Source organism: Pseudorasbora parva, chromosome 21, assembly GCF_024679245.1.
Source record: "Pseudorasbora parva isolate DD20220531a chromosome 21, ASM2467924v1, whole genome shotgun sequence".
Classification (NCBI taxonomy): domain Eukaryota; kingdom Metazoa; phylum Chordata; class Actinopteri; order Cypriniformes; family Gobionidae; genus Pseudorasbora; species Pseudorasbora parva.
In genome coordinates this window covers 18388227-18532405 of record NC_090192.1, presented here as the reverse complement: position 1 = coordinate 18532405, position 144179 = coordinate 18388227, and the positions used below count along the sequence as shown (strand labels likewise).

At 39.5% G+C, this 144179-nt stretch overlaps 6 protein-coding genes and 1 pseudogene across 9 annotated transcripts; 3 read left to right on the top strand and 4 right to left on the bottom strand.

Moving 5' to 3' along the window:
* Positions 1–6451: 6451 nt before the first annotated feature.
* LOC137055701 (cholesterol 25-hydroxylase-like protein) lies at positions 6452–7013 on the bottom strand (annotated as a pseudogene).
* Positions 7014–37810: 30797 nt separating this feature from the next.
* ifit9 (interferon-induced protein with tetratricopeptide repeats 9) lies at positions 37811–40125 on the top strand. The gene is given in 2 exon segments (XM_067429401.1): positions 37811–37941; positions 38444–40125. Coding segments are annotated over 2 exon segments (1395 nt in total). The 5' UTR covers positions 37811–37936; the 3' UTR covers positions 39834–40125.
* A 1756-nt stretch (positions 40126–41881) lies between these two features.
* Positions 41882–44173, top strand: ifit10 (interferon-induced protein with tetratricopeptide repeats 10). The gene is made up of 2 exons (XM_067429400.1): positions 41882–41896; positions 42536–44173. Exon 2 carries the CDS (start codon positions 42537–42539, stop codon positions 43968–43970), a length of 1434 nt encoding a protein of 477 aa, XP_067285501.1. The 5' UTR covers positions 41882–41896; position 42536; the 3' UTR covers positions 43971–44173.
* A 2401-nt stretch (positions 44174–46574) lies between these two features.
* dlgap5 (discs, large (Drosophila) homolog-associated protein 5) lies at positions 46575–64208 on the bottom strand. 2 transcript variants are annotated; one of them, XM_067429392.1, is made up of 20 exons: positions 64065–64208; positions 62931–63151; positions 62668–62849; positions 62528–62584; positions 61248–61281; positions 59978–60058; positions 57657–57734; positions 57462–57539; positions 56226–56254; positions 55965–56140; positions 55648–55884; positions 53408–53496; positions 52235–52395; positions 52048–52146; positions 51711–51957; positions 48642–49341; positions 48493–48541; positions 47393–47561; positions 47256–47293; positions 46575–46917 (listed from the first exon to the last, which is right to left on the bottom strand). In XM_067429392.1, exons 2-20 carry the CDS (start codon positions 63148–63150, stop codon positions 46813–46815), a joined length of 2829 nt encoding a protein of 942 aa, XP_067285493.1. In that variant the 5' UTR covers position 63151; positions 64065–64208; the 3' UTR covers positions 46575–46812. The 2 variants fall into 2 exon arrangements, with proteins under 2 accessions (XP_067285493.1, XP_067285494.1); XM_067429393.1 differs by lacking the exon at positions 47256–47293.
* Positions 64209–68436: 4228 nt separating this feature from the next.
* LOC137055583 (interferon-induced protein with tetratricopeptide repeats 5-like) lies at positions 68437–89995 on the top strand. Its single transcript, XM_067429417.1, has 2 exons — positions 68437–68553; positions 87161–89995. Exons 1-2 carry the CDS (start codon positions 68540–68542, stop codon positions 88584–88586), a joined length of 1440 nt encoding a protein of 479 aa, XP_067285518.1. The 5' UTR covers positions 68437–68539; the 3' UTR covers positions 88587–89995.
* A 2390-nt stretch (positions 89996–92385) lies between these two features.
* On the bottom strand, positions 92386–106152 carry slc16a12b (solute carrier family 16 member 12b). The gene is made up of 7 exons (XM_067429652.1): positions 105848–106152; positions 104051–104299; positions 97221–97324; positions 95602–95745; positions 94910–95504; positions 93738–93997; positions 92386–93360 (listed from the first exon to the last, which is right to left on the bottom strand). Exons 2-7 carry the CDS (start codon positions 104158–104160, stop codon positions 93128–93130), a joined length of 1446 nt encoding a protein of 481 aa, XP_067285753.1. The 5' UTR covers positions 104161–104299; positions 105848–106152; the 3' UTR covers positions 92386–93127.
* Positions 106153–115875: 9723 nt separating this feature from the next.
* Positions 115876–127466, bottom strand: pank1b (pantothenate kinase 1b). Of its 3 annotated transcripts, none has more exons than XM_067429265.1 (7): positions 126938–127466; positions 124771–125123; positions 124306–124559; positions 122517–122693; positions 122306–122429; positions 121771–121896; positions 115876–118859 (listed from the first exon to the last, which is right to left on the bottom strand). In XM_067429265.1, exons 1-7 carry the CDS (start codon positions 127197–127199, stop codon positions 118800–118802), a joined length of 1356 nt encoding a protein of 451 aa, XP_067285366.1. In that variant the 5' UTR covers positions 127200–127466; the 3' UTR covers positions 115876–118799. The 3 variants fall into 3 exon arrangements, with proteins under 3 accessions (XP_067285366.1, XP_067285367.1, XP_067285368.1); XM_067429266.1 differs by lacking the exon at positions 126938–127466 and adding an exon at positions 126045–126203; XM_067429267.1 differs by lacking the exon at positions 126938–127466 and adding an exon at positions 126049–126184.
* Between the last annotated feature and the right edge of the window lie 16713 nt (positions 127467–144179).

The following is a 144179-nucleotide window of genomic DNA, read 5'->3' as shown; positions in this document are numbered from 1 at the left end:
TCGCCTCTGGAGAGGCATCAAGCTGAGGGACTGCGAACTGGCAGTGTCCGCCTCAGGCCGGAACTCAGAGACGGGCTATCCTGGAGAACAGCGCTCAGCGTAGTGCTTTCCCACCCTTGCTAGCGAGGGGAGTCAGCTGCTCGATCCTAGGATCTACCGAGCACATACATTACAGGGGTGCTCAGGAGGCCTGAGAAGGCCTACAGGCTGATCTCACAGGGAGGCCCCGAGGGGCCTACGACCAACTGACCAGGCCCAGGCGGCCGTAAGCTCACAGACAACCCTCCTAAGAGGGGAGCTCTTAAGCCTGCCTGGTAGGTACCATGCTGTAGGCAACCTATGCAAGTCCCTGTCCTGTAAGGACCACATAGCAGCAGTGTAAACTCGTCGTGCTAGAGTATGCGCCCGCCATCAGGTGCTGCCGGCTAGGACCGAAGCCTGATGGCAGGAACCACTAGCTGTCAGCTTGAGCCAGTTATGTGTCTCCGTCCAAGGAACTCATTCCCCCTGGGAGGCCCCGCAGGGCCTACTACTTGCCAGGCTACTCGTAGCCGGCACTGAGACCAGGGAACGACCTCAGGGAGGCCTGGTGAGGCCTGCTACCTGATAGCAGATCATGCTAGCCGCCCTGGCTAGCAACCATGCTCACTGTCATAGGAACCGGGAACCGGGAACCGGGGCTCACCCTCCGGGAGGCCTAGCGAGGCCTAATCCCTGTCACCCAGTGGCCGAGGCCCTGGACCACCCCCTCAGGGGAAGCCAGATGAGGCCTGCTGCAACCCAGCAGGCCATCCGGGAGGCCTGGTGAGGCCTGCTACCTGCCATCTGGTGACTGGAGCCCAGGAACTGTTATCCAGCGCTAGTTCCCTGGAGTACCCCCTCAAGGGAAGCCAGATGAGGCCTGCTGCATCCCAGCAGGCCCTCAGGGAGGCCCCGCGAGGCCTACTACCTATCATCCAGTGACTGAAGCCCAGGAACGACCCCTTGGGGGAAGCCAGACGAGGCTTACTGCTACCACAGCAGGCCCTCAGGGAGGCCTGGTGAGGCCTACTACCTGCCGTCTAACACCTGAAGCACGGGAATACCCCCTCAAGGGAAGCCCGGCAAGGCCTGCTGCACCCCAGCAGGCCCTCAGGGAGGCCTAGGGAGGCCTACTAACTGGGCTTGTAGCCATGCCAGCGACGAATGCTCGCTGGCAGGTCGGATGAATGCTGGCCGCTCCAAGTCGGGCTGACAGTGGCTGTCTGCTTGGCTGACGAAGACCTAGACATCCAGTTACCACCTGGGGAATCACCCCAGGGAGGCCATGATGGTCCTGCTTGTCGACGAGGTACTGCTGAGCCGACATCGTCGGGGATATTCCTCCCAGGCGCACATTGGCCCGATGTCGCGACTCACCCGCAAGGAGGCCTGCTGAGGCCTCCTGCTCAGAGTCCACTGCCAGGACTGCCCAAGCTGGCTGCTCACAGCCAGCTGGTAGCCCATGCCCCTCCCGGGGCTGGCTTCATCCCGGAGGCTCACGGGGTCCTCCATGCGATGACGCAGTCCCATCCGGCAGTGCCTACAGACATAGCCTAAACACATTGCCAAAAGCAGTGTACTCAGCAGAAAGTACCTAGACCCTCAAAGCGAGGGGAGTACAACTTACGTCACCTGCGTCAGGGCGGCCGCTCTTCCTTCATGCAGCGGCCTACCGTTCACGCTAGGGTGTCAGCCATGGCAATGCTTCGGCTTCCAGGGGAGCATCCGACCGAACCATTACGAAGCACGCAGGTTGCGAGTGCAGCTCAACCCGAACCCTAAAAGGTGGAGCAGAAGACACAGAGCAGAGGGCAAAAAAATATTCACAAATATGCTACCCACCGGCCCAACATCCTCCAGGATGGGGCCAGGGGCCGCCAGAAGGTGGCAGCCACAACAAGCTCTGGAAAGCGGGGTTTTCGCAAAAATAGCCCACCTGCGTACAAGCGTGGGACGCCAAACCCCGCCCCACGACCACTGGCTAAGTCGCTGTTCATTCTGCTTCACACCAACCTGCATTACTAAAAACCCCAAAATGCAGAGAAGGGGGCGGGCCTTGGCCGGACGACTCTAATGTAAGAGGAGGCTGACTAGGGATGCGAAAGAAAATGCCCTGCAATATTCAAACCGAGGGCCTCGGGCGATAATTACTTTCCTTCTTTGGAAAGAAATGCCCCCCATCCCGCAAAAGCCTAGGCCAACCGATGCAGTGGCCCGGAGAGGGCCAGCCTACATAAGAGTATTATACGCGGCTCGGGGAAGCAAAAAACCCTCAATAATACTCCGTCTAAGCCCTGCGAGGCTAGACATAAATCTGTAGTTCGTGCGTAAGCCTAAATTCACCCTCCCGTCTATGAAATTCCACGAGGGGCAACGTTGACCGCTTTACCCTGGGGTGGCTAAGAGCTTCCTGTTTGACTAGGAGAGCACACTCGCCTAAAACAACAGCACATTCCTACAAGAATGAGCGGTTGCCTCAATACTGCTTCATCACACAGAGAGAAGGCAAAAAAACTGTTCGCACAGCTGTACATACAATGGCGGCTATTCTCTCCTAGCAAAGCTAGCTCTAGACATACCACATAACGGCATCTAAAAAATCGTTCTAGCCACCGGACAGGGGAACTACAGGGCCCTATGGTGTCCTCCATCGATACCGTGATCCCCAAACCCTTGGCGGGGAGCATGAAGTCTCACACAACATAAATAACAAATGTTTCCCTCGCAAGGGGGACTTACCAGCTCGCCTCCTGCGCGACGATATCCACACATAAGTTTTACTCACAGTATGCATGTTTGGGAGCGCAACCGCCTGAGGGTGCGCTTCTCACAGCCCAGCCAGGCGGGGTCTAGAGTATCATCGTCATGGCCCCCCTCAGGGCCGGATGTAAGAAGCGCCTGGGGAGAAAATGAAGAAGAGCAGTAAATGAGATGTAATTCTTAACTCACCCACCTAAGGGAGGGATATTTCATTCACGCCAACAGCGTTGTGATACTATTCCTCTTATGTGGGAGTCCGCCTCTTTGCGCCCCGCCCTTAACCGCGGGGAGCATGAGAGGCGATGTTGGCACTCAGGCCCCGTCACTGGTCCGTATACCGTGACGCCTCCCGCCTGCCTGGGACCCGGATCTCAGCGGTGTGCGGGTCCTCGGACACCACCACCCGCGCTTCTGTGACACTGGCCCTCAGGCCCTGCTATCGCTGATATGGCGCACAGCTGCGCCGCGGGTCAGGGTATTTTCCCTGATTGAGATCCCTCAGCAGGTCTTCCCAGTATACTTGCAACACCGACACGGCGTAAAAGTAGCACCAGGCTGACCCGCTGCCGTGTATGCCCCGCCATATAAACTTCTTGAAACATAGTTGAAAGAAGCTCAGATGGCAGGGTTGGAGCTAGAACACCCATCCTCCAAACATCAGCATTTAACACCCGCTGATGTCCGTGAATACACTGAATATGGGTTCTTCCATACCCTCACGATCTCAGTCAGGAGATCAGGAAGGAATGGAAAAGCTCAACTGAGCCGACGGTTTTATGGCCGGGGAGAAATCGATCGTTCCGTTTAAACGAGCGATCTCTCCTTTAATGCGCCCACAGCCTGCATGCAGCGCGCTCATAACAGCCATCGGCTCAGCATACACAGTCAGGATGGCTGAGAAATTAATTTCCCTTCTCACCAGCCATCCCTACGAGCATTCGTGATTAGTCTCGTCAGTCGCTAGATCGCCGGAGGGAAACATCCCCTCGCGGCGATCGGCGACCCCATCCGAGGGAATGTGACGTGCATCCGCGCTCAGCCTCAGCGTGAGCGGGGATCACATCACTAATCTCAGATGCAAAAACGCTCTTCCCTCAGGAAGAGCGCTAGACGAGAACGGAGCGATCTCGGATTGAAAACTTCGCTCACATTACACACAATCGAACAAATGACTCCACAAGAGCTTGACTGTGCATGCTCTTAATCCCAGGCAGAAATAAATGAATCTGGATTACCTTTGCCCATACGGAAATGTAATATATGTCTATATATGAAATATCAATATATGCGACATATGTGATATATAAAGTAAAAACATATATGAAACATATTAGAAATTGGAACAATTCCATATATTGACATATATATGTATCCCATATATTATGTTGATGTATGTATAATACATATATTGACATATAGGTCTCATATATGAAATATCCTAATATGCTCATATAGAGTAAAAACATAAATGCACATATATGCACAGCATCAGAAATTCCATATATTGACATATATCTTTAGTCCACATATTATATATGTTTAAATTATATATGTGATAAATCATTATCACTGTCAGATGCCGTAGAGTCTTAAAATCTATACTATGTATAAAACAAATTACATTTAAAATATAAAATATGTATAATGTTACTTATTGTCAGGTGAGGCAAGAGATGAAGGACTCAAGGGTGCAGAGATTAATGGGCTTTTTATTAGACTTCAAAAATAAACAATCAAAACACAATCAAACACCTTCATGCTTGTAACTGGCTCACCTTAGTTTTTTATACAATAAGAAATCCTGAAAAAAAAGGGGAATTCACTTTTGCCAATAGTTTGTGTTCAAACTAACTGTAAGATTCTCAATGAGGGAGTTAAAATCAATTGTATCTATTTAACCACTGAATGAGATAACAGTAACAATTAGCACATGGACAGAAATCCAAGACAGCATTGTGAATATCAAAGCTCAAAACTATAAGTAAACACATAAACAGTAAATCAATTCCAAACCCAACATACTAGTGATACACAAACAAAAAACAGTACCAAACAATTCAAAATGCCATAGAGGGAAAAGGATATACAGTCTGCAATGCAAGTCTCTTATATGAGTGTTGTAGAAGCCCCAGTCCCAGCAGGCAATGAAGATATACAATCCTAAATCCTAGATTAGGCACTGGCACAATTCAACACAGGTCAGAAGTAGGTATCAGTGCACTCAAGCCCCATAACAGAGTCCTCTGCAAGCTTCTCTGCAAACTTCCAAACACTATGAATTAACATTTTTATGGGTACATCAAAATGTGCATTTGAACGAGATTGTAAAGCATTAGAATGTACAATTCACTTAACTCTCAAACACAATGTGATTCCAGGCATTTTCTCCCATGCTCCACTGCCATGCCTCTCCTCTGTGCTACTCACCTTAAAACCACTTCCTCCATTTGTTGCCCTCTAGAGGACAGGATGAAAAATGTCACCCATGTACCAGGGTAACCGTTACATGCTACACAGAACAAAACATGAAAGTACACGCCATGGCTAATGATGAGCACAAGCCGCATGCTAAACAAACAACCCTAAACACATGGACAAAAGAGTGTATACTGCCCAAGCAAAACTAGATGCTCACACGAGACCAAGCGAATGCTCAAACGGTACACTCACAACGGGGAGAAAAACACACATGGAGCTTTTAATGTCCGAAGCCTGAACCAATACCAAATTATGAAATGCCAGGATTAAAACACCACTATATAAATCCATATAAAATCCCATACAAGCATACTGAATGTTTGCATATATTATGTTTAAATAAACTTACATATATAAATTCGACATATATTGTTTACATATATGGCATTAACATACAGTACCATATAAAAAATCATCATATAAATAATTTTAATATATGTATATATAATAATTATTCTATGGGTATTTCATACATGGTATAAACCTATATCTTCATATATCGTGAGAATTTATATATGCGCTAATAATGTATTGCCTTATATGAAACATATATAACATCACTACTCGGATATAGGGACATATATGTACATATATTAAATTTCTGCATTCAGACAAAAACAGTCCCTGAAGACGAAGATGCTGGTGTCATGTTTGCAAGGCGCCCTTATATACTTCCTGGTCGCACCTTGATGACATCATAGGCTGTCGCCGGTCAATAGGATTGCTGTGGTTTGATAGTAGCTCAGACACCGGTCACGCTGGAGGCGTTCCCCATAGCGTCAGCTGACGCAGCTCGAGTTCCCTTTCGAAAGGGAACACACACACAAATAGCAAAAAAACAAAGAAGACCATAAACATTTTAAGTTAAATAAATAACATTAAATGAAAAATCATCTATAAAAATAATATATATTTAAAAATATTAAAAATAATATATATAATATAAAATAATAAAAATCATCTATAAAAATAATATATAGTCATTATGCAGCATATTCATCTCTTTTCTTGCAGTCACACTTAAATACATGTGTTCAATAAATATACATTACATTAATTTAACACACAAACTATAAAGCAACTTTTATAAGTTTTAGAGTCATAGGTATTCATTCACTGAATGATAATGCACTTTTTTAAAAAAAAAAAGACTAATTAAATCAGTTCATGTAGCTTGTTCGAGTTATTCAGTTCATTCAGAGTGCAGTGTCTCAAAGAGCTTGTCCCAGTGAGTGAAGTATGGAGCGTAGTTGGACTTGAACTTCTGATGGTGGGCATCATGGTGTGGAGCTCCTCCGTATAGTCCAAAGGGCACCAGTCTGTGTGTCGCCCATGGCAGGTCATAGCCACAGTGGTCCTCAACTGACAACCACATGTTCAGCATATGGAAAAGTATCTCTGTCATAGGATGAACCCCCAGTAACATGAGATTCTCTGCAGCAAAGAAATCCGGAGTACTCAGTGGCCAGGGCAAGAGTGGATGTGTATTTGTGATGCACCTTATGGAAGGTGCGGTAGAGCCAGGGCACTTTGTGATGCAGAAGACGCCATACAAAGTACTGAAAGTCAAAGAGAAGCAGGCAGGCGGCAAGGTCCCAGACGACTCGCAGGACCCCAGGTGCTGTCGCTGTGTAGCTGACAGGTCTCCAGTACCAGTTCAGGACACTCAGCGGGAAGATGTACACAGCATGGTTGTAGAGGGAGAGCGCCAGGCAGCTCCAAATCATTGTCCAAGACACATTGGTTTTCTGCTGAATCTTCAATCAATCAATATTTATTTATACAGCCCTTTACAACACACAAAGTGAAGTGTGTTTCACAAAGTGCTTTCCAATAAATATAATAAGACAACTAATAAAACAAAACATTTTAAAAAGAAACCAACAGGAATAAAATACAAAGAATGCCAGAGCAACTGCTAAACATTGAAAGCCAGTCTAAATAAATGAGTTTTAAGCTTAGCCTTAAAGAGGCCCAGGTCAGTGATTATACGTAAATCCGAAGGGAGCTTGTTGCAGAGTCTGCGTCCAGCTACAGAAAATGCCTGATCAACCCAGTGTTTGTACCGTGTCCTTGGGACTTCCAGCAAAAATTGGTTAGCTGATCTAAGAGTCCTATTTGTCTGATGCAAAGCTAGCATCTCAGTTATATACTGTGGTGCAAGGCCATTGAGAGCTTTAAAAACAAACTATAGAATTTTAAAATCAACTCTAATGCAAACTGGAAGCCAGTGAAGCGATGAGTGAATTGGAGTTATATGCTCACGTTTGCATGTATTGGTTAAAAGACGGGCCGCCGCATTCTGCACCAACTGAAGGCGCCTGAGAGATGACTGTAAGACACCAGCATAAAGCGCATTACAATAGTCTAATCTTGAACTAATAAAAGCATAAATAGCTTTCTCAAGGTCAGAACGATTTAAAAATGATTTGACCTTAGCTAATAGACGTACCTGAAAAAAACTAGCCTTAACCACACTATCAATCTGTTTATCAAATTTCAGGCTACTATCAAAAGTGACACCAAGATTTCTAGTTGTCGGTTTAAGCTTTGAAGTCAGCATGCTAAGATCAGAGGTTGCAGAGTCCCCAAATAGAATATATTAGTTCTTCTCTGCATTCAAATGAAGAAAGTTTTGCGCAAACCATAATTTAATATCGTCAATGCAATCAATTAGTGACCCAACTGCATCAGTGTTTTTTGGACTTAACGGCAGATGAACTTGCAAATCGTCAGCATAGCGGTGATAAGACATGTTATGCCTGGCTATAATGGACCCAAGAGGCAACATATAAAGTGAAAATAAAACCGGCCAAAATCTTGTATCTCAGTTCTACCCTAGGAGACAGGGCATCCAGAATGACAAAAGGCAGACAGAAGCTTAGGTAGACTGTGATAGAGAAGAGCACTGGGAAAAATGGAGACCTTTGTGGCTCCCTGGCTTAATAACGGTTTGTATCTTTGACTGAGGATTCCCCAACTTTATTGCAGTCATCATTCGACATCAAACTTTGCCGTCGTACGTCGGGAAATCAACCCTGTAAGAGCTTTGTACAAAACAAAACATCGAATTATTAAACCATGAAACAAAAATACACGTAAAAAAAACTCAACTCAAAACCTACTACATTACAAACAAACAACCTTGACACAAAGAAACGAAATCAAAACATACGGATAACAGATAAAGAAGTCAAAGACCATAGCTTGTTCTCCACTTAAACCAGAAGCTAAAACTCCTTGCACTGTAACCGTATAATATGCTACGACCTCATGCGTCTAGGCCTCCATAATGGACTGTGTGAACAACACTCAATATATCCGCATCCTTGACTCTCAACAGGATGTCAAAATAAAAGGCCTTCGATATCTGACAAATGACACCAAAGAAAAACTGGAAAACAAATACCAAACAAAATATACAAATAAATCATTTAAAGGAATATAAAAAATTTATGAAAATAAAGCAAACAATACAAAACTAATTATTAACACTCCCACCAAATTACGAGTGCAAACATCACACCAAATATACAAGCACGAATAATTTCCCTTTGTCCTCTTTTTGCTTTCTTTTATACTTTCTATTATTTTTTTATTTTTTTTACTTTTATGACCACAAAAGATTTTGCACTGGTCTTTCAATTATGGATGGTTTACCAACATGCTTGCCCTTAGTGTTAAGCTTTGAGTCCTCTAGAAGAATCTTGGCTCACAAGCCCGTCACTGCTAACAAAAACATCCTTTATCCTGCCAAGCCTCCATTCGTTTCTAGGCGCTTCCTCTTCCTATATCATAACAATATCATTAACTTGACAATAACAATATCATTAACTTGAAGATTTCTCCTAATCATGTTCCACTTCTGCCAGGCGGCTATATTCACAAGATACTTTTTCCGCCAGCGACTCCAAAATTGTTCCGCTAGGTACTGCACATGTCTCCACCTCTTCCGTGCAAACACATCCTCCTGGATGAAGTTTCCTGGCGGAGGCAAAGCAGCAGACGTTTTTAACATGAGCAGATGATTCGGAGTAATCGGTGCTAGACTCTGAGGATCAGTCAGGCAATCCACGATAAGTGGTCTACTATTTACAATGGCCATTGCTTCATACAAGAAAGCTCGCAAAGAGGAATCATTCAGCCTCCCTGGATGAAGTTCAAGGGTCGCATTCAGCACAGATCTTACAGTTCAAACTTGTCGTTCTCACACATAACCAAAATGACTTGCATATGGTACATTCATAAGGAAGTCACACTGCTTCTCCAATAAGAAGGTTATCACTCTCTCTACATCCATCTTCTTAAGTGCATCCTTCAACTCATTTTTGCGGCAACAAAGTTACTTCCTTGATCGGATATTATCTGTTGCACAGTACCTCTCACGGCAATAAAACAACGCACAGCATTGATGAACGAATCTGTGGTCATGTCAGTAAGCATCTCGATGTGTATGGCACGGGAACTAAAACAAGTAAAGAGAAGGCCGTAAGTTTTATGAATGCTTCTGCCCTGCTAAATAAGAAATGGTCCAAAACAGTCCATACCAGTATATGTAAACGGAGAGGATGGAACCACTCTCTCTGAGGGGAAATCCGCCATTCTCTGCTCTTCAACAGGTCACCTGTGCTTTCGACAAATAACACAACTCCTAATGCAAGATGTTACAATTCTGTTGATTTCTGGGATCCAAAAGCCATTAGATCGAACCTCATTTATAGTAAATCCTTTCCCTTGGTGTGCAACTTTGTTATGAAAGTGAGCAACAATCATTTCCGTGATATAATGATTCTTAGGAATTATTATTGGATGCTTCACAGAGTCTGGAAAGGTTGAACGGCAAAGTCTACCTCCCACCCTCAAGCATACCGTCTTTTTCCATAAAAGGGTCAAGAGGATACAAGGCGCTGCAAGACGAGATACTTCTCCCACCCATTATTTCCTTCAGCTCATCTTTGTAGGAACTGGACTGCAGACATTTGATTATGCTAAGTTCAGCCTTTTGTCGCTCTTATACAGTACTGAGATGATTAGACTTGACTTTATTGGCTCTCCTCAAAAGTCGAGCTACGGCTCTGGTTGCCTTTGACCAAGAAGAAAACTTTGAAAGACCATCAACCAGGCTCCAACTCCTTGTGCACTCAGTATTTAAAACACAACATGACTTTACCTCTGGATCTCCAAAAAGAAGTCCAGGAACGTGCTCTTCTGACACAGCCATTTCTTTGTCCCACAAGAATTTTGGGCCCGAAAACAAGTAAAAGTTACTTTGAGGTAAGTAACTCCTTCACCGTCAAACCCCTGGATGCATGATCAGCAGGGTTTTCCTCCGTTGGAATATAATTCCACTGCTGAGGAGTTGTACTGAGATGTTCCCTATATCGAGGGAACTCAACACTGCATCGTCGAGTGACGACACTCTGGGAACGCCCCCAGCGTGACGGCTCTGAAGTATGAATGAAATCAGCCACCAATCCGATTGGTGCAACGTCATGACGTAACCGATGTGGGCCAGTTCTGCTTCATGCGTTTTGTTCATGGCTGACATGCGGCGTTGCTATGGCTTGATTGCGGCCTAAATCTGGCAAACGGGAGCGGACCGCCCAAGTGCCATCATTCCACGCGGGTAGTGGGCCAGATGAAAGTGTAAAGTGTGGGCCGGATCTGGGCCAGAACAATTTTGCTATCTGGGCGGCGACGGCGTACGCGGAAGCTATAAGAAGGCGCCGCCCCAAACAACAGACAGTCTTTGCTCTTCAGCGAGGCGCTCTGTGTGAATATTGTTTGTCTATTTACTGTTGTCTGTCTGAGAATCAGTCCCTTTTCGCAAGCATGGCAAGCGAGCAATTTAGGAGGTGTGTTCATCCGTGCCCGCGCTTCATTACGGGCTCGGACACACACCAGCTGTGTGTGCAGTGTCTCGGAGCGCAGCACGCTCAGGCGGCGCTTGAGGGTGCCGCCTGCAGCGAGTGTGAGAAGCTGCCGCTCCGGGTGCTGCGCTCACGGCTGGCCGTTTTCACTGAGAGCGGGCCAGGCTCGCGAGCCCCGTGGTTCTGGTCCCGCGTCTGTCGAGGCAGCGCGGCGGCGTAGATCCTGGGGCTCACAACTGGATCTCGCGACGGGAGGCGGGCATGCTGAGGCATCTTCCCAGTCCTCGTCCGATGATTCAGACGCTCTTCCGCCTCGTGAGGAAGCCCGCGCTGCGGCTTCTTCCCACGAGGTCGATAACCCAGTGCTGATGCCGTCTGATTCCGAGGGGTCAGATCAGTTCAGCCTGGAGGCGGGCGGAGTGCAGGTGAATTCACCTCTTCACTCTCCCGCTCAAGAAGAGCTCGTGGACGTGCTGACACGTGCTGTGGCCAAACTCAGCATCGACTGGCCAGAAGAGGTGGAAGTCCAGCCTGTGAGCAGGTTGGATGGACGCTTCTTCAAAAAGCGTGTTCAGCCGCCACGCAGGGGCTTGCCGTTTTTCCCAGATTTGCAAAACGAGTTGTGCAAATCCTGGGGAAAACCGTACTCGTCGCGCCTATCGACACCCCCAGTTCTCGACTTCGGGTGTGTTGTGGGCGCGGCTGAGGCTGGCTATGGGATGCTGCCTCGCGTCGAGGAGGCGTTAGCGAGCTATCTGTCTCCCGAGGCAGCAGCGTCCCTGAAAGCCCCTGTCCTGCCCACCAAGTCATGCAGGGACACGTCGTCCCTACATGGTGTGCAGGCAACTACCAGCTCTTCCGGCCGCTCGATATGCCCTGCCCACCATGGCGGTACTGCAGGCCTACCAAGCTGAGCTCCTAAAAGAGCTTGATGAGGGAGAAGGTCCGTCTCCGGACGATATTACAGAGCTGCGGAAAGCTACCGGCTTGTCTCTCCGCGTCACCAAAGAGACGGCCCGTGCCATCGGCCGCTCTATGGCTGGCATGGTGTGCGTGGAGAGGCACCTCTGGTTAAACCTTTTGGGGATGACGGAGAAGGAGAAATCCTTCCTTCTGGATTCCCCGATAGCTCCTGTGGGTCTCTTCGGCGACGCAGTCAACAGCGTTGTCGAGAGATTCCAGGAGGTGAGGAAGCAGTCGGCGGCTTTCCGGCAGTACCTCCCTCGCCGCCAGGGGCCTCCTGTAGCCAGCAGGGAGGTATCTGGTGGCCAGTCCCGGCCCTCCACCAGCGCCCATAGGCAGGTGCAGAAAGAGAGCGTCGCTTCCCGCGCCCCTCCCGAGGGAGCCTGGCAAAGGAGGCGACGTTCTCGCCAGAAGTCTTCTAAGCCGAAGGGCGACTTGAGGGAAGTCCTTCAGGCGAAGAAGGCTTCTGGCAAGCGGTCCTAGCTGCGGCAGGACCGCTCAGAGCTGGCCCTCCCGGGGGCGGACGACTCTGGGGAAATCGATGCTGTGTTCCCGCCGTTAACAACGCTTCGGGCCTCATCGATTTCCCGCGTACGTGCGCCGTCCCAGCCACCTCGAATTCGACCTGCGGCGGGGCAGCAAATGCGTGCGCACACCGAAAATCCTCCCCTACTAAGCTCTGCCGGGTGGCCGCTTCAGGGGGTCGGGCAGGGGGTTCAGTGGGTACCAGAGACCAGCCTCGAGAGGCTGGTTCCCCTAGTAGAATAAATCGGCGCATGGACGTGCCTCCCGAATATTTCTGCTTGGGTCCTGAGTACAGTGGGAAGGGGGTACAGATTACAGTTCAGAGTTCCACCACCGAAGTTCAGCGGGGTGGTCTGGACTGTGGTCCCCCCAGCCCAGAGGCAGGTTATGGAACAAGAAGTACAGTCTCTGCTGGTCAAGGAGGCGATAGAAAAAGTCCCTCCGCCAGACAGGGAGTCGGGCTTTTACAGCCATTATTTCATTGTTCCCAAATAGGGTGGAGGCTTACGTCCAATATTAGATCTGAGGTACTTGAATCGGTCTCTGAGGAGATTCAGGTTCAAGATGCTCACAATTCAAATGATCGTGAGTCTGATCCAGTTCGAGGACTGGTTCGTCACGATAGATCTAAAGGACGCATATTTTCACGTCTCCATCCTTCCTGCCCACAGGAAGTTCCTGAGGTTCGCTTTCGGGGGCGAAACGTACCAATATCGGGTACTTCCTTTCGGTCTAGCTCTTTCCCCTCGCACCTTCACGAAGTGCATGGATGCGGCTCTGGCCCCGATGAGGCTGCAGGGCATCCGTGTGCTGAATTACATCGACGACTGGCTCATTATGGCACAGTCGCGCGAGATGGCGATTCGGCATCGAGATGTCGTTTTAGCCTATCTCAGGTGCTTGGGGCTGAGACTAAACACGGCCAAGAGCGTGTTAACACCCGCCCAGAGGACCACGTTCCTCGGGGTGGTATGGGACTCAACCTCGATGCGAGCGAGCATGTCTCCCGCACGGGTGGGTTCTATACTGGCGGAGGTCTCAGGAATGAAGCTAGGCCACAGCGGCACTGTGAAGCAGTTTCAGAGACTGCTGGGACTCATGGCAGCAGCGTCCAACGTGATTCCGTTAGGCCTGCTATACATGAGGCCCCTCCAGTGGTGGCTAGGGACCAAGGGGTTTTCCTCGAGGGGAAAACCTTTCCGTATGATCAGGGTAACGCGCAGATGCCTTCGTTCCCTTGTCATATGGAAGAATCCGAGGTTCCTGTCCCAAGGGCCTGTGTTAGGAGCGTTATGTTGCAGGAAGATCCTTTCAACAGACGCCTCCCTCACGGGCTGGGGCACGGTCATGGAAGGCCGGTTCATGAGGGGTTCGTGGGGACCCCAACATTCCTCCTGGCACATAAATTGCTTGGAAATGTTGGCGGTTTACAAAGCTTTGAGGAGCTTTCTCCCAGACCTTCACGGCCACCATGTCCTGATACGATCCGACAATACGTCGGTGGTATCGTATCTGAATCACCAGGGGGGTCTGAGGTCGCGCCCACTATGCAGGTTGGCGCTTCAGATCCTCCTGTGGTCCCAGGGGAAACTGTCGTCTCTCAATCAATCAATCAATCAACTTTATTTATATAGCGCTTTTACAATCACGATTGTGTCAAAGCAGCTTCACAGTGTCAAACAGGGTAATATTGCGACAAAATTAGATTTGGCTGTACAGCCGTACTGGAGAAAACAGTGATGTTATCAGCTTATTTTAATTTATCATATAGCGACAATGTTGGCAGATCAGTATTATAGTTTATAGAATTAAATAAGACCTAATTCATATATTTTATTTGTATAATAAGTTGAATAACTTTAATCATATTTTTAGTGTCCCCAACTGAGCAAGCCAAGCCAAAGGCGACAGTGGCAAGGAACCAAAACTCCATCGGGGCATGATGGAGAAAAATAAACCTTGGGAGAAACCAGACTCAGTCGGGGTGCCAGTTCTCCTCTGGCCTATTAACACACCGTGTAAGATTATTATTCTGGCAACCTTACAGGTCGGAAATCATATTAGATCAGATTATTCAAAATTTTCAGGGTATCACGGAAGAGACAGATTTATTTAGGATGGGGCGTCAATTACACAAGAGTATGAATACATGAAAGATCGGAATTATTGCGCCGAAGACGGGTTTTGAGCATGTCGTGCCAGTGAGGCAAATTCGGAGAAGACACCATTTGACACGGCTCAGCAGACACTCCAGGATGCGTTGGTCATGTCCAGGCAGGTCCACCATCCGATCCGGACAGGGCCCAGATCCGGGATAAACCTCGGGATAAACAGAGAGACTAACATTAGCGTAGATGTCACTCTTTTTATGATGTAACGAGTACATCAGGTGTTATGTTATCGCTCTCAGAGTGATGTACGTCCCAGGGGACCAGAACCAGGGAGCAGATGTCCTGTCGAGGCAGGGGCTGAGGCCCAGGGAGTGGCGGCTCCACCCAGAGGTGGTGGAGGCCATGTGCGAGAGGATCGGCCCAGTGGAAGTGGATCTGTTTGCATCCTTAGAAACGACCCACTGCCCGCTGTGGTTCAGCCTCAGGCCTCCGGCCCCGTTGGGGCTGGATGCCATGACACAGACGTGGCCGAGGCAGCGTCTGTACGCATTTCCCCCGATCATTCTGCTCCCGGGAGTTCTAGAGCGAGTCCGCCGGGAGGGCATCAGCCTCCTATTAGTGGCACCCCGGTGGCCGTCCCGAGCTTGGTTCTCCGACATTGTGGCACTTCTAGACTTAACCCCATGGCAGGTCCCTCTGAGGAGGGATCTGCTGTCTCAGGCAGGGGGGATGATTTTCCACCCCAGGCCAGAGTTGTGGAACCTCTGGGTCTGGCCCTAGAGGGGGCACAGTACCTAGAGGAGGGTCTGCCACAAGAGGTCGTTGAGACCATTCTCAGCTCTAGGGCTCCCTCTACGAGGAAACTGTATAGCCTAAAGTGGAATGTCTTTACTAGCTGGTGTAGAGAAAGGGGGTGAACCCAGTTGACTGCGCAGTCGCTTCAGTGCTGGAGTTCCTGCAAGACCGTTTCTCCGCCGGTTTGACCCCATCCACTCTGAAGGTGTATGTGGCTGCCATACTCGCCTTATGGGGCTTTCCACTCGCCTTTGGAAGGGGGCCCTTTGGGTAGACACCACTTGGTTGTACGTTTTCTCCGTGGGGCTAGGAGATTGAGGCCTGCGGCTCATCACAGAGTCCCGGCTTGGGACCTGGCAGTGGTTCTTGAAGGGCTGGCCGAGGCCACCTTCGAACCATTGGAGTCGGCTGAGGCGAGAAATTTGACCCTGAAGGTAGCCTTTCTCCTCGCCATCACTTCTCTGAGGAGAGTGGGGGACCTCCAGGCATTGGCGGTCACGCCGACATGCTTGGAGTTTGCCCCGGGCGGGGTGAAAGCTATTTTGCATCCCAGACCGGGCTACGTGCCCAAGGTCCCATCGTCAGGGATGGGGTCAGTATTTCTTCAGGCTTTTCATCCTCCGCCTCACGCGACGGCAGAGGAAGCTAGGCTGCACCTGCTCTGCCCGGTTAGGGCATTGAGGATCTATCTGGACAGGTCAGCTCAATGGAGGAAATCGGACCAGCTTCTGGTGTGCTTTGGCCCCCCTAAGAAAAGGTTGCCTGCGGCGAGACAGACTATTAGTAACTGGATCATGCAGGCTATAGCCACGGCTTATCGGGTGCGCAGTATGCCTTCACCCATGGCCGTGAGGGCTCACTCTACGAGGGGCTTGGCCTCCTCGGTGGCCCTCCTTTCGGGAGCCTCACTTATTAATATTTGTGAGGCGGCGGGTTGGGCTAATCCACACACCTTTATAAGATTTTATAAGCTGGACCTCCCGGCTACGCCGGGTGCTAGAGTGCTTGCGTCCTGAGTGTGCCTGGTTTCCAGCTTCACACCAGGATGGGCGTGTCTCGGTGTGGCATAGTGGGTATTGACGTTCCCAGAGTGTCGTCACTCGACGACGCAGTGTTGAGTTCCCTCGATATAGGGAACGTCTCGGGTTACTATTGTAACCCTTGTTCCCTGAGAGGGAACGAGACACTGCGTCTCGTCGCCACACCTACACGTAGAGCGCTCGCTTCATTGCAAAGGCTGTCTGTTGTTTGGGGCGGCGCCTTCTTATAGCTTCCGCGTACGCCGTCGCCGGTTACGTCATGACGTTGCACCAATCGGATTGGTGGCTGATTTCATTCATACTTCAGAGCCGTCATGCTGGGGGCGTTCCCAGAGTGTCGTCACTCGACGACGCAGTGTCTCGTTCCCTCTCAGGGAACAAGGGTTACAATAGTAACCCGAGACGTATTCTTTGTACTCTATTTGCAACAAACATGTGAAATCTGCATGCCTCATTACTTATGTATCCTAATACTACTTTGGAATCAGTCCAGAATGTCTCCTCATTCACAACATAATCCATTTCTTTCTTAAGTAAGCTACTCACTTTGACAGAAACAACGGCAGCAGCTAGCTCCAATCTGGAGATCATTGTAACCTTAAGAGGTGCAACTCCTGATTTAACCATGACTAGTGCACAATGAATATCTCCATCCTTATTTTTAAGTCTCAAATATGACCATTGACCATAACAGTAGACACTAGTGTCAGAAAAGTGATGCAATTCAACTTGAATAGCTCTTCCAAAACTAGATGCATATGTTCATGGTACATCTATTTTCTGCAGATCATTTAAATCTTGTCTCCATCGCTCCCACCTTAGATTGAGTGCGTCTGGTAGAGGATCATATCATCCACTGCCACGCTTACACACTTCCTGCAGTGTTCTCTTTCCTCTCAACAGAACAGGCACGATGATTTCTAAGGGATCATAGATAGAAGCAACAGTAGACAATATGCCTTGCCGAGTAGCAGGCTGGTTTTTCAACTGAACCTTAAACTTGAAACAATCCGATTCTCTTTCCCATTGTACGCCAAGAGTTCTTTCTAGGGGTAGCTCATCAAACGCAAGATCAAAGTTCCCCACATCAAAGATCCTTTCTGAAGTGGGAATGCCGTCCAGTACTACTTTGCTGTTTGATACAAATTTATGGAGCCGTAGGCCACCCATAGCACAGAGTTTTCTTGCCTCATCTGCAACCTTAATGGCTTCTGCATTCTCTACACTGATTAGTCCATAATCTACATAGAATTTTTTGATCACAAATTGTGAACCAAATAAAATAAATTGCTGTTTTCAGTTGCAAGATGTTTCAAACCATAATTCGCACACCCTGAGGATGAGGTTACGCCAAAGAGATGAACTTTAATGCGAAACTCACTGGTTAAGATTTCCTTCCTTCCACCAAATTAATCGCAAGAAGTCTCGATCAAACTCGTCTACATGAAACTGATGATACATCTTCTCTATGTCACACATAAGAGCAATAGGATGTTGACGAAATCGAATTAAGATGCCAATTAGATTGTTTATTAAAACAGGACCTTGTAGCAAATTGTCATTCAAGGAATAGCCTTCATACCTTGCAGAACAATCAAAGCCTACACACAGCTTGTCGACCTTCTTTCGATGGAAGACACCATGATGAGGTAAGTACCATGTTTCTCCTTTCTTGCCACTGTTGTGCACTTCCTCAGCATCTCCCCTCTGAAAGATCTCATTCATGAATTCACTATATAACTCATCCTTTAGCATCTTACTTTTGAGATGATTGAATCTAATTATAGCGCATTGTTTGTTGCTTGGGAAATTGGGTCTCACCTTAAATGGAAGCGGCATTTGAATGGGGTCACCCGTGAAGACAGGAAGTTCTGGTACTGGCAACTTGCTCATAGCCATGCCTTCATGAAATGCTTGAACAAGATGTGTCAGTGGCTGATGCTTAAACTGTCGCCCTTCCGGTTTCGTTAACTCTTTGAGATGTTTCTTGCTTTGCCATCCCTTCTTGAGGAAGATCAGACTCTAGACCGTTCATGCCACTACAATCTTTGGGTGAATCGGACCCCTTTTCTCTCTCAACCTCTTGACTATAGATTTCTAACTTAGCTTGAGCTGCTTTTAGATCCTTCCGCGCTTGAATTTGCTCCAGTTCCTTCAATTCACCATCGAGAACTCTTTTATGCTGTTCTTCTAGGTCTTCAAGGTTTATCCTTTTGCTTTGTTTCTTCTAGCAAAACATTATACGCAGCTTGCTTGGCTGCTACTTCCGCTGCAGCATCTACTCGCTTGACTTCTAAGCTTGACATGACAGAGGGATGACCAGAGTAATTACTAGTTTTCTGGCTGACTTGTGAAACCATTGAACCAAAAATTGAGTGGGCATATTGATGGTTTAATAAGGTACGAAGACGGCTCTTCTCCCTTACATCATCAATATCTCCATCTACCCCTGATATTCTCTCATAAACAATTTTAACAATGTCAGCTGTTACCACTTCACATGCATCCATTTTTCTCCTCATTTCAATAGCAGGTGAGACATGCTCTCCAAAATCACAATAAGCATTTGAAACTGTTTTTGGCTGCCTCCAAAGTATCGACCCAAATGGCTAATTGAGTTTGTAGGGCATCTCAATCAATCAATCAATCAACTTTATTTATATAGCGCTTTTACAATCACGATTGTGTCAAAGCAGCTTCACAGTGTCAAACAGGGTAATATTGCGACAAAATTAGATTTGGCTGTACAGCCGTACTGGAGAAAACAGTGATGTTATCAGCTTATTTTAATTTATCATATAGCGACAATGTTGGCAGATCAGTATTATAGTTTATAGAATTAAATAAGACCTAATTCATATATTTTATTTGTATAATAAGTTGAATAACTTTAATCATATTTTTAGTGTCCCCAACTGAGCAAGCCAAGCCAAAGGCGACAGTGGCAAGGAACCAAAACTCCATCGGGGCATGATGGAGAAAAATAAACCTTGGGAGAAACCAGACTCAGTCGGGGTGCCAGTTCTCCTCTGGCCTATTAACACACCGTGTAAGATTATTATTCTGGCAACCTTACAGGTCGGAAATCATATTTGATCGGATTATTCAAAATTTTCAGGGTATCACGGAAGAGACAGATTTATTTAGGATGGGGCGTCAATTACACAAGAGTATGAATACATGAAAGATCGGAATTATTGCGCCGAAGACGGGTTTTGAGCATGTCGTGCCAGTGAGGCACGACCGGAGGAGACACCGATGGACACGGCTCAGCAGACACTCCAGGATGCGTTGGTCATGTCCAGGCAGGTCCACCATCCGATCCGGACAGGGCCCAGATCCGGGATAAACCTCGGGATAAACAGAGAGACTAACATTAGCGTAGATGTCACTCTTTTTATGATGTAACGAGTACATCAGGTGTTATGGGAAGTGTTCCCGGTTCCGGCTGACCTAGTTAATGCAGCCTAACAATCAGTCAATTGAATTGAATAATGAAAGTTAAAAATGTTCTATGTGTATGCCATAGTAAAGAGATGTGTTTTTAGTCTAGATTTAAACTGACAGAGTGTGTCTGCTTCCCGAACAATGCTAGGAAGACTATTCCACAATTTAGGAGCTAAATAGGAAAATGATCGACCGCCTGCAGTTGATTTAGATATTCTAGGTATTATCAACTGGCCAGAGTTTTGAGACCGCAATCGACGTGATGGGGTATAATGCGTTAAGAGCTCGCTTAAGTACCGGGGAGCTAAACTATTTAGTGCTTTGTAAGTAATAAGCAAGATTTTAAAATGTATGCGATGTTTAATAGGGAGCCAGTGCAGTGTTGACAGAACTGGACTAATATGATCATACTTCCTGGTTCTAGTAAGAACTCTAGCTGCTGCATTTTGGACTAGCTGGAGTTTGTTTATTAAGCGAGCAGGGCAACCACCCAGTAGAGCATTACAATAATCTAGCCTTGAGCTCATGAACGCATGTACTAACTGTTCAGCATTTTGCATTGAAAGCATGTGCCGTAATTTAGATATATTTTTAAGATGATAGAATGCGGTTTTACAGATGCTAGAAACGTGGCTTTCAAATGAAAGATTGGTATCAAAGAGCACACCCAGGTTCCTCACTGACGACGAGGGCTTGACAGAGCACTCATCAAGTGTTAGACAGTATTCTCGGTTACTACTTGTGGAGCTTTTCTGTCCAATAATTAAAAATTCAGTTTTATCTGAATTAAGTTGCAGAAAATTACTATTCATCCAATTTTTTATATCAGCTATGCATTCTGTTAATCTTGTGAATTGGTAGGTTTCATCCGGGCGTGAGGAAATATAGAGCTGAGTATCGTCAGCATAACAATGAAAACTAACGCCATGTTTCCTAATGATATCTCCCAGTGGTAGCATATACAGGGTGAAAAGCAACGGTCCTAACACTGAGCCTTGCGGTACCCCATACTGAACTTGTGATCGGTGTGACATCTCTTCATTTACTGCTACAAACTGATAACGGTCAGATAAGTACGATTTAAACCATGCCAAAGCAGTTCCACTAACGCCAACATAATTTTCGAGTCTATTCAGAAGAATATTGTGATCGATAGTATCGAATGCAGCGCTAAGATCGAGTAACACTAATAGAGAGATACAACCACGATCAGATGATAAGAGTAAATCATTTGTAACTCTAATTAGAGCAGTCTCAGTGCTATGATACGGTCTAAATCCTGACTGGAAATCCTCACATATACCATTTCTTTCTAAAAAAGAACATAATTGTGAAGACACAGCCTTTTCTAGTATTTTTGATAGAAACGGTAGATTCGAGATTGGCCTGTAATTGACTAATTCTTTAGGATCAAGTTGTGTTTTTTTAATAAGTGGTTTAATTATAGCCAACTTAAAAGTTTTCGGTACATATCCTAATGTCAAAGATGAATTAATGATATTAAGCAGAGGATCTATGACCTCTGGAAGTATCTCTTTTAATAGCCTAGTCGGTATAGGGTCAAGCATACATGTTGTTGATTTTGATGATTTTACAAGTTTAGCCAGTTCTTCTCCTCCTATAGCAGTGAATGAGTGTAATTTTTCCTCAGTGACCCTACAATGCTCTGTCTGAAGTGATACTGTAATAGACGGCTGCATGGTTATAATTTTATTCCTAATATTATCAATCTTACTAGTAAAGAAGTTCATAAAGTCATTACTGCTGTGTTGTTTACAAACATCAGAAGCTGAAGCTTTATTTTTTGATAATTTAGCCACTGTATCGAATAAATACTTAGGGTTGTGTTTGTTTTCTTCTAAAAGAGATGAGAAATAAGCAGATCTAGCAGTTTTTATGGCCTTTCTGTATGCAATCATGCTCTCTTTCCACAAATTGCGAAAAACCTCTAGTTTTGTTTTCTTCCAGCTGCGCTCCATTTTTCTGGCTGCTGTTTTAAGGGCCCGAGTGTGCTCGTTGTACCACGGCGTTGGATTATTTGCTTTAATCTTCTTTAAGCGCCGGGGAGCAACTATGTCTAAAGTGCTAGTAAGGATAGAGTCCATAGTTTCGGTTGCAGCATCAAGTTCCTCTTGGCTATCTGTAATGCTGAGGAGATGGAACTGATGAGGAAGATTATGTACAAAGCAATCTTTAGTCGCAGCGGTTATCGTCCTGCCATATTTGAAGCGAGGGGATGGCTTTACAGCCTTAGGTAAATTAAGTATACATGATATTAGGTAATGATCTGAGATGTCATCGCTCTGCTGCAGAATTTTAACAGTATCAACATTTATTCCATGTGACATTATTAGATCTAAAGTATGATTAAGGCGATGAGTGGGTCCTGATACGTGTTGTCTAACTCCAATAGAGTTTAGAATGTCTCTAAATGCCAATCCCAATGCGTCTTTTTCATTGTCTACGTGGATATTAAAATCCCCAACAATTAGTACTTTATCTACAGCTAATACTAACTCCGATACAAAACCAGCAAATTCTTTGATAAAGTCTGTATTGTGCCCTGGTGGCCTGTATACAGTAGCCAACACAAATGTCAGACGGGATTTATCATTTACACTACACAACGTTACATAAAGCACCAAAACTTCAAAGGAATTATATTTGAAACTAGACTTCTGAGTAATACTGAAAATATTATTATAAATTACAGCCACACCTCCCCCTTTACCTTTCAGACGTGGCTCATGTTTGTAACAATAATCTCGGGGGGTGCACTCATTTAAAGTAATGTAATCATCAGGTTTTAGCCAGGTTTCTGTCAAACACAGCACATCTAAGTTATGATCTATAATCATATCATTGACAACAAGCGTTTTTGGCGAAAGGGATCGAATATTCAGCAACCCAAGCTTTATCAATTGTTCATCCGTATTATATCTGTTGTTTATTTGTTGGCCATCAATTAAATTTTTACTGTTGAATGGTTTTGATGGTTTTTTGTATTTACTAATTCGGGGAACAGACACAGTCTCTATGTGATAATATCTAGGTGAAAGAGTCTCTATGTGCTGGGATTTAGCTGACTTTGGTGACGTGAGACAGCTAGCAGACGGTTGGTTTAGCCAGTTTGTCTGCTTCCTGATTTAAGATGCTCACATACACTACGAGCTTCTAATTTCCATTGATTATATAGAGACTCAAGCTTTTTCTCTTTCTTTTGTAGCTCTTCTTGCTGATGTGCTGTAATTTCTTCAGTAGTAACGTGTCTCACTTTGAGTTTCTACATGAGCATCAATTTGCCTATCTCTTTTGTACCTGCATCTGACTTTGACATTTTCTCTTGCGTTTACGTTTCACTAAAATCACATTTTCAACATTTTAACATTCAAGTTGATTTAATAACGTGTTCAGCAAATTCACCTTTATCACATGCGCTGAAACATTAACCATTGAATGTGAAACTGCACTTTTCAACACACTTTAGTCCATAAGTAGGCAAATTAATCACAGCAATATTCATAGCCCTTTAAATCAGGGACAAATGAGAAAAGAGTCTCTTCATAATCAATTTCTTTGTCTTTAGTAGTCACTGCAAGCCATCGAAAAACTTGGAACAGTTAATTTGCCTTGGCCAGTTCATTAGATCGGTCCGGTTGCCCATAAAACTATCCGCAGAAGCGTTGCTTGAAACTTGATCCGTTAAGCATGCAAACACACAGTCCCGGGCGAGCGCGTCGACATCAATCAATCAATCAATCAATCAACTTTATTTATATAGCGCTTTTACAATCACGATTGTGTCAAAGCAGCTTCACAGTGTCAAACAGGATAATATTGCGACAAAATTAGATTTGGCTGTACAGTCGTACTGGAGAAAACAGTGATGTTATCAGCTTATTTTAATTTATCATATAGCAACAATGTTGGCAGATCAGTATTTAAGTTTATAGAATTAAATAAGACCTAATTTATACATTTTATTTGTATAATAAGTTGAATAACTTTAATCATATTTTTAGTGTCCCCAACTGAGCAAGCCAAGCCAAAGGCGACAGTGGCAAGGAACCAAAACTCCATCAGGCCGTGATGGAGAAAAATAAACCTTGGGAGAAACCAGACTCAGTCGGGGTGCCAGTTCTCCTCTGGCCTATTAACACACCGTGTAAGATTATTATTCTGGCAACCTTACAGGTCAGAAATCATATTAGATTGGAATATTCAAAATTTCAGGGTATCACGGAAGATACAGATTTATTTGGAAATAAATGATGGGATGGGGCGTTGATTACACAAGAGTATGAATATATGAAAGATCGGAATTATTGCGGCTGAAGACGGGTTTTGAGCATGTCGTGCCAGTGAGGCAAATTCAGAGGAGACACCAATTGACACGGCTCAGCAGACACTCCAGGATGAGCTGGTCATGTCCAGGCAGGTCCACCATCCGATCCGGACAGGGCCCAGATCCGGGATAAACCTCGGGAAAACCAGAGAGACAACATTAGCGTCGATGCCACTCTTTTTATGATGTAACGAGTACATCAGGTGTTATGGGAAGTGTTCCCGGTTCCGGCTGACCTAGTTAATGCAGCCTAACAATCAGTCAATTGAATTGAATAATGAAAGTTAAAAATGTTCTATGTGTATGCCATAGTAAAGAGATGTGTTTTTAGTCTAGATTTAAACTGACAGAGTGTGTCTGCTTCCCGAACAATGCTAGGAAGACTATTCCACAGTTTAGGAGCTAAATAGGAAAATGATCGACCGCCTGCAGTTGATTTAGATATTCTAGGTATTATCAACTGGCCAGAGTTTTGAGACCGCAATAGACGTGATGGAGTATAATGCGTTAAGAGCTCGCTTAAGTACCGGGGAGCTAAACTATTTAGTGCTTTGTAAGTAATAAGCAAGATTTTAAAATGTATGCGATGTTTAATAGGGAGCCAGTGCAATGTTGACAGAACTGGACTAATATGATCATACTTCCTGGTACTAGTAAGAACTCTAGCTGCTGCATTTTGGACTAGCTGGAGTTTGTTTATTAAGCGAGCAGGGCAACCACCCAGTAGAGCATTACAATAATCTAGCCTTGAGCTCATGAACGCATGTACTAACTGTTCAGCATTTTGCATTGAAAGCATGTGCCGTAATTTAGATATATTTTTAAGATGATAGAATGCGGTTTTACAGATGCTAGAAACGTGGCTTTCAAATGAAAGATTGGTATCAAAGAGCACTCCCAGGTTCCTCACTGACGACGAGGGCTTGACAGAGCAGTCATCAAGTGTTAGACAGTATTCTCGGTTACTACTTGTGGAGCTTTTCTGTCCAATAATTAAAAATTCAGTTTTATCTGAATTAAGTTGCAGGAAATTACTATTCATCCAATTTTTTATATCAGCTATGCATTCCGTTAATCTTGTGAATTGGTAGGTTTCGTCAGGGCGTGAGGAAATATAGAGCTGAGTATCGTCAGCATAACAATGAAAACTAACGCCATGTTTCCTTATGATATCTCCCAATGGTAGCATATACAGGGTGAAAAGCAACGGTCCTAACACTGAGCCTTGCGGTACCCCATACTGAACTCTTCATTTACTGCTACAAACTGATAACGGTCAGATAAGTACGATTTAAACCATGCCAAAGCAGTTCCACTAACGCCAACATAATTTTCGAGTCTATTCAGAAGAATATTGTGATCGATAGTATCGAATGCAGCGCTAAGATCGAGTAACACTAATAGAGAGATACAACCATGATCAGATGATAAGAGTAAATCATTTGTAACTCTAATTAGAGCAGTCTCAGTACTATGATACGGTCGACATCCTGACTGGAAATCCTCACATATACCATTTCTTTCTAAATAGGAACATAATTGTGACGACACAGCCTTTTCTAGTATTTTTGATAGAAACGGTAGATTCGAGATTGGCCTGTAATTGACTAATTCTTTAGGATCAAGTTGCTATTTTTTAAATAAGTGGTTTAATTATAGCCAACTTAAAAGTTTTCGGTACATATCCTAATGTCAAAGATGAATTAATGATATTAAGCAGAGGATCTATGACCTCTGGAAGCATCTCTTTTAATAGCCTAGTCGGTATAGGGTCAAGCATACATGTTGTATTACATCAAAACTCCTTCATTAGCCGTTCCTTGGCACCACAGCAGATCGATGATGGCAAGCTCTTACTGTAGCTCCCTGGCTTAATAACGGATTGTATCTTTGACTGAGGATTCATATATATAAATATTTATATTATATTTTTATGAAATAGCATTATAATAATTTGTTGATATCTGAGCATTAAACTTTTAATGCTAGTCTTTCTTATTGGCTGGGTACAACATCACGTTATCTGTCAGTGTTGCCTTGGTAACAACCGCCAGTGCTCAGTGTTTCAGCTATTAATTAACGTTAATAAGCTGGCTAGCTCTATGTCAAAACTTTATCAAAATGGATTGATTTTTAAAAAGGAAAAAACCTGACGAGCCAGCTATCGAAACCTCCGATGAAAAAAATCAGAAAACAAACTCCTGGCCGAGTAAGACCTGTAGGTATGAGGCAGCATACATATAGTATGGATTTACCTGCGTCATCCAGAAAAATGGACACAAGTGCCCCAAATGCATTCTTTGCTCCGAGATCCTCTCCAACAAATGCTTAAAGTAGCACTAGGTAACTTTTCAACCTTCATAATATATTTTCAAGACTCTTGTGATGATACATCGACTTTCAATAGGTTGAATGACACGTCTGCCATAGCCTGATGGGGTCTGTATGTTTTTTAATCATACTTTTAAACTTTGGGTTTCGGGTAGTAACCTGAGAACAAAAAGAACTACAAAATTCGACTGCTTTACGGCATATACGTCACTTCCACCAACACACACACTTCCTTAAATTCGGACGTGCGAGCCCAACTTTGTTCGTCGGATAATATAGTCATGTCCGAAGCAGCACAGACAAATAAGAAAGAAAAGGTTTTGTTGGAGGAAAGAAATAAGAGGAAACGAAAAAGTGATTTTTTTGTGACCAGCGTTTGCTCATTGGCGTGAGCTGAAGGAGGCGTGCCCAACCGATGCTGTCCTGCTTGTTACGGTGATTATCTACCACTCAAACATTGAATTGAAGTATCATATAGATTCTGTAAAACGGTAACCAATAGACTACTATAATGACGCTGGCTTGTAAACGTGAGCATCGTGATTATTTGGCGTTTGAAAAAAATAAAACCCATGAAATTATATTCATATGACATGCTGAAACATATGCCACTGACTGTAACGTTACCTGGGATGAAGACATTTCACACGCGACGCCAGAAGAACTCGAACTCCTCTTGCAGTGTTCAGGGGAACTGTTAGCGCTGCACCGACCCGCGGGCCGCTTTTATGAAGTTATTTGGCCCGCCCCGCACCACTGTATATATTTTTACAACCCGCCCCGCACCCGTGATTAGCACCATTAAATAGACATACGGGGTCCGCGGGTTATGAGACGACCCGCGCATTACTAGTTCAGGGCTATCAGGGTTGTCATGTCAACAAATGCACGCGCGATGGCATCCCCTGCTGTAGGATGACAGAGCTTACGACAGTAGTTGAGGACATTATTTATAACTCCCCCAACTGTAGGGGGACCCCGATAGCAAAAGTTGCCAAGTGCTGCTTTAAAACCATCAAAACTTCAACGTCACCTGAACCAGAAGCATCCAGCAGAGGCCGAAAAACTAATAGACTTTTTTAAAAGAAAGGAAGAACATTTGAACAGGCAGTCAGCAATATTCGTGCGGCAAGCTATCGTTCCTGAGAGAGCATTGAGGGCATAATTTTTGGCCTCCTTACACATTGCGCAAGCTAAGAAGCTGCACGCAATTGGGGAAGATTTGATACTAACAGCTACCAAAGACATTGTTAAAGAGTTACTGCGTGAGGATGCTGCCAAGAAAATTGACGCTGTACCACTCTCTGATAAAACTGTGAGCAGACGTATTGGAGACATGGCTGAGGATGTGTCTGCTGAACTGCTGGACCAGGTGAGAGCTAGCAAATGATTTGCACTGCAGCTTGATGAAAGTACGGATGTGGCTAACGCTGCCGAGTTACTTGTGTACATACGATTCATTTCCCAAGAAATGTTTGTTGAGGAATTACTGTTTTGTAAAGAACTTGAAAGCAGAACCACCGGGAAAGAGATTTTTCAAGTGCTGGACAAATATATTGATTCAAATGGACTTGACTGGTCTCGTTGCGTGGGTGTGTGTACTGACGGGGCCGCGGCTATGACTGGGAAGAACAGTGGGGTGACGGCTCTCATCAAACAGAAGGCCCCGAATGCGGCGTTCACGCACTGTATGTTCCATCGAGAAGCTCTGGTGGCTAAACGGTTGGATGATGAGCTTAATCTGGTACTACAGGACATAATACACGTAGTAAACTTCATTAAAGCACGCCCCTTAAAACACAGACTGTTTACTCTTCTGTGTAAAGAAACAGGAGCCCATTTTGATGGATTGCTGCTTCACTCAAACGTACGCTGGCTTTCACGGGGGGCAGTTTTGGACCGCGTGTATGAGTTGCGGAGGGAGATTGCAGAGTTTCTCTTGTCTGAAAAACATCAGCTGGCGACCGTTTGAAAAATGCAGCCTGGATTCTCAAAATTGCATATATGGCTGACATTTTTTGTCATCTGAATGCGCTTAACCAAAGCATGCAAGGGCGTGACACATACATGAGAAAGCGTAATCTTCAGAGAAAAAGCACGCACTGTGGTCAAACAAGCTCAAGGAGGGAATTACAGAAATGTTCCCACTATTACACCAAGAGCTGCTGTCATCTGGGGGTGAGTTGGACACTATTTCTCCACTGATACAATCCCACCTGGAGCACCTCCAGGGATATTTCAGAGAATATTTCCCTGACCTTGACAGCACCCAACTAAACCGGGTAAGAAACCCATTTGCTCCTGATGTAGGCTCTTGTCTGGACTTAAAATCACAGGAGGAGCTGATTGAGATGACTTCTTCCTGGGACTTAAAAATGAAATTTGAGTCTCTTTCCCTCTCTAACTACTGGATGTATGTATGGATCTCTCTCTCTCTCTCTCTCTCTCTCTCTCTCTCTCTCTCTCTCTCTCTCTCTCTCTCTCTCTCACACACACACACACACACACACACACACAGACACACACACACACACACACACACACACACACACACACACACACACACACACACACACACACACACACACACACACACACACACACACACACACACTCTTTAAGATTTTTCTTTTTACATTTACTGAAACACACAGATACAATGTTGAATGTTGAAATTACTGTACCAGATTTGAAGATATTGAAATTACTTTACCATATATGAAGATCTGACATACAAATGTTATTATTGCAACACTAATAAAGTTCAATGGATGTTCACCGCGCTTGGTCAGAACCTGGTGGAATTTGGGGGGCCTTGTCATGGAAAAGTTTGGGAACCCCTGCTATAGCCTATAGCTACTTTAGACATGTAACATATCTGTGTTTGTTGATCAGTGCATGTAATATGCACTGTTGCACAATTTTCAGTTAAATCCGACGTGAAGGATAAATTAATTAACTGACCACACAAACACCATTAAGTGAATGAAAGGCAATAATCAGAAAACGCACTCACTCAAATGACTACTTGATTATTTCAATATATGCATTTATACAGATTATTACTTTATTTGAATGTTCCCTTTATATAACATGACACAGGGAAATGTATTAAAAAGCATGACAAATGCATAGTGACATTATTGCATGATGAGGTCAGGAACCTATGAATCGGCTTTTTGAACCGGGTCATTGAGCCGAACTGTCCGAGAAGAACCGGTTCGCGGACATGAATCGGCAAGGGGGTAATCTAGCACTCGGAAAGTGTTCCACCCATTGCTAACCAAGCCATCACCTGCTGTTAGCATCCCATTGACTCCCATTCATTTTTGAGTCACTTTGACAGTGAATAACTTTACATCTGAGACGTTTAAAGACTCCATTTGTCCATTGTTTATTTATAAAGAAACACGACAATGCATAAAAGGCTCCATTACCTTGTATCTTACACTATCGCCCCGTAAAAGCTGTTTTTGTAAAAATAGGCTAACAATTGCGCATAACCAACTCTGTCGCACAGTTGAGAAATTACCGTATAGACAGGAGGAGACGCTCAGAAACAATCTTTACTGTCTATGAGGCAGTCGGGGGGACGTGGAGACAAAGTCTGATAAAGTCAAGGGGGAAGAATGGGGAGAAGCCCATAGTGAGCCAAAAGCAACGGGAGAAAATATTTAAACAACGTGATTCAGATTTTACATTCCACAACTACTAGAAGACCTACAACTGTCAGACAGGCTGCTCACGTCACATCTACGTCGTCAAGCTCAGTCTGAGCCTGCGCAGTTCGCTCAGCCATCAGGAAGTGAGTGCCTCTGATTGGCCTCATTTTTCAGCAGTTGAAGTCAATGGGATCGCTCTGTCCATTTCTTTTACTGTCTATGATAATATGCTACGACCTCATGCGTATAGGCCTCGTTCCATAATGAACTGTGTGAACAACACTCAATATATCCGCATCCTTGACTCTCAACAGGATGTCAAAATAAAAAGACCTTCGTTATCTGACAAATGACACCAAAGAAAAACTGGAAACCAAATACCAAACAAAATATACAAATAAATCATTTAAAGGAATATAAAAAAAAATAATGAAAATAAAGCAAACAATACAAAACAAATCATTAACCTTAGCATGGTCTCGTACTGCAACATGTAGTCCCAGATGAGCTGTAGTCCAAACATTTTGTTTTCTTTTGCAGTTCTGTCTGAATGACAGGAGCTGGCTTTTATAAAGCATAGTAGGCTAGACCCGCCCCTTAACTTACTACACACTCTGCCCTAAACGCCTCTTCCTGTTGGAATTTCCAGGAACTTTTGTGGTATATGTGAAGATCTCCGGAGAGGCTATCTGCTGAGCTGATCAGATGATAAACCCTTATCTAAATCCTGAAATTACTACCCTTTTTTCTTTTCTTTTTTTAGCAATAGGCTACAAATATATATATATATATATATATATATATATATATATATATATATATATATATATATATATATATATATATATATATATATATATTTGTAGCCTATTGCTAAAAAAAGAAAAGAAAAAAGGGTAGTTTACATAATTTCAGGATTTTTATTAGCCATTCACTAATAGTTCACTAATATTCTACTATTAGCCATTCACTAATAGTAGTCTAATGGTAAATTCGTTTACAGGTTCTGAATCGAATAGGTAAATTCGTTTACAGGTTCTGAATCGTATACCATGGTATTTAATTAAGTGCAGACCAAATAACAAATAAAAAGAGTAAGGTATACGATTCAGAACCTGTAAACGAATTTACCATTAGACTACTATTAGTGAATGGCACTGTTTAGCAGTTCAATGCGTAGCCTACATCTCGCCCAGTTGACTTTATAGTCATATTTTACACTTTGGTACTGTAAACAAAATATAAATTAATATGACGTTTAAGATAAAATTTTAGTGCTTCACCCTATCGCGTAGAGTCTACCTCGAGGAATAGCAATGAGACTCTCAGTGGGAAAGCTATTTCAGTTCCATTATGTAGCTAAACACCGCCGTCTGCTGGTTTTTTTGGAGTGTGAAGTATGAAGCTGCAGACTCGTAGCCTGCATCCATAGTCCCGATTTCTCAGACACCTCGTTTTTTCGAAACAGCGCCTCCTGCTGTTCTGAAGATCGTATAACATTCTTTTTTTATTTTTTTATTTTTTTTATTTAATTGTACAAAAGTTCAAGTACACAAACTGTACACAGAACAAGAAAATACAATATGTCAGGGAGTACACATATTATTTACATTAAAACAATTGGTATGTATTGTTTTATAGCCTTTTTGTTAATTGAAGCACTTAAGTTTTATATAGGACAGAGTATCTGACAAATGATACACCTCTTGCTGTTCTGAAGATCGTATAACATTCTTATCCAAATAGGATGCAATACTACGGTGTCGTTTCAAGTTTTCCAAATAAATGTACACAAATGTTTTTTTTTTTGCAAATTTTTTTGCAAACGTAGCCTGTTTGCATTCCCCCCAAAAAATCAGTGTGTTCTTTGACTAACAAATTACCCAGAAGCTAGTTTTCTTTTCTTTCTTTCTTTCTTTCTTTTTTTTTTTTTTTTTTTTTTGAGTGTGGGTTATAGAAAGAAAATGATTGATGGAAGAGATACAATTACAGATTGAACTATCTTCTGAAAATATCATGTGATATTGCTACAATGTTTTTATTATTATTATTTCAAATCAATGTTTCTTTCAGTTCAACCTATGCTAATGGACTAATTAACATATACCTTGCTAACATTACAAAACAAAGTTTTTTGATATCTGGAATGCAAAGCAAAACTCAAAAAAGAATAGACAAAAAACACCAATAACAAACAAGTCTGTACTTTAAACATCTTGCTGTAAACAGGACAAAGCAAATAAAAAATGAAGAAAAAATTTTGTGTTAGTCACTTTACTTTTCATCTTCATTTGCATATAAGGTTAAATAATAACTGTACTTTCTGGTGCAACTCTTTCTTCTTTTTTCATTTGTTTGGCAATCACTGTTTAGTGAAGGGGGAACCTAAAATAAAATAAAATAAAAGACAAATGCCATGGTCAAAAATAATGTGTAATAAATTATATCTTTTTTCAAATGCAAATTACAAACATAGGCTCCCTATGGTGATAACTAGCTATGCCTATATCTCACATAGGCCATGAATGATGGCCCGTCCGTAGCCTATAAATGAATAAATTAACATATAGCCTAAAACACTGCATATATGTCAATTACATAAACAATCCAATTGAAACATATTTGGGGATACAAAGAAAACTACAAATGAACTCCTTGCCATCTGTGAGGTTCAGTTGAGTTTTTGACAGAGCTTTGAGCTATTCAAAAATTGTATTACTAATTGTATGGAATTACCTTTGTCTCAATAAAACTGAAAGAAACTTTATAAAACTATATGAGATGTCAAAACTGAACAAAACTTTTTCAGAAACTATCAAAAATATGCTATTACAAAAGAAGAAAAACACATTGAAAATGAAAACAAAAGAACTCAGTCGCACAAATGTAACATGATATTCAGTATGCTTCATCTTTGTTCATGTTTTTCAAAGAATCGTTTTTGCAAATCGTGGATTGTGAATGCTTTGCCAAAGGTTTCGCTTACGTTTCTCAGTTTTTCGTTTGCTGTTTTGACACAAACCTCTCGTGGAGGCGGGCTTAACAGTGATCTACTCTGATTGGATAATGAGCTTTTGATGGACAGGTGCTCTCTGGCCTGGTCATATTGGAATGATCTTGCGGTGCTGTAAAGATGAGCTGATATGATATGGAGCGGCGGCGGCTTCATCTTCACCCGCTTGTTCTTCAAGGCAGCAATAAGTTTGTGTTATTGAAGTAACCAATAATATTGATAATAGTTGTATCCATGTACAGTGTGCAACAGTGCATTATGGGTTATTGATATAGCCTACATAGGCGTAATTTGCGGGTGGGACATGTCCCCACCACTTTTTGAAACATTGAAACATTTTGTTGCACGGATGAACCTAACTAATACAAACAAAACATCTCTGGTTAACTAGAAGAGCATCATTTCATTTGTTTGTTATATAAGAAGCAATCTGGCGTTTGTTGCCGCTGTTATCAGTGGCGCGTGCATGTGCAGTCTTTACACAGACAAGCGCTTTAATCGCTTAAAGGGGGGGTGAAATGCTGTTTCATGCATACTGAGCTTTTTACACTGTTAAAGACTTGGATTCCCATCCTAAACATAGACAAAGTTTCAAAAACTAAGTTAGATGTTTGATGGAGTATTTCTGTGTCAAAAATACTCTTCTGGTTTCTCACAAGTTTCGGAGAGTTTTTTCAGAGTATGGATCCGCTTGACGTCGACAGAGCAGAATGACCTTGTATGGGCCGTACGGGCTCTTCTCCCGGAAGGGGACCAGAGCGAGAGAGCAAATGCACGCCCATAAACACCGCTCTCAAGGTGGAGATCCACTCGTTCATGCAACATTTCTGTCACACCGCACTCCACTTTATTCCTATGGGTGACGTCAAACGACTTTAACGCGCCCGCATAGCATTCCTGGAAGGCAGCGCTGCAGTTGAACCAATTTGAACGCACAAATGACGGGAAGCGGCACATCATGCTTCAGACGTGTCGCAAAAGTGGATCTCCACGGTCACTGCTGTCAGGACTTCACGAAATCAACAATGTTACCAAAGAAGTGTGCTTTTGACGGAGCGGTCCCAACGATAACAGGAACCCGCTCTTTGGAGATTGGCGCCTCCACCCTCAGATAGTAGACATGATATGGATGAGGCTATGGGCGTCCGTAGATCTGTTTGCCTTGCGCCAAAACAGTCATTGTCCTATGTCCTTCTCGCTAAAGGACTTGGACGCGCCCCTCGAGGTGGACGCACTGTGCACCCGTGGCCCAGAGTGCTGCTGTATGCCCTTCCCCCCCTGTGCCTGATGATTCCCACACTGGCCAGGGTGAGAGAGGGGGGATTTTCTCTCATCCTGATAGCACCCAGGTGGCCCAAAGCGCTGTGGCTGGCAGAGATAATCCCTCTATTATACGCCCAGCCATGGTGCCTCCCCCTCTGCACAGACCTATTGTCTTAAGCGAACAGGGAGATTTATCACCCACACCTGGACAGGGTAGTTCTCTGGGCTTGGCCCGTGAGAGGACGAACCTAAGCGCGTTAGGGCTTCCCCCACGCATGGTGGCTACTATACAGAATCCCAGGGCCGTTTCTACATGGTCCTTGTATGGACGTAATTGGCAGGTGTTCGATGAGTGGTGTGATGGGCGGGGTCTCACATCATATCAGTGCTCAGTCGCTGATATCTTGTGTTTCCTCCAAGACCTTATGGATAAAGGCAGGTCTTTTTCCACTATTAAGGTCTATCTGGCTTGACATGTGGGTTTTGAGGGCTCAACGGTTGGGCAGCATTCTCTAATCCGCAGATTTATGAAGGGCGCCCGTCGCTCGTTGCCAGTCATTAGGACAATGATCCCTGAATGGGACCTCTCCATGGTGCTGGAAGATCTGTCTCAATTCTCTTTTGAGCCTCTGGGGATTATTCCCCTTAAGTTGCTGTCCTTCAAAACAGCCTTGCTCTTTGCCTTGGCGTCAGCCAAACGTGTCAGTGAGTTACATGCACTCTCGGTCCACCCCTCGTGCATCAATTTCTCTCTGGGTGGAGATAAGGTTTTCCTCAAGCCTCATCCAGCCTTCATGCCGAAATGTTTCCCTGCGTTAACATCGAAGGTGTTGGAGCTATCCGCTTTTCACCCTCCGCCCTTTTCCTCCGCGGAGGATCAGAGGCTAAATGCCCTGTGTCCAGTCCGTGCGCTACAAACGTATGTGTCTAGGACCAGCGCGTTCCGGAAGAGTGACCAACTCTGTTTCATGGGCTCCTCCTTCTGAGGGGATCCCCTGTCTAAACAACGCCTCTCACATTGCCTTGTGGACGCTATAATCTTGGCATATGAATCAAAGGGAGTGCAACCCCCAGGGAACATCAGAGCTCATTCCACGAGGGGCTTGGCCACCTCTTGGGCTCTGGTCAGGGGAGTATCACTGCAGGATATCTGTTCTGCTGCCAGTTGGGCTTCTTCCAATATGTTTGTGCGTTACTACAAGCTGGATGTCACCAGAACCTCAGTAGCACATTCGGTCTTGGGGGTGGGGTCTTCCTAACCCTGCCTTCTTTATGTGTGCCACACATAGCCTATGTTTCATGTCCTGCTTCACACCACAGTTTCGCGGTTGCGTTGGTGTGGCGAGTTCATGATTGTGAGACGTGTCGTGCACCTCCCCTCGGGGTGACCGTCTTTTTCTGGCTAACAGGACCTCACTGTGAGTGTATTGGGCAATCGGCGAGCTGTCCATGGGAGTCTCTCCCATAGGTGGATCTCGAAACGAGATGATGAAAGAGAACAATAGGTTACTGTCGTAACCCCAGTTCTCTGAAAGATCGAGTGGAGAGATCCACCAGCTTTGCCACCGCTTGCCGCACGAGAAGTGAATATACTTACTGAAGTACAGTAGCGTATGTAACCCATATATGCCCGCAGGTAAGGGGTGGGGCCTTACTGGGCATTGGCTGCGCGCTCCTGCCTGTCTTGTCAGACTTGGTGCGATTGGATGCTTCTGCAGAGGTCAGGTACGGATGCCCTTCCCATCTGTGGATCTATCCACTTAATGTTTCAGAGATACGGGGTTACGACAGTAACCTATTGTTTTGCTTGCTACTGCTAATGTTTAGTTGCATACTATAGTCCATAAACCAAATCATGTCATCATAAACCACGAGTAAACCAAAACAAATGTTGACAGGCCACTAATTAGAACATACCACAGACACGGACGTCCTGCTGTTGTTGCTTCTCCTGTTCAATTTATTTCAGCCTCCTGATCTGATTCTGGATCATATATGCATTAGTTGAATCTGATTGATAGCCATGGTTTATTAGAGTAACGTTTTCTTCTCCACGCTTGAGGACATCACCGCTTTGTGCGCTCTCGTCATTATTTAGCCCCGCCCACCTGATACGCCTCCAGCCGCTCTTTTTTTTTTCTTCGGATAGACTCGGTTTAGCCTATATTTCTTTTATAAGTATAATAAAACTAAAGACTTTTTGGAGATATAAAGGATGCAATACTACTCTATAAGTACTCAAGATTGACATGAGATTGACTGAAACAGAGATAGACTGAGTGTTTAGTTTTGCTTAGCCCTCCAGATATCAAAAAAACAGGTTTAGTAAAGTTAGCAGAGTATATGTTAATTAGACCATTAGCATAGGTTGACCTGAAAGAAACATTGGAATTGGAATTTAAAAAAACATTTTAGCAATATAATAGCTATCACATAATATTTTTCAGAAGATCGTTCAATCTGTAATTGTATCTCTTCCATCAGTAATTTTCTGTCAATTACCCCCCCACACACACAAAAAGGGTATACTGGGTAGTTTGTTAGTCAGAGAACACATTGATATTTTTGGGAATTCCAATGTATTTGCAAAATCGTTATTTTGTGAAATTTATATGGAAAACTTTCAATAAAACGACCGCAATATTGCATCCTATTTGGATAAAGGTGTTATATGGGGATTTTTGCTTTGTCACTTGGAGTAAACTGTCCCAGATGTGTAGCTAGACAAATTGGTAGCCTAATAAAGACAAACAAACAAACAAACAAACAAAACAAGGCCATAGCTGACTAAAACTCAGCACATTCTAAATATATTTTACATTCAAATAGCCTAAACGTGAGAATAGTAGCCTTCTTAAAAATGGCTCTAATTGAAGGTATTTGTTGAATAAGTTTCTTATTTATAATAAAAATGACACGTTAAATGCATTAAATGAAAATTGTGCTGCGTATCTGAATGGATTTTTAAGAAATGTTCTGTGTTAGCCTACACATGTTTACCGATTCATGCCGTCCGCTTGAATTTTTGGCCAGGGACACGATGAACAATGTGTGCTGGGGTGGTAGGCTATATATGCTATACAAACTGTATTAAGTCTTAAATTTATTTATTTATTTTTCCAATAATGTTAATATGGGCTATAAATTAAAAAAATAAAACAAGCGAGATTCAGAAACAAAGTACATTCTTACAGCGTATGACGAAAGCGAAACTTATCACTCTCCTTTTTGCTACTTTCGTTTTCGTGACATCGAATATTTCTGAAGGCTAAACACGGTTTCATCGGAAAGAGCACATCCTCGTAATAGGCTATGAGGTAAGAGAATCACTAGCACTGTTGTGACACATTTATAAAAACGTCTTGTTAATAGTCTAATTGCCTACGCATGTAATAAATAGCTCAATCTTAAGCAAATTTGTCTTAAACACGCATGCATAAATGACCACATAGCAAAATGTAAACACAAGTAATTTGTATTTTCTTCAATTGATGTTGGCTAGCTAGCCTATATCTCGTAGTTATTGTTGTATCTACAGCGCTAGAAAAAAAAATAAGAGTCTCTTAATTTTTTTCCAGAGCTGTATGACTAAATTAGTACTTTCGCAAAATAATAATATGAGCTGTAGGCAGCAGGCTACTGTGGTTATTTAAACTTTAACTGTTAAATGTTATATATATATATATATATATATATATATATATATATATATATATATATATATATATATATATATATAAGCTATTTTTAATTCTTACAAATTACTGATTAGGTATGAATGAAGAGATTGTTCATTATTTCTTTTTTGCATATCTCCAGCAACAAAGACATGGAAGCGAAGCTCAGGCAGTTGGAGTGCCTTTTTACATGGGGTGTAGAAAAATCAGACACAAAGGACTTGAACAACTTACAAGACAAACTCCATGATAGGGTTCAATTTTGTCCACAAAAGTATCATGCCACATATTTCAACCTTCTGGCTTTTATTAGCCACTTAGAGGGTAAAACTGAGAATGCACTGGACTACCTTCAAAAGGCAGAATCAGCATTAAAGGAAGACAAACAAAAGGAAGCTACATTTCTGGTGACATTCTCCAGCTTTGCATGGGTACACTATCACTTAAAGAAGCTAAATAATGCAGAAGAATACTTGAACAAAGTGAAAAGTATATGCAAGGACATCACAGGCTCATCGGAATACTCCTGCAGCTTGCCCTTAATACATGCTGAGAAAGCCTGGAGCTTTTTGAGACTTGGAGGAACATTCTATGAGCAAGCAAAAGAGAGTTTCTCCAAGGCTCTTGAGGCAGAACCAGACAATATTTTGTTTAATGTGGGCTATGCAATAGTGCTTTTTAGGATAGATGGCATAAACAAAGCTAAAGACACTGGAAAAGTCACAGAATAACTTAGAAAAGCTCTCAGCCTGGAGCCCACAAACACTGAGATCATGGTACTTTTGGCTCTGAAACTCCAGAGGTCAAGGAGACAGGAAGCCCAGAACCTTATAAAAGAGGCCCTCAGGTTGTCTCCTGATGTTCCACAAGTAACCAGATATGTGGCCAAATTCTTCAGGGCAGAGGGCTCCATTAAAGATTCATTGTCTGTCCTCAAGAGGGCAGCAGAGCTGGCTCCAAACTCTTCCTTTCTGCACCATCAAATTGGCCTTTGCCACAAACAACAGCTTATTCAGATGTTTGAGGAGAGGAGACCCGGGAGGCGCATTCCTGCTGCTCAAAAAGCCTCTAAGGTAGCTGAATGTATCCAACACTTCTCAAGGGCTGTAGAGCTGAAGCCTAACAATATTTATGCCAAAGTGAATTTAGCGGAGGCGTATGGGGAGAACAGGCAACTTGAAGAGGCAGAGAAGATCTTTAGCAGCCTGATAGATGACAAAGCTCTCAGTGAGTCTTATAAGCAGCACTGCCACACAAGCTATGGTTTGTTCTTGCTCTACAAGAAAAAGGATGAAGACAAAGCAGTCGGTCAGTTCAAGGCAGCATATATGATTCCATCCAATACCTATGAAAGGAAACAAGCTGGCAAGAAGCTCAGACTGATCGCGGAGAGGAATCTCAAAACTAAGAAGAAAGAAGCATTGGAGATTTTGGACTTCATATCTTCTGAAGACAAACAGGAGACGCATACAAAGGAGTGTCTGCCCAGCAAAACTACTCATACTGAAGAGCTGTCAAAAACTTTGGACTGAAATTTAAACTAGTTTCTTGCCAAGCTTACTATAAGGCTACTAACCTTATAACATTCACTTTTTTATTTGCATGTATTTAGTATTTAGATGCTTTTATCCAATAAGCAACATTGAACACAATTAATATGAGCTAACAACATTTTCAGTACAATACATAACAGCAGTTTGGACACATTACTATAATGTTTTTGAAAGAAGGTTCTTCTGCTCATCAAGCCTGCATTTATTTGATCAAAAATACAGAAAAAAAAATTATATTGTGATATATTATTACAATTTAAAATAATTGGTTTTCAATTCATTATACTTTAAATGATCATTTATTTCTGTGATGCAAAGCTGAATTTTTCAGGATCGTTACTCCAGTCTTCAGTGTCACATGATCCTTCAGAAATCATTCTAATATTCTGATTTATTGAGTGTTGAAAATAGTTCTGCTGCCTAATATATTTGATGAATAAAAGGTTCAAAAGAACTGCATTTATTCAAAATAAAAAAATATTTTCCAATAATATAAATCTCCTTTACTATCCATTTTTATCAATTGAGCACATCCTTGCAGAATAAAATTATTGATTTGTTTAAAAAAAGAAAAGTAAAAAAAAATGACTGACCCCAAATTACTGACCAGCAGTGTATATTGTTGTTACAAAAGATTTCTATTTTTTATTTATTTATTTTTCTCAAATTCATCAGGCTTTTTTTTTATTGTTCATGAAATACATACAGTAAATTTTACATAATACATACTATTTTTCTATTAGTAGAAAATTTTAATTTTTAAAACATTTGCTTCTTTTTTTCTTTTTTCTTTTTTTTACTTTTTATTCATCAAAGTATAAAAAAGTATCTCAGGTTATGAAAAAATATTAAGCAGCAGAACTGTTTCCAACTTTGAAAATGAATCATCATATTAGAATGATTTCTGAAGGACACTGAATGTGACACTGAAGACTGCAGGAATGATACTGAAAATTCAGCTTTGCATCACAGAATGTAAATGATCTATGTATGTAAAATGATTTACATACATTTACACAGTATGCAAATGATCATTTAAAGTATAATACATTGAAAACCAAATATTTTAAATTGTAACAGTATATCACAATATTACTTTTTTTTAGTATTTTTGATCAAATAAATGCAGGCTTGATGAGCAGAAGATTATTTGGAATAATCTTTTGTAACCAAGCAGAGAGAACAGCCATTGACTTATGGTAGTCAATGGTTGCTCTGCTTGGTTACAAACATTCTTCCAAATATCTTCTTTTGTGTTCAGCAGGACAAAGAAATTCATACAGGTTTGGAACAAATTGAGCGCGAGTAAATGATGACAGAAATTTCGTTTTTGGGTGAACTATCCCTTTAAGACAATGATACTACAAAAAAAAAAAAAAAAAAAAAAAGGCAAATTTTGAACTTTTGCAGTACAATCGACTTGGATGCTTAAGTTATTTAAACTTAAATAATGTTAAACTTTAAAAAATGAGTTACATCTTGTATAACTAATAAAAAAAGTTTAACATTTCTTAACTTATTTTGATGAGTTAAAACAATGTAAAAACATATGTTGTCATAACTTATTGAACATAATTTTTTACAGTGTATTTTCTTCTAGAGCTGCTGTACAGCCGAAAAACAAACTTTGTTGCATTATTTTCCTGCTTAGTGCAAAGCTGCTTTGTAACAATCTGTATTGTAAAAAGCGTGATATAAATAAAGGTGACTTGACTTGACACAAGTCAACAAAATATATATAAACATTTTGTGCATCTTTTATCTGTTTCTGATATCTGTTAAGCCTCATATATATATATGGCATGACAGTAAATGACAGAAAAAAATATGCAGGAAAAGCATGACACCAGATGTCTGGGAATGGATTTTAATAGCAAATATCACACATCAAATGAGTCAGCTTTTAGCTCTCTCTTTCCATCTTTCTTCAGCCAAGGTTTCAGTTTCTATTCTGAGTTTGACCCTCCCATTTCTAGGAAAGGACATAAAACCTTTCCACATCAGACTTCTGAAACATTTATCGCACAGACATCCAAGAGGAGGTAAGGACATGCCTACAATTACAAAGATTTTGCAGTTGAATAACAATGTTGTTTAGCAAAGTTATTTAGACTATCTGATGCCATATTAAGTAACCATATTTTTGCTCTGGTTTAATAAGCTAATATGAGTTGCTTCTTAGTTATTTAATAATAGGGTTTAGTTTTTTTCATGTATTCCTAGGTTAATAAGTTATTTTAAATGTAGTCTATTATTATTATTATTTTTTTTATAATTGTATATGTGTGTGTGTGTGTGTGTGTGTGTGTGTGTATATATATTGTGTATATGTACAGAATAACAATAAAATACCTTTAACCTTGAATATTTATTTAAAATCTATTATACATATTTGTAGTAAACAGCACAGCGTACAGAAATATATTTTCAAATTGAAAATGTATTTTGCTTAAGCCATCAAATGCCAAAGTATGATCAAATGTACTTCAAGGGGCAAGAATAATAATGTACTTTTTAAAATATTTTGTTTTAAATATTTAAATAAAAATATATGAATAAAAATAGGCAAAATATATGAGGAAATCCAAGTAACTAGAAAAAATATACTTTAAATTTTCGGGCAGTTTTGCATATTTTTATTTTTGATATTTTTGAATTACTTATCTCTCCATTTTTTTTAGTATGGAACCTGAAAGGACTTTGAGAACAAAACTTCACCAGCTGGAATGCCACTTCACCTGGGCTCTGAGAAAAGATGATATTGATCTAAATGATGTTCTCAATAGGCTGGATGAACAGATTAAATTGGAACTTCAAAAGAAGGAAAGACTTGCCCGAACATACAGTGCTCTGGCATATATCCATTTCCTTCTGGGGTCTCACGAGGAGGCACATAACAACCTCATGAAATCCATGGAGCTCCACATTGAATGCCATAGGGATGAATTTCACAATGCTCTTATTGTAACTTATGGAAACCTTGCCTGGTTAAACTACCACATGAAGAACTACACAGAGTGTGAAAGTTACCTGGAAAAGCTTAAGAGAATAATCGAAACAATTCCAAAAGAGTTTTCATCTGTTCCAGAGGTGCTTGGTGAGAAGGGATGGACTTTTCTTAAATTCTCACACAAATATTATGAAGGAGCAAAAGAATGTTTCAGGAAGGCTTTAGAATTGGAACCAGATGAAAGTGAGTGGAACGCTGGTTATGCTATTGCTCTGTATCGTACCGAATTTGAGAGATCGGGGTGCACTTTGGAGGATTCGTCTACAATCAAGCAACTGAGACGGGCCATTGACACAAATCCAGATGATGACGTTCTCAAAGTCCTCTTAAGCTTGCGACTGGTTGTTTTCAAGAGGTACAAAGAAGCTGAAAGCTTGGTAGAGAAGGCTTTAGAAAGATCTCCAGATCATCCACATGTCATCCGATATGTTGCGAAATTCTTCCGGAATCAAGGGATTGAGGACAGGTCAATCGCTCTTTTGAAGCGAGCGCTTGAACACTCACCCAATTCATGTTTCATTCATCATCAGTTGGCTCGCTGCTATAAGCAGAAGAAAATCCAAGTTCAGCTGGAACAAAGTCACCATGCCAAGGGGTCAAGAATTCAACAGATCCATGATCAATGCATCTACCATTTAGAAATGGCTACCAGCCTGACGACCTCTTTCATTTCTGCAATGAGCGAACTAGCGCTGCTGTACGGAGAGAACCGCAACATGCCTCAGGCTGAAGAGCAGTTTCGGGTCACTTTTAAAACAGCTGAAGTGAAAAGAGACAATTTACATGTGGTGAATTTTTACTTCGCTGAATTCCAGCTATATTGCCACAAATGTGAGTCGTTAGCTATCAAACACTACATGGAATGTCTGAAGATGAGCCCACATTCATACGAAGGGAAGAAAAGTGCCTATCGTTTGAGGAAGATCGCTGAGAAACGGATTGAGAGAAACTCGCAGGAAGGGGAGGCTCATGGGATACTAGGGTTCCTTCACAAGGAAAAAGGAGAGAAACATCAAGCCATTGAGTGCTATGAGAAAGCTCTGAGTTATGAAGACAATGATGAGTTCCTCAGTAACCTTAGTGCACTCAGGATGTCCTTACAGTAAAGTCAGCACAAATTATTTGATTACACAATTATGCAATATGCATTTGAGTGTATTGGCACTTTATGGCTATTTAAGAGTGTATAATGGTGATTAAGAAAAAAATATTGTCAGAATATGATATATATTTTATTTATGTTTTAAGATTGAGCTAAGCCTAATATATGGTTGTAACCTATTTAACAATATGTCATACTTTATCCAAAAGGCACTTTACAATAGTTTGAATGTTGAAATAAAATTCATGATGTATAGAATTCCTGTTTGCCTGCGTTTATCTTTTTTTTCAAAACCTATTCTAGGTAACGCAGGCTATAACAAAGGTGAATAGTTTCCTTTCAATTCCCTATTTGATTACATTTCAATGTTGCATGAATTGTCTTCCATACATGAGCAAACAAGTGAAAAAATTACTAATAATGCTATTACCTGCACAAAAGAAAACATAAATCAGAAAACATTTGCTTGCAAAAAGCTACCATTAAAACTACCATCCACCTTGATCAATACAATCCAAATGACAGCCTCACCCAAGCATATTTAATTATGTCCTTAATATAATATTTAATTTGCCAGATAACAGTGCGTAACAGTGTATTTAATTACATTTTTAGATGTAGCTTGAGTGGATCATATTTCATTCTGGCACAAATTCTGCATTGTAAACTCAAGTGTTGCTTTTTACTGTGGCAGTTTCTGCAGGTCCTTAATGAAAAAGCAGTGCCATTCCATGCAAGTCCATTGAATTTAACGTTGCTCTTTTAAAAAAATATTTATATTGCATTTGTATACATTTGTCCAGGGTTTGTTCATTGTTTATTCAATAAACAATTAAAAACTGCAGTGTTTATTATAATGACTACAAGCTTAAGAAAACAGTTTCCTCAATAAGTATGTAGCTTCTAAAGTTAATTTAACTTATTGTGAGGCTTTAATTCTAAAGTATATCTATAATACGAGAAAACAGCAAAGCGTGTAGTTTGGTGCTTATAAAGAGAACTTGAACCTTACTAATGGGGCTGTGAAACACTGGTTATAAAAATAATCAAGAAATGAAGTATGACAGAATGCTCAAACACGGCTATATGGCTTATACATTTTATTAGGGCAAAGATACATTTGAAAGGTTTATTTCATGCATTGTCGTCAACACACTGCAGTACTAGTCACCAAATTAGCCTACTAATCAAACTATTTAAATAATGTAAAGAATTATTTTATTATTTATTATTTAATTTAAATAAATTAAAAAATGTAAAGCCTTACAAATGGAATAAAAAAGCTAAACTCATCAGAGTAAAAATACTGTATTATCCCAGACTAGCATAGGTTTATCGCTTATTGTTTACTCTGCTGTGTCCTTACAACAACACAGAAGGCTTATAATAGCCTATTACACAAGCTGCATTGTTTTGAAAATATTCTGAAAGATACACCCACAATAGGGGAAATATCATTCAGGCTACTCCACCCACTAGAGCAGTTTTTCACAGGAACTACACAGCACCACAATATTACACTTCTGTATTTTAATCTGTAGCATATCCTTTTCTTGCATATAATTTTACTGTGTGAACTTGGCTTATGATGCACGAAATATTTTTTGCCGAGTTTGCTTGGAAAAGTCATGTTGACTGTCAAACACTATTGTTTTAATTAAGGATTTTATAATTCTTCGTATTTTTTAATAATAAAATATTTCTCCTGTGACATGTTTGTGTATTCACAGCACTTCAGTTTTTCCACATTATGCTACAGCCTTACTCGAAAATGGATTAAATTAAATATATTCCTCAATAACGACAACGTAAAAAATGTTTGTTTGTAATCTTTGCAAATTTATAAAAAAAAAATATTATATACAGTCACCTAAAGGATTATTAGGAACACCGTACTAATACTGTGTCTGACCCCCTTTCGCCTTCAGAACTGCCTTAATTCTATGTGGCATTGATTCCACAAGGTGCTGAAAGCATTCTTTAGAAATCTTGGCCTATATTGATAGGATAGCATCTTAGAGATGATAGAGATTTGTGGAATGCACATCCAGGGTACGAAGCTCCCGTTCTACCACATCCCAAAGATGCTCCATTGGGTTGAGATCTGGTTACTGTGGGTGGGGGCCATTTTAGTACAGTGAACCCATTATCATGTTTATCATCAGCTTGAATCAGTTGGCCCATTCTTCTCTGAGACCTCTAGCATCAACCAGGCATATTCCCATAATATTGTTCCATATTGTTTCAACCCTCGATGTCCTTCTTTCCTGCATATGAGCACAGCGTGAGGCTGAAGAAGACTCAGGCCGACAGAAAAAAAGTGCTCTTGCAGATGCTGACAAAGCAAGGTTTACAAAAAATTTAAAAAATCCCCCAGATTACAAGAATTTTTTTTTAAGCCAATATTTTTTTATAATTTACAATCAATATCAGACATACAGAAGGCGAGAACAGAGGAGACGAAAATTGAGAGACAGAGGTTCCAAACAATGACGTTAAACACTCAGCCCTTTCTCCCATGACCCCATGATCTCTACCACGTCTGTCATTTCAAAACAGTCAGTCACCAGCAGGAATAAGAAAAATAAGTACATTCACAGAATAGAAGTATTATTTTTTCTTATGATTTAATTGGCGCTCACAACAATTTTGACATTTAAAAGCCTTAAAGAACAATATTTTCTGAGGTCAAAACTGCATAGAAATATAACTGCTGTATCTAAACGTGCTTATAAGTACAAAAAAAGTGAGTAGAAAATAGATGAACAAGTATCAAAGGCATCTAATTTAATAAAGCATTTTTTTTTTTAAAACTATCCAAATTCAAAGAGTGAGTGGATGTGCTCTTATTTGTTTGTGGGAGGTGTAAATGAGATCAGGTCACGTTCACACACTGACTGTCTCACTCTCTCCTTCTGCTCTGGGGTGAACAGCAGCAGACTGTCCGACATCTGAAACATCAAGGAACAACAAGGTTATTGACCAAAAGAAAGAAAGAAATGTAAACATAAAATTAATTAATGCAAACAACTCTCAGAAGGTGTGGGAGTAGTGGTTCCCACAGTCTTGGAAAACCTGGAAACAAAATGGTGGTTTCCAGGGCTGAAAAACTAAAAATGTATAAAAATAAATAAATAAATAAAAAAAGTCATGAGCAATTCTGTAGTATTTAATTTTATCTATTTCATATTATCAAAATTGCTCCCTCTCAGTGAATTTCCTTGACTGAAAAACTGTGGGAACCCTGTTGAAAAACAAAGAGGAAATGAAAAGAAAGATTTAAATCCACCTGACTGTTCCGGGGTGTGAACACCATTCTGGGAAGAGCTGAGACAGGAGTGCAAGAGAAGTGAGTGCCCACGTGCCCCCCAACAAACCATATGTGAGCATTAATAACATTATGGGAGTGATAGAGACATTAACTACCTGTAGGTGTTGCCAAGAAATCAAGAGGACACTCCTCTGCTGGAGTCACAGGACTCTCCATCTCAGCATCCACCACCCCAAGGGAGAACCTCTCTGCTGCAAGACCCGGAGACATGCTGTCTCTCACTGCGGGCTGCAGGTAACGCTCAAAGTCCAAATCAGTAGCATCCTGGGAAAAATACATCAGAACATGATTCATAAACTATCAAATAAAAGAAAAAAGCTCTGCTGAGTGCTGACTAATAGTAGGATTTAGGAATGCAGAATAACTTTTAGCTATACAATAACTTTTGGCTCTCTACCGGTTAAACTGAATGGGTCTTGTTTTGGTTGTATAAGCTCTGCTCTGCTGCACAGATTAATGGCACTGGCATACACATGCATACAGGATATCTTAACCACTCAGCTTCACACTTACTACTCTTCATCGAAGTATGGATGTGACCGTCCACGCATGACTTGTGTGTAAAATGTCCGACAAAATGATCCCGAAAACTTTAGATTATACCATGCATTATAGGTTTTTCAAAATGTAATAGGGTAAAGACATGGTTTGGAGGATATTTTGCACTCCGCTATTATCAACATTTTAATTTGCTAAGTTACATAGTGTAGTGTAGCAAATTAAAACACTAGCCGATAGTGATAAACAGATCAAATTATATGTTACAGCCAATAACCAGTATATAGCTGATATTACAATTTTACACCATTTTGTCTAAATTTTAAATCACTATAATACTGTAATTCATTTGTATCATTAACAAAATAATTCACATTATTTTAAAGTACAGTATGAAATAAATGGATAGTCCTTTTGAGATTGTTAAAAGTATCCTTTAGCCAGTGTTATTAAATTACTATTAATAATTTATATATTATTATTGATGACGGCAAAAGGTAATCAAATGTAAAAATAGAGGACAGATTTATATATAAACAGATTTAAATTAAAAAGGAAAAACATACATACATACATACATACATACATACATACACACACACACACACACACACACACACACACACACACACACACACACACACACACACGCTTAACCAATATTGTGCATTTCTAGTTGGATTTGTTAGATAATCACCTCAGCATCTTCATTTCCTGTCATTTCAACATCTGTACTGATTGGAGAGCTGTAGAACAGTGGAAAGAGTACAAACGATTATGAATTATGCCATATTTAGTGGTTCATGTTGCAAATTAGATGACCTAATATAACAAAGCAAAGCATACCCATTACAGGCCGAAATGACCTCATTACTGAGAGCTGTAGAAATGCTGAGATCTTTGGTTGGTGTGGAGGGCATCAGGATAGGGGAAGCAGGTGTATAAACAGTGGGTTCTGCTTCTACTGCTTCCGAGAAAGAGGTATGAGATGAGCACTGGGCAAGAGTATCTAGGCCGGCATCTGCTCCAGTTGGGGCTGGCAAACTGTCATCAGAGACCATGTCCTCTTGTGGTTCCTCTTGGGAGGAAGGACTGAGCATAGACTCTGGAACGCTTTCCTCAACTTGAGGTTCTGAAGAATTAGCAAGGTGCTCCGACTGCCTGGGTAAATCATGTGATTGGTCTACTGGACTGTTTTCTGGTTCATTACAGATATCTTCTTGTGTGTGCGAGGTACAGGTGGAGCTTAAATCATGAGGTTGGCTGTTGGAGCAGGAATTGGTGTGTAGCCAAACATGTGCAGATTTATTGTGGTCAGGACTGATCTGAGGAGCTCTGGGAGAATGTGGGAGGGGCTCAGCAGAACATAGAGGGGTGGAAACAGATAATACATCATGGTGATGGTTTCGAGGAGGTGTGGCAGACACACAGGGCAGAGAGGAGGAGTGAGAGGCTGCATTAGATCTGCGCTGCCTGCCTGGAGTACTGAACTTAGAACCACAGGGGGAAGAAACTGTACTGATTCGACAAGACCGTCTAACAGCACCTGAAAAGAAGAATATTATACAGATAAAAACACAAAGCCATTTTTTCAAAGCACACAGTATAGTTTAAAAAAAACTCAATTTTTAGACTAATGAAAATTTTAAGCTTAACTTAAATATTTTGAACTTCACTAATAATTATGACTTGGAGTTTTATGTATGTTTAGTAGTTTAATCCTGGAGTTTTATGGCTAGAAGTAGTAATCAGGCATGTGCTTACTTAGTTCACCTATGGATCTATCCATCCATCCATCCATCCATCCATCCACACAGTGTATTATAAATCAGAAATACAGAGGTATTTCTTTGCCCATATCACCCAACCCTACTCTTATCGCTTCATAAAATTAAGGTTGAACCACTGAAGTCACATTTTGACTATTTTAACAATGTTTTAATTACCTTTCTGGACCTTGAAAGCGTTAAATTAAATAGCGGTCTATGGAGGGGAGCTCTCTGATTTCAAAGATATCTTAATTTATGTTCCGAAGATGAACGAAGGTTTTACAGGTTCGGAACGACATGAGGGTGAGTAATTGATGACACATATACATATATATATATATATATATATATATATATATATATATGGTTCTTCTGTTATTTTTGGATTGGCTGAGATACTAATAGTGTCCTGTCAACAGCCATTAGCATTTCAAAAACCGCATTTTCTCCCTTCTGATTTACACAAGTAGATCATACTTCTCAGATTGGAAGGTACAGAAACCTGCTTAAATACGAGAGGAAATATATATATATATATATATATATATATATATATATATATATATATATATATATATATATATATATATATATATATATATATATATATATATATATATATATATATCCAGTCACGGAAAGTAGGGACACAAGTTGGTTCTGGGGCATTTTAAGTTATTCACAGATTCTGAAAGTGTAGTCTCCAAGCTTTCCAACGATGTGTAACACATGGAAATCTGATAATATTTGTTGTGGCCATCTGAATGTAGGCATTTAGAAACATTTAAACGAGAGAAAACAGCCTCTAATTTTTTGCAGTTCTCACCTGCTGGGAGTGAAAATAGGGCTCATTTAAATTTAGATAAGCCATACCCCCTGTAAAGCTGCATGGTTGCTAGTAACGAGAGACGCAACGGGAAAAATCGGACCGCATACTATTAATAATAAAGGATTGCAGATGCTAACATTACCATCTAAAAGCCCATTATAGTAATGGGTTTTTTTAGCAAGTGATACGATGCTAACAATTACAATTAAAACAACAGTTAAGATCAATTGGTAGGTATGGGAAGGTCTAAACACGAGATAACGTGTACGTGTTCTTAGAATAAACACAAAACGACAAAATTTGGTATTTATGGAAACACACCCCATAAGAAATCAAAAACAGAAGAGTATTCTTGCAAATCTCGTTGCCTCCAATGAAATAAGTCGTTCGGGCGCACTTTCTGTTTGCCGGGGTCTTCTTAGTGGATGTACTGTGCGTCTGTTTGAAGGGGATAAAGATAGAGAAATGGGTAAAGTCATAACCGTGGCTATAGTGTAGGGAACCTCCTTTAATTTTCTATGCAGTAAGGTATATGTCAAGTTTTGACGCAAATCGATCAGAGGTTTGAATCCGCCTTTTGCCACACTCTTTTATTAATAAACACGTTAGATGCTTTATTTCCACTTTTCTAATCTTTTCCTCATTTCTTTTTGAAAATAAATGCCTTTCTGATATGATATGTGATGGGAAAAGGGAGTAGAGAGAGTGTGGCAAAAGGCAGATTCAAACCTCTGATCGATTTGTGTCAAAACTTAATGACATGCGCCTTACCATTACACTATAGCCACGGTTACAGATTTGACCCATTTCTCTGTCTTTATCCCCGTCAAATGTTACTATCGATTTAGCCTCTGATTTCTTACGGTCCAACTCGTCTGACACCTCTCTGATACATTCTTCCTCTTCTTAATCTTCGCTCAGTTGTAGATTAGGGTATTATTCAGTCTTATTATGCCGCTTTCATCGTCGCTCAGATCATCTCTACAGCCGGCCAGAGCGCTGCATAAATAATTAGCCACGTGTCCCTTGGAGGGCAGGGCAATAACAAAAGCCAGTATGGAAATACACACAGACAAAACAAGGCGATTTCAACCTCAAAATGTACGCTTTTAAATATACCATTAATGCCATCTCAAACACGGAGAGGCTTCTTCGTGATTTCAACTAACAGATTCTGCAAAAAAGCAAAATCACATAATAAAAAATAAAAAAAACGTTCTCTCTCATTTTGCTCGAAAGTAGAGCTGCCAAATTGTGTCCCTGGTTTCCGTGACGGGTCACATATATTCACATGCCCAAGTAACTCTTCATTGTTACCTGATGGTTTGACTGGGCTTTCCACCTGGAAGAAACCTCCATGGAACACCACAGTCTGTGCAGGCAGTGTGGCTGCAGGGGCTGCAGGGACAGAGCCTGCCTCCTCCTGGATGTTGCCTGAGGACTCTGCAGCTTTCTGTTCAGCCTGCTTGGCTCTCATGGCAGCCTTCACAGCAGCCAGTCGACTCTTTGCTGCTGCACTGGCACCTCCACCTGCTTCTGCCTTCCCTCCTATGGCAGGAGGCTTCTGTAGTATAAAAGGACATGATAAAAGAATTACACACCTCACATTTGAAATGCAAGATTATTAAAAGATGGTGCTGATGATGTTGTTTACTTTGGCCACTCTTTTTCTGGCGACAGGCCTGTCTTCCTCTTTCCAATCCTTTGCTTCTGCCTCTTTTAAGTCATTAAACTTTTTGGTAACATCTTCCACCTATTTAAAGAAAATCACATAAAACAACATTAAACAAAGGCTGGACGTTATTTAAGCATTAAAAAAAAAAAAAAGAACATTAACCTACCTGAAAATACACCATGTCCCAGAAGCCCTGCAAGTCAGTGCAAGTTGTTATTTTGTCTCCACGCCCTAAGTCGCAATCATCCACCAGCCCGCTGAACTGCCCAAAGCGCTCTTTCATCAACAGTCTAGCCTGGCCCACAGCCGTGCGCATCCGGTCTCGCACTACATGGACAAGGAGAAATATACTTACTTTACATGTATATCGTCGCTGTCTGGCAGAAACCTTGAATTTGCTTTTTTTTCAATAAATCATTACTAGTGGTCACCCTTTACATCTGTCTGTGGGTGTTGCAAACATCAAACCAATTAAAAATATTACAAAAGAGCCTATGACAGTAAGTAAAACCTGCTTGTTTGAATAAGTACAGCATTTCTTTCCTCAAGAATCACTATATATTTATAAAAGGCTACTGTTTTGCATTATTGATGAGGGGAGACGAGTGTCTGAGCACAGCATTTGTTGTCAAATCATAGCCAGTACCGTCTTAAATAGCCTCTACATAGCACTTCATCTTTAATCACATGAGATTTTGGCCAAACGACAAAACTGAGCACCCACAAATAAAGTTTAGCTGTAGCTAGCTAAGCTTTATAGCCTAATCTAACCTTTTAATGTTGGAGAAAACATGCATGTCCAACAGTTGCTGGTCACTTTCGATTATTTTGGCAATAAATTGAGTAATAGGATTTTTATTACAAAAAAAAGGTAACCAAGGCGAAAAACAGCCTTTCCTTTAAAACTATTTTCTACATATATAATAAAAATACGGAATAAAATAAAGTATCAAAAGCAAGTAATCGTGGATTTATTGGTTACACTTTACAATAAGTTTTCACTCCATTTCACCAACGAAAATAGTTAAAATAAAGCACATCCTGAAGTGCATATATTTTTTTTTATTGAATAACAGCCTTTGTGAATTTAAAGTAGAACTACGCTATGATTTTTAAACGGTTTTATTATATTGTGCAGTTTAATAATGCGGTTCACGGATTCTCGTCAACTTACGGTATTTTACAGTTAATCGACATGGGTAAATTGCAATCGAGGTAACTCTTTGAGCTGTGATTGTGCCATTTTCACTTTCAGTGTGGACAGAAAAACTAATCCTTGTTGGAAAGCTTGCTTCAAAACCTAGTTAGACTGTTGCTGAATTAAGACAACTATACTTACTCTCCTCCGGGATAGAGGTATCATCAAATCGTGACTCCCACAGCTCAGAAAGTACAGTCAAACGCTCAGTCTCGCTGACCATCACTGCCCTATTGAAACAACACATGCAGTGAAACAAAATTACACTACCGTTAAAAACTTTGGGGTCAGCAAGTCTTTTTTTATTATTATTAAAGAAATTCAAACGTATTCATGAGTGACAGTAAAGACATTGTTTACAAAAGAACATCATGGTTTCCAGAAAAATATTGCAGCACAGTGTTCTCAAATACTATAAGAAATGTTTCTTGAGCACCAAGCACCACCATATATTAGAATAATTTCTGAAGGATCTTGTGATGCTGAAGACTGGAATAATGGCTGCGGAAAAATTTGCTTTGCCACCACACGAATGAATTACATTTTGAAATATATTAAAATGAAAAAAGTTAATTTTAAATTGTTATAATATTTACTGTTAATATTACTCTTTTATAGAACAGTAATCAAATAAATGCAATACCTATAAGCATAAAAGCTCCAAAAACATCTTACCAATCCCGAACTTTAGAACAGTATGTATAAAATAAAGACTGCAGAGCATAAGGCAATTGACCAATCAAGAAGGCGTATAAATGGAGAAAATGCATTACTAAAACACTACAAAATACTAACCAATCAGTTCTGTTAAAGGTGCCCTAGAATGAGTTGAAACAATTTTCCTAAATTGTTCTGATCTTATTTAAGGGCATACAATTGTCCAGATACAGTTTTACAGGTCCAATTACAACCTTAGAAATTGTCCCTAGAATAAAATGGTCTGTTGTTGCCTTATTTGGAAGGATCATGAAAAATACTGTTGTGCTCTGATTGGCTTATTTCAGTAGTTCACAGGAATGCAGTTATTCAGCAAACACAATTGCAAACAGTAAAAGGAGCTTGTTAGTCATGACAGAACACAGACCAACTGAATGACACTAAGCAGAAAATCACAAATGGTGATTGCTGAAATGCAGCATACTTATTTATTGGCGTTATCCGCGGGCACAAGACAGAGAGAGAGAGCGTGCACACGATTTCCAGATTGCACGTTTAAATGAAACAGGATAGAATTAGGGCTGTACTAGAATAATCAAATATTCGAATATTCGTTCGGTGAGGTGGCATTCGATTTTCAGTTTTGAGATTCGAATATTCGGTTTTTTTTTTTTCAACACGTGACTTCCATCGCGGACTCATTCTCACTCATGCTTGAAATAATAATAATAAATTTAAAAAAACACCGCAACATGCTTTCAATAAAAGCATCGCGCATTTTAAAGATTTAAATTAACAAAAAGTCAGATAAGACAAAATAAATCCCTTATATAGAATAAAACTAATTGTAATAGATATTACATTTTGTGTCATTTTAAAAACAATTCATTTATTCTTATTCAACTGTTTATAAGCATGCTACCGTGTTCTTTATTTATTACAGTTCATTGAAATCACTGTGTTACTAATTTAATTTCTGTTTTGGGATTCATTTGTTTTAAAGAAAGGTTCGTTATTAATACCTCATTAAAGTTCTTGCTCTCAACAGACTTTGTGTTTTGTATCACTTGTGCACTGTCCGTTTTCGGAGCATAAACCTGCCCGTGTAATGCGTACCGGAAACTGTTCTATTTAAAAGATTATTAAATGTTTATTAATATTTAAATAATGTGTGCCACCTGATCATATTGCACCAAATGCAACACTGCACTCCACTGGGTCTGCCGCAACACATTTACGATGCCGAAGAGTGAAACGTGAAGTCGTGAAAGATGATACAAATGCAAACCGACACTATTATTATATATTTAGCCCCACCCACCGAAGCTTCGAAAATTCGATATTGATTGCCACCTAAGCTTCGAAGCTCAAAAAATGGCATTCGAAACAGCCCTAGATAGAATATGTGTGCTTTTAAAAGAAAAGCTCTGATTGGGAGATTTAAATTGATATTAAAATCTGGTAACCGCAAGTTATATGCTAATTTGGGGAGGTGTAAAAATTAATTTACTGCACAGTCTGCATTTTTTTGTTGTTGTATTTTTCAAGCACAACTAGAGGGGGAAAAGCTTTTTCAAGCTTTATTTACATATCAAGGAGGAAACACTGGTGTTTGAAGCTCATGTTATGTTAGTTCCATGTACAGAACTCTTATTACTTAACAATGCCAAGATAAATACTGTTTTCCTTTCTAGCGCATCTTTAATGGTAGATATCAGCCTCACCTGAAATAAGCAACATCATGCTGTGGCTCCAAGGGGGCGAAAGGAACAGATGGTGCTGCAGAGGTGGACGGCTGAGGGGAGGACGGGGCAGGAGGGGGAGAGGACACTGAGGGAGGCCTGGTGGGAAGATCTGGTGGAGGGGTTGACAGTGAAGGTGAAAGTGAGAGTGAAGGAGCAGGGTGAACAGATTTTGGGGGAGAGGGGAAGGTGGGCTCCACACTTGCTTCAGAAAGAAAGCTATAAAAGAGAAACATGATAGTATTATTTTGGACCAGCTTATATAACAAAGCTTTGAGTTATCACGCATTATCACAAACCTTGGTGAGAGGAAAGCAGTGGTTGAACGCGGAGAGAGGGGCGCAGGCTCGAAGGAACTCAGACCAGCAGGAGGCTGGAACACGAATCCCTGAGGGGCAAATGAGGGGGGAGCAGCTTTGGGTTTCTCTTCCTCAGGAACAACAGGATTAACTGCAGCGACCTCTTTCTCAGCAGGCTAAAAATATCCAAGCATAAAATATATAATTCCAATTTTCAGAAAATTTCAAAACCAAAAAGATAGATATGACAAATCAACTCACTTTATTTTCAATATTTGTCTTCGTGTTGCCTGTGTAAGACAATGAGATGTACTGATTAATGACACACATACACAAAAATCCTGTAGTTCTGGGGTCCATTCTTCGTACCTCGCTTAATACATTGAGATGATTTGACAGATCCCAGATCTTCTAATCGTGATAACTGATCTCTGGCTAATTTGGTTCTTAGAACGAATTTGCAGATTGGATTAAAATATCTGGAGTAGGTTATTTGAGATTACTGCGCGTTCCTGCGTTCACTGAAGAGGGCAGATGCATCGATACTCGAAAACACGATCAGCAATGCAATGTTTGGCTGGCGTCAAGACAACATAATGGCATAATATAATTTAAAAAGCCACCTGGCAAAGAACTTGACAAATAAAAATAAAAAAACAACAACAAAAAACACAATTACTGGACCTTTATAAGGAAACATCCAAATGACTGAAACCAACATAAAAGTTATAATAGATAAATGTTTTTAACATGATTCCCAATTATTTATTTTCATGATTTTATAGTATTTGTACACATTTTTATTTCAATGTTGTAATTAGCAATTCATTACATTAAATCAATTTAAAGTAGATTTGTTACGTGACCGCATTAATTAAATTTTCTTTAGGGTCAAGATCAAACTATCTGCATCTCTTGCACTGCATCAAGCCACTCCCATAATATCCGTCAACACTCGGCTCAGAGTTATGTTAGCATGTGTGTAAGACTCCAATAAAATTATAAAGAAATTGTTCCATCACAAATAAATTTCTCAATCAAGAGACCGAGTGTATAGTATTATACACCTTTTACACAACATTATAATATTTTAAAATAAACTTTTATATTAGTATTATTTAAAATGATTATTGCCCCTGGTTCAGTAATGAACTCTTGTAATAAAGTAGGCTAGCAGTGAGTGGGACAGATTTTAAGTATCACCTCAAGATGTAATCTAATCCTGTTTACATTAAATAAGCCCGTTCCTGAGCAGGTTTAAGTTTATGGACCTGTTGGACAGCAAATCCAGGATGAGAGTTAAAAAAAAAAAACAATCCGAGATCATGTCAAATCATCTAAAATTAAATCCAGCTAACTGAGTTAGCAACGTATGAAGAAAGGACCCCTGGACTCATGCAACATTACTAACATCTGAGTAACACTGTGGCAATATAAAGCAAAATCATATGTAATATTAGACAATGCGCCAGAAGAAAACAACCATAACCTCATTACCTTGTACGGTTTTCCCTCTGCCAGAAGAGGGCGCAGCAGGACATTTAACCGTTGATCTCGTTTTTGTAGCCCTTGAATCTAAATCACATAGAGAAAGTGGCTTAAGTTGCGTGCATGTAACAAGTAGACAATAATAAAAGGTCACAGAAAGCTCTCTAAAAAGCTCAAGATTTAAAATGTTAAAACAAAACTCACCAGTAACTGGTTTAACTACAGCTACCAGCGTCGTTTTAGCAGCTGATCGCGTGGTTGGAGCTCTCATAGATGGTTCGGCTGTAAAAGAAATAACAATAATGCTCTGCATGGGCTTTTTTATATCCAGCAAGGAAGCATTTAAGACTGGTGGAAATATATTTATTATTGTTGTCTTGCCAGAGTCATTCTGTCTGTACTGTGAAAGTGTCATCAAAACAAATTCCTTGTACGTGTAAACATACTTTGCAATTAAGCTCATTCTGATTCTGAAATTGATACAGAATAACAGTAAAGACTACAATGTAACTATAAAGAAAACAAACTGCTGTCCCTGTTTTGAATTTAAGTAAAAAAAAAACAGAAGTTAGTTCACAATTTTCACAAAAATATTAAGCAGCCAAACAGTTTTCAACATTAGAAATGTTTTTTTTGATCACCAAATAAGCATATTAGAATGACTTCTGACGGATCATTCCAAAGATATGTATAGTTTAGACATTATTGTAATATTTCTAATATAAATGTTTTATTGCATTTATTGTACGTCTGAGCATAGCGTCTGAGGGACTCACCTATCAATTGCGTCATATCTATGTTACCCTCAGTTTCTGGATTTATTTGGCAGAAACGCTTCACTCTTAGCAGTGTGCAACAAGTGTCGAAGCAGCTGCTCTGAGTAACGTCATAACCATTTTCAACACACTCAAATCAAATTCATCTAATATGATAAACAGATCTTGTTACTTCCTACTGGTGACCGGAAAAAGGAAATAGCGGCGCCCGTGTCTCGTCCTCGCGAGGCATGTGTTGTACATCTCGTTAAAAATCGCCCCAGAGGCCTTGCTCATCTTCACAACACACGGTCCTGCTCTGCTTTATACTACGGTAACGTTAATAACCCCATCCATGAACATGATTTCTGCCCGAGTCCTGTTTTCCACCGGCTGTGAGGTGAAGACCACATGTCCCAAGATGCTGCACTCAAACTAGGCATCATCAAACTACGCCTTTGTTTTGAATAGGCACCCTCTAATGGAAGGAAAAGTTGCATAGTGCACATGTGTAAAGGTGGGGTTAATGTTATCTCAAAAGTGCTTTAGTAAAAGTGTCTCAGCCGAGTACCAAAACAAACTTGTAGCCAATTAGAAATAAGGGGCGTGTCTACTACTAGGGATGAAACGATTACCGGTTTCACGATAAACCATGGTAAAATGCATTGACGGTTAATAATATCGTTTAAAATTTAATTATCATTAAAACCGTCAGTGATTATCATGATTTTGAAAAGTCGCGGTAAATACTATCCAGTCTGGTTAGGATCCAGTCCAGTGACAACACCGGGAGATTTTCCAGCCTTCTAAAATCTGAGGTGTGTGGCCATATTTTGGCTTTTACAAAAGTACTGAGGGAAAATTAAACGAAGATGCTCTGATCACCTAGCCTAGAAAACTAGACGCACCCTAGCGGCAGCAGATCTAATCTGCTCGCAAGTGTCGTCTAGCAACTCTCAATACCCATCTGAGCTGTAAACGCCAAGCTATTGATGGGCCAATCACATCGTGTATAGAGTCGGTGGGCGGGGCTTAACATAATGACGCCAGAGTTGCACTTGCGTGCTTCTAGTCAAAACAGAAGCTGGCGAACGGCGGTCATTCGAATCAGCTTTGACCGTGACTCTGGAAGACTTGGAGTTAAGCTTTTCTCTTAGAAAAGAACGGCACTGAAGTGATTCTTAAGAAGGGAAGATGTGTTCGGAGTTTTGCCGACCGGATATGGCGAATGTTTAATCAGTCAATGAGCTCTGCTTCACCTTCGTTGCTCTGGTTGGTTGTAGCACTATCCTATCACGTGCAGAGGGAGTTTGAAAGACAACCGTTTATCCCGCCCATCGGATTGAGCCCTGTCAATGGTGAGTTTCCAGACTAAACATCTTAATGTGGGTCTGGCTTTTCAGGCTACTGGTCACCCTGTCCACAGCAGAACATGCCAGAAGAAAGTCGCTGTAATGCTGGAAACACTTCAGATTTGCGAACGCAAGGCAAGTGGACTTTGACCTCAATTACAAACCTACGTCTGGGAAATAACGTGAAGCTTAAGCATTTCGGCTGTGGCGTGTAACACAGTCACTCACACTACACTGTTGCTAGTGACCTACTTATTATTGGCCATTTATTTCTACTGTACACCTGATAAGACTTGAACGTCTCAACCTAATAAGGCAGAGACCCTTTTGGGCTAGGGGCGTGTTTGTTTGGGTGATTTGAAATATTAACATTGGTTCCCAGAAAGCAGTTACCCAAGCTTTAAGTGAGTGGTTTTACCTGTAGTTGCTCTGGTTTTGGTTGAAGTCAGAGCTTTGGAGTTGCTCTTGGTTGGAGCTCTGGTGGTCGATACGGTCTCAACTGCACAAACAAAAAGAGTCTCCAATAACAGCATGAAGACATCACAGTTTGATTCAAGACAAACAGTAGCAAACTCATTTCAAGGGCCTATTGCACAAAACTAGGATAAGGGATTAAGCCGGGATGTCTTAGCGATCCTGGCTCAATTTATCCGCTAATATACAGTTATCTTTCATTATCGTTATCGTTCTTGATGTGAGTGTGCCTTCAGGGTATGTTTACACGACAGCAGTGTACCCAATTTTGCATACAGTGGCGTGCTGCACAAAGCTGGTTTCAGTTACCCAGGTAAATTCGAGATTAGTTTGAGCAAACTCTGGTTTTTCGGGTTCAAGAAATTGGATTGGTTTTTAGCAGTGTTCATCACCATGGTAACTGACACTACATGGCTAACCTGCTCCTGAGCAGATTTTTTTTTCTGGGTTTGATATTGCAAGTCCAAACTGGACCATCAGCTGCAAGTAAAGATGCAATAAAGCCACACCCCCTGTATGTCTCGTTCCAAATTAAAGAAGATTATGATGAAAAAACGTTTGTTTATTATATTTATATTATATGAATTATAATCACTTAGAATTCATATGTTCATATAAATATAATTTTAACTGACAAGTAGCCAAATAGTAATATAAATATAATGCATGCATTCATAATTCTTTTAAACAATGTATTCATTTGAGCTCTTTGTGAACCTCTAATAATTATGCATATTTTTTTAAAACACATCATGCATTGATATAGTCAGATATTCTTTCAGCTGCCTTCTCAAACTCTCGCTGCAGCAGCAGTGTTTATTTCTGCCTTGTAAACACATTTCATTTCATAGTAATTTGCAAAACGTTCTCTCAATCTTCAGAAGAGAAGTGAATCAAACGGACACTGTGATTGGCTGGATTAGAGGACACAGGATTAGAGGTGATCGCTAACGCTAGATTAAACCTGAGTTGACAGATAAAGTTTTTACCGAGCTTAGAGAAACGGTTGAACTTGATCTAAACAAGGTTGGATTTATCTGGATTTGTAAACTATAAATCTACTCTGAAACTCAGTTTGTTTAGCTAGATTCATGCAACAGGCCTCTGATGACAAGATCACCAAGATATCTCGGCTTAATCCCTTATCCTAGTTTTTGTGCATTATGATTTGCAGTTAGTAATATGAAAAACAGAGTTAAAGAAGCAAGACAAACCTTTCTTTGGAACAGCATGTCTCTCAACTGAAGGCTGTAATAACAACAACAGAAATACATCATTAAAAAACAATGACGTCATTTCAAACTGTAATGTTGACTTGGTGCCGATCATGGCACTCCCAGAGCACTCCACAAGATGTGTTTGGATAAGGTAAATGGACTGCATTTATATAGCGCTTTTAACTGACCCAATGGCCAACCAAAGCGCTTTACATTTTTGCCTCACATTCACCCATTCATACACCGACGGCGATGTCAGCCATGTAAGGCACCATCCAGCTCGTCGGGAGCAGCTGGGGTTAAGTGTCTTGCTCATGGACACTTCCGACACTTGGTCAGGTGGAACCGGAGATTGAACCACCAACCTTTTGGTTTGTAGACAACCTACATGAACCACTGAGCCACTGCCACCCCTAATATACCATCTGGATGTTCAGTATTGATTGGGTGAATGCACATTTTAAACAGCTTTATTGTACACCCAAGTTAATCGCCGTTCTAAACTAATGCGCTGCTGCATTGTAACACACACACACACACACACACACACACATATACAGAAATGTATTAACACTGTTCTGTCCTTTTTCAATAAAATAGCTAAGAAACTAAAAAGTTCTAACATAAATTTCTTAGTAACTAAAACTCAAAGCTTCATTGTTAGTAGAGAGATGCTGCCAGGTAGAATTCATACGAAATTGCACTCTCACTAATGCATTTATACAAATGTAATCTTTACTGTGCTATTTTATCTGTATCTGATTTAGAATGAGCAGAAATCTTTGACAAAAGATATTATAAAAATAAGTTATGTAGGAGCAATAGCCTGGGCAGTGCTGTGTCATGTCAAGCACTCTTAATTTATATTAGTGCTTTTTACTATATATATATATATATATATATATATATATATTTGTAAACCAGCTTTACAGTGGTAATAGGACATTAAAGGAAGAGAGATTATTTTGACTGTACAGCAGCTCTATTTCAAGTAAGTTTTTGATAGATTAATTTCTCATTAGTTATTTACTTTGGTACCACTTACACAGCACATTTTTAAACTTAAATAGAAAACTTTTAATGGTTTCTGGCCGTTCATTTGCATGGCAACAGTGTTTGGTGGCTAGAGAACTCAAACTTTGAAGCGGTTATCATCTTTGTGTAAACTAAAAAATAAAATAAAAACGTGAATCTGTGAGAACGGTGATGGCATGCATGCAAGCATTACATGTTTTAGGGCTGGACGATAATTTTTGCAAAAATGTACACTTACATACCTTTTGATTTTGCATCATTGAGCGGGTCACTCGTGTGGACTGGTTAGTTTCTGTGATCTGTCATGATGATAAATGAGATGGGAAAATGAAGTACTGTTTATTATAGTATGACTTTTTTACCTGTTATTCCTATTACACACCTTTCCTCTGCCAGGCACAGCAGTGTTGGAAGGTAGATACCCGAGTGGCTGGGGCTTATACAGGCTGACCTTAAACACGCCTTTCTTTTCTTTCTCACGCTTTTCCTTCTCTTTCTGCAACATCTTGTTTTCTTTGTAACGAGCGAGCATCTTCTTCCTCTCCTCAGCCGCAGTATTTGCATCTGTTAAGAACAATTATAACTACTTCAAAAGAAGACCAAGTCAACACAAAATCAAACAACAAAACTCACTACAATATTTACCATTAGCTGTCTTTGTTTTGGGTGCTTTGTCTTGGGTGGCAATGATGCTGGACGCATCCATTGAGAGTTCGATCTCCGGCAGCTGGTCGAGGTGCCTGTGCAGGTTTTGGATCTTCTCTCGGTTCTCTTTTTGAGATTGAGACCGACGTCTGGACATCTTTAGCCGGATCATAGACACACTGCTGTCCCGCTTGTACAGGTGAGCGAAGCGAGAGTCCATCCTACAAGAGTTTTCACAACAAGAACAGTCAATTACCTAAAGCGGTGGTTCTCTATTGGTAGGTTGTGACTCATAACCCTGAACTTGTTTTAAGTGACCAGATGCATAAACCGCTTACACTAATCTTACAAGTCAGTTATCTATTTATGTCTTTTTTTTTAAGGCTGGCCATAACTGTTATGGTCTATTTTGAATCCTAAAAGTAAGGCCAACTCTTGACCTTTAACGTTAGCAGTTCAGATTTTTAAGTCTTGACAGTGACTGTGCTTATAATTTAACTTGCCCCAGATCTGTTTTTAGAGCAAATACAGAAAAAATATAAATAACACAACACTGTATAAACACAATTTTACTCAAGTTATTTTTACTTTTACGAGGGGAATTAAACGCTTTAATTTCCCTGTTGACATCGAAGGCTGTGGGTTTAATCAAACGCTTTAATAACTTTTTTGATGACCTGCTATCAACAACACAGATGTCAACGCAATTGTGTGTTCTTGCGTCATTTATTTTATTGATTAACTTGTCATTTTCTCTGAGCATCATGGTACTGTGTTTTGACTCGTTTTAGGTAAAAAATTACACAAATACAACCAAAATGTAGTAAATAAAAAACTGCAACGTTACATTTCTTATAGGAGGCCTGTCTTAAGTAAGCTGTCATTTTGTTGATATCGTTGATATCTATATAAAATAATAATAATACGTTAATAATAAAGTAAATTCCTTCACGAATCTTTATATTCACATTTATAATATAAAATTCAAATATTATCTTTGCTGAAGCAACACATTCACAATTTTGATCGCTATACCAAACCATGCGTTTTGCATGTTTGGAAGTCGTGACAATGACAAACTAAGTTAAGTTTAATTGTAACCGTCTGATATAAATAATATGGGCGATTTCTTACCTTTATATTAAGGTTGATTTCCGGGAGTCAAGAAAGCTTTATCCAGAGACTAAATAATGCGCAATATCTATATTCAGTAAACAAACGTTTATCGTTAACGTTACCTGTTCTAAGCGTACATACGCAATATGGCGGGCAGGTTTTGAAAAGTGAATACAGCTCTTCTGATTGGCTGCTCCGAAACGGAGAAAACGGCGTTGATTGGTTAAATTTAGAAATTTTGAGTTATGCACCGCCCATTTATGTGACGCTACAAAAAGGGGCAAGACTACAAAGAGATACAAGAAAAATATTGTTGCGATTTTCCATTTTATTAGGACACTAATAATCCAATATTACGGAAGCTTATTGCATTCACTTGAAAAAAAAAATCTACTCTGTTTTTCTGAATTAATGGCTTAATTATCTCGGAATTATGAGATCATTTTTCATGATTAATTTTTTTTGCTCTGTTTTTCTGAATTAATGACTTAATTATCTCAGAATTCTGAGATCATTTTTTCTTGAAAAAAAAAATGTGTTCTGTTTTTCTGAATTAATGAGATAATTATTTGTACGTATAATATTCCATAAATTGCGTATAAGCACGTGAAAAACTGTGTACCATATGCACACCAAAACTCATTTTAGCGTATACATTCCACAAGATTGTACGGAAGCTTATTGCATTCACTTGAGAAAAAAAAATCTACTCTGTTTTTCTGAATTAATGACTTAATTATCTCAGAATTATGAGATAATTTTTCATAAATAATTTTTTTTTTGCTCTGTTTTTCTGAATTAATGACTTAATTATCTCAGAATTATGAGATAATTTTTCATGAATAAATTTTTTTTGCTCTGTTTTTCTGAATTAATGACTTAATTATCTCAGAATTATGAGATAATTTTTCATGAATAATTTTTTTTTGTTCTGTTTTTCTGAATTAATGACTTAATTATCTCAGAATTATGAGATCATTTTTCATAAATAAATTTTTTTTTTGCTCTGTTTTTCTGAATTAATGAGATCCCTCAAAATCCAGCCAGAGCTCTATTTTAGCTGGATTGCATGGAAGTAAACATGTCCCGCCTTTCAAATTTAATCCAGATTTATTTTACTTTGGGTTTGAGACATTGTCTTTAAGTAATAAAAATTGTATTGTTTTTAGTGCATCAACTTTGTGCAGACAGCTCATGACAGCAGAAATGAACATTCTGATCTGCTTGACATTGCTATTGCACTCCATGGGGATCCAGTATTTTCAACAATTGCCTGATTGTCTTTTGTGTCACCACGTAGCCAGCCTGAATGCATTTCAGATGCATCATCTTAACACGATCACATAGTAATGCGTATCAATAGTACGAGTGTGAAATTGTGTCTAATGTATATCGTCTGGAATGTATATTGTGTGGAATGTTTACTGAGATAATGCACGTGCTACACAGTCTTTCGCGTGCATGCATATGACATGCTCTTTAGTAGGTTGGGGATGGTGGGATGGTGGGTTCGTACATATAATATGCCATAAAGTGCGTATAAGCACGTGAAAAACTGTGTACCATATGCACACCAAAACTCATTTTAGCGTATACATTCCACAAGATTGCACACTTATTTATACTACTATTTATACGAATTTTCATGAGATCGGCTGTCTGCACAAATTTGTAAGGCTGGTCATGTTTACTTCCATGCAATCCAGCTAAAATAGAGCTCTGGCTGGATTTTGAGGGATCTCATTAATTCAGAAAAACAGAGCAAAAAAAATTGTATTTATGAAAAATTATCTCATAATTCTGAGATAATTAAGTCATTAATTCAGAAAAACAGAACAAAAAAAAAATTATTCATGAAAAATTAAGTCATTAATTCAGAAAAACAGAGCAAAAAAAATTTTATTCATGAAAAATTATCTCATAATTCTGAGATAATTAAGTCATTAATTCAGAAAAACAGAGCAAAAAAAATTTATTCATGAAAAATTATCTCATAATTCTGAGATAATTAAGTCATTAATTCAGAAAAACAGAGCAAAAAAAAATTATTCATTAAAAATTAAGTCATTAATTCAGAAAAACAGAGTAGATTTTTTTTTCTCAAGTGACTGCAATAAGCTTCCGTAAAAATGCACTGTTTATTTTTGGTTGATTTTGATTGATTAGCTTGTCCAGGGTGTTGCTATAGGAGCATGTTTGGTAAATGTCACGGCCCTTAGAGGATATATCATTAATTCATTTCTTTCTTTTAGGATGAACATTGTCCTGTTGATATGACAAGAGGTGGTCATCCGCTGCATGACAGAATTCCTGGGACATGCAGGAGATCTCATCAAAGAATTCAACGTATGCAAACTTAATTTCAATATTCAATATATAATATTGTTGGCTACTTAACCATAGTATGGTTGACTGGACTTAACTTGTTTGATCAGTATTGTAAGATACAAATAGAGTTTCAGATTTTCTCTTTTATTCAGTTTTTCTTAGGTTTTGAGTCTCACTGCTGTTTATGGTTGCAGGTCAATGAAGAACAGACAGGAATTGAACAGCTTGTGATGGCAGTAATTGTAACCAGGACAGGAGCTTCAAGTGACAGTCCAAAGGACACTGGAATTGTTATCGAAGGCGTGGAAGTTCTCACAGGCCTTGAAGGTGTTCAAAAAGAATTTGCACTTTTTGCACTCATCATGTGTGAATTTACATGCCTTTAACTGTAATTGGAAAAAAATGCTGTTCTGATGGTAAAGAAACAACATTTGTGACTTGTTGGCAATAAAATGAGTTTGTAATTCATCTTTGATGTCTATGTCTGTTATTCATACCTGCAATCAGATTTAATTAAATTATTCTAATTAATCTACTCATTAAAAATAATAATACCAACTAATTTTGTGTTAAATCAAAACAATTCCATTAAGTAGTATTCATTAGCATAGTTGGGTTTTTTGTCCGAGGAAAGCAATATTTTTGTTTAAATTTTAATTAATTATTTTGTGTGATGTTTGCAGTTACTCATTTTGAATGGTTGATTTTTAATGTGCTCATTTGATTCATTCTAACTAAATTTTGAAGTGTTGTTGAATTTAATTAATAACATTGCTTGTAATCTGTTGCCACAATTTTATTGAGTAGATATAGGGTATTATTTTTTACAGTGTTGACTATTCATGCATCATTTTTTATATAGGCTATTATATTATAAAACAATTGGCTTTTGGGGATAAGTCTATTGCTCAATTATTATTGAAATGCAATGAATTGCATCCATAAGAAATATGATACTCAACAAAAACACATATGCAGCCTGTATAGCTGTATACAAGTTTGCATGTGTTTTTTTTCTTTTCTTGAGTATCATATTTCACACACACGCACGCACGCACGCACGCACGCACACACACACGCACACACACACACACACACACACACAGGTTTGTTTCACTATATTAGTGAGGACATTACATAGATTTCCATTGATTTTATATCAGGTCAATGATATTTTCTATCCCCTAACCCAACCCCTATCCCTAACCCATCACAGAAACATGTGCAGAACAACAGATTTAAATAAAAACATGTTTTGGCTGATTTATAAGCCTTTTTAACTAGTGAGGACCAGTCCAATGTCCTCACTAGCGGGTTGTTTTCATGTTTTACTATATAAGTGAGGACATTTCTGTCCTCACAAGCATTGCCAAACAAGGAACACACACACACACACACACACACACACACACACACACACACACACACACACACACACACACACACACACACACACACACACACACACACACACACACACACACACACACACACACACACACACACACAAACACTAAATTATTGAAGATAAGTTTAACCTATAAGAGTAGGCTAACCTTTAAGTATTAAACTTATTTTCTAAAACAGGCCACAAAGTAAAGTCTATAGACCACAGTCTCTATTTTTACACCCCAAAGGGTATTTGAAATGAAAACCATTTAAAAAAATGTATTATGAAAAATGTAAAAATCATAAAATTTTAACATAAAGTAGGCTAATAAAATAACTATGTTCTAAACATGTAAACCTCCTCCAAATATAGTAGGCTAAATATTTGAACTATATCAACTTTTTATAGGCTTTCAACTGAAGGTGAGTTATGCAGTGTTTTTTTATTTTATTTATTTTCTTATATTGTGTAACTTGAAAAACTAAAAAAAAAAAAAAAACTAAAAAAAAAAACTGGTGCTTAGAATGTTGAACAGCTCTGACTGCGCGTGCAACTTTTTTCTTTCTGTGAAACTAAAATTTCACCAGTAGCCTATAGCGAATTCCATTGAGTGGCACCCGATGCGACCAATCATATGTTACGGGGTGTCAGTACCAGTGCCACTTCGCACACCCCTCTAGCTCAGACAATAGTTCAGGAAACGAAACTTACGCTGCTTAGCTTGAGCTTGTTTACACATCTGTCCGTATCGTTTCCACAAACTCCAATAAAAAGGATGTCAGACATAAGGTGAGTGCTGTTTTGTCTTGAACTAAATTGATCATTTGTTTTCTCGTTGTCTTCAAAACGGGTTGGAATTTTTATTTTCGTTTTCATCACACTTTGTTCTAATTCACCAAATGGAAACACAAATGGAAAACAATTCCAAAATGGATAAACAGCTTGAATATTCGATCTAACATGGGCAGAAATGAAAGACCCTGCAGGCTATATGGGGTTAGAAATGTTGCATTATTCCAAATAGATTGAGATTCACAAATAAATGTAAATAGTGTCACAAAAAATGTATACAATTTACAAACAAATATAAATTATAAATATTTTCAAATGTGTTTTATGTCACATCACAACTCTCTCACAACTGTCGGGCATTTGCAGATCACTGCACAGCATGTAGCCTACATTTGTGGATTCTAAAACACTTCTAGCATCAAGAGATGCAGACAAATCCACAAATAAGTGGACTCTAACCACTGTTTGCTCAAGCCAATCATATCAGCCATGCTGACCAATTAGCCTTTTGCATCAATCATAGTTCAGTATAGCCTAGAAATCTAGACGCACCCTAGCGGCAGCAAATCTAATCTGCCCGAGTGTCTTCTAGCAACTCTCAATACCCTTCTGAGCTGTATTCGCCTAACTCTGGTGAACGGGTGAACGGCGGTCTTTCGAATCAGCTTTGACCGCGACTCTGGAAGACTTGGAGTTAAGCTTTTTTCTGAGAAAAGAACAAAGAACCGCACTGAAGTCATTCTTAAAAAGGGAAGATGTATTCGGAGTTTTGCTGACCGGATACGGTGAATGTTTAATCTACCAACAAGCTCTGTTTCACCTTCGTTGCTCTGGTTGGTTGTAGCGCTATCCTATCGCGTGCAGAGGGAGTTTGAAAGACAACCGTTTATCCCGCCCCTCGGATTGAGCCCTGTCAATGGTGAGTTTCCAGACCAAACATCTTGATGTGGGTCTGGCTTGTCAGGCTAAGTTCAGTTAGCCTAGAAATCTAGACGCACTCTAGCGGCAGCAAATTTAATCTGCCCGCGAGTGTCGTCTAGCAACTCTCAATATCCTTCTGAGCTGTATTCCCCTATCTCTTGCCGGGCCAATCACATCGTGTATAGAGTCGGTGGGCGGGGCCATAATGACGACGGCCGAGTTGCGTTTGCTTGCTTCTAGTAAACACAGAAACTGGCGAACGGCGGTCTTTCGAATCAGCTCTGACCGCGACTCTGGAAGACTTGGAGTTAAGCTTTTCTCTGAGAAAAGAACAAAGAACCGCACTGAAGTCATTCTTAAAAAGGGAAGATGTTCTTAGTTTTGCTGACCGGATACGGCGATTGTTTACAGTTTTTCTCGATTGCTTAAACACTATAACCAGGCTTTTGAAATAAAATTTCAAAACCATAACGCCATTTATCAAAAAGCACACCCATTTCATTAAACTATAAACACTATTCCCTGTTTTGACACATGAGTCAGATTTGTTGAACTGTCACTGCAAAACTCTACACACAAATCCCTTAATTTCTCATTGCCTAGACCATGTGGTCATTTAGAAAGCACTAGCATTCAATATTGTTCACTCAAGTCAGCATAGTTTCAGCTCAATTAGCACACAATTACCCAGGTGAAAACACTAAGAGTCAAAATTGAACACACATCAATCAGAACTTTCAAGATACATTAAAGTGCCAGAGACAGTTTATTTGAGATTTGGAACAATGGATCCTCAAAGAAATGAAGGAAAAGGTCGAGGAGGGAGAGGAAGAGGACGCCCTAACGAAACAAAAATATATTGCAGTATATTGGAAAATATCATGTAATACATTAGGCAATATATTCACATATATGGGATTTAATATTTATATTCTCCAATATATTACAATATATGAAAGCGGCAATCATTTGTATATTTTGCAATATATTACAGGACTATATAATATATTGTATTATACCATCAATATATTATTCCATGTATTTAATATATATTTTAATATATTTCAAAATAGTATATTGGTAAATATATTTTCCTTTCGTAAGGGCGTGGGTGGTGAAGGAGGAGGAAGAGGACATGGTGAAGGAGGAGGGAGAGGAGGAGGAGGAGGAGGAGGAGGAGGAGGAGGAGGAGGAGGAGGAGGAGGAGGAGGAGGAGGAAGACGACAAGCAGTCTCGGATGAAATTAGAGCCAGTTTAGTTGATTATACGAGAGAAGTGCCAATCATATCCATATTCCACATTTTATCATAAGTGTGGGGACATGCACTGGTCTTGGTCTTGACTCGGTCTCGGCCCTTCAAAGTCTTGGTCTTGTCTTGGTCTCGGCCCTTCAAAGTCTTGGTCTTGTCTTGGTCTCGGCCCTTCAAAGTCTTGGTCTTGTCTTGGTCTCGGCCCTTTAAAGTCTTGGACTTGTCTTGGTCTCGGTTTAGGTGGTCTTGACTACAACACTAGTGGAAAGTGTATGATCGAGAACCTTGATGCTTGTTCACCTCGTCCAGGCCATGTGTCAGTAGATGCGTGCCAGGGGTGGATCAGGCATGCAAGAGGATTTTACCCCTGCTGCCAGGCTAGGGCTAATATAGCCTGTGATGTGGATGAGATTCTCTGGCCTGACCCAGACCAAAGAAGGGAGGCTGAGGCGGAATACATTTTTTTTGTTTTTGTTTTTTTTGTACTGTGTAGTATGAATGAATGAATAAAAATGTGCCAATGTATCCATTGGTTGTGTCTTTTGTTCATCATGTGAAAAGGTTTGAGAGGAGGGGAACCACAAGTAACATAACTTACCAGTTTTGGAAATGTTGTTTTGAATTTATTGCACCAGTGTGTTAGACTATGTTGTAGTGTGTGTGATTTTGAGGGCTTGTGTGTCTTGTCTGAGGGCAGAGTTTGGTTTTTCAGCAAGAGTGAATGGTTTTGAGTGTAGAGCTTCATTTTGACCTGAAAATAGGTTGTTTGGGAAACTGGGTGAGACGTTATGGATTTGTGTTTATAGTTTTGAGAATATGAGGCATAGTTTCAAGAAATGTGTTTAAGCAATCGAGAAAAACTGTAATCAGTCAGCGAGCTCTGTTTCACCTTCGTTGCTCTGGTTGGTTGTAGCACTATCCTATCGCGTGCAGAGGGAGTTTGAAAGACAACCGTTTATCCCGCCCTCGGATTGAGCCCTGTGGTGAGTTTCCAGACCAAACATCTTGATGTGGGTCTGGCTTGTCAGGCTAAAGTTCAGTAGCAACATGACCAAAATAAATGAAGGACTGTTTCTGTGTGAACGTGGCAAAATAAACATCTCATATCCATATTAGTTTCAAATGTTTGACAGGCTAAAGTTTATTTATTATTTTAAAAGACAAGACATATTTTACTTATGCCGAGTTCACAGTGTACGATTTTCACTGCACTACTGTCTGGGAATGCATTCAGTTGCTGCTGTGTGCACATTGCACAATAATAATAATAATAATAATAATAATAATACATTTTATTTATAAAGCACTTTACATTTAAAAAAGAAAATCTCAAAGTGCTACAAAGGGAGGGAAAAAATAAATAAAGCAGTTTGAGCAATTAAGAATTAAGTTAAAATCAACCCAAAAAATTTAAACACAAAGCAATTTAAACATTGAAAGACTTTCTAAACAGGAATAACTTTAGTCCCGTTTTAAAAGCACCAGTCTTTTGTAGAGCCCTCAGATGTTCAGGGTGGCATTACACAGGCGTGGAGCAGCGGCACAGAATGTTCTGTCCCCAGTGGTGCGGGTCTTTATCCTTGGGGGATGAAGCTGATGAGTGTTTGTGGAGCGAAGAGAATCTGCTGAGATCTGTGGAGTAATGAGTTTGTTAAGGTAGATGGGAGCATTGTAATGGATGCACTGATGTGTGAGAAGGTAAACTTTATACTCGATCTGAGCGGAAAAAGGAAGCCAATATAGAGACTGAAGAATTGGTGTGGTGTTCATATTTAGGCACTCTCATCAGGATATTAGCACGGGACTGTTTTGTATGTGCTGTAGTTTCTGGATGCTGTTGCTATGAATCCTAAAGAGAAGAGCGTTACAAAAATCCAGTCTCGAGGAGACAAAGGCTTGAACGAGTTTCTCAACATCATGAAGGGTGAGTGAGGGACGGAGTCTGAGGTGACAAAAAGATGTTTTGCAAAAATATTTAATATGGGCCTCAAAGGTTAAAGGGTTAGTTCACCCAAAAATTTAATTTATGTCATTAATGACTCACCCTAATGTCGTTCCTCACCGGTGAGACCTCCTTTCATCTTTGGAACACAGTTTAAGATATTTTATAATTTAGTCCCAGAGCAAATGCAGTCTATGCACACTTTACTGTCCATGTCCAGAAAGCTAATAAAAACGTCATCAAAGTAGTCCAAAGTTGACATCAGTTGGTTATTTAGAATCTCTTGAAGCATCGAAAATTTTCGAAATGAATTTTGGTCCAAAAAATATCAAAAACTCACAGTTGCCGTTATGTTGAAAATAGCCTGTTTTTTCCATGGTGATTTTGACAAACAAGATTTACATATAAAGGAGGAGGCAATGGTGTTCAATTTTAATTCTAGGTCACCTTTAAAGTAGAATTCCACAGACTCAGTAACTGATGGGATATTTTCAGAATCGAGATGTTAAATGCTTAAGCTCAGGTTTACTTTGTTAATATTTTCCAGGTTTCTGAAACATATTTCACATTTGGCCTTCATGTAGGACAACAAAAAAGACAGCTCCATGGAAATGACCTTAGGTCAGATACACCCAGATAATACACAAATGGGGCACTACTGCACTTAGAGAGGCAGATATATATAATGACCAGATTAAGAATATTCTCCTTGATATGTGTGGGAACATCAACATGTTGCCTGAAATTTAAGCAGTCCAATGACTGCAGGAATTCTGTAGCACAATGGCAGCAAGGATTAATGTTAAAAATTAATGTTAAAATCTCCAAGTATTATTATATTGGAAAAGGTTGCACAGAAAGTTGTGCATAGCTCTATGTGCAAGCGTCGACAAGACATTTCGGTCCAACAATAACAAAAATTATTCAGCATTGTCTTCTCTTCCGCGTTTGTTTTCAAACCTTAAATAAAGATTCAAATGGTCGTGAATCAGCAGATTGATTCATGAATCGTATTGCCAATGTCACGTTATTTCAGCAGTTTGCTAGTTTGACACTCGATCTGAATCATGATTCATGACCGTTTTGAATCTTTATTTGAGGAACACGGAAGAGAAGACAATGCTGAATAAAGTCGTATTTTCTGTTATTTTTGGACCAATATGTATTGTCAATGCTTCAAAAGAGTCTAACTAATCAACTGATGTCACATATTTGAACTACTTTGATGATGTTTCATTACCTTCTGGACGTGGACAGCAAGTGGGCATACACTTACATTCAAAGGACAGAAAGCCCTCAGACTCGATCGAAAATATCTTAAACTGTGTTCCGAGAATGAACGGAGGTCTTACGGGTGTGGAACGACATTGGGGTGAGTCATTAATGAAATAAAATACATTTTTGGGTGAACTAACCCTTTAAAGTGTTCCAGGCATTAAACAATGCTTCATTGGAGAGACTAGAATATCATGCACTTTTCCAGCTAATCCGAACTAACCCCTAACTAAGAAAAGCCCTCTTTGTTTTCTTTATACGGAACATTTTCCTAATGATGATTCTGAAAGAAAACATGCCGGGTGTCTACTGTTAATATAGTATCGGACACACTTTTAATGCGCCTCTGATTTATAGATAAACCGCACGTGTTGTTAATGTTGCTGTACTTTAGCAGTTTCCTTCGTATATTCAGGTAAACGACATTAAGTTAAATTTCATGAATCATTCATCAGAACTGTGCATATGTATTTTAGACACCTACAAATGTGTTTGCTCCGTCCATGCGATAAATGCATCATTGAATAAGTGGGGTTTTATTTTAAATGCTTTATGACCCATTTCCATAACTTCAGTATTTTATATGAGCTACGGAAGAAGCATGAGCATAATCCAGTGAAGGAGGTAAAGCGCAGCGCATGTCTGTGAAGAGCTGTGAGGGCGCGGATGACACAATACAAAGTCTCTATTAATTCTCGCATGTATAGATATAATCAAATGTTTATTTTAAAGCACTGAATCATTATTGAATCCCGATTAATCAGATTCTTAGCATTTTAAATCAAGTTTCGATTCAAAATACATGTTTCAAGATCGATGCATATGCATCGTCAGGAATTGTAGTCGATGCATCGAGAAAACAAGTGAATTACACCCCTACTAAAGAGTGTTAGTCACTCTGCTCTCTTGGACAATGGCATTTTTGTCCTGTGTCGGCCACCATAGCTTCTCTATGTGCTTCTAAAGGGAGGGCATTGGGTGATTGCAGTTCACAATCTCAATGCTAGATGTCGCTAAAATTTAAAACACTGCACCTTTAAATCAACAATCTTTTTGGAAACGGGGTTCAATTTTTTTTTTAAAACACCCACCCACAGAAAACAGTTCCTTTCAGGGGTGCAAAATAATTTTTTCCCACTCTGAATGTAAACCAAAACGTGATTGGTAGTTGTAATGAGAATGTTACGATTTGTCTGTGCAATGTGGCTGTTATCTGATTGGCTTGAGTAAAGGATGAATGGAGTCCCCTTATTGTCTTGATGCTAGAAGTGTTTCAAAATCTACAAATGCGTGCTGTGATCTACAAATGCACACTAATGTCCAGAAAGCGATTCACTCTCCAGCAGTGACTGTATGAATTTGAGATCCATCTTTTCACATTGAGGACAATTGAGGGACTCAAACACAACTATTACATTTTTTTTTAAACATTCACTGATGCTCCACAATGCATTAAAGGGTTAGTTTACCCAAAAATTCCGGGTCATGTATCTGAACGGAGTTCACGTCAGTAGCTTGGTGGATAAAGTATTTATTTTGATTTTTGTGCGCACAATAACTATTTTTGTCGCATTGTAAAATCATTGTACAGCAGTAGTGAGATGGACTTTGTAACAAAATGTTTAGTGCCTTTATGGGTCTTGTGAGTGGGAATGTACTGAATGCCAATGGAGGCCTATCTGAAGCTTTTCTCAGCCATCAGCTTTCACCAAAAATATCTTCATTTGTGTTCTGAAGATGAACGAAGGTCTTACGGGTGTCCAACAACATGAGGGTGAGTAATTAATGAAATACTTTTCATTTTTGGGTGAACTGACCCTTTAAGAGCCAGAGGTAAAAACTGTTGAACAGGATGATGTTGTCCAAATTTTTCTTATTTTGTTTAAATCTATTTATTTTATTTTGTTTTTATTTAGTACTGCCCTTCAGAAGTAACAGAAGATACTTACATGTGTCCCGGAAGAAATTTGATCTTGATCTTCAAATTGTCAAACTTGAAATTTTCAACTTGAAATTCAAGTCCCCCCATCACTGGCTCTTAAAGGGTTAGTTCACCCAAAAATGAAAATTCTCTAATTAATTACTTACCTCTTAAAGGGTTAGTTCACCCAAAAATTAAAATTCTCTCATTAATTACTTACCCTAATGTCCTTCAACACCCGTAAGACCTCCGTTTATCTTCGGAACACAAGTGAAGATATTTTTGTTGAAATCCGATGGCTCAGACCAGCTCAGACAGGCCTTCATTGACACCAATTTTCTCTCAGACCCATTATTGGCACTAAAGACGTCTTTACAAAGCCCATCTCACTACAGACTCTGTACAATAATTTTATGAAGTAACGAGAATAGTTTTTGTGTGCAAAAAAAATTAAATAACGACTTATATAGTGATAGTCCGATTTCAAAACAAAGTTTTGAGCCGTTATGAATCAGCCTATCTGATCAGCCTATCTACCATGATTCGGATCGCGTGACAAACTGCTGAAATTCTGTGACATTGGTGATCCGAATCATGAATCGATAGGCTGATTCATACTGTGCGAAGCTTTGTGTTGAAGTCGTTATTTAATTATTTTTTTTGCATAAAAACCATTCTCGTCGCTACAAATTTTTTTTTGTACAGACTATGTAGTGCGATGGGGTTTGTAAAGACGTCTTTAGTGCCTTTTATGGGTTTTGAGAGAGGAAATGACATTGGTGTCAATGAAGGCCTGTCTGAGCCATCGGATTTCAACAAAAATATCTTCACTTGTGTTCCAAAGATGAACGGAGGTCGTACAGGTGTCGAACGACATGAGGGTAAGTAATTAATGAGAGAATTTTTAATTTTGGGTGAACTAACCCTTTAATACATTGTGTTTCCTTCTGGAGCACTAGTGATTATTTAAATGTCACTTTTTTTTTCTTTTTTTTTTTTTACGTTTCCTGAGGTGTAATTGTTAGTATGGTTTTTACATCACAAAATGTCATAATTTAGAAATAAAAGCCATTTTTTCTATACTGATATTAGCCCTCTGGCTTGAATGCTCTGTTTCAAGGGGCATGCCTGCCAGTGAAAACACCCACTGTTGTGATTGGCTGACATCATTGCATATGAAATTAGTATAAGATTATGTGGCGGAGGAGGCGTGGTTTAGTGAGGCCCCGCGCAAGCTGGGGAAAGATTTAGTGATGGAAAGTTTGATTCTTTTCCGCAAACCGGTTCTTTCTGACAGTTCGTTTCAATGATCCGGTTAAAAAAAAACGGATCACCGGTTATTTTACGTCTTTACGTAATGACGTCATTTCTATCATCCCGGCGGATGAAAATACATTCAAACACATCCATATAAAGTATTTGTAATCAAAACTTTAGTATAGAAATAATTGTTATTGACATCATCATCATCTTGGATAATTTTTTTTATTTATGTTTTGCAACAGCACTCAATACAGCGACTGTCGTGCAAACACTGATGTTTTACACTGATTAAATAAACTTACATTGACATAATATGTTAAGTATTGCAATAATTAAAAAGAAAACAGACTCGAGCAAACAGCTAGCTTCAACTCTTTCACATGTGTCTTTATTTTTCTCTCTTCACTCTCTTACCAACATCCATTCCAATGTATCGTGGACTACATCGCCCTCTACAGGTTAAGCCGTAACTCAATACACAACATATTTCCCCTCTTGTTTAATAAGCTTACCAGGTAAAGTAAAATAAATACGCTGTCTCTTAAATCCCTTAGAACTGGGCTGTAATATAATGCAACTTAAACCTTTTTTTTTCCCGTTGTAACAATTTAACCGTACAACATGCAATCTTATGTTGATCAACAGAAATGCTAAACTTAAACCAAATTAGACAAACAAAGTCACAAGCAAAACAGCATTCAAATTATTACTATTATTTATATAACTTCAATCTCATTCCCTCTTAGTTTCCCCCCCAAAGGCCATGAGAAGGGATTACTGTACGTAATCATTAAGCCATGCAGGTTTTTTTCTGACCCTGGCAGGCATCCGCGCATCGCCGGAAAATTGTGCCGGTCCCAGGGGCGTAGCCATCTTTTCAGAAGTGAGGGGGACAGAATTTATTTATTTTTTTTGGACCAATATCATTTATTGCATCTCTTGCTTTTAATTGGGCAAGATATCAAATACACTGCTGAACAATAACCACTAATTAATATCTATAATATTATTCTCCTATTTTTTTGCCAATTTTATGATTGGTTTATATACTACAAACACTTGTGCATTAAGACTCCATAGATTTTGTGCAATGTAAAAAATATATAGATATATTCTGATGTAAACCAGCTGTTCTCTATGTGAAGATATAGAAAAGTTTAATTTATTCCTGTGATCAAATCTGAATTTATCATCATTACTCCAGTCTTCAGTGTCACATGATCCTTTACTAATCATTCTCAGATGAGGATCTGATGATCAACACACATTTATGATTATTATCAGTTATGCTGCTCATGGTGCTGCTTAATTTTTGTGGAAATCATCTAAACATTTGTGGTAAAATTAAAAAAAGAGAGAAATTAATACTTTTGTTGATCAGACATGCAGTAAATTGATCACAAGTGATATTTTTAATATTACAAAAGATAATAATTTATTTAATGAATGCAAATAAATGCTGTCCATTGAACTTTCTATTCATTAAAGAATACTGAAAAATAACATGTAGGCTATCATGGTTTCCACAACATTTTTAAGCAGCACATCTGTTTTCAACACAGATAATAATCATAAATGTTTCTTGATTATAAAATCATCATATGAGAATGATAAGTGAAGGATCATGTCACTGAAGACTGGAGTAATGATGATAAATTCAGCTTTGATCACAGGAATAAATTACTATATTCACATAGGAAAAAAGCTGTTTTAATTTGTAATAATATTTCAAAATAGTACTGTTTGAACTATTTTTGATTACATAAATGCAGCCGTGGTGAGCAGAAGATACTAAACCTTAAAAGCTGCATTATTCATATGATAGCCTATACTTTATTGTCAATAAATAGCCTTGAGATGACTTGAAAAACACACATAAAGCATATATTGTCGCACTCGTCTGATTGTCGTCATCACCTTTCATAACTCATAACGATTGTTTTCCTTCAGCTGCAGCTCCAGCGTGACTGGATATTACCTCTACGAATCCGCTTTTGACATTCTGTGAGAGCGCCCTCATATTTAGACGCGAATAAAATGACAGGTCATGCATAGATAATTTTTAGTCTCTGAATTTAAATCTTGATGTATTCACATTGGTTTCAATGTAAATACACTTGCCCGTGACCTCAAGAAGCGCGCAATCAACCCAGATTAAAGAAATCTGTTTTTAGCGTCCCTGTCAACTTGCCCGCCCCCGCGCAGGGTAAGGCCGGTTCGGATCCCGCTCGGAGCGGGTCGACTAGGATCGGTGAGACCCAGTAAAAGTGCGGGGGACGAAAATACATTTTATTAAAAGTGAGGGGGACACGTCCCCCGCGTCCCCCGCGTAATCTACGCCCATGGCCGGTCCCGGCTCAGGTACTGGAACATCCGGCATTTGTGCAGGTCCCAGCACAGGTACCGGAACAGGACTGTCAATAACATCTTTTACCTTGTCAGGAACCAGTGAGAGATGAGTAGCGTTCCAAGTGCGTCCATCTTCCAGCACATACGCATTTGCACCAGCTCTCCGTACCACCCTGGCAGGTCTATGGAACTTTGACAGACCTTTCTTGACATGGAAGGGTTTTCGAACTCTTACTAAACTTCCTTCTTTGATCTTTGGTACTTGTGCACCTCTTCTCACATCCGTGTACATTTTTGATGCATTTTGTTTAGAGATGACACGGTTGCGCAGCTGTTTCTCTGTCAGCAGAGTAGATTTCCTTGCCGGACCGATGTTCACCTTCGTGCGCATTTTCCTGTTGAACATAAGTTCATATGGTGACACTCCAGTTGTACTGTGTGGAGTTGCACGGTATGAGAGTAAGAAGGCCTGTATGAATGCTTTCCACGATTTCCTCTCCTGTTCAGCAGTAAGAAGTGTTTCTTTGAGAACGCGGTTCCAGCGTTCAATGGCTCCGTTTGCTTGTGGGTAATACAAAGACACTTTCCTGTGTGTAATATCTCTCACTGCCAGAAATTCTGTGAACTCGCTCGAGGTAAACTGTGTCCCGTTGTCACTAATGAGTTCTGTGGGGTTACCAAAGCGTGCAAACACAGCAGCCAGGAAGGTAGTGACAGCCGTGGTTGTGATTGAATGTGTAAAAGCCACCTCCGGCCACTTTGTATAATAATCAATCAGAGTCGCTGCATAGCGGCAGTCCCAGTTTGCTGACTCAAACGGTCCGACGATGTCAATTCCTACTTTCTGCCATGGACCGTCTGGCAGTGAAACTGGCTGAAGTGGGGCAGCATGCGTCTTAGCGCTTTTATCATTCATCTGGCAGGTTACACATGCACTAATGTTGTCCTGCACCAGCATGTCCATGCCGGGCCACCAGTATAAGTCACGCAGCCTCTGCTTGGTGCGCACAACACCCTGGTGAGTTTCATGTGCCAGGTCCATCAACTGTTTTCTCAGGGCTACAGGCACTAGCCGTCGGTGAGGGCCCCTGTATATTGTCACATCTTGAACTGAGAGTTCATCTCTCGTAGCAAAATAGGGTTTGAGCACTGCAGGTAGAGACTTTGCTGTTTTAGGCCACCCCTTTTTTATCTGTGCCCTGACGGCAGTAAGCTCTGGGCATGTTTCACATGCCACAGCAAAGTCCTTCACTGAGAGAGCTTTCAGTTCTGTGTCCAGCAAAGCTACAAGTTCGGGCTCAGTCACTGGCTCCGCATTCTCTTCTGATGGTAGAGGCAGACGGGAGAGACAGTCAGCAGCATAGTTTTGTTCTCCTGCACGATACACTACGTCGTACGTGAAGCAAAGAAGTCTGGCTGACCACCGGGCAATACGCATTCCCGCGCGCCCAAGTCCTTTTGTGTGTAGCAGTGTGGTCAGCGCCTGGTGGTCTGTACGCAATGTGAATCTTGTCCCCCATAAGAATGTCCTCCACTTTTCCACAGCCCACACACAGGCTAACGCCTCCTTTTCTACAATGGAGTATTTCCGTTCCGCAGGAGTAAGGGAGCGTGAGGCAAAAGCAACTGTGCGCTCCGTGTTATCAGAGTGCATTTGTGTCAGTATGGCACCCAGGCCATAATCTGAAGCATCTGTAGACACAATTGTAGGAAGGGCGGGGTCAAAGACGGATAGCGCTGAACTGGTTACAATGCGAGTCTTGACCATGTCAAAGCTTGACTGTGCTGCTGCCGTCCACTGAAATGTGTTGTCACGCAGGCAGTCTCGCATGGGCTCCACCAGAGATGCGAAATTTTGCACAAATTTTGCATACCATGCTGTGAGCCCCAAGAATGAACGCAGTGTAGTGGCGTCGCTAGGCGCTGGAGCAGCTGTAATAGCCTTGAGGTGGTCTTTGTCTGGCAGCAAACCCTGGGCTGAGATGGTGTGTCCAAGGAACCGTAGGCTGGTCTGGTTGAAGTGGCATTTTTCATTGTTGAGCTGGAGGCCAGCTTCCTTTAGCGCAGCCAGCACCATCTGCAGGTTACGATCATGCTCTTCCTTTCCTGTGCCATAGACTATGACGTCATCCAGATAGTTCTGGACCCCCTTGAGATCTTTCAGCACTAGAGACATCATTTTGGAGAACGCACTTGGGGCTGAACACAGTCCGTATGGGACCCGACGAAACCTGAACAGCCCTTTGTGCGTTATGAATGCCGTCATATCTCTGCTTTCCTCTGCCAGTAACACCTGATGGTAAGCATTTGCTAAATCAATGGTGGAAAACACAGTAGCTCCACGCATTTCAGAGAAGAGATCCTCCATATGGGGAAGTGGGTGACTGTCCATCACTACCGCCTTGTTTGGTTCACGTAAGTCCACACACATTCTCACTGCACCATTCTTTCTTCGGGTGACAACGATGGGTGATACCCATGGAGATGCGTCAATCCTCTCTATCACATCCATTTCTAACAATTTCTCCAATTCAGCAGAGACAGCTTGTTTAACTGACAGAGGGAGTCTCCGCAGCTTTTGTTGAACCGGCTGGACGTCTTTCCTGACTTTTACACAGTGAATGAAGCCTTTAGCAAGACCTAGCTTCTCCCCAGTCACAGATGCCGCTTTGATCTCTCTGGTCTCTGTCACTGAACCCGCAGGTGAGAGTACGCTGTTGTTGTCAATAGAAAGTCTCAGTGCTCTGAATAAGTCCATTCCCAGCAGGGCCGTGCCTGTCTTCACAACGTACAGTGTAGCTGGTACTGTAATGGTCGCATACTGCACTGTAGTTAACATGCAACCTAGCACTGGAACGTCAGCTTTGGTGTAAGTCACTAACCTTTTTTGTGGCTCAGCAAGCGACACATCACTGAAGTGCGTTCTGTTGAGGTGCTCCGGAATGATTGACACCGCCGATCCCGTATCCACCACTAACTCCACAGTACGGGAAGTTGCTTTTCCCTTTATGGTTACTGTGCATGTGAGTTTGTCGTCTTGTTGTCCATTTTCTATCATTCGCACCGTATTCATTTCTAAAATAACCACCTCTCCTACTTTGGCTGTGTTTTGTTTGGACTTACATACCCGAGCAAAGTGCCCGACCTTATTGCAGTTTCGGCATGTCACTTTCCTTGCAGGGCAGTCTTGGGCATTTGGCAAGTGAGCTGCTGACCCACATCTAAAACAGCTTTGATCCTGTTTCAGAGCTGCTGCCGGCTCTGCGGAGTAACTGCTCTTTGCTCTGGTTCTGAATGGACGTTTCGGTCTCGCCTTCACCACGTGCACTGGAGCATGCGACTCTGACGCTAGAGTCTGAGCATATCCAATTGCTGCTTCCACTTGACACGCCAACTTTACTGCTTTATCCAGTGTGAGGTCTGCCTCAGTTTGTACTAACAGTCTCTCACGTATTTTTGCACAGCTAGCATGCTCAATAAGTTGGTCCCGTATCATTTCATCTGTATTACCATCAAACCCACATGTAGTAGCTAACTCACGTAGCGCTCCCACATACTCTGCTACAGTCTCATGTGGCCTCTGTACTCTTTGCCTGAACTTGTGTCGTTCCACCACAACATTTATTGCTGGACTGAAATGTACACGCAGTGCAGCCACTGCCGAATCATATGTTGTACCTACGTTCGTGAGTGTATAGAATATACGCTGGCCTTCGGTGCCCAAGCAGTGTAGGAGGATTGCACGCTTCCTCGTATCGGGCCAGTCATCTCCCTCTGCGTGAATAGCGAGCAGGTAATTCCCGAACATTTTCATCCACATATCGAACGGGATAGTGGGTTGTCCACTGCATGGCAGAAATAATGCAGGGAGAGGCACACCGGCAGTCGCCATCCTCGTCGCCAATTTTGTTAAGTATTGCAATAATTAACAAGAAAACAGACTCGAGCAAACAGCTAGCTTCAACTCTTTCACATGTGTCTTTATTTTTCTCTCTTCACTCTCTTACCAACATCCATTCCAATGTATCGTGGACTACATCGCCCTCTACAGGTTAAGCCGTAACTCAATACACAACATAATACTTACACAAATCCTCAGTTCACCCGTGCTCATTATCAGAATCAGCTGTCCCAGTCCGAGAGAAACAGTTCGGTTACGACGCTCTCACGCATGCTCAGTATCTCGCTCACCGGTTCTCAGAATCAAACATGTCCAAAAGATCGAACGAGTCCGATAGAAACGGTTCTCGATTCTGGACTGATAATCCGAGAATCGTTGCAACCCGGTCGATCTGACTCGAGAACCGCTGTATCAGTGTGTGTGTGCTGAGCTGAGAACTGCTGCAAGCTGAATAGTCTATATCAAACCTACTGTTTTGATTACATTTTAAAATGTGTATCGACTTAGAAATTAAATAAGATAAAAGCTGTTCCGGAAAATATCATGCATTATTGATAAAACAAATAAATGTTTAATTTGATCGTTTTACAATCCATTGTTTCCAAACTTTAAAATAATACAGTGATAAGACAGCTTTGTTATGATGTTTCCAAACGTGATTAGTTTTATACACTTAACCTGTATTTCGTTCCTCTGAACAAATAACACGCATGCGCGGCTCATCGGTTCTCATTATCGAACGTGTCCGACAGAAACGGTTTTCGATTCTCTACTGCTGATCCGAGAATCCGACAACCGCTACGTTCGGTTACACGTGCATGCTCAGTATCAGCTGCTCGTGAGTTCATCAGATCTCTCAGCAAAACATGTCTCACTCATAGACTGTAAAAAAATGGTCTCACTTCAGCTAACGATTGAAGTTACAACATCTACTTCAAGATATTAGTTTATTTCTATTTGGAGGGACTGTCACTCATGTCAGAAAATAACTATAGTAACTTGTGGGATCAGCCCTGATTTGAGACGTGAACCTATTAGAACGATTCTGTTCGATTTGGTGAACTGGTTCGACCGATTCACTATAAAGATCCGGTTAAAAAGAACGATTCGCTCGCGAACCGGACATCACTAGAAAGATTGCTAAGAAAGTGTTATTGCAGCGAGTTGTTTAGAGCGCTGTGAGTGGGAGTTTTTTTGTTTTTGTTTGTATCTGAGCGCTCTGAATAAACACGAGTGAACTTTGCAACATTATTTCTCACAAAATGCTTTCACCACAACTAACAACAAACACGACATCGACATGAATACAGTAAGAGCTTCTGTTGTGTAGCTTAACAGAGTCATTCATTATAATGGCAGTTTGAACAAGTGTGCATGCCATAATAGGAAAATTCAAGATCAACTCGTCTGGGCTGTCATTTTCTCAAAGGCAGAGAAAGACAGCTAGAACTCGGTTTACACTGATCAAAATTTCTAGCTACTTGGGGACAATATTCAGGCTATAGGGTGGGGAACGTTGATCCAGAAGGGCCACTCTCTTGAAGAGTTTAGCAGCTAAACTCTGCAAGAGAGTGGCCCTTCTGGATCAATGTTCCCAACCCCTGGGCTAGGGGAACTCATATTAATGTTGAAAAACCTCATAAAATGAAAATTTCATGCCATGGGACCTTTAAATCTGTTTTAATAGTTGTGCTTGAGTCCCTCAGTTTTCCTGAAACAAACAAGGGACTCAAGAACAACCATCACAAGGCCAAAAAAAAAAAAACTGGAATGACACAGTATTAAGGATCAAGTGTTCATAAACTTCTGAATGGGGTCATTTTAAAAAATTCAGCTTTTTTTGTCTTAGACTATATGTAAAAATGTTTATGCAAAATGACTTCAAGACAGTACTAAATAAAAAAATAACATGCATTTTGCATGATCTCATTTCATTAAAATTATTCACAAGCGGTTCACATACTTTTTCTTGCAACTGTATGAAAATGCTAATAATGTTTGCTAATAATTTAAATTTGCTGGGCTAATTTGATATTAACTCTCCTCCTTCCTTTACACTTTGTAACAAATCCTTCCCTTACGTGTCAAAATGACCCGAAGCCCTACTCTATTTTTGTCCAAAAGCTTTTTTTTCTTTTTTTCTTTTTTTTTATCTGCCTTTAAATTATTAGATTTTATCAATAATAAAAAACTCATACTTTAAGGACATTATTCACATTCTTTTAACTTAGATTAAAAAGAACTAAAAATGCCATACATAATCCTTGAAATTCAGCTTAAAATATCATACATTGGGCGTCTTTGCTTATCTCTTGTGGGGGGAAAAAATACAACATGAAATTTCATGACTCTTGTCACTAGATGGCCTTATAGCTTTATATGGAGCAAATGAGCTGATTTGTTGGGTCCTACAGAGGTCCTAACGTTTCTATGCATTCAGATACACATGTAGATATTATATAATTTTTTTTAGGGTTTTCTATACTCAAGCATTCCTCGCTTTCCAAAATGAGTCACTGAAATGTTGGTGAGGTCGGCAGGGGTAAACTCTTTGCATCCAAATTAACCAAATTAAGTATAGTTGTGGGATATATACTGATAAGCCAAAACACAAATGAAGCGAATATTGTTGATAATCTCCTAACAAGGCCACATATTAAGGTCTGGTTTATTAGCTAGTAAGCAAACAATCAGTTATTGTAATCAATGTTGTTGGATGCAGGATAAACAGACAGGAATAAAGATCTGAACAACACTGACCCAGGCCAAATTGCTATGACAAAGTAAATGTGTCAGAGCATCTCTGAAACACTATGGCTTGTGGGTTGCTCCTGATCAGCAGTGGTGAGATTTACCAACAATAGTCTGTGGAGGGACAAACCACAAATCAGCGGCAGGGTGTTTGGCGCCCAAGGCTCATGGATGCACAAGGGGGACTCCCCTTCATATCACAAGCTTTGTGTGATGAATTCAATCTTCAATCAAAAAGAACTGGATGAAATATTTGAATGCTGTCACCTGATGGAGTTTGGGTTCCTTATTGCCACCTCTGTCACCTCTGACTTGCTTAGTTGGGAACAATATTATTTATTTGCACTGACACTATTGGATGAAAACTGAACTGTTTCTCTGGCTTCCAAATTCCTCAAATGTCAATCCAATTCAGCATTTGTGGAATGTGCTGGACCAACAGTTTTAAATTGACTTGAAGAATCTGACGCTAATGTTTTGGTGTCAGATACCACAGGACACCTTCAGGGTCTTGTAGACTAGAGTACATGCCTCAATGGGTTGGCTCTGTTTTGGCAGAACGAGGAGGACCAACCTATTATAAGGGGCACTGTCGTTTGAACGATCATTTAAACTGAAGTCCTGAGAGTAGGGGTTATCACTCTGCGTCCTTGTGGAGCTTAGGAGATTCCCCTCTCACTTCATATCACATTTATATATATATATATATATTAAACATTCAGACAGATGTTTTTGTCAGAGATATTATTATTATTATTATATTTTATAAACAATACTGAATAAACAAACAATACATTTTGTTACTATATGTAATTTAAAACTAAATTGCTAATGGGTGGGTGTTCACATGGGTGAATGCATAACCATTTTAAAAACTACAATAAATTCATACACAAATTAAAGTTTGAGTTGCATAAAAAATTAAACAGAAGCACTCTCCCTACTTAATACTTGAAAGCATTATGTTATAAGGTGTAATGTTGTTCTTATAAGTTTTATTCCTTTAATTAATTCATTTGTTTTCTTTCCAGTTCAATCCAGGACAGTTTACAAGCAAAACTGGATAAGCTGGAGTGTCACTTCACCTGGGACATTAAAAAAGATGATCTAGTCTTAACTGATATCCTCAATAGGCTTGAGGAACAGGTCAAGATGGGTCTAGGAAGGGAGCAAGGAGTTGCACGAACTCACTGCTCTTTAGGATATGTGAATTTCCTTCTCGGGCACAACGAAGAGGCGCTTGCCCACCTGTTGAAATCTGAGACACTCATTAAAGAAAACCTTGGTGACAACTGTGACAAGACACTCATTGTCACATATGGAAATTTTGCCTGGATAAACTACCACATGAAGAACTACACAGAGTGTGAAAGTTTCCTGATGAAGCTTCAGAAGATAAATGAAACATTTCCAACTGAGTCTTCATCTTCAGAGGTGCTTGGTGAGAAAGGGTGGGCCTATCTTAAATTCTCTCGCAAGTATTATGAAAGAGCCGTAGAAGTTTTCCAGAAGGCAGTGGAACTTGATCCAGAAAATAGCGAGTGGAACGCTGGTTATGCCACAGCTTTGTATCGCATTGAAAATGGTACATTTTGCACTGTGGATTCTCCTGCGATCAAACAGCTGAGACACGCCATTGACATCAACCCAGATGATGATGCCTTGAGAGTTCTTCTAGGACTTAAACTTTTGTTATGTTCCAAAACGATGATGAATGAGTCTGAGAAACTGATGGAGAGAGCTCTGAGTGGCTCTCCAGAAAAACCACATGTCATAAGGTATGTTGGGAAATACTTCAGGAATCAAGGATCTGTAGACAGGTCCATTGAACTGCTGATAAAAGCGCTTGTAAAATCACCAAACTCTAGTTTTATACATCATCAGTTGGCAATGTGCTACAAGACTAAGAAAATTAATTTACAAAAAGGAAAACGACAAGACAGAGTAAACAAGATTGAGGTAAACGATGCACGATGTCAGTTAATCTACTACTTAGAAAAGGCAACTTCTCTTAAAGATTCCTTTGTCTTTGCCATGTGCGAGCTTGCACTTCAATACGGGGAGAGGCGTGAGAGACATGATCTGTCTAAGGCAGAAGAACTGTTTAAAAAAACATTCGAGTCAGCTAAAAAGAAAAATGATAGTGTGCATGTAGTACATTATTACTATGCTGAGTTCCTCCAGTACAGTAAGAGACGTGAAGACTTGGCAATCGAGCATTACATGAAGTGTTTGAAAATGAATCCACATTCTAGTGAGGGGGAAAGAAGTGCAAAGAAACTGATGAACATTGCCCAGAGACTTCTCAAGGTTAACCGCGATGATTGGAAAGCCAATGAAATAATAGCATTAATTTATCAAAAGAAAGACGACACCAAAAGAAATGCGGCCAATTCAGACAGTGAAGAGGATGATGATCTTAGTGAGTGCCTTAAAGGATGCTCAATTAATGGTTAAAAAACCAATGGGCCTTAATTGTGCACAGAAAACGAGCGTAGACCTATACATATGCTCATACCCTTATTCTAATGAAATCCTGGTGAATCCTTATGATGAATCCAGGTTATTCCAGCTGAGGATGTCCCCATAGCTAATAATGTGCACAAAACATGCACAAACTACTTGCTCCCTCTCTCATGCATGCCAATTTCCGATTGAGAGGGAGATCTTTGAGCAGAGCGTTGCATTTCCAAAAGCAGATAAAGACATGAGTTCAGGTAAAGTGGGCCATTTAACCTTGATTGTACTATGCTGTATGTATGCCCTATCAGAGCCTATAAATGGATTAAAAGAAATACTGCTTCCTGCAAATATAGAATCATTTTGGGTATTGTGGCAATGCCTCTGAGGAGGACTCCTTCATCATAAAAATGAGTTAGCCCTTTGACATTCAAATTTCCTTTCTACATAAGGTTGTTCCCTAAACATAAAAAGGACCATGTTATTTGAGCTTCAAGAACACTGTTGTTGTTTCACTTTTTATAGCCTAATTTGTAGTCTATATATCTTTGATTTTGGTAAATATGACTTTATATGTTTTAACAAAGGGCTTTTAAATGTATTATTAAAATGGAGGATTGTTTTATGATGGGGATTTGCCCAATTTACCAGAAAAGGAACATTTGTTTGTTGCGTGCATGACCTCAAAATATTTATTGGTTTACCTTTCAACACACTAAACTGAATGGAAATATTGCAAATGAAACAAAAAATGAATACATAACAGAGGAAAATACCCCCCCCCCCCACCACCACCCACCCCTTATCTCTGGTTATATAATTTACACAGTTAACAAAGCATGGTCCACTTTACTTGAATTCACCCTAATCTGTTTTTATAAGTCCTAGAATAAAATTGTATCATATATTTCAAATGCATTGTTGCACCTTTGTTGATGAATCATGAATTTTGTGTGAAGACGTTTGTACACAGATTTATAGTCTGGTTAGTAAACAAGACTCTGAAATGTGTCTTTTTACGTTCTGTTTGATTTATTCAGTTTTATTATATTGTGCTTCTGTAAGGCATAAACATAAATAAATACAATAAAAAGTTAAAATAAACATGTAAAACCTAAAATACTGTCATTCAATGTATTAAAACCTAAAAAAAAATATATATAAAAAAAATCTGTCCAGTGTTCAGATGTATAATTTAACTCTGTTATATGGACATTTTCTTCCCTTTTGACAAGTTATTTTTTATTTAGGTCATTATGCTGTTTAATTTGATGTTCAGTGACTAGTAGTTTAATGTGTCATTGTATAGGGTATTGTAACAATTTGTACATTGTTGGATGTTTAAATGCAAATATTTACATAATGACCTGCCTGTATTGGTTTTATCAATAAATTGTCTCATGTCATGTCTGCTTTCTGTAAGTTTATTTGAGCAAAACGGCTATAGTTTCACAGGAATAACTGATCACAATCGTGTTGTTTGTCTGACTGATGTTCATATTGAACTAATGAATGATAATTGAACGTTACACATTTCTGACCTCAATCACAGTTTATTAGGCAATATCTTTTTGAAGAACTATTTTCAATGACAATGGGGTATGTTGTCTCTAACTAAAAAAGAACCATCTAAAGTATTATTGAGCTGTGTAGCAAACTCATGATCACAAAAGGCATTACTGAGTAAAACTACCATACCATTACAAATACTTTTCAGCATATCCGTGTATTCAAGTTTTTAGTTCCTCGGTCTGAGGGGTATTCCAGAAAGCAGGTTATGTGACATATACCTGGGTATGTTCAAGTAAGCGGATAACCTCAACGTTCGGTTCCAAATACAGAGGTAAATTACAGGGTAATGTAAAGTAGCCAACTCACTCTCTGAACTGAACATAACCGGCTCCTGAGCAGAAAGATTAAATGGGGTTCTATACAGAACCCTAGGGTTCTTAACTCAATTTTAATGAAACCTTTTTCCAAAAAGGTTCTACTCAAATTATTTGGGTTAAAAATTACCCAACAGATGTGCAGATTTGTGAAAGTGTAGGCTACATAAGATAGCAAGCGCAAGTATATTTGCATGCGCAAGATTGTGTAAATCGCCTTTCAAATGTAAGGAAAAAAGATTTGCTGCTTTTTTAGTGCAATTCATGTTTTGTAAAACTGCAGCTTGCTAAAATAAATATGATCTGTATTAGGCCTATCCCAGCCTTCCCCCCCCCCCCCACCCTGTTGCAAATATCTAAATTACTTTTTGTGTAGCCTACTTAGGGCAAAAAAAATTCTCTAAATAATGCAATATTATATTACGTCTTTCTTTTAGCTGTGGGCTAATGCTGCGTTCCAGGCAGGCAGCCCATAATTTACGACTTCAAGCCACAACTCACAACATTGTAGTTATAACTTAGTGTTGTTTCACAGGCTGTGTGAAGTCAGAGCACGTAACTGGGAGTATCGATCTAGTACGAGTTTACAGGTGGGAGTCAGGTTTTGACTGTCGTTCCAGTGCACTTTCACGGGTAGAACGTTGGAAAACACGGGTTACGGGTTGCCTGGAATGTAGCATTAATTTTTGGAGTTTTGGAAGCTGGAGAAGGGAGGCGGGTGCACATTCTTCATGTAGCCAATCCAACGAGGTTCTCGCTGACTCAATTTATCTGATTGGTTCATTAAACACATCATGTAGACACATCTTTATCTTAATTTGGCTCAGCCTCATTCTCGTTGCCTGAATGGTACTTTTATTGCACACCCATACATGTATATAAAAAAAATCAAGCATGACCCTTTATAAGCTGTGTACAATGTTTTATAAAAAGTGCTAAATAAATAAAGGTGACTTGATGTGTTCATTCTGAATTTCGAGCTGATGTGCTAATGAGCTATGAGCTAAAAGCGCACTGTGTACATTTGCAAATTTCAACCACCCACTCCTTTTTCGAAGCACATAGAGAAGCTATGGTGGCCGACACAGGACAAAAATGTTGTCTGAGACAGCAGAGAGTAGCTCTGTAGAGCAGTTTGTCCGTTTGGGGCCACTGTAGAAACATGGCGCCGCAAAATGGTGACTTCACTGTGTAAAGGGAACCTGTGTAGTGTAAAAACATGTTCATTATGTAAGGTCTTAATACACCACTGAAAACATTGTTATGTATATTATATTGCATTTCTGTCTATAGATTCTCATAAATACTACACACTGCACCATTAAGAAAGAATTTCTGCTTATTCAATGCATGCATTATCCTTCAACAGGCAACGATTGAATGATGAAATCTGTATTGCTTCAACAGATAAAAACACAGCTTTTTGTGTGCATTGTGAGTTAAAACACACACACACATATACGTACAAAAATGAACCCATAACTAATATCACTTAAACTTGCAGAATCGTGAGACGATAAACACCACACTTTAAAAACTTGAAAATAGGTGGAATAGTAGGCCTACCTATATATTTTTTAACCCACTGAAACTGATGAAATTCACTATTACACTCTAAAAAAATATTTAGAAAAAAAGTTACCAGGTTGCCTTAAAATTATGAGTTCATTGAAATTAAAATTTTGAGTTAATACAATGAACATTTTTTTTTGAGATTTGACAACCTTTATTAAAAGATTTTGTAAGCATATTGGATGCTTACAATGTTTTATTTCTAAAGGCGTGGTGAAACATGCCAAATAGTGCTATTTTATTTATGTATCATTTTTTTTATGTAGTTCAGATACAATAATATTTTGAGTTTCTATTTATTAAACAAATTTCCTTCATTGTATCAACTCAAATTTTTAATTTCAATAAACTCAAAATTTTAAGGCAACCAGGTTACTTACTTTTTTAAGTTAAACCAACAAAATATTTTACAGTATACTAAACATATATTTCAGACGGTTGACATTAAATTCTTAAGATCTAACCATATATTAGTCCCATGACTTAGTAGCATCCATACAAAAATATCGGTAATAGTCTCCAGAAACTCATTTGTTATTCAAAGAATTGCTGAAGAACTGCTTAGCTGTAGCAAACTCATGATCATAAAAAAGGTATTGCTGAATAAAAAGACCAGCCCTTTATAAACCATTTGCAAAACATGGGCAAATGTAATACCTTTGATATCTGAATTATACAGCAGCTCAGACTGTCCAGATATTACGGATCAGCACTGTCCTCTACTGACTTAAATAATGTACTACAACCAGAGTTGTACATTATAGTCCACTATAATATCTATAATAACCTACATTTGTTATTTCTATGTCCACAGAAAGAAAAGAAAAAGAAAATCACAAAATGCTGACACATTATAAAATATGAGACATACAGAAAATACATAAAATGTGAGGTGTGCTAATGTAGAATAAAATGCTTTCTGAACAAAAAGTCAACAACAGTCATGTGAAATTCTTTTATACACAAACAGTTTTTCTCTCAATTAAACATTATTATTAATAACTAATCTATCTGGAAATATAACAATATTTCATACATTGATTAAAAAGAACTATACAATAAAAAAATGCTATTCCAACGCTATGAAGTGGCTGGTATAATTATCATCAAGTCTTTATTTTTAGAAGTAAAATAGTCCACTTGTTTGCCTTCACATGACACCAATTTTGGGTCTTTGCTCAGACTGTTCTTTTGTTTTCTCTGACAATAGCGAATGGCAGCAACTGAGAACAGCAGGACAGAGCTGGAGATCAGGGCGAACCCACTCAAAAAGAATGTTGCCGTGTAAGTCCCTGTGGTGTCAACCAACCAACCTATGCAAAAAAACAAAAACAAATAGGATTACCTCAGCTATTTACAATAACCTTTATCATATCAAGAAAATGTGTTAATAATATTATGGTGAAATAGGAACAGTTTGGTCAGTTAAAGTGTCTCTGTACATCAACAGTTAACCCTTTATTGAGCCATTTTAATCATTACAAAGCGACAATTTTGGTTAATGCTTTTTTCTTTAGGGCACATTTCAGGTCATTTGCAACCTAATTTCTATGTTCTGCCTCTTGGGCGTGTTGTTAATTTCCATATTAATTACATTTTGACTCATCACTCAGTGTGGCAAAGTTCCATCATAATGTTTATTATAATAGAAGTTTGAACTAATCAAAATAAAATCATTTGAGGCTTTTACCTCCAATGGGTGGGCTGACCAGATAGGGAACAGCGTGGAGGAAATACACAACTCCGAGAGCTGAAGAGAGGTATGTTGTCCCTACAACATCTGATGTTACCACAGGAATAAGGGCAACATAGGCTCCATCAAAATACCCATAAAGCACAGAGAAGGGTACCAGTAAGTCAAAGGTGCGTAAAAGGGGGATAAAAAGACAACATAGTCCCTCCATTCCCACAGCAAACATGTAGCATATATTCCTGTACTTCTTCAGACACCTGGGAGAGAAACAGAACGGGTCAGTCCGCAAGAAGCAAACGATCAACATTCTCAACATTCAACATTCTGTTTTTCTAAACCCCGAGCTTTTTTAGCTTTTTGACCTCCTCAAATAACAAAGACCATGACATGCAAACCCTCTTTCTAAACTGACGGCTGGGTCAATGATAAATAAAGAAAAGGACAAATTGGTAACAATTTGTTTTACAGTGACCTTGTTACATTTGTTATGTACTTATATGTACCTATAGTAACAGCAGTAAATTATGCATAATTACATGCATACATGCCTTAAAATAAAGAGTTACACTTTATTTTATGGTGCCATTGTTACAGTGTAATTATATCTTTAAAGGAACTGTATGTAAGAAATGTATTAATGTGAAAATGTATTAAATTCAATTAATCATAAAATGGCCCTGATATGTCACCTATACATTAAGAAATAATGTTAATTTCAAATACTTATATAACCTAAAACAGTAGTCCGGCCAGGTTATTGTCATTTAAAAGTTGTTATTGCAGCCCTCAACTGATGTTGATGTTGACATGTGTTTTGGCCTGAAGCTCCACCCTCCACCTATCTACCAATCACAAATTAGTAGTGTTTCGGATCCGGTTTTGGATTACTTGCCCATTTTTTTAAAGTGTATTAATATAACTGTATTAAAATCTGGACAAAAATGTGTCGGTGTATTGATATCACTGTATTAAGATCTGGACAAAAATGTGTCAATACCAATGACCAAGCTGTTTATTAGATAACAAAATCTGAGCTTAAAAAAAAAAGATGACTAGATTTAAAGAAAAGTAAAAAAAAATAAATAAATAAAAAATAAGCAACACACGGTCCAGTCAATAAATGTAAATGACTGTGATGCAATACTAACACAGTGCACAAAACAACATACCTCCTATCAGTGAGCCAGCCAAATGTGATGTTGCCAACGATGTCAATGACCCCTAGTATGGACATCAGGAACGCAGCATGCTGATGACCGACACCTACATCCAGCGCGTAGGGCACTAGGTACACAAATGGCAGGCTGCACCCACTGGCCAGCAGCAGGAAGGAGCCTGCCAGAACCAGGAAGTCAGGCATGAGCAGGAAGTGGTATTCTTGCATGGACTGAAGGCAGCGTTGTTTAGCACTCACTTCTAACTTATCGTCTGCATCCTTCCCCATATGAACGCCATTTACCGCAGGCGGCTTAATGCTATACCCACCCTCTGAGTCCACGGGAAGAGGACAGGCCTCCTCTTCCTTTAGAACGATGGGCCGTAACAGAGCTCCACATACACACAGGTTAGACACGAAGCCCCCTAAAATGAGGAGGGCCCCGCGCCATGAATAGTGTTCGATTAGCAGCTGCACTACTGGGGCCAGGATGAAGGTCCCGATGCCACTGCCAGACATGGCAATGCCATAGGCCAAAGACTTCCTCTCACAGAAATAGATCCCGACCATGGCAATAGATGGAGTATAGCAAAGGGCAAAGCCAAGCCCTAAAAAAGAAGAATATAAAATTAAACCGTAAACATGCTAAACTTGTGCCGAATATGGTTCTGTAGGTCAGTGTTTTAGGGATCTTAAGGCTCTTACCAGTTACCACTCCCAGGGTAAGGTAAAGATATTCTAGACTGGTGGCGAAGGAGCTGAGGACTAGTCCTATTGAGGCCAGGAATCCTCCTAGTATTACAGCTACACGGCATGACAACTGATTCCCGATCAGGCTTCCAAGGGGAGCTGCAAAAGTAACATGTGAATAAACATGTATGTTGTGCAAGTCAAACTAAACAATATGTTAAAGGTGCACTATGTAGGATTTTTGCAGTAAAACAAAAAAATTAAATAAAAAACAGGCCAGTGTTATATATTTTGTTCATTTGAGTTCATACAATATCCCATATGTTCTTAGTATTTGTAAATGTTGAGAAAATCGTCAATTTTATTTTGAGAGAAGTCGCCTGTCTATTGCGTCATATCTGCGTTACCCTCATATTCCAGTTTTATTTGGCAGAAACTTTTTACTCTCACTGTAGTGCAACAAGTTTGATAGCAGCCCAAATGCACAAAATAACGCCATAAAATCATTTTTAACAAACTTAAATGTATCTAATATGATAAACAGAGCTGCAATACCTCATAGTCATGACCAGAAAAGCAGAAATGGCGCCGGCGACTAAGTCCCGTCAAAATAAAAGTCCCGCTGCTTGCAAGTCGTGTGTTGCATAACAATCACTCCAGCGGCCTTGCTCAGCTCCCTCAACACTCGCTCTTGCTCTGCTTCATACTACAGTAATGTTAATAACTGCATCCATGAACTTGATTTCTGCCTGAGTCCTATCCCAATTCTTTTCCACCGGCTGTGATGTGAAAAACATGTCCAAAGATTCTGAGCTCAAACTTGGTGTCATCAAGCTACACCTTTGTTTTGAATAGGCGCCCTCTAGTGGACGGAAACGTTACATAGTGCAGCTTTAAAACATAATAAAAGTCAAATGTAAATAATATTTACTGTAAGCTGTGCGCCAATTTCCCAAAAACTATCAATTTCGTTATCTTGAACACATGAATGGAACAGATGGAGATGCTTTATTTGCTAATTGATTTTGCGATAATACATTTCTTCTGCTAATAAGGGGAAAAGCTGCTCTCTCATATTACATGGCAACATATTACAACATATATGATTTGCAACTATGTGCTTCCAGAGACCCCTGACCAGCATGATAAAAGAGAACACAGCCAAACAGGATATTGGAAAGCTTTATGTAATAGCAGCATTTCTTACGTCTTTTGTTTACTAGTCACCAGACTTAAGATAGCCTTTTCTTAGCAATGTAATTCTTAAGATTGCTGCACTGTGCACAGCAGACAGCACCGGGCGTAAGGAAAGCAAACAGGCCTGTTTTTTTGGGTCAAGCTTGCGACACTGGCATGTCCTCTCAAGATGTTCGCTGTGTGTTGCTGACTTCAACAGAACGTTTTGAGCCTCCCACAGGCTGCAGGTCTTTCTTAGTTTCTTATGCAACAGTATTGTCTCAGATGTGCAAAAACTGAGGATCCCACTTTATATTAGGTGACCTTAACTACTATGTACTTACATCAAAAAGTAAGTACAATGTACTTAGTGTGTTCATATTATATTGCAGAACACTTTTGCTGATATTGAGGTGGGAAAGGGGTAGAGTGTGATAACTTAGATGACCATTACGTACCACACAGCATGGTTGTGCAGTCCACTAATGAATGAATCCATGCTGTCCCAGAGTAATCTCTTGCAAAATGGACCTGAAACTCAACAAAGAATATAGAGATGCATCTGAAAAAGAGAAACAGACAAAAAAACTCTGATCAGACAGAACACCAAGTTTGTGGTCTTTAAAGGACCATATCGTGACTCTTTCAGTTTAGTGCCATTCACAGCCAGTTACAAACAGTCGTGCAGATCGTGGGTGTCTGGATATGAAAGGCTGAGACGAGGCAATGAGGCACAAGCCTCTGCAGTGCCTGTTCTGCACCTGAACAAACAAAACTTGAACACCAGGCAGGTCACTCAGGTCAGAGCACTCAGTGTGGATATGACAGCCAGAAACTCTCACGTCTTCCGCCATTGAGACAGACGTGTCTGGCCATCCGCCATTAAAGAAGGAGATGTCCTTCAGTCAACCGTTCCACAATCAGTGTGAAAACACATTATTGGCATAGACAAGGTGCTGACTCAAAGGGTAAAATCTTACTCAAGGACCTGAACAACACACACAAACACACACACACATATACTTGGATAAGAGCTTTTTAAGGAGTTAAGGGCAGAGAACAGAATATCCATAAGATAAAGAAGAGATTTTCCATTTGAAAACCAATGGCTGCACTTTAAGCTCAAAAAGAGTTTCATCATCTGGTAATCCTCAGGTTGATTATTACCACTTATCTCAGTAAGACTTAAGAAATTGTCAAACGAATGCTTGTTTCAGAGGTGTGGTCAAATTATCTGTTTTGTTCTTGCCAGCCCTTCTGCAATTTCATCCTAGTAAACATCAGCTATGCAGACCTGTTCTTCAGGTTCTAGTGTTTCACACCTTGTATGTCAGAAGATGTACCTGCACATTCAAATTTAACACCTAAATAATTACAGAGTTTGAACAGCACAGTTGGTTGAGTATGTTCACTGCTCACGGGTAAATTCAAAATACTGCTAAATGGAACAGCTTGTCCAAAAGTAAAGGAAAACTTTACTTCTCAACTCTTATTACATAGGGGAGTGCAGGGCACAACCTAATGCGGGGTTACTTGTAACACGCATGGTTTAAAACTTTCCACACATGCCAGGATGACGAACATTTGTGTATTTACTATAGTTGCCATACCACAATTAAAAAATCTTTGGAAGATATCACTGAACTTTTATTTAACCATAGCAAAAGTACATTTCTTAAGTTTATTTTTCATCTCTGTTTTTTGTGTTTATTTAAAATAAGACAAATCTGATATTATTGTAATATTATTGTAAACTTATATAATATGTTATTTAACAGTTGAGATTGTTCTTTAATGCTGATCTAACCAACAGAAGACACTAACCACGGTTTAAATCCCAGTTTCGCAGGTGGGGTGCGTTGTAACTGCGTTACTATTAGAACTATAGCCGCGTTTCCACCGCAGAAACTTGGTGACAGCGTGCGCTGCACTCACACCAGGCTATAATATTGACAAAAGAGGAAAGTTAATTTTTCTGAGGGGTAAACTTTTCATTTTGTAAGAAGTTATGAAGATAAAGTTGGAATAATGACACAGACATAGCCTGGCTACTAGGGGTTGAACGACTTCCATTTTTTTTAAAGTCGACATTTATGTGATGAAAGTCGAGTCGACGTCGACTAGTCACTGATGACGTCATTAATGAACAAATAAACCTAAACCTTGAGCTGAGACGCGAACTCGGGTCTTCTTGTGCACAGGACAGCTATGGCATATGACACAGCACTGCCCATAATGTTATTAATCCTACATAACAGCTTTTGTATCAGTTCTTTTGTCTTATGGTCGTTATATTTCTCACAGATTTCTGCTCGTTCTGAATAAGATACAGATAAAGTAGCACAATAAAGATTACATGTATATGAATGCATTACTTATTGTGTGTGAATTAATTCTACCTGGCAGCGTCTCTCTACTAATGGTGAAGCAGTGAGTTTTAGTTAACAAGAAATATATGCTAGAACTTTTCAGTTTCTAAGCCATTTTATTGATAAATCCCAGAACTGTGTTGACAATACATTTCTGCGCTACTGCGCAATCTCAGCGTGATCAGGCTATGTGTGTGTGTTGCAATCGCACACAGTTTAGCACGATGATTAACTTACGTGCACAATAAGCGTGCATTCTCCCGATCAATTTTGAGCATCCATATGGTAATCAAACATGTCTTGTGGAGAGCTCTTGAAGTATGCATTTATTTGTCATTTTTAACTGTTCAAAACAGAGCCTGCATTTCAGTAAATTGTTTATCCTGTAGCGCCCTCTATAGGCCAGCGACTAGTCGATGTCAAGCTTAAAGCGTCATGACAGGGCATTAAGTTCGACTAGTCGATTAGTCGACTAGTCGGTGCAACCCCTACTGGCTACACCCTCTCATCTTGACAGCGTATATTGTCGCAGGCATTTTTTAATTCAACTGTGCCATTCTACAGAAGATTTTATTTTTTCTGAGATGATTATTACACTTTACAACAAATAAATAGCTTATATAATACTGTATTAGTCCTGGTGGTCGTTGAGAGTAGTTATGGTTACAGTTAACACATTCCAGCTGGAGAAGAGGACAGCAGGGACATTTTTAATGCTGTAGACAAACTGCATATCACAAAATGATTGCGATTGAAAGTCAGCACATGTAAACACCAGATTGGTTTACATAACGTCTCGTCAGGGCCGGCTCTAGCTCTTTGGTTGCCCTAGGCGAGATGGAGTTTTGCGCCCGCCACCCCACTCACTTTTATCGTCTCTTTTCTAATTCAGCACGTCTGTTTTCCTAGGCCTACCCCTAACCGAGAAGCACTTATTATTAAACACGTTCAACGCTTTATTTCCACTTTTCAAACATTTTCTCACTTTTTATTGAAGATAAATGCCTTTCCGATCTGATATGTAATGGGAAAAGGGAATAGAGCGAGTGTGGCAAAAGCGGGATCGAACGGCTGATCGATTGGCATCAAATCTTGATGCCATGCGTCTTAACACTACACTACAGCCACTGTAAAGAATTTGGTGAACACAGCATATTTGTGTTTAATGTAAATAATATGGCATCTTTCGTTAGTCTGCTCCAGTAAAAAAAAATAAAATAAAAAATAAATAACAGAGGCCGTATTTATTTCCTTCCGACGCCCACGTAGAGAGCGTTTGTACTTGTTGTAAAAATGCATACGTTATCCATATTTATAACGAACTGGACTTCTGATATTTAAATTACATCCATGTAGGTTATTGTAGATTATTGTCAGTGAAGTTATGTTTGCAATACGTATAGTAATTATGTAGAAAACTAGTACGTGATAGCTTAGTGACAATATTAATAATATTTATAAAATAAATATTAGTTGATAAGATTGATACTAAGTAATTTTATTTTGTTTGACAACTTATTGGCTGAGATAAGAAGACTAACCTCTATACTGGGCTTTCTTTCGATTTTCTTCCTTTCGTTTTTTCTCTTTTTCCGTCCGGCCCTGTGCATCCGCGGGTTTAGACGCCTCATTTTTGATGAACGCGCAAGATGAGCACTTGTCTGACCTAACGCCTGAACTAATAATCAATAATCACCATCAATTCAATCTAATAATCAGGTAGATAAGTAATTAAACGTGTGGCTCAGGGGGCGCCCTATGATGATCATGTTTAATGAACATTATGTTGTATTTCGCTTGTTCCGATTGCTTAATGGGAAGTAATGGGCGGCACTAGAGCGCGCTGGCGCCCCTAACACAATTGTCGCCCTAGGCAACCGCCTAGCTCGCCTATAGCAAACGCCGGCCCTGCGTCTCCTGAACAATCCACTAAATCTTAAAATCGAAATGAATTTAATCAAAATGACAAAAAAAAGTGTGAATGTAAACTTGGCTAGTATCGCGCAAAAATGATTACTGTCCGTCGCTGACTGGGAGGAGCAGTCCTACATCACCGGACTAATTTGCCTAATCTTCACGGTACTTTAGACCGCAGTGGAAACGCAGACAGTAGCAGGTCTGGGGGAAAAAAAAGTTCCTGGTACAAATTGTTCCGGGTAATTTTGGTGGAAACGGGGCTTATGATATTATACAGTCCCTGACAAAAGTCTTGTCGCTTATCTATTTTGTAGAAATACCTGATATTAACCTGACTTTTAATTAATCAATTGGTGTTAGAAATAGCTCATATGAAAAGCTAAAACCCTCCCAAATGATGTTTAATGCACTGAAATAAATAATTTTCACAGAAGAAATATTTATCATTTAATCAAGACAGAAATGTAACAAATTTACTGCAAATACAAAAATATGTCAGCAAATTAAGTTGTGGCGCTGTGAGTTCCAAATTTAATATCTTGTATGACTTCCATGAGCTTGAAGGACTGCATCCATGCGGTTTGGCAAGGATGCATACAATTTATTGATGAAGTCATCAGGAATAGCTAAGAAAGCAGTCTTGCATGCCTCCCAGAGTTCATCAATATTCTTTGGTTTCGTCTTCCATGCGTCCTCTTTCATCCTACCCCACATATGCTCAATGATGTTCATGTCTGGTGACTGGGCTGGCCAATCCTGGAGCATCTTGGTCTTCTTCGCCTTGATGAACTTTGATGTGGAGATGGAAGTATGCGATGGAGCACCGTCCTGCTGCAGAATTTGGCCTTTTTTATGGTTGGGAATATAAGAGGTAGCTAAGATTTCTTGGTATTTTAGACTATTGATGTTCCCTTCCATCCTGCAGATCTCGCACACCCCCATACTGGATGTAACCCCAGACCATGATTTTTCCACCACCAAACTTCACTGTTTTCTGGGTGAATCTCGGATCCATTCGGGCTCCAGTAGGTCTCCTGCAATATTTGCGGCGACTGTGGTGTAATTCAACAGAAGATTCATCTGAAAAATCCACCTTCTGCCACTTTTCCTGCGTCCATCCTTTTAGCAGGCTGTGGGCCTTGGCAAATGCCACACGGTTTTTCAATTGTATTTTGTTTAGTGCTGGCTTCTGGGCACTGATTCGACCATGGAGGCCATTTTGAAGCAGAACAAACTGTTCTGGTTGACACAGGGACTTCAGTTGACCAGGTCTCGTGGAGCTCTGCTGCAGTGGAAAATGGGCTGGCCTTGGATTTTTGAGCCAACAAACGGTCCTCTCGAGCAGTTGTCTTGTGGGGTCTGCCTGACCTGGGCTTGTCAAAAACATCTCCAGTCTCTTCAAATCTTTTTTTTTATCCTCTGTACGTGACGCTGAGACACATTGAAGGTGTCTGCCACATCAGCAGTGGATCTGGTCTTCAGCCTCTTGATAATCAAAACTTTAGTCTCAGGGTGAATCTTAGGCATGTTTGCAGAGGTCTAGTTGCAGTTGATGTGAAGGTCTAGCGTACTGGGGTTCTTTTTATACACACTTGAGACCTAATTGATCCAATATTAGTCACAGGGAAGCTCATATGACAAGGTGACAACACTTATGTCTTTGCAAAAATTGACTCAATGGGCTTTACCAAGCTGTGAATATTAGAATACTTTTTGGAAGTTTAGTTTTTCACTGAAACATTATCACAAAAGCTGGTGGGATTAAAATGAGCCATTTCTTGTAAAAATATCTTGATTAGAAATATATTTCAGCGGCACTTTAGGTCAATTTGTACACAAGCGACAAGACTTTTGTCAGGGACTGTATTCTATACTTTTATAAATTATTTTGAGAAACAATCAGAAATAATGACTGAGAGTCAATGTTTAGAAATGATTCATTATAATTATGTTTTTAACTATGCTGTATAGCTGTATTTAGGCATATGTTTGTTGTAAAACTCAAAGATTTGTATATTTTTAATGATTAAAAATGCCATTTTTAAATGATACCAGGTAACATTTTAAGCTGACATTTGGTCATGTTACATTGTGCCCCTCACATGTTAATGTACCCCATGGGGCATTTTGTCACCGTTCACTTCCATTCTTTCAGGGTAAATCAACAAAAAAAGTATACACTGTATTAATGAAAAAAAAAACACATAATTGTACTAGAAATGTGAAATTAAAGTATGCACTGTATTAATGAAATAAGTGGATTTACACAAAATGAGAAAGTCAAAAAGCGTTAGGTTGTGCCCCGCTCTCCCCACATAGAAAAAACTTCTATAGTAGCAACTGACACTTACAACATCACATTACAAAAGAAAAACACAAAAGTGTTAAAATAACCAGTCAAAGGAGTAAAAACTCCTTCTAAGAGGCCAATAGATGTAAAAACAACACTGTGTTATCTATATCCATGTGTGAACGCCCGAAAGTTGTTTACAAGTATGTCAAATGTAACTTGACCTCAAAGGCTGCAGCAGAAACACCAGATAGCGCTTGTCACTTTGTGAACCACTGACTCATTCTAGGTAATTCTCAGTGTGGAATGAACTAAATATAGGCTTCTGTTGTGCCTCGTGTACTGTACTATACACGAGTATGTACTTTTTGACAGGTTAAAACCTTCTGAGGAACAAATCCAGGCATTTTTTAAAGGACAAAAGGTTTATGAGAGTGTATAGAGAAAATGCACTAGACTTTTCCCCGTGGATGTGACATTGATTGTATGTCTGTTGCTTCCCTCACCTCTGTTTGTTCTTATTGGATGTTTCCTGTATATTTGCATTATGTGTTGTGTGTTTTTTCTTAAGTTAAAGAGCAAGAATATTCTTCTGTTTATCTTCAAGAAGTAAAAAAATTGGTTTAGTTATAGCTGAAAACAAAACACATATAACTTTTTCAAACTGTTCTAGTTCTATAAGCAACAGCATACACTCTCCAAAAAAGCTTACCTTGTAACAGCTCTTGTGCAAACAGTAACCATAAAGCAGCCAGCCACGATCATCCATCCCCACCCTCCATCCGGAGGAAGGACCCCTCCTTTCTTCCTTTCCTGAGCCATGGAGTCTGTCCTTCCAACCACTTTTATTTCCTTCAAACTCCAAAACTCCCAGTCCCAAACACACGTTGTTCCTCTCTGCCGCCACACTCACTGGTCATGGAATTCCTTCTGCAGATGTGAGGCCCGGTCAGTGACTCCGCTGAGAGCAAAATGACACACACAGCAAAACAGGCAGGAATAAGTAACAAGCTCAGCTAAAATGATTAACAGGCACGATGGGTGATGCACGTCTTCTGTCAGGACTCCGAAAATGCGACATCATCCAGGTTTGGGGCTCCTTTTTGGTCTTACAAATGATTCACAGTGAAAAGTGAAATGATGCATGACGGCATTCATATGAAGTGTTTCTGAGAGAAAGCTCATTCTAACTAATGGATTGCCATATTAACTGAAGACCTTGCAGTCTGCCTTCCTGACCCATCTGACCCTCTGAAATTGAAGAGCGTATCTATTGTTTTAAATTATTAGGGCTCTTTCTGAATGCTAATTTTTGTTGACCTATAAAAAAAAGATGCTGGCAATGTCGTGTCCCTGGACAAAAATAGCGATAGGACAGCATCAATCGGTAAGAATTGGGTGATTTCAGGGTGATTGGGACACTTTTTGCCATTGAAATGACTTGGAGAAAGTGTACCAATCACCCTGATGTAACATTTCCTAGAATTGCATTCAGATACGCCCGTTCATCTTTGGAACTATTTTTCAACCATTACAGGACATGTCGGAGGGATGTCTATTTCAACGGTCATTAAACATCCAATTGTTTGCAAGTTACTGCCAATGTATAAAAATAAGTGTGGAAAATGTGCAAACCACTCTAGAGCCATTAAAATCTAAAAACTATAAATTGTGTTATGTGCAATGTTTTGACGTACACAATGTACAGGATGATGCCAGTTTTTTCCCTTATAATACAACTGAACGTGTAGTTTATGAGTCTTCTAATCTAGATATCAGCTGACTGTGGGAACATTGTTCCACTGCAGCATGAATAACACACATCAACTCAATAGATTTCTTTGAAATTAGGCTTGTCTAATTGTGACAGCTGATGATTTCCAGGCTTATTCACTCCTCCTCTCACTCGATTCAAAGTTTGCCGTGTCAGTATTTAGCAAATTATATGCGTCTCAAATCTGATCTTTGACATGCAAGTCCAGTCACATGCTAGGACTTGCAAAGAACTGCATTGGCAGATTTAAAGTCGTTTCCTTCATAAGTTGTCTGAGGGAAGAAGAAAAAAAACAACCAATAGGCTATGAGTCATTTGAAAGCCTTTCGTTTTTTTTTTTTTTTTAAACAAAAAAATATTATTATAATATAATTTCATTTCATTTTGCACCTGCTAATTGTAAAGTACATGTGTTGTACATTTGCCTAATCATCAAGGTTAAACCTTTTACTGTGAGAGCATTTTTTTTATTGCAAATAGGCCTACATTAAATTTATTCTTTATATATATTATAGATTTATTAGATTTATTATTTGTTTACATTTAACTAAATACTTATTTCTCTTTAAAACAATACAACACATGTTAAAGAAATTAATAATCACAATAATGTAAGAAAACCAAGATTTTTTTTTTCTTTGAACAGCTGAAAGTTCACCACTACGACGTCATTCGGCTGTTAAAACCAGATGTTTGGGGGGAAAACTTCTCAAAGAGGTAAATTGATGCACTTACCATTTGATAAACAACCGTAGACATGGTCCTAACATCCCCACTCAACTCTTCTGCAATCACACGAACTGGCCCTGACGTTTGAAATTATTCTGCACATTCGTTTAATTGAGTTGGTGCAACATGTTCATCATCCCGGCGGCTGCCACCAGTGAACATGTTTGCAGCTGCGGGAACGTCACGGACACAGAGTACTTGAACGTATTAGCGTGCGAGCTGTGAACCTACTTACCTCTGTCTCCACTCCCCCTTTTTACACGTGTAAAGAAAATTATGCAAGTAGGCTATGCATGGCAGGGTTCCGTGAGGGTTTTCTTCTCTCATTTGAAATACGGGCTACTTGAAGTTGTCTCTGTTGTGAGGAAATAATTATTTACAATAATGCTCAGCATTCATTGGTTTACCATTTGATACGTAGGCCAACAATTTTGATGTTGCTAGTATGACAGCCATGCACATTTCAGTAAATTAATCGAGTTTAAAAAAAAAAAAAAAAAATGTTTACACTATCTAGGCCTATACTATAAGATTTGCATGTGTTGCCATAGACAGTAAAAGAAATGGACACAGCGACCCCATTGACGTCTACGGCGAAATAATGAAGTCAACCTAGGGGCACTCACTTCCTGATGGCTGAGCGAACTGCGCAGGCTCAGACTGAGCTTGACGACGTAGATGTGACGTGAGCCTCCTGTCTGACAGCTGTGAGTCTTCTAGTAGATGTGGAAAGCGAAAGCTGAATCACGTTGTTTAAATATTTTCTCCCGTTGCTTTTGGCTCACTATGGGCTTCTCCCCATTCTTCCCCCTTGACTTTATCAGACTAGTCTCCAGGACATGTCTCCACGTCCCCCCGACTGCCTCATAGACAGTAAAAGATTGCCTGCGAGCGTCTCCTCAGGTCTATACGGTAATTTCTCAACTGTGCGACAGGGTCGCGTTGGTTATGACGCAATCGTTAGCCTATTTTTACAAAAACAGCTTCTGCGGGGCGATAGTGTAAGATACAAGGTAATGGAGCCTTTTATACATTGTCGTGTTTCTTTAGAAATAAACAATGGACAAGTGGAGTCTTTAAACGTCTCAGATGTAAAGTTATTCACTGTCAAAGTGACTCAAAAATGAATGGGAGTCAATGGGATGCTAACAGCAGGTGATGGCTTGGTTAGCAATGGCAGCCCCTAGGGGTGGAACGCTTTCCGAGCGCTAGATTACCCCCTTGTGTGTTGCAGAACCGCAGCAGCAGAAGTTTCAGAACCGCACCCTCAGAACCGGAAGTGGGGGCGGGGCTTAAACATAGACATTGTTGCGCAACCCATACACATAATTTTCTTTCCATGATTCGTCACTCCAGAAATGTCTCAACTGCTCTAGAGTCCTGGGGTAGCGTGCTTTGCACCAGTGTTTCCCAACCTTTTTTCAGTCATCATGGCACCTTTTGAAAATGTTCAAAATTTTGTGGCACACCCTCACATACGTTACGCTAGGGGTGTAACTGTACAGATTGCTCACGGTTCGGTTTGTATCATGGTTTTAGGTTCACGGTTTCAGAACGGTTCGGTATTTGCTATGTTCGAGGAAAAAGGACTACTGTCAAATAAAAATTAAGAAAATAAGAACAAATAACTTAAATACAAGCAGCAGCACAAATAAATATTGAGCAAAGATACTAATAAAATAAATAATGCTTTTAAGTTTTTTCAGGTAGGTCTAACATTAGTTTTTAGGTAGATAAATTGAATAAAGTAATCAAATGTAAAATAACTGCATATTCAACTGTTTAAATTAAAGATTAATCCTTATTAAACTTACAAAAGCTATTCAATCAATAGCAGTGAGTACTTTCCTTATCTTTTGTTTAACATTAAACAGAGAGCATTAAAGGCTACTGCCCCTTTAAGAACTAATGCAAGGATATGCATCGTCTTTCTCGTCTGTATATAGCTCACTTAAGGCATATACATGAGAATAATGCAAAACACATCTGATCGTTGTTATGTGGTGAATCCGACCAATCGTGGAACAGCTGTGTGGTCATCAGATCTTGTGCAGCTTGAAAATCGTCTGCTCTCGTGGTACTTTGATGCCAGAGATTTGGCATCAGAGCTGTCTCAAGTCAAACTAAATTTCTAACCTGCATGCATTTTCATAAGGAAGAGACAACTTTCATGTCAACTTTAAATAAATAACAGTTTTAGTTTCCCAGATGAGAACTGTGATATAAAAAGTTGCCATGCCAACAGTCATATGAGAAAATATAACACAACTGGATTCCCTGGATGACTGAAGGGTTAATTCACCTAAAAATGAACAATTCTGTTAGCATTTAATTTTCAAACTTTTTTTTTGCTATTCTTTTAATATATGTTTTTATTCACACATAAACACTGATCAATGCACATACATAGAGTACATCAAAAATTGTAAGTGGAAGGAAGCTCAAACCAGGGTGCTAACCAGTGAGGTTTGTTAACACGTCAAGCAAGCACAATCAAGAAATGTCTTCTCTTGTGTTTGATGAAGGGAAGTATTATAGGTTTAAAACGACAGGATGTGATATGTATAATTAAATTACATCATGTATAAGACGGACGGAAAATTCAAAGTTACGATATTCTAGACCGATATGGCTAGGGGCTATACTTTCATTCCTGCATGATAATCAAGGAACTTTGCTGCAGTACCATGGGTGCAGCGGCGCAACGATAGGCTGCCAGTGCCTGAAAATAGGCTAACTTCCGGCAACATAACCAACGTGACAACCTGACACTTATTGACCAGTAGGCTAGATGGGGCCATTTACCTCCAGTCTTTGTGCTTAGCTAGGCTAGCAGTGGGTGCGTTAGACAGAGTTATGGCACGCACAGAGATAAAAATAGTATGTATGGACTTATCTAACTCTAGGGGATACGGTGAATAAGCTAAAGTCCCAAAAAGTTGGTGTGTTCCTTTAATAAACTATTATTTCCCTTGCATTTGGATCCTTGCCTCTGTCTTGTTCTTGACAAAATGATCTGAACCATACATGGGTCCAGCAGGCAAGAGTTAAGAGACATTTAATTAAGCAGTAATGTACAGATGGAACATCAAGATGAACAGATCCTAGCTACAGGTCACCCTGTTCAGGCCTTGGTAGCGCAGGTATTAGAAATAACATCAGGTTTCCAGCAGTTACAGACTGAGACTACCCCGTCACCTGCTGCACCTAACCCACCACCTGCTGTTCCATCCCAGAACTCTACCACTTGCATCAGCAAACCCCAACTGCTTCCTAAATCCAGATATTAGAGACCCAATTATGTCACTCATTTCTAGCCAAGTGTGGAATTACCCACAGCTGAAAATGAAATTAGATTTAGCTATCCGAGTGGATTCTCGGCTGCGACTTTGAGACCAACATGCGCTACAAGCTTTGGCTCCTGATATGGTGAGTCAATCTGCTGCTACTTCCAGCGATGCAGTCAGCCCCTCGATCGATCCTGAGCCCATGCAGGTGGGCAGAGCTTGTCTGTTCCAGGATGTGAAGGAAAGATGTCGGGTTCACAGACTCTGCTTATATTGTTGCGGGGTGGGACACATCACCACTTAATGGACAGTAAAAACCAAAGTCCGTCAATATGGATGAGGTTACTGATGGGCAATCTCGCTTTTGGAAAAACCTCCCTTGTCACCACTCTCCTCCTAGTTAAACTGCAGTGGACTGGATCTCATCATGCTTGTCAAGCATTAGTGGACTCTGAGCTGAGGGGTATTATTTGGAACTCAATCTTGCCCTCAGACTCAAGATTCCAGTGGTCTCACTCACCCACCTGATCTCTGTCGGTGCCTTGGGCAGTCCGTCTCTCCCATCCATCAACGGCCGGTGAGTCTTATCACTTCGGGTAATCACATGGAAGAGATTTGTTTTTGTTATAATAGATTCTCCAATGGGTCATGTTTTCGTTGGTCATCTCTGTCTCTTGCTTCCCAAGCCTCACATAAACGTGTTAGAATAGTTTTTTTGTCATGGAGTCAGTACAGTTCAACAAACTTTGTTTGTTGTCTGCATGCTCTTCTGTCTTGTTCTCTGTTGCAGGATGAACAGGACGAACTGTCAAACGTGCCCAGTGAGTACCTGGACCTGTCAGAAGTGTTCAGTAAGTCTTGAGCTGCTTCGTCCCTACAACTGTGCTATAGATGTATTGCCAGGTATGTCTCCGCCTAATGGCAGATTATACTTGCTTTCTGCTTGGAAAAGGGAGGCCATGGAGAAATATATTTCTGATTCTCTGGCAGCCAAGGTCATCCGGCCTTCTTTCCCTGCAGGTGCAGGTTTCTTCTCTGTGGAAAAGTAGGATGGTTCCTTGCAGCCTTGTATTGACTATCAGGGGCTGAATAGCATCAGTGTAAAGAATACTTATCCTTTACCGTTTATGTCTTCAGCCTACGAATGACTGCAGGGGTCTTCTTTTTTCACAAAGTTGGACCTTTGGAATGCCTATCATTTGGTCCGCACAAGAGAGAGGAGAATGAGTGGAAGACCCCCTTTAATCCCCCCAGGGGGCATTTTGAATATCTTGTTGTACCGTTTGGGCTTTCCAGTTCCCACGCGGTCTTCCAAGCACTCGTGAATTTCATATTGAGAGACATGGTCTATCAGTTCATATATGTCTACCTGGATGACATACTGATTTACCTAATCTCTCCATGTTCAGTTTGTCAGGCAAGTTCTTCAGAGGCTGCTGGAGAATGGACTTTTTGTCAAGATGGAGAAATGCATTTTTAATGCATAGCCTATTACCATTTTGGGGTACGTTGTGTCATCCACGGGAGTTTGCATGGATCTCGCCAAGATTCAGGCTGTGGTAAATAGGTCAACTCCAGATTCCCGCAAGGCAGCTGCAGAGTTTCATTCGCAATTACAGCCAGTTAGCCGCTTCCTTGACAGCCTTGACCTCCACCAAAATGGACTATTACATTGCTGGTGGCCAGTTTGGAGTCTTCATTTTTCAGCTCTCCAGTCCATTATAGTACCCTCACTAGCAAGGCCTGCCAAGGAATTTTCCTGTGTCAGAAACATTGGACAGTTCTGCTTGTTAGTTTTCTGTTTAGTTTAATAAACTGTTATTTCACTTGGATTTGGATCCTCACCTCTGTCTTGTTCTTGACAAATAACACCTATTCCAAACACTATATATTACATTTATCCCTTCCATACATTTGCTTTGCTACTAGCCATACCAATAGTGGCATGTAACTATTTTTAACCTTATCAAATTGCACATGATAATTTACTACCAGTAAACATTGTATAGTTGCAGTTGCAATGTCCTATTGGGGTTTTTACTAGGAAAGGAAAAAGTACTATGAGTACTATAAATGAAATAGTGACTTAAACTTATATAACTGGAATTAGTATTATATAAATAAAAAATGCTAGTATTTCATGACAGAGAACCCTCAGCATTAGGAGGGTTCTCCCCTCTGCTCTTTTCAATATACACATATGACTGCACTTCCGCAGACTCATCTGTTAAGATCTGGGTTAGGGTCTGTTCTTATGATACCACATTCATCAGACTCAATCATCCAGGATGGCGGCAAATCAGCATACAGACACGAGGTGTCTAGCTCAAGGCTAGATTATTGTAATGCTCTACTGGGTGGTTGCCCTGCTCGCTTAATAAACAAACTCCAACTGGTCCAAAATGCAGCAGCTCGAGTTCTTACTAGAACCAGGAAGTATGATCATATTAGTCCAGTTCTGTCAACACTGCACTGACTCCTTATTAAACATCGCATATATTTTAAAATCCTGCTTGTTACTTACAAAGCACTAAATGGGTTAGCTCCCCAGTACTTAAGCGAGCTCTTAACACATTATACTCCATCACGTCTATTGCGGTCTCAAAACTCTGGCCAGTTTATAATACCTAGAATATCTAAATCAACTGCAGGCGGTCGATCCTTTTCCTATTGTAAGGCCGCCCAAATCGTCCCAATGGAGGCTAACGATCGGCGGGTGAAGGTCGATGCGCTTTGGTCTTTTCGGCGGGGCAAAGGGATTTTATTCAAATTTCTCTTTATCTGACTCCATTTAATCATAATTTAGATTTTAGGTTAGAATGCCAATTGGTTATTTGGTCATTATATTTAACAGTTTGACTACACATTTAATTATTCCGTTTAACCCTTTGTTGAAATTATACCCAACCTGAATAATTCCAGAGCATGTCAGAATCAATCAAAGTGTAACAATTTATTAACAGTCAGGTAAATGTATAAAGCCAATTGCATAATCAATTCAAAGGTAATCCATATAACATCAAATACTCTGAAGTAAAGAATGAAATATATACCTGACATCTGAAAATTACATAATGCTGGCTATCTTGAAACATCCAGCATTACGGACTGACCTGTTTAAAGTGTCAAGCCCTGAACTCTTTGCAACATTCCCTTAAATACCCAGAAACAAATGCACAAACTCTTTCAAGTGTAAACACGAGTTCACAATGGGAATTTGCATTGATCAAGACTTGTATTGATGCAAAGGCCAAATGGCAGAAAGCCACACCCACCAAACTAAGACAAGATATCTCTAAACTCTTAAAATATTGATTATCTTTTGGTTAACTTCTGTGGGGATGAGATCTTTGTACCAGTCGCACTGAGACATTTCAAACGATATCAAACACATATAATACTGTATCGTGTGGATTGACATTGTAATATAGAGATTCTGGGTGTATTTTCAGTAATCTCAGCATGAGAGAGGGAAGGAATTGGGGGAGAGGGAGTCAACAGGGAAATATTTAGATTAGCTGATAGAGAGGTGAGACTTGCGTCTCCAGTGGTATGTGAGGGACAGTTCAGATGTTAATTTCCTTTATTTTCTCAGAGTCCTTGTTCCTCATTCAGACATTTCGGCATCTACTAGTTTTTTCAGTCTTACACTACTTAGCACCTAAACTCTGGAATAGTCTTCCTAGTATTGTTCGGGAAGCAGACACACTCTGTCAGTGTAGTCTTAAATCTAGACTAAACACGAATTTCTTTACAATGGCATACACATAGAACATTTTTAACTTTCATTATTCAAATCAGTTGACTGATTATTAGGCTGCATTAACTAAGTCAGCCAGAACCAGGAACACTTCCAATAACACCTGATGTACTCGTTACATCATAAATAGAGTGGCATCTACGCTAATGTTAGTCTCTATGTTTATCCTGAGGTTTATCCCGGATCCGGGCTGTGTCCGGATCGGATGGTGGACCTGCGCCTGGACATGACCAACGCATCCTGGAGTGTCTTCTGAGACCGTGTCAATTGGTGTCTCCTCTGAATTTGCCTCACCGGCACGCCATGCTCAAAAAACCCGTCTCCGGCGCAATAACTCTGATCTTTCATGTATTCATACTCCTGTGTAATCGACGCACCATCCTAAATAAACCCGTCTCTTCCGGGGTACCCTGAAATTTTGAATATTCCGATTTAATATGATTTCTGACCTGTAAGGTTGCCAGAATAATAATCATACACGGTGTGTTAATAGGCCAGAGGAGAACTGGCACCCCGACTGAGTCTGGTTTCTCCCAAGGTTTATTTTTCTCCATCATGCCCTGATGGAGTTTTGGTTCTTTGCCACTGTCGTCTTTGGCTTGGCTTGCTCAGTTGGGGACACTAAAAATATGATTAAAGTTATTCAACTAATTATACAAATAAAATGTTTGAATTAGGTTTTAATTAATTCTATAAACTATAATACGGATTTGCCAACATTGTCGCTATATGATAAATTAAAATAAGCTGATAACATCACTGTTTTCTCCAGAACGACTGTACAGCCAAATCTAATTTCGTTGCAATATTGTCCTGTTTGACACTGTGAAGCTGCTTTGACACAATCGTGATTGTAAAAGCGCTATATAAATAAAGTTGATTGATTGAGGTGGACCGGCTTTCCTTGTGTGTAGATCCAACATCCTAAAACCTAAAAAAAAAAGGGGCTGGGGGTCCTAATGCTATTTCAGTCATTCTGACTTATTTAATCTGATAAAGAATTGGATTCTCATGCTAAACATGGCCAAAATGTTAAAAAGAAAATAGTTGGACGTATAATGGAGTATTTCTGTGTCAAATACAACTTTTGGATTTGAACAAGATTTTGGACATTTTTTTAGAGTACGGCCCTTTATGATCTCATAAATGGTGGAATTATTCTCCCGGATAATCACATGCGCACATGAGCAAAAGCAGGAGCGCGTACATCAACGAGCTTCATTCAGGTTACAGACACCGTCGGCAGCACTGTCATTTTTTTTTTAGACTACAAAATCAACAATGTCACTAAAGAAGTGTTTGGTTGTGAGGGAGTTTACCTTATTCAGCTTCCCAAATAACCCAGCGTTAAACAATGGATGCAGAGTCGAAACCACAGGCCGTGAGGGAAACTGCATTAAATGTCTGTGTTTTGTTGGCAAATGGACTTAATTCTGTTAAGTGCATTTAATGTAAACAACATGAATGTTGAATAGACATGAATTTCATGAATGAAGTGTGTGTTTGTGTGTGTGTGTGTGTGTGTGTGTGTGTGCTCTCTTTAGCTCTGCTCACTGCACTCCTCCATGAGTTCAGCAGTTTTCAGAAAAAAATCAGTACAGCATATTTGCCTTTTATAAATTTGATAAAACTAAAGACTCTTTGGAAATATGAAGGATACAATACTACTCTATAGGTATTCAAGATTGACACGAGATTGGCTGAAGCGGTGTGTTATGCCCCCTTTAACAAACTTTAAACAGTGGAGATGACAGGTAACCTAAAAATGTACATCCTCGTCTGCCTCCACCTACTATCCAAGGCTGTACTGTGTGCAGCACTGATTCCTTCAAGGTCCTTGGCACTACCATCTGCAAAGACCTGACCCAAAAGAACACCATTAACGTAATCAAGAAATGTTAGCGGAGGATATCCGCAAGCTAAGGAAGTACAACCTGCCCAACGACCTGTAGGGCCAGTTCCAGTTCCAGTTCTACAGGGCCATCATTGAATCCATACTGTTCATCAGTCAATGTCTGGTTCAGTAATGCCACCCAACTAGACAAACACAAACTTCACAGAGTAGGTTAGTTAGCATGGCGGACCACATCATCAGGATCAATCTGCTTTCCCTCAAGGACCTGTACACGTCCTGTGTCAGGATGGGGGCCCCTCACACCCCACATATAGCCTGTTCAGACACCAGCAGCCATATCACCCTGTAGCCCAAGACTGGTTTCCCACTGAAGCTAAGAAGGGTTGAGCCTGGTCAGTACCTGGATTGGAGACCAACTGGGAAAACCAGGTAGCTGCTGGTAGAGGTGATAGTTAGGCCAGTAGGGGGCGCTAACCCTGTGGTCTGTGTGGGTCCTTTCACCCTCGTGGGGACATCCTACTGTCAAAGAGCACTGTCCTTCGGAGTGCTTTAGGTGTGCAGTAGTACATATGAAAGCGCTATAGAAATGCCTCATTTATTTATTTATTCACTCCTTACCTCAGGCAGGTGATATAGACATAGACTACCAGAAAACCACATTACCTTTATTTATTTTCCTTTGTGCAATATCATGTGTGGTATGTTTCTTTAACCAACTGGACAAGCATTGCACTCTAATGTCACAGGCAATGTGTACTGCTTTCTATGCTTGGTCATATAATTGTGTTATGTTTGCAGGGTATTAGGTTTCTGTCACTTTTTTGTGTTCTTGCCTGCAGTATATTGACTTATGTATTCTCTGCACTAAACTGCTCTATGTGCGGTTGTTAGACGTTTGCACTTCGACTGTCATGTGGTATCTGTAATCATATTGTATTATTTTATATATTTCAGTCCAACACTGCTGTGCTGTGCCTGATTGTGTAAATGTGCACTGTTGGTTTGCCCTAAAGCGGCAACAAATTCCTTGCATGCTCAGACATACTTGGCCAATAAAGCTGAGTCTGATGCACATTTGTGAATATCCAGTGAACTGGTGTAAGTGTTGATTAAAAAAAACATTACAATAAACCATTTTCCACAATCAACACATTTATTAGATATTTACAAAATATTTTATTGACAAATGAAGTTATCTTTTCACAGAACTCAAAACCAATATAAAAATCTCTTAGTGAATTTCAGAACTATAGTATTGTAATCAGTTGTCATGATCAGTTCTCATGAGGTGCAAGTAAACTAGGGGTTCCTAATCAACATCAAATGTTATATTCTAAGAAATACACTTAAAATTTGTGTAGTGATTCTGTTTGAGATTTATATGTGTGCTGAAACTGAGGTTTAAATATTTTTTTTTTGTATAGAATTAAACATACTCATTCAGATCACATACATCAGACAAGTTTGTCAGGAGATTGAGGTCATTAATGAGAGTTATTAGCAAGGAATATGGAATCTAATGATCTAAAATGATATGATTTATAAAGACAATTTAGTTCCAGAAACAGCTTATAATTCAGCGTTAATGTTGATTCAGCATTTAAAATTTAGAACATGCTTCCTGAAAACTGGGTATCAAACATGTACAGTATGGGACAGACAGAATACATTTAAGAAAGGAGAGAAAGGTTTCGTACAATTTAACATACAGCGCAAAGAATGAACATGCTTTGATGTATCTGGTTTACAAGAACAAAACCTGATGAAAAGGCAATTCGACTACATTAGATGGAGTGATCCATCCGAGTCCCTTAGGAAATGTCACCCCTGTTCAGAAATCGCTTGCATGCTTTGCATTGACTCAGTTAAAATACAATGTACCGACACATGCATTCAGTCTGCTGTGGCATAGAGAAAAGTAATACCCCCCACCCTCACCTCAAAAGAATTTGAAAACACCTCAAATATACTGTTAAGGATTAATGCGACATCTGGACTTAGCATTTGCGACAATACAGAGGATACAGAGATAAAGCCTTGTCTCCATCAGTAAAAGGCACCCCATAACACTCGGAAGTTACTTTTGTGGCTCAGAGAGATGTTGGGGTGCCATTGTGCATAATCCAGTCATCCAAAAACAAAATGGCACCCCACTGCATAAGGCAATTCTAAAGATAGAGCAGAGGAAGTAAAGCATGAATCAACAGAGAGAGGGAAAAGACGAAGAGGCACTGCACTTAATGTGTTACAGATGTTACAAGCAGCTAGAAGACACTTTAATGTCAGCACAGGTCTGTTGTTGAACATGCAATAGGTTCAGTACGCGCACAACAGATGAATATCTTTGACAGTCAATCCTCCAATAAAAAATGCATTATGATATTATTCTTAAATGTACATTTTACTTCCTCTAAGGAGTTTTGGTCTTGCTTGCATTAATAATAATCAGAAAAACAACAACAAATTACACTGCTTATTTTATCAGTGCTGTAAAAAATAAAGGATTTAATGACTTGACTACATATTTACACTGCTGAAGCCAATGAGAAAATGCAATTGGTAGAAAAATAATTGCTGTCATACTGTGGCTCAAAGGGAGGAAAAAGCAATACATTTTCCTCCTGGAAGTGCTTATGTTTCTGATCCTACATATTTAGACAGATTATAGTGACTGGAGCAACTATTTTGGAATTTATGATTCCAGCTTTAGGAGCATGTATTTGACATACATCTGGTTCTGAACAACAACCTTCACAGTTCACAGTCAGACCCAGCTGTAAAGTATTAATACAAAGAGTTAAAGGTGTTTAGGCAAGGAAAAAAAAACAGAAAAATATTTTCATTAATACACAATGATTAAGCTGAAAATGTTTCAAGGATGAAGGCATATGAAAGGAGTTTTGACAGTAAATAAGTCTTGGTTAGCAGTCTCTAATGAGACATCGCTGCATAATGGCAAGGATATGACAAGAGATGGTTTGTGCAAATGTTAAATTAAATAAAAAACAAAACATTATATACTACAGTGTATATACACAGGATAAAATGTTAACACATTCAGATCAGATAAATATTGGCATTAGGGACTGTAAAACCAAATAAAAACCATCAAGGTAACAAAGGACTGTATGTAGTGAACTATGAGAACTCTCCATCTGATGAAGATACTGTTTTCCAGTCAATATTGACAATTTGGTCCCAACACAATCAGTGTCAGCTCAGGTGCATATGTTCACTGTTCATTAGACTGACCAGTTAAAAGGAGGTAAAGATATCTTAGAAAATACAGCTACTCATGTCAACAATCCACTAATCATACAAGGTCTGATTACCTGACAATTTTTTGCTGAATCTGTAAGTAATTGAAAAAGTATTGAAATTCAATTGTTATTTGCTGTATTAAAAAGATTTTAGAAGTATGAACTTGGACTTGCGCTTTAGTGTCCAAAATGATTTTAAGTTTAATAATACCATTTCGCATTTTTAATGTAATACAAATATGATGAATGCTCATATGTGACTAGAACAGGGAGAGCAAAGTCCACCGTAAATGGATCTTAAGGACTGCTTGTCTGTGTGGTCAATTATTGATAAATATGATTTGCAGTTCAATACATAATTTGAGTGGAAGGTTGTTTTTATACTATCCCACAAATAAAAATAATACTCACCTTCATAACCTTTTCATATGTTACAATTATTTTCATAAAGCTCACAAACAGGGTGTAGGAGGAGTATATAGGCATTTGAATTGGTGTCCTAAACCATCTTCCACTCAAAATTTCAAAGCCAAAGCTGTGCTGGATTATAGAAGCAGTGATGAGGCATAATTATCATGAGGTGCAGCTTATCACACACTGAAAGTGTGTTGCAGTTGCATTATTTCCTCTTGGTCACCTGCTTCTGTTACAAGCATAGAAGGGCCAATGTGTCCATGATTTGAAGGGAAACTGAAACTCGGTCATATTATTAAATGGCTTTTCCTTATTAGGGGATGTGGCTTTCCTGAAATCTTACAGCAGCTTCTGGTTTGAAGGTTGGGTTTTCTTCAGTGTCTCAGGAGTCGTCAGTCATCTTCAGTAGCTCTAAGAAGGCACCAACTGCTCCAAAATATCCCTGCAGTACAGAAGCAAAATATTTTTTAGATTTCCATACATGCTCATGCTATGATGTGGCATCTGTTAAAGGTGCACTATGCAACTACATTTCAGTGGTAACACATAAGGTGTTGATCATCATCTTTCTTTATTATTGTTAAGCACTACCTCGAACTAAAGCGAGGTATGGAGCTGTTTGTATGAGGTATGGATGAGGTTATTTATTTCTTAAATAAGCTGCAGCAATGTTTGAAATGAGCTTCTAACGCTAGACAAATTCCTTTATTTTCAACACGATCACCTTGTACCCAAACCATTTCGAAACTAAGGAGCCATTTGTCCTCCAATTACAAACAAGCTCCTCGGCGCCGCGTTTGCGCGACTCATGTTATGCGCTGTAGGGGATTTAAAAAAAGTGACGTGAGTTGAAGGGAGGCGGTGGCGCCGGGACAGTGAGTGTGTGTGTGTGTGTGTGTGTGAGAGCGGGAGGCAGAATGGCAGAGAGATCATAGAGAGATGCGACAGAGTTGCGAAATTGCAGGCGCGGCTCGTGGCTGTTATTTCAAATAGCGCACCATATTTTAAACTAATCGGTTAACTGGTTTCAACCGGCTAATGAGGCTCGGTGGTCGGTCAAGAAAATGTTTAGTTTTTGCCATCCCTAATTGACAGGCGACTCCCTCAAACGCATTGCAATTTACAAATAGTTGGAAACATTTTGGGATATTGAAGGTACTCAATTGAACAAAATATATAACACCGGCCTGGTGTCTTTTGGATATTTTACTGCAAAAATACTACATAGTGCACCTTTAAAGCCTAATGATTAAATAATGTACATGAAGTAAGTTCAAACATTTGAGGTCATTCATTTTTTTGAAAGATATTAATACTTGTATACAGCAAGGATACATTGAATTGATAAAAAGTGACAGTAAAGATATTATTAATGCTACTGAAGGTTTGGATTTGGAATCAATGATTTTCTTTAAAAAAAATATTCATAAAAGAATCCTGAATGAAGGTATCATAGTTTCCACAAAAATATTAATCAACACTGTTTTCAACATTGATAATTATAATAATAACATTGAACCACATCAGCACATTAGAAGTATCTCTGAAGGATCATGTGAGACTGAAGATAAGTAACGGCTGCAGAAAATTTCACAATATTACAGTTTTTACTGTACTTTAAAATAAATAAATGCACATTTGGTTAGCATAAGAGAAAATATTAAAAACATTCTAATAATACATTTGAATGATTTAATGAATTTAATAATATCTTATGAGACGTACACAACATACTGTAGCTGAACCTAAATGGTTTATTTTACATAATATCTTCTCAAAGTGCATAATATTTGACAGCAGAAATCAACATTATCCATTGACCTGTGCGTGGGTAGATTTTGGAACGTTAGGACACAAGAGCTAAAAGTCCTGTTAATCATGCAGTGACAAGCAAAGACTATTGCAGGGGAGGAAAGTTAATATTCAAATGAAACCTAAATTTACATGTACAAACAGGACTTACACTTTATTTGCTCTAAACATTATTTTAACATTTCTCATTTATTATACCTATGACGGCTACACACCTGTTGTTGTAATAATAATGTAGGATTAATACATTCTGATGCAAAAGATGCTCATTTTCATATAATTCCCTTATATTTAAATACTCAAATTCAACTTCAGTAACACCTATCATTGTTATTTACCATCTTTTCTGGTCACATTTTCTATATCTAAATATTGGGACTTAACAGAAATTAAATATACAATGTGAAAAAAACAGAACATCTTGTAATCAATGAATCTGCCTACATATCTATAAAAGATGCTGGAGTAAATACATTGAAATGAGCCTCTAAATGAGAAGTTAACTTAAAGGGATAGGTCACCCAAAAACGAAAATTTTATGTTTATCTACTTACCCCCAGGGCATCCAAGATGTAGGTGTGTTTGTTTCTTCAGTAGAACACAAATGAAGATTTTTAACTCAAAGCGTTGCTCGTATAATGCATGTTAATGAGGTGTTTTCTATGAGAGTAAAAAACACATAGACATATAAGTCCATATTAAACCCTGTGGAGACACATTGATGCCTTAAGACACGAAATGTTTGGTTTCTGCGAGAAACCGAACAGTATGTTATTTTTTACTTCCCATCAGATGAATCTCATCAAGTATTCCCCAGCTCCATTACTTCCGTCGAAGAAGGACAAAATTTTACCTTCTTCGACGGAAGTAATGGCATTGGAATACTAGATGAGATTCATCTGATATGAGGTAAAAACAGAAAACTACACTTTCTCACAGAAACCGAATGTTACGTGTCTTAAGACATCAATGTGTCGCCACAGGGTTTAATATGGACTTGTACTTAATAATATGGATTCGATTCCTATGTGTTTTTTACTCTCATAGAAAAACACCCCATTGACATGCATTCTACGAGCAACGGTAAGAGTTAAAAATCGTCATTTGTGTTCTACTGAAGAAACAAACACACCTACATCTTGGGTCCCCTAAGCAGATACTTACATACATACAATTTTCATTTTTGGGTGAACTAACACTTTAAAGAGATGTTACAGAAGCAAATTATGACTTGTTGACATTTCTGACTTTTACTGAATATTCACAGAATTTTACAAGTTTAATATTTTTATCAAATTGTAAATGAGTATGAAAATTAGCTAAATTACCTGGTGTATTTTAAAGCACATATTTTTTATTTTAATCTTTTATTTTTTACTTTTTGTTTTTATATATAATATGTGCATGCGTGTTGGCTGATTCCAATATTTATAAAATGCCAAATACTGGCTTGGCTGATTGATTCAAAACAATGGAGAATGTTACAGTAACTCTAAGATGGACAGCGAATTAAAAGTGATTTAAAAAGGAAAAAGTCTTACTTCATGTTCTAAGAAAAGGGCTTTCAGTTGACCGTTAGACCAGAAGTCCATGGCATAGGCTAGCAGCTTAGTTGATACAGTGTTGATCCGAAGGAAATTGCCAACAAAAACCACTTTATCTATATTCTAAAGAAATCAAACACAAAACAGATAGTCAGAATAAACAGTAACACTGTTTGAATTTGATGAAGAGAAAAGAGGACATCACATTATTACACAAGTTGACTTTTACACCAGAGTATTTTAGGAAAAAGAAAATGTTTATCGATCTTGTGGCTTTTCAGTGTGCTGTGATAGCCCTGTACAATGCTGCTTGATCTCCATGCCACAAGACAACACTGTAAAGAAGCTCAGAGCACACAGAGTTGATCTTGATATCATTTGCCGGTAATGTCCACTGAATTTAATGTATGTATTATTAAGTAAAAAAAATCAATTAATGTGGCTGGAAGCCTGGAAACATGGATAGAAACTGCATAAACAGTTCTTAAACATGATAAATGAGCTTTTGCATTAAAAGAAAATGTTTTCAAACCTCGTTCACTGCACACATGCGGGCGATGGAGCCAATGTTGTTTGTGATGGTGACGAGAGTGGCCCTGGCAAGGTCCTCTTTACTTATGCTATCACGTTTTTCCTTGCTCATCATATGACCAAAACTAATAAATCAAAGAAAGAAAAGATTTTCTTTAAAAATCACAAACATGCTCATTTTTATATACGAATGCTGGCAAATCTGTCTGTACCTGGATGCAACGGCGGAACCCTGGAGACCGAAACGTTCATAATCGCCACCGTAAATGTCCTTCACTAGTTTGTCCACATTTGTGCTGTCCCCTTTAGTTGCCATCTCTAAGGCCTCCTCAAATGTGTCACAGCCAGTCAGCAAGCAACACAGGCCTAGAAACGTACCACCTCCTAAACTGAATCACAACCATTGAACAAATGAATGTCAGTGTATTTAAAGAATGTTGCATTGCTTTAGGTAGTTTCATTCAAAATCTTGTTTTTACAACAAATATAAACATTTTCATTACAAAATGACAACAACAAAAAACTTTATCATAAATTATTTTTCATTCATCATTTTTATTTTACAGTTCATGCTGCACTATAGAACTTTAGACTCTTTATCGCCATCTGTGGTTCAAACATAAATATTTTTTTTGTGTCATTTGATATTGTTCCACTTGTATTGTATTATTCCACTTTTTCTGGAGCACGTGTGGCAGCGCTTTAAATAGCTGCTGCTCGGAGGCTTGCTCCAAACTCATTTCATTGCATTTTACTTGTACATGTGTAATGACAACAAAATTAAATCTGAATCTAATTTTGTGGCCACAAAATAAGGTTTTGTTCCCAAAACGTATTATTCATGTCCATGATTTATAAATAATTCCCTTTGAGTTAAATTGTTAAAACAAATTTAGATAAAACAATGGAAAAAATCTGTAAAACATGGCCACAATTTAAAGGGATAGTTTCCACCCAAAAATGAAAATTCTGTCATCATTTACTCACCCTCATGTCGTTCCATAAGACTTTTGGTCATCTTCGGAACACAAAGTAAGATATTTTCTATGAAATCTGAAAGATTTCTTTCCCTCCACTGACAGCTATGCAACAATTTGTGATTCAAAAAAATCATAAAGATATTGTAAACGTATCCATATGAATTGAGTGGTTTAGTCCAAATTTTCAGAAGAGACACAATCTATTTATATGTTTAACAGATTGAATTTAGGCTTTTATTCAAATAAAAACATTCATCAACACACACGTCAGTTGTGGTAAACGGAAGCTCAATGATGCTTGGACGACGTGCGAGAACCAATGAAGTTTGTTCTTGCACGTCAAGCAAGTTCGAGTGAAGTTCTGTTTATGTTCGCTGATCAATTTTTATGCGTGTATAAAAGCCTAAATTCAATCAGTTTATCGTTGTTTCACTGTTGCTCTGGTTGGTTGAAGCGCTATCTTATTGCATGCCGAGGGACTTTGAAAGACAACCGTTTATCCTGTCTCTCTGATTGAGCGCTGCCAATGGTGTGTTTCTAGACCCAAAATCTTGATATAGGTCTGGCTTGTCAGGCTAAGTGATAGCTGATAGTGATAGTAAACAGAGGGACAGAAACCTCTCAGATTTCATCAAAAAGATCTCTATTTGTGTTTGGGATATGTACAAAAGTCTTACAGGTTTGAATGACAAGAGGGTGAGAAAATTTACATTTGTATAATTTTTGGGTGAACTAAAAAATTTTTTTAAAAAAGAATAAAACATTTTTTTTGTACTTTGGTTTTTTTGCACGAATAAATCTGATGGATAGCGGTTTATCTATGCTTCTGTAGTAACATATCTGATAAATGTCATCAGGTCAGGAAGTACAATCAAGTCAGGAAGTAAGATATCTGCTGCTGTAGAAGCCAGATGTTCCTTCCATACTTATGCATGGCATGTATAAAAGCAAGGACAAATGACATAAATCTGAAATAAACATGTTTACTTAGCTACAAGAAATAGATGATGCAGGAATTCACCTAGTGCCCGTGACCCGTTTGTAATCATCCTTGGAGTAGACGGCCAGGATGCTAACCCCCGAGCCAATGTTTACCAGCAACATAGGGAAGGGGTTCTCCAGGCTAAATGGCCTCTTGACACAGTTTTCAGGGTCAGAGGGATTTTGGAAAAAATAACACTCGGGATGACCATTGAACCCGACCGAGTCAACGTAAAGCAGACCTTGAATAAGACAGTCCAGTTCATCCAGCTTCTGCAGCTCCAAATCAGCCACCTGTGGGAAGAAATAAATACACAATCAAAAACGTGAGAAGGCATATCTGATGTAAGCAATTTCGTGTCCTGATAACAGTTATAGGATAAGTGGATAACCATCCATTATGTCAATCAAACACTAGCCTGGAATGGATCAACATATTTTTCTCATTAAATCTTTTGCGAATAAAACCCTTTATCATGTTGCCATTTCTCTGTGGGTCATGTACCGTTCTGAAGTCTTCCTCAAACTTGTATGCGCCCCCACCCGTGGCGCACAGCGTGGTGTGCAGGCTGGAGAAGTTCTTGTCTCTGCCCATTTGGATGAAGCGGTGCATGTCTTGAGTGGGGAACCGAATGAAGTGCAGGTTGCCTTTGCGGCCACACATGGTTAGGTTCTTCAACTCCAGGTGAACGTCACGGATGCCCGTGTTTCCATAGGCCACGTTGGAGGTCAGGTAGCGGCGGATGCTCTTCAGGCTCTCCACTTCCTCTTGTTCTTCTTCAGCAGCTATGTCCTTGGGCTCAAAGTAAACCAGCTTTACCAGGGTGCCTCCGATATCCATTCCAAACCATGGAAAGGCTGAAACAAAAACACACGTTTTAGAAAGGGTAATTTCAATATTCTTTCCTAACAAGCATAACCTAAATGTTTTTGTGTGTGGTATCAATTGGTGTGAAATGGGACTCAAAAAGTGATGTAAAGTGAAGTGCATTATTGGTAATCCTTAAATCAATGTTTTTAAGATTTTATTTGAAATAGCATATTAATGAATATTTTCTGATTGCAAATTACTATGACTGCTTTGGCAGAAAAAATAAATATATAAATATATATATAAATTTATAATATATTATTTTTAGTATTTCGGTCTATTCACACTGTGGCTTGTGGGGCCTTTTGTTGCCATGGTAACAGCAGTTTCAAAAAGATTACATTAGTGATTCAGAGAAACATCTTAAAAATAAAAGTCACACATATCACACAATCTTTCTAGAATAATCTTTAAAATCTTTAGACTTACCTTACTCAAATTACTACAGAATTTCGCATAGTAACTTTAGTGAACCATTGAAAGAGCTTTGCAGTGTTTGAGAGAAAGCAGTTTCTTATGTCATTGATTAGTTAAGGCAGTCTCTGTTTAGATCAGAGATGATAATGTAGCTGGCAGACGTACATGTGGGTGAAAGGTGTGTGTCCCTTTTCTCAGGGAGCAAAGTACTCTAAAGTCACCAAGAACACAGTGACATTACAGCAGTTTGTCCACAAAAAGTGATGTTTACAGAAAACATATTTCAAAAACACTATTGAATATCAACAACAAATAACTATACTTATACTAGTTATAGATACATTTACTGCTTGTTTAGTAGGTTTGACAGTAGATATCAAAAAGATGCAGAGCAATAAATTCTAACAAAAAATACTTAAAAAATATTTATTTATTTTTTGTACTGTTGTGTACTGATTTCATTGATTAAATAATATTATGCAAGACATTACCTGCCTTCTTCACAATTAGTTTCATACTTTTAGGTGAGACAGACAGGATGCAGACAGCAAAGCACGCAGCGATCTATTCCATATATGAAAATATATCATTCAAATGCAGCTGTCAGAAGAATAATCGTGTTCTTGTCAGCTGGCAGGTGAACTGTTGACTTTTTATGTTAATTTAACAAGAACTGTAAAGTCTGCAAGGTCCACCCAGTTGTGTGATACTTCCCTCTCATTGGATGATCAGCATGCCCTTCATATCTGGCGTGTTTTGTCCACACCCCCTGGTTCTGATCTGGCCAATGAAATCCGCACAGCGAACATCACATTGATTTAACAACCCTAAATAACCCGGTCTTTAAAAACAAATAAACCTCTTAATACAGGCATGTTTGAAATGTGTTTACAGTTTTATGTTATTGCTTTTAAATAAACCTCTTCTTGGTTTGTTTTTTAATTGAGAAGAACAGTTGAATAAAACACAAAATAAAACTAAAAATGGTTCATTGCTTCCGGGAATTTATGACACCAAATAGGCTATTATCATCCTTCAAGATCTTGACACAAATGAATAAAACGTAATGCAAAAAAGGCTGCATCGCTCAAATAGTCAGAAAATAAAATGGCCATTTTAACGTACAGTGAGATAACATTTATTTATCATCATGACAATAAGAAAAAAAATAATGCGTCGATTAAATTAAATTAAAACAAATAAAGGAAATTCAAGTTTTATGCCATGGAATCGTTTTTTATTTGCGTAACGTTACATTAGATTTGTGTTTAAATAAACCAAACCTAAAATTCATATTTACTGTAGGCCTGTGTAGTGTTAATTGTCATTTTCAGTTTAAGTTGCAATTTAAAATATTTATGAAAAGCTGCAAAGCCCGACTTACGCGGTCTGTTCTTCTTCCCCGAATCCATGCGTCTTCTGAGTCTGCAGCGCTTCGCAGGCGAACCATTGTTGTGTACATCCTGATGAAGATGGTGGAAATTTTCAATACCATTATGGCCACCGCTACTGTCACTAGCAGCCAGACCACCTCCGTTAGACGAAATAGAGTCCCCGTTACCGGACTGCGGGGGGTGAAATCCGTTTACTAAACCGTTCGTGTAGTGCGTTGTCCCGTTTTGATCGGATGTTTCAGCATTTTCCATTATTTACGTAGCAAATGTAAACGTTCGGAAGACAGATGCGTGACGACTCGACGTTTCGAAGGCGCTTCAAACTGTACAGTTGTTTTGTCAGAATTCTACATAAATGCTGATGTGTTGTAAAGCTGTGAAGACAATAGATAGGTCTTCATCATCTTATACGAGGTCACTGTCGGTCATTTCTTCTTTACACTCTCTATGGCTGTTTCCGAGTCAAACAGCCGGTATGCGACGTCACTAAGGAAAATGCATCCACTCCCTCTGCTGAAACGTCATGTCTCAGAGCCGCCTACTTACATTTAGCATAGGCTAATATTGCTAAATTACTGCAGCCTATGTATCCTATTGTATTTCAAAGCTGACAAGACGTTCCCTTAAGCTAAGTTTACTTAAGTAACGTAAGGCCTAGTCTTGATTAATTGTAGACAACCCGGTTTTAAAGACTTCTTCAAATGTCCATTTTAGACAGTCTATGTCTAGAGTGTAGGCTAGCCAATTCATGGGAATACTGATGTTGTCAAACCAGGTATTATGCATAAACAATACTGTAGGCTGAGAGTAGGAGGAAAACCAAACTGCTACACTCACTGACGATGTTCTAATAAAATAACTCGCCCTCTTCCGTTTTTAAATTCAAAGCAAGATCTTTTGCATCACTCAGTGATGATGAGATTTCTGATGTGTGGATGGAAAATTTGTTAGTGTCAAAAAAAGCAAGGATATCTTCAGTTGGACCACCCTATACAGAACTGAATAAGGAATAGGAATCCAATTCTCCACAATTCCCACTTCCTATAAGAAATCCTAACTCCTAAACACAGCCCACATCCCTTTTACATTTTCAAAAAATACCATTTAGTATGTTTTATAAGCTGTTTTCCTCATGGGGACCAAGGAATGTGCCCATAATAACCTAGGGTTTAACACACACACACACACACACACACACACACACAAACATTTTTGCCTTTGGCTTAATTGGCTTGCTCAGTTGGGGACACTAAAATTATGATCAAAGTTATTCAACTAACTATACAAATTACATTTATGAATTAGGTTTTATTTAATTCTATAAACTATAATACTGATATGCCAACATTGTCGCTATATGATAAATTAAAATAAGCTGATAACATCACTGTTTTCTCCAGAACAACTGTACAGTATTGTTCTGTTTGACACTGTGAAGCTGCTTTGACACAATCGTGATTGTAAAAGTGCTATATAAAGAAAGTAGCCTGACAAGCCAGACCCACATCAAGATGTTTGGTCTGGAAACTCACCATAGACAGCTCAATCCGAGGGGCGGGATAAACGGTTGTTTTTCAAACTCCCTCTGCACGCGATAGGATAGCGCTACACCAACCAGAGCAACGAAGGTGAAGCAGAGCTCGCTGATAGATTAAACATTCGCCGTATCCGGTCGACTAAACTCCGAACACATCTTCCCTTTTTAAGAATGACTTCAGTGCCGTTCTTTGTTCTTTTCTCAGAGAAAAGCTTAACTCCAAGTCTTCCGGAGTCGCGGTCAGAGCAAGGGGATAATCTAGAGCTCGGAAAGCGTTCCACCCCTAGGGGCTGCCATTGCTAACCAAGCCATCACCTGCTGTTAGCATCCCATTGACTCCCATTCATTTTTGAGTCACTTTGACAGTGAATAACTTTACATCTGAGACGTTTTAAGACTCCATTTGTCCATTGTTTATTTCTAAAGAAACACGACAATGCATAAAAGGCTCCGTTACCTTGTATCTTACACTATCGCCCCGCAGAAGCTGTTTTTGTAAAAATAGGCTAACGATTGCGTCATAACCAACGCGACTCTGTCGCACAGTTGAGAAATTACCGTATAGACCTGAGGAGACGCTCGCAAGCAATCTTTTACTGTCTATGAGACAGTCGGGGGGACGTGAAAACATAAAGTCTGATAAAGTCAATGGGGAAGAATGGGGAGAAGCCCATAGTGAGCCAAAAGCAACGGGAGAAAATATTTAAACAACGTGATTCAGCTTTCACTTTCCACAACTACTAGAAGACCTACAGCTGTCAGACAGGAGGCTCACGTCACATCTACGTCGTCAAGCTCAGTCTGAGCCTGCGCAGTTCGCTCAGCCATCAGGAAGTGAGTGCTCCTATTGACATCACATTCCGCCGTTGACGTCAATGGGATAGCTCAGTCCATTTCTTCTACTGTCTATGGGTCAGAGCTGATTCGAAAGACCGCCGCCGTCAGTTTCTGTGTTAACTAGAAGCACGCAAACGTGTTCAACTAATCATGAATTCAGTAGTGTTTCGGCATCCGGGTTGCCAGCTCTGCTCTAGTTACCCGAGCTGCAGCTACAAACGTTCCTGCTGGATCCTGCAGCCTGGCAACCTCGAGTCAGGGGGGAGGGGGAGATACACCGATCTACAGTCATTTGTCAGTCAAGTGATTGCAGTACCAGTTTTGGCCACAATCTTACATGCACTTCCTTTAAACTTCATTTAGACTCTTAAAAAGTGAAGAGTCTGCTATAGGTGTATGCAGTCATCATAAAACAAAACAAAAAACCAACAACATTTATTTATGTTGTTACAGACCATGTTATAGATTTTATTTAGCTATTTCTGACATAAGTGTTGCCTTTATTGTAGACTGCATCTTTAATTGTACAAAGACATTGTAAGATAACAAAGTAGATGCTTGCATTCTTTCCACACTTTTTACATTGTTTCAGGTCTATGGCGAAGGTTTAAAAGGGTTACTTCAGCGATTAGCATATGGCTTTGTATCACTAGAAACCCTGGAGTATAATCAAATGATCGTGCTTTCCAGCGCTGAAGTACCCCTTTAAGTAGATCTCTGTTCAAAACAACAAGAACATCATTTGTCAATGCTGCAGTCACACATACTTTATTTTAATAATGAATGCATTCATGACTTATTGATTTGTGTTATTTTAAGATGTTTTCTAAAGTCATGCTTCAGAAAAGTTTATATCATCTACAGAATATAGTTTCAGCCCTGAAAAGATATTACACAAGCATGTGTTATTACATCTACAGTGCAATACAAGAGACACTGTAACTGCTTAGTGTGGCAATGATGTCTTGCTTTTTTGCAACCACTGGTAACATAACTCCCCTAAGCGCAGAATAACAATGAAACAAAAAGACACACTGTAAAAAATTATTTAGAAAAAAAGTTACCTGGTTGCCTTAAAATTTTGAGTTCATTGAAATTAAAATTTTGAGTTAATACAATGACAATTTTTTGAGATTCGACAACCTTTATTAAAATATTATTAAAAGATTTTGTAAGCATATTGGGTAATTGTGTGTGTTTTATTTCTGATGACGCAGTGAAACATGCCAAATAGTGCTATTTTCATGATTTATCAAATTTTTTATGTGGTTCAGATACAAAAATATTTTTAGTTTCTATTTATTAAACAAATTTCCTTCATTGTATCAACTCAAATTTTTAATTTCAATAAACTCAAAATATTAAGGCAACCAGGTTACTTACTTTTTAAAGCAACAAAAAACAACCACATTTTTTACAGATGATAGTCATATATATATATATATATATATATATATATATATATATATATATATATATATATATATATATATATATATATATATATATATATATATATATATATATATATATATATATATATATATATCTCAAGTCGACTGGTTTCCATTACCAGACTCTCCATGTAAGCCCCCATGGAGGCAAGTATTTTGTCTGTTGAAGGTCACAATAATCAGGCACAAGAGACTTATTGTGACCTGAACCAGCAGGGGGTGCTCACCCTGTGTGGGTCCTAACACTCCAGTGATGGGGACAATATGCTGTTAAAAAGCATGTCCTTCGGTTGAGACATTAAATCCAGGTCCTAACTCTCTGTGGTCATTAAAATGTCCTCATAATGGGCAAATTTGTCCATTGGCCTCATGGCCTCCTAATCCCCCCATATACTGATTGGTTTCATCACTTCAGCTTCCCTCCACCAATAAGCTGGTGTGTGGTGAGAGTTCTGGCACACTATGGCTGCCATTATCCGAGTGGATGCTGCACATTGGTGGTGATTGAGGAGACCACCTTCTATACGTAAGAGCGCATTTAGTGCAAGACAGAAGGTTTAAATGGCACTAAGACTCATATCAGTGAGGAAAGATGGGAGAGTTCTGTCTTTTGTTTTTTCATTTGTTAAAGGGATTTTTCAGCCCAAAATTAAAAATCTGTTATCATTTACTTACCTTAATGTCTTTTTTTCTGTGGAATACAAAATGTCTCCGTATTAATAAAATAAATTTCATGCAAAAAAGTCAGTGAGGTCCAGTGTTGTTGACTGTGAGCAAAGCTTGTATTGCTGTAACCACATTTGTCACAGATTATTAAACAGCATCAAAGAGCAGGGCTCAATTCAGTGTCAACATTCTCACAGCTTGGTTAAGCCGGAAAACATTCAGAATTCCATGGCTTATTGGTGACAATCAAACAAGAACTTATCTTGTGTGACTGAGCTAAAACAAACACAAAGAGTGGATTATTTAAAAGAGTGAATGGATAATTCATTTCAAAGCTATAACATTTTGAAGTAAGCAAGAAGTGTTAGTCAGCTGCTTCATGTGTTGCATTTTTTGAAGTCATGTTTAATTATTTGTGCAGAAACATATTGGTAGAATTTTCTTTCATCGTAGAAACTTTCTTTCAACATTGATGAGTAAGCATTATTCTTATTTCAAATCACAACAAAACAAACAATCTGGTCATTATTCGTCAAGGTGACAATCCCAATCTTACATAATGGATCATGTAATGTATATTTAACAGTGCTTTTTAGTGTTGTTTTAGATGTATACATTGTTTGCACAATTTTTTTAAGTCGCAGTGAAATGGAAGAAGTGACAGGTCTTCATTAATATTGTAAAAAAAGAGGTGAATATAAGAAACATTTAGAACAGGCTCTTGAATCTATCCATCAGTTGTTGATTGTATTTCGAGATGTTGACGTTGCACACAGAAGGGGAGGCAGAGGAATGTGAGCTTGCAGGGACAGGGTTTGAGTGGATTAAATGCATACTGGACGTCATGGCATTTTGATTAAACATTACAAGGTACAAAAACAAACAAAATAATACAAAACAAAAAACATGGACAACATGGATTAATTGTTCACAAAATCTAATTTATGTATTTAGAAAATAGATAGAATGAATTTTAATTTCATGCCGACTTGAAATGGTTAGGTATATTTTTTTGAATGTTTGATTAAGATAGCAGTGTTGATCTCAAGGTTTTAGAATAAGGAACTAACTCTCAGTAGACTGGGTAAACCCAGCCTGATCTGCTGACTATTTGATTTCGCCCTACAACTCAGTCTGTACCTGTACATTCATTTCTACTGCTTCTGGCCATGTCCACACTAATACGTTATCATTTGAAAACGTATATATTTCTCTCCGTTTTGGCCTTCCGTCCACACTGAGACAGTTTTTTAAGTCAATGAAAACGTATCGTTTTGAAAATGCTCTCCAAAGCGGATAAATTTGAAAACGTTGACTGTGAAAACAGAGGCTTTTTTTAATATAATAACGCATTTTTAGCCATGTGATGCAGTCATATGACCAATTCACACTTTATATTCATGTGTTACTCGCAGCAACAACTCCACCTCACTGTCGGCCCATTTTTCAAAGAGTAAATAAACAAGTAGCGGAAACGACGCAAGTCGAAGCGTCTGGGATTTGCTCATGCTCAGTACGGGCATGTAAGCGTTTTCAGACGTTTCAGTGTAGATGAACATTTTTTGGAAAACGATTGAAAATGATAGTGTGGACACGGAGCGTTTTTAGACGAAAAATCAGTTTTATAAATTTATTCGGATTAGTGTAGACGTAGCCTCTGTTACACTTTTGCGTGAACCAATCGCAGACTTGGGGTTAACACAATGACAGAAAAGATGGATCACACCTGTCACAGCTGATCACACCAAAGCCTGTGTGGATCACACCTCTTGTGGTCGGATTGGTTGAAGGACTATATCCACTGCGTACAGAGTCATTCAAATAATACTCATTGTTCACACCTCTTTTGTAGTAGAAAATACAGAGCAGACTCCCCAGACCAATGTTCAATTTTATATTGAGCTTGGTCTGGTGACAAAACTCTCAGGCCTTTCTGGCAGAACTGAACCAAACAGTGGTCAAGAATAAAAATTTACCAAATTTACTTTAAGAATACATATGCTTAGGTCAAGAAGTAGCTATAAAGGCGTCACAAACATACAAAGAAAAAAAGTTCAGCACTGAACTTAAATAGGACTAAACATTTAATAAAGCTGAGCAGCAATTGTGATTAAGCATTACAGTTTTGGCACAGTTTTCACAAGCAAGTGGTAAATTTTCTAAACAGTACTAATATCACAACAGATTAACAATTAACTTTTTTTACCTTTCATGTTTTCAATCGTGTTAGTATAATACATGAAATAAGGGACATATCACCAGCAGCCATATCACCCTGTAGCCCAAGACTGGTTTCCCACTTAGCAGGGTTAAGCTAGCCTAGAAATCTAGACCCACCCTAGCAGCAGCAAATCTAATCTGCCACGAATGTCGTCTAGCCAGGGCCGGTGCTAGCCATTTGGGTGCCCTAAGCACAAATGCTTGGCGGTGCCCCCCCCCCCCCCCAACACCCCACCACCCAACCCACCCTACCCTATCCTCCCCTCCCCAAACAAACACCCACCCACCAAAGAAATAACTACCATTCAGAATTTCTTATTTAGGTTCTCTTTACTTCCAAAATAACTGCTGCAAATGAATAATTGAAACTGAACAATGTAAACACAGAAAGTTAAAAGTGCAAAAAAAAAGTTTTGTGTAAATAGAATAAGTCTATGAATTTTATAAAGTATGAATTTTAAAGTGCACGTTTTAAACTGCTAATAACCATGCATAACTGCACAGTACAAATTACTCAACAGAGGGACTACATCTCTATAAAGAGTCCATTCTGCTATTCTATAGAACTATATTAAACATTTTCACTACCATCAGTTGTCAGAGGCCCTACAGAGGCACACGTCTACATTTCCTAGCTGCAAAATCAGCTATCAGGTCATCATATGACAGTTTCTGAGCCACGTCCCCATTGATAACCACAAGACAAAATATTCAGGGATTCTACTGAAAACCAGAGGGAGTCTGGCACAGAGATTCACCTTTTTCTCGACTAATTTGGTCTAGGCCTATGTTTTGAAGTACTTAAATTGTCTGGTTGTAATTGGTTGCAATCACTATGGCACATCCAGTTAGAATGCAATAAGGACTCTGATGTTTCTTCTGTAACATTTATTCTCCACCATAAGTCGGGGCAAGTTTGTGGTTCTGAAAATATACATACAAATTGGTAAATAACAATATACAAAAGGATGCCAATAGCAGTACACATAAATGATGTGTAATTATGATAACAATGGACAAATAACAGTACAAAGTACTAAACTGTTACACAAGAAATGAAATCCGCACTTACTAGCCTATAAATTGTCATGTAGGCTTATTTTATCATCATGTAAGAATCCTGTTCTGAGCGGGGCTCGAACTCCCGGCCGTAACGTCATTAGCGCCATTCCGGCTGCCTTTATGTAAACAACACAACGGTGCATTTACGGCATACACATTTAGCTCGCGAATGTACAACAAAGAATATAGCACTCATGGTAAATATATGTAAACATGTCTTATAATAATTATAGTACAGAGGAATAGTCGTTCTCCATTAGAATTGTCTATGCACGATTGCGATAGATAAGGATCTATGCTACTAATACTTTCAGTTCGCGTTAAACTATGATTTTAAACAATCTGATACATTATTATGTACACATGACAGTCCTTCATAACAGCCTATATTACTTTTGTATTGCATTTGTATATTAACATGCTTTTAGAAATATTTTATGTGTTATTTATACTAGTAGGCTAGCCTATTGTGATGATTTTTTCACGACCCAGATTTTTTGGTGCCCCCCCCCAAGCACTTGGTGCCCTAAGCGCAGTGCGTGATGTGCGTGCGCGGAGCGCCGGCCCTGCGTCTAGCAACTCTCAATACACTTCTGAGCTGTAAACACCAAACTCTGGTTGGGCCAATCACATCGTGTATAGAGTTGGTGGGCGGGGCTTAACATAATGACGGCCAAGTTGCGGTTACTAGGAAACACTGGCGAACGGCGGTCTTTCGAATCAGCTTTGACAGCGACTCGAAGACTTTGAGTTAAGCTTTTCTCTGAGAAAAGAACAAAGAACGGCACTGAAGTCATTCAGTGATTAGGAAGGGAAGATGTGTTCTGAGTTTTGCCGACCTGATACGGCGAAAGTTCAATCTGTCAACTAGCTCTGCTTCACCTTCGTTGCTCTGGTCGGTTGTAGCGCTATCCAATTGTGTGCAGCGGGAGTTTGAAAGACAACGGTTTATCCCACCCCTTGGATTGAGCCCTGTCAATGGTGAATTTCCAGACCAAACATCTTGATGTGGGTCTGGCTTGTCAGGCTAGGGTTAAGCCTGGTCAGTCCCTGGATGGGAGACCAACTGGGAAAATCAGGTAGCTGCTGGAAGAGTCGTTAGTGAGGCCAGCAGGGGGCGCTAACCCTGTGGTCTGTGTGGGTCCTAACACCCCAGTAGTGAGGGGGACACTATACAGTAACAAGCACTATCCTTCAGATGAGACATTAAACCGAGGTCCTGACTCTCTGTAGTCAATAAAAATCCCATGGCACCATGACACATTAGGGGTGTAACCCTGGTGTCCTAGCCAAATTCCCACCATTCTATTCTCTATGGAAGAAACCACACACTTTCAGTAAAAGCCTGCAGGCATTTTCAGTCAGCGAATCGTGCCTTGATTCCCTTTTCGTTACCAGGTGGTGAACTTGCAAGCCTTTGTATTGCTGTGTCCCATTTGTGCCCAGCACGTTTATGTGGACCGCACATAGAGCATCAGAAGCTCTGAACAGCTCTTTGTCTGCTTTGGAGGTCAGCAGAAGGAAAAGGGTGTTTCCAAGCAGAGATTGGCCACTGGATAATGGATGTGTGAGTGTTACATCCTCTTGGGCATTGGCACATGGCATCTCTTTTGCAGAGCTGCAGGCTCTGCAACACCTAATGATGTTTTATTAACAAAGTTTGAGAGGGACACATTCAAATTATCTATTAAATCATAATGTCATTCCAACCAGCTGTCAGCAATCACTAATCAACATGTCTACCAAATCAGCACAAGTGGAGGATTATATTGTTACAGTAGATTCAAAGAAAAACTGGTGCGAGGATTCAAGTGCAAAAAGGAGATATTTATTAACAAATATAACAAACTTTAAGCAAAAACCCACAAGGGGGAAAAACACATAAACAGAATAATAACATACAAAACACATACCAGAAGGGGTCACGGGGAAACCGGGACACATAGACAGTACAATGATCTGACAAAGACTGACAAACACCTGGAGCTTATAAAAGGGAACAAATGAGGCAGGGCCCGAGGGAACACAGGTGGGAGAAATGAAACACTAATTAGATAACAAGGGGGGAAAGATCAGACAATGACAAAAGCACAAATGGCCATACTGACAAAACCCACATGTGCACACAAGACAGGACAGGCATGTGACATATATATAAATACTCAGTCAACTCAGCAATGTTCCTCGAGAGTTTTTCAGCATTTCGCCCAAACTTCCCAACATGTATGAAATCGAGCTCTTCTCGTCCGATGAATGATCTTTTTTCTTTGGGGTATCTTTGCCGCAATCCTCTGCCGTTATCTTGCGAGCGTCAGGACAAACAAATGGGTCCTAGCACGCAGAGGCCACCACGGGCAAAACATCTGCTATCTCCTTCTGCTTCTTTCTTTACATCTAAAGACCAATAAAAGATTGCCCATTCAATCATTTTTACCATAAAGAATGGAAAAAGCCTGTTAAGAACCAAGCTCAGGCACTGCCGCCTTCTTCCTCCGAAGGAACAGGCCACTGCAGCAGGCCCTCGGCAGGCCGCGCCACACAGAATCAATCCTGACCGGCTCTCACTTTCCACCCATGTCGGCTCAACCATGTAAGAGCAAAAACCTCAAATCCTTCTCGTTTTCTGTCCCTGGTTGAATCACTTTCAGTCACGAGCACAGTTTATGCCATCAATTATACTCAATTTTGATCAGGGGAATATCCATTTTAAAACTGCGTCTGTACAAGTGATTTGCAGTTCTATATGAACGTGCTGCTTTCCTGTAACACACAAACAGTATCTTGCACATTACAAACAGATTGCACACATAGTGGCACACCGAATCATTAAGAATTTATTGTCAATGCTGTCCTGCAATTTATCAACAAACCAAAAAATATTTTTAAAGTCATATAGCATGTATTTCAGTTTAAAAAATATAAACATACAGATTCACTGTTGGTAAAGGGACAACACACAGACTGATAGGACAATTTAATATGTGCAATCATTCTCACTAATGCATTCAAATTAATCTTACCATTCCACTTTGTCTGTGTTTGATTTAAAACAAACAGAAATTGGCTAGTAATGTAATATAACTGGTGAAAATAAACTGTTAAGGGTTTCTATGCAGTTTTGAAGTATGGAATTTTGATTGAGTAATCCCAGGTTGGATAAAGTATTCTTTTCTTCATCTACATGTCATCATTAGGATCTGTCATTCAGGCTTTTCCTATTACTGCTATGAAACTCAACTCTACTTCTCATTTCAACCAGATGATCCTGCAGTTGGTGTTTGTATCACTGCCTGTCTGACAGACATTTCTGGCTGGATGAAGGAGCATCACCTTCAACTCAATCTTGCAAAGACATAACTGCTTGCATCAAATTCAGCCAAAGCAGCCATAAGCTCTGCACCAATTTACATAAAACTCGCTTTTTCAGACTTACACATCCTCCAGAAGCTTGCGTTCTGCAAGTGAACGTCGCCTCATGGTTCCCCCCAAAGAGGCATGAAATTACTCTCACAGACCTTTTCCTTGACCATTCCCACCTGGTGGAATGACCTGCCTATATTAATTAGAGCAGCCGGGTATGTAGACATTTTCAAAAAACATCTTAAGACGCATCTTTCCAGCAGCACCTGACCAATAAAGATTAGCACTTAACTATCCAGTTCAATTTTATGTTTGTTTATTTAAAAAGTGTATGCGTACTGTATTATGTGTACTATGCTCAATTAACTAAGACTTTTCACAGCACCTGCAGGCTGTTGCCCTTGTTGTTTAGTTGCTTCTATTGCGCTCCTCATTTGTAAGTCACTTTGTATAAAAGTGTCTGGTAAACAATTGAATGCAAAGGGAAAATGTTATATCCATGCTCCTGTAGGAGCTCAGCTTTTTGGCAAAATTCCCTCCACTGCCGTGGCAGATATGTTCCCTCATGCTCCTACAGGAGCTCAGTTTCTATGGGAAATTTCTCCACTGCCACAGCAGTGATGTTCCCTCTTTTCCCGCAGGAGCACAGTTTCTATGGGAAATTTCTCCACTGCTGCAGCAATTTTCCATCGGCTCCCAGGAGCTCAGGTCTTCTGGCTATTGTTTCCACTGCAGCAACAGGTATGTTCCTCTGGCTCCTGCAGAAGCTCAGTTTCTATGGGAAGTTTCTCCACTGCTGCAGCAGTAATGTTCAACTGGCTCCCACAGGAGCTCAGGTCTTCTGCCTATTCTCACCACAATATCCCATCGGTACCACAGGATCTCAGGTCTTCTGCCTATTCTCTCCACTGCCGCAGTAGTGATGTTTCTTAGTACTGAGATCGGAGCCCTCTCCTCGGACAGCTTTACTATCTGATTAGTTGTAAGTGTAAACTTGTTTTATTAACAAATTTCGAAAGGAACACTTTCCGATGATCTATCCAATCATCATGTCATTCCAACCTGTCAGCAATCAGTAATCAACATGTCCACTTGAACAGCACAATTGAAGGATTATATACAGGTACTGGTCATATAATTAGAATATCATCAAAAAGTTTGTTTTTTCACTAATTCCATTCAAAAAGTGAAACTTGTATTAGCTTATTAACTTATAAGCTAATACAATAAGGATATATTTCAAATGTTTATGTTTCATTTTGATCATTATAACTGACAACTAAGGAAAATCTCAAATTCAGTATCTCAAAAAATGTTAATATTGTGAAAAGGTTCAATATTGAACAAACCTGATGCTACACTCTAATCAGCTAATTAACTCAAAACACCTGCAAAGGCCTTTAAATGGTCTCTCAGTCTAGTTCTGTAGGCTACACAATTATGGGGAAGAAAGCTGACTTGACAGTTGTCAAAAAAGATGACCATTGACACCTTGCACAAGAGGGCAAGACACAAAAGGTCATTGCAAAACAGACTGGCTGTTCACAGGTCTGTGTCCAAGCACATTAATAGAGAAGCGAAGGGAAGAAAAAGATGTGGTAAAAAAAAGCGTACAAGCAATAGGGATATGCGCACCCTGGAGAGGATTGTAAAACAAAACCCATTCAAAAATGTTGGGGAGATTCACAAAGATTGGACTGCAGCTGGAGTTAGTGCTTCAAGAACCACTACACACAGACGTATGCAAGACATGGGTTTCAGCTGTCACATTCCTTGTGTCAAGCCACTCTTGAACAACAGACAGCATTAGAAGCATCTCGTCTGGGCTAAAGACAAAACTGACTGGACTGTTGCTGAGTGGTCCAAAGTTATGTTCTCTGATGAAAGTAAATTGTGCATTTCCTTTGGAAATCAGGGTCCCAGAGTCTGGAGGAAGAGAGGAGATGCACACAATCCATGTTGCCTGAGGTCCAGTGTAAAGTTTCCAGTCAGTGATGGTTTGGGGTGCCATGTCATCTAGTGTTGGTCCACTGAGTTTTCTGAGGTCCAAAGTCAACGCAGCCGTATACCAGGAAGTTTTAGAGCACTTCATGCTTCCTGCTGCTGACCAACTTTAAGAAGATGCAGATTTAATTTTCCAACAGGACTTGGCACCTGCACACAGTGCCAAAGAAACCAGTACCTGGTTTAAGGACCATGGTATCCCTGTTCCTAATTAGCCAGCAAACTCACCTGACCTTAACCCCATGAAAAATCTATGGGGTATTGTGAAGAGGAAGATGCGATATGCCAGACCCAACAATGCAGAAGAGCTGAAGGCCACTATCAGAGCAACCTGGGCTCTCATAACACCTGAACCGTGCCACAGACCGATCGACTCCATGCCACGCCGCATTGCTGCAGTAATTCAGGAAAAAGAAGCCCCAAATAAGTATTGAGTACTGTACATGCTCATACTTTTCATGTTCATACTTTTCAGTTGGCCAAGATTTCTAAAAATTATTTTTTTGTATTTGTCTTAAGTAATATTCTAATTTTCTGAGACACTGAATTTGGGATTTTCCTTAGTTGTCAGTTATAATTATCTAAATGAAAAGAAATGAACTTTTGAAATATATCAGTCTGTGTGTAATTAATGAATATAATATACAAGTTTCACTTTTTGAATGGAATTGGTAAAAAAAAATCTACTTTTTGATGATATTCTAATTATATGACCAGCACCTGTAAAAACCCAGTCAACTCACCAATGTTTCTCAACAGTTTTTCAGCATCCCTCCACCATCTCCCGTCTTCCTCATACTCAGTTACTCTCCTCATTTTGACACCCTTTTCACTGCGTTTGAATGCATAATTTCTCCATAACACAGATAGATACAATTACAAACATTATGGATTTATGTAAATTAAGCAAGTTATTGGAAATGTAAATATATTTTCTAATATGGCACATGTAGCCTGTATCATGTAATTATTTCTGCAACCAGAGTGATGGCTCTTAAACTTGTATCTTGCATTGTTTGCTTTTGAATGAACTGATTGTTAAAAGTAATAAATTGAAAGATCATACTGTGTTTCGGGATTAAACCAAATGTTCTCATTATATATTAAATTAAAAATATTAAAAATCTTTTGTAACAATGATTATGTGGACTGATAATATGTATAGGCTAATGAAAGAATGAGATCAGGTTTTTTAAGTATGACTAGCTGAGTTACATGTGTGATCAGTTTGGATTTTTTTTTTAAATTGTGAAAATGTACACCTTGCTTAGTGAATAAAAAAGACCTGCAACATCTATCATTATAATGATGAAAAGAATAAAAGGATGGAATAATTAGCATATTTTGCCAGTTGTATCAAAACATCTTGTGCAAGATTAATATTGTTGTGTCATCTTTGCTGGCAGTGTTGCAGGACTTTTTTTTGTAGATGGGGAAATTGGTGATATTGGAAAGACCTGCATCATCATAATTCATATGCCCCAATGAATTTTAATGGATCAGAGTCTAAATATTGAATAATTAATATTTTACTTCATAACCACTAGGTGTCGCTCATACTTTCAAGGTAATTTTTGGATGTGTTACAGAAAAACAAATTTTCTGTATTTTGAAATGCCACTTGTTTTAGTATTTATCATAATTGCACTTTTTATGTTGAATTATTTCTATTTAAAACATGACAATTATTTTACTATGTGGTGGTATCTATAATGTCACACTCTAAGCTAGGGGTAAAAGGATTAATAAGAAGAAAACAATAGGGGTGTCACACCTTCTGAACTCAAACAATTTTACAATGGACTATTAAATTATATGAAACTGAGTTATATAGACTGACATACTGAATTACCATAAACCGTGGTATCTGTGCATTTGTCAGCAGATGAGGTGACAAACGGTGATAAACTGTAAAACAACAATAAATACATAATAATACAGCAATCTAAGTCTATAATGCATTGCTGTTACATTTTTGTAATGTCCTGAAATTCTTTATCGTTTTGTTGTTTATATTTCTCTCCTTTTTCATTTATATTCACTGTTATCTATATGTTCTTGGGACACATATTTTACCAATGTGGCGTAGAGATGGTTTGTTGCAATATTGTTTCCTGCAGTTGACCTGTCCTTGTGCAGAATTTAATGCTAAATGTTCTGAGGATGAATGTTGTGGGATGGGTGAGGAAAATGGGGTCCACAGCTGCTTCCATACAAGACCTGACCTTGACTCTTATGGTTACATTTATTCTGCTGTATAAATTCAGGAACCATTGTCAGTGTTATCATTTGGATTTGAAATAAACCCGATCCCTTGGGTATTTTTCACTTTTCACAATGAGGTAGAATCAGTTTTTATCAGCAGGTGGAGATTTCTGAAGCTGCTATTCTCCTTTATACATTTCCCAGCCTAGACATTTATTGTACATATGAATGCCTTTTGGAGAGTATCCTATTTTTACTGACTTAGCTTTTATTTTAATTTTAACTTTGAATACCTCTGTAAAGAGATGAGAAACATTTTTTGAATAATTGTTTTTTGCATGTGGATTTGCGTTTTTACTCGTATCCTAACTTCCACTTGGCTAGCTTTATATCATACAGCACTTATATCTATAGGAGACCATACCTATCAATGCTTATGACACAGTGACATTATAGAAGCAGTGCAGCACATCACGTCCATGGCGATAAAAATGGTGATGTTTGTATTGATGTGTCGCATGATTCGGAGTATGCATGAAGATTGCCACTATATATACATGGAATAAAGAATCTGCCATGCTACTGTGATTCTGTGGAAGTATGGGCCAAGAGGTCATGTACTGTATTCCCGAAATAAACTTGATCATAATAGTTTCCTTATAACTGGCACACCTCTTAGATGGGGTTTAATGCAAAAATGGAGTCTACCTATTCAAAAAATATGTAAATAAGGCATAGTGTTATGTCTGTCCATCCTTATCGCAAACCTTGACCAGAAGCCCAACATGATGGCAAGAAGAAAAAAAAAGGTTTCAACAGCCTACAAAAAAATCAGCATGGCAACAAGACCATTGAACCTTATTGATCCCACCGATTTCAGTTTTCCTGCATGAGCGGTCTGACATAGGGCGAATCGTTAGTGAGCATCTCCACTCACTCTGAAGGGCAGAGCGTTTGCAGTATAGGAACACTGAAGGACACAGAGCAATTGCAAATGCATGAAAATCAGCTCATGAATCAGTATATGTACATACAGTGGTGTAAAGTATTTCAGTATAAATAATTAGTTATTTGGCTACTTGATGATTAATGCAATTGCTTGTAAGATTTTGCATGTCAAGAAGTGATATTTCTTGAAGGTAGTACTATATCTTTTGTGTTTTTCCCTCACTCAACCAAACTTGTTAGGGGGTTATATAATGGTACATGCACTTTTACAAGCTGATTGTATGGAAATGTGTGTTGGTAGTGCCTGTACACAACCATCCTATGATAAAAATCCATCAAGTGTTTTTATTTTTTAATTTTTTAAATCTCCTTATGTTTTCACCTGTCTCAAATCGAGCCGTTCGATCTTGTGACGACACACGGTCGAATGCCCCTCCCACGAATGTTGATTGACAGCAGCGTTTCATCTCAGACCCGCCCTGAGCGAGCTCAAGCTGTCGTCGTCATATCCGCCAGTGTGGATACGCTGGAGCAGTGATTGTAGTGTTCTGTTCTCTGGTGTAATAATGAACACAGCAGCCACTGGTGTTCCTAAATCTGAAACGCTGAAGATGCAGTGGCTGAGTTTTGTTTTCGTTTAATGATAAAAATCATTAAATTCATGATAAAAATAACAATCATGATAAAAATCATTTTTGTTTAATGTTAAAAATCCATCAAGTGTTTTTTTTAAAATCTCCTTATATGTTTTCACCTGTCTCAAATCAAGCCGTTCGACCTTGTGACGTCACGCGGTCAGATGCCCCTCCCACGACTGTTGATTGACAGCAGCATTTCATCTCAGACCCGCCCTGAGCGAGCTCAAGCTGTTGTCGTCATATCCGCCATTGTATAAGTAGAGACCATTCCTGCATCCCAATTCACATACTATCCACACTA

What these genes read in the sequence shown, in the direction of transcription:
- ifit10 (XM_067429400.1), top strand. Translation starts at nt 42,537, where the DNA reads ATGGAACCTGAAAGGACTTTGAGAACAAAACTTCACCAGCTGGAATGC.
- dlgap5 (XM_067429392.1), bottom strand. Translation starts at nt 63,150, where the DNA reads ATGGACTCTCGCTTCGCTCACCTGTACAAGCGGGACAGCAGTGTGTCT. An exon ending in CAATGATGCAAAATCAAAAG is followed by an intron (nt 61,282 to 62,527) that starts GTATGTAAGTGT and finishes TTGTTATTACAG; the next exon opens with CCTTCAGTTGAGAGACATGC. An exon ending in GTCATTTCGGCCTGTAATGG is followed by an intron (nt 48,542 to 48,641) that starts GTATGCTTTGCT and finishes ACTGTTCTACAG; the next exon opens with CTCTCCAATCAGTACAGATG.
- slc16a12b (XM_067429652.1), bottom strand. Translation starts at nt 104,160, where the DNA reads ATGGCTCAGGAAAGGAAGAAAGGAGGGGTCCTTCCTCCGGATGGAGGG. An exon ending in CTGCACAACCATGCTGTGTG is followed by an intron (nt 95,746 to 97,220) that starts GTACGTAATGGT and finishes TTACTTTTGCAG; the next exon opens with CTCCCCTTGGAAGCCTGATC. An exon ending in TACCCTGGGAGTGGTAACTG is followed by an intron (nt 95,505 to 95,601) that starts GTAAGAGCCTTA and finishes CTTCTTTTTTAG; the next exon opens with GGCTTGGCTTTGCCCTTTGC.
- pank1b (XM_067429265.1), bottom strand. Translation starts at nt 127,199, where the DNA reads ATGGAAAATGCTGAAACATCCGATCAAAACGGGACAACGCACTACACG. An exon ending in AAACGGGTCACGGGCACTAG is followed by an intron (nt 122,694 to 124,305) that starts GTGAATTCCTGC and finishes GTTGTGATTCAG; the next exon opens with TTTAGGAGGTGGTACGTTTC. An exon ending in GCATGTGTGCAGTGAACGAG is followed by an intron (nt 121,897 to 122,305) that starts GTTTGAAAACAT and finishes TGATTTCTTTAG; the next exon opens with AATATAGATAAAGTGGTTTT.